Source organism: Sciurus carolinensis, chromosome 4 (genome assembly GCF_902686445.1).
Source record: "Sciurus carolinensis chromosome 4, mSciCar1.2, whole genome shotgun sequence".
Taxonomy (NCBI): domain Eukaryota; kingdom Metazoa; phylum Chordata; class Mammalia; order Rodentia; family Sciuridae; genus Sciurus; species Sciurus carolinensis.
The window spans coordinates 61,033,814-61,177,992 of record NC_062216.1 but is presented as its reverse complement, the minus strand read 5'-3'; positions in this window follow the sequence as shown (position 1 = coordinate 61,177,992).

Below are 144,179 nucleotides of genomic sequence, written 5' to 3'. Positions count from 1 at the left end.
AAGTCTGATTTGCTATTCTTTAGTTGTGATCAGTGTGTATGTATATTTCAGTACAATTTTTCTTTCTGATAAACTTCAGGAGCATATTATAAAGCTTCCAAACAACAATCCTCCCTTACTAAGCTTTATATAATTTTTTGGTACCAGAGATTGAAGCCCTGGCCTTGGACATGTTGAGCATGTTCTTTATCACTGAACTACACTGCCAGCCATATTCTAAACTATAAATTGCTTTGAATTCATTCATTTATGTTTCCTCATCTATTTAGATTTATATTCTATAATATTATTTTATAGCTCTTTTCATAATGAACCTTAATAGTCTTTTAAATTTAATATCTAGATAATTTATGTTGCTATTGTGAATTGAATCTGTTGTATTTTTTGATTTACAAATAGGAAATTTATATATTATAATGTAGATAAATGTACTTAAAGATAAATGTAGTTAAATATTTATGCCTGAGAGTATTTTACACACATTATATGCACACACATATGTAATTAGTCAAACCAAATAGATTTACCTATTAGTTATCATAGTTTGGCTTTTAAAAATGGTCCAAGTAGCCAAACATAACATGTATAAAAAAGATTATTCTACTTTGTCTCTCAGATTCTGCAGGATGCAATGTGCCATTTATACATAGGAATGTGTGTCTAATTAGATTGATTTTAATTTCCAGAACAATGTTGATTAATGTGAACATTTTTTACTTATTCCTAAATATAACAGAGATGATCAGAAATTGAGAACCATTTAAGAAGAATGTTAATGGTTTGGTGTTTGGAATAGATTTTCTTCATTATATCACTAAAAATATTAATCTACTCTTAGTTTTTAAGAATTTTATTATGACCAGAAATAAATTCTGTCTCCATGCTTTTCTAGTGCATTTGCATATGCTTATATATTTTTTCTTCTTTGACTTATGATATGATGATTTGAGATACTAGATTATCTGAGGTTGAAGCATCTCAGCATTAATAGAATGTACCTTGCTTAATCATAATGCATCATTTAAATATTATTCAAATTTGATTTGCCAATATTTTAATCTAAGGTTTTCATGGACATATAAGAGGAAATTGATCTGTAATAATTTGTCAAGTGTTAGTATTGGGATAAGGAGGATGTTTATTCCATCAAGTGACTTGAGGAAGTATCCATGTTTTTTTTTTAATGGTTCAGAATTATCTATCTCTTAAAAATTCTGATTCATAAAACAATTTGATCAAATATCTCTTAGGGTTGAATTTATTCTTTTGTCACATTTCCAGTTTCTTTCTCAGATATTGATGTTTCAGACCTCAGTATCTTGGGGATTGGTTTTGTTAAATTATATTTTTCTTTTTTACCCCTTCATTCATTAGTTCCTTTGTTAATATTGACTGAATACCTACTCTGTGCCAGACACTATTTGTGGACAGAACAGAGGAAAGACAGAAGTAAGTCAGACATAAAAAGTTCCCATTGTGATTCTTGTTGCCTAAGAGATAGAGGCTGAACCTTTGAGGTTTGTGTTTGAGGTACACTGTAGGTACATTTATAACAAAATCTCAGTAGGGACATCATCACATCCTGCAAAGGCAGGATCAGCTGCAATGTGTATCGGCTGGGTGGGTCCTACAGAGTTGTGTCCAGCCCACCAGCTGATCAGTTGCTGCCAAGAAGGGAAGTGTGACTTTAGTTGAGTGGGGTGGTACCTTGGGCCTATGTCAATTCCTGTTCCTGGAGAGAACCTCCATATGCACTCACATCCCTGATAGAATGGGTACTCCAGTCCTAAAGGGGGACAACCTCACACAGCCCAGATTGTTGTCTAAAACTTTTTATAGGTCTTTGTTTCACATCATTTGACACTTCTTTAAAAATGTCCTTTTCACTTTGATCATATCCTGTTAACCATCCAATATTTTTGTGTGTAACAGGTGTCTTCTTGGTCTGTCTTTCTCAGTAATCCTGGTTGGAGGTTTGTTTATTTTATCAGTATTTTCACTTAGATTTATTTATCAATTTTATTTAATGCTGTATCTTTTATATCTCCTTCCATCTTGGCTATTTCTACTTCCTACTTCATTTAATTGTTTTCATGTTGTCTTTAGTTGAATGTTTAGTTCGTTTATTTAACCATTTCATTTTTAATAATACTTTAAATACTTGAATTTTCCTCTGAGTGTATTTTTAATAGTATTCTCTACATTTCTATATGAATTGTTGCTGTTGTCATTATTTTTAAATTTGTATGTAATTGCAGGCCTCATTTTCTCTTTTGTCTCGAGGGTAATTTAGGAGAAAATTCTAAAATGTCAAAGCAACCCCCCCCACACACGCTTTATTATTTCACAGTTGAAGAGAGTGTCCTGAAAAATTTTCACAATTGGGAAATTCGGGGGATTTTTCTTTGTAGAATTATGTACTGGGTTTAATAGTGCCCCCTTCTCAATTCGTTTTCACCCAGGACATCAGAATATGACCTTAGGCTGGCATTTCAAGATGGTGGAATAGAGAAGCTCGCTTTCCTGGCTGCTCCATGACATGAACTAAGAAAGCAGACAGCCAGTTTCTCAGCAAGGTGGGTGAATGAAAAAAAAAAAAAAAGTGCGTGTGGGGGACTTTATTGGAACTTAATACTGGACACTCAACTCAGATTGGAAACTCAGGAGGCTGGATGTAATAAAATAAGGAAGGAATCCCCAGTCCCATAGCCACTGATGCAGACAGAGGCACCACTCAGAGTGGTCCCTCCATGGGCAAAGTGGAAGGATAAGGGAATTAAAGAAACCTGTATTTTTGGGGGCGATCCAAGATGGCGGACTAGAGGGTGACTGCATCCCCAGTCGCTCCAGAACCCAGGAGTTAAGAAGGGGAGGCATTGACAGACTCGGACTAAAATAGAGCCACGGGTGAGTCTGCCCACTGGGTAAAGCTCGGCCAGGGTGGCAGGCCCAGATTGAGGTGGCTTATCGGAGCAGGGCAGGGCAGCTAGAGTCTTCCACAGGCAGCCCTGCGCACTCCGGCGGTGGGCCCCTCCCACACAGCCAGCTTCTCCAGGTTCTCGGAGCAGGCCCCCTAGTGAGAGCCTTTCTGATCAGAACAAGCTCCAAGTCCCGGAGCCAGCGCGGCTTGCTCCGGCCCTCAAGCGGCTTCAGGGACCAGGACAGGGTAGCCAGAGACCTCCCCAAGCAGCCTGGACCCCTGTGGTGGGAGGTGCCTTTCAAGGTTAGCTTCTCGGAACAGACCGCTCAGTGAGAGCCTTTCTACATAGAGCCAGCCACAAGTCCCCGAGCCAATGGAGAGCTTCGATCCGCAAACAGCCTCTGGGATCAGGGCAGGGCAGCCAGAGACTTCTTCAGGCGGCTCTGCTCACTCCGGCCGCAGGCTCTTTCCACGGGGTGATCCAAGATGGTGGCCTAGAGGGTGACTGCATCTCCAGTAGCTCCAAAACCCAGGACTCAAGAAGGGGAGGCATTGAGAGACTTGGACAAAAATAGAGTCTCAGGGTGAGTCTCCCCCACTGGGCGAAACTTGGCCTGGGCAGCAGGCACAGATAGGGGTGGCTTATCAGAGCAGGGCAGGGCAGCTAGAGTCTTCCCCAGGTAGCCTTCCACACTGCGGCGGTGGTCTCCCCCCACACGGCCAGCTGCATGGTGCAGGCCCCCAGTGAGAGCCTTTCCGCACAGAGCCAGCTCCAAGCCCTGGAACCAGTAGGGGGCTAGGGGCAGCTTTCTTCGGAAGCACTGCATTATCAAGTTCCTCCAAGACTTCAGGCTACTGAAGGCTGGGAGGTGATACACTGGAAATCTACTGGGACACTATAAGCCAATAGAGGAAATCTGCAATATCTCAGGGTCCCACTGACATCTGACCAATGTGAGAAAACAAGGGAAGAAAATGTCCCAAACAAACCTAGATACTACATCAATAAAACCCAATGACAGTACAGCAGAAGAAATGTCAGAAAGGGAGTTCAGAATGTACATAATTAAAACAATCAGGGAAGCAAACGAGGAGATGAAAGAGCAAATGCAGGCATTGAAGGAGGAGATGAAAGAGCAAATGCAGGCATTAAATGATCGCACCAATCAACAGATGAAAGACCAAATACGGGAAGCAAGAGATCATTTCAATAAAGAGTTAGAGATACTGAAAAAAAAAAAAAACTGAAATACTTGAAATGAAGGAAACAATAAACCAAGTTAAAAACTCCATAGAAATCATAACCAATAGGATAGAAAACCTGGAAGACAGAACCTCAGACATTGAAGACAAATTATTTAATCTTGAAAACAAAGTTGGCCAAACAAAGAAGATGGTAAGAAATCAGGAACAGAATCTACAAGAATTATGGGATATCATGAAAAGGCCAAATTTAAGAATTATTGGGATTGAGGAAGGCTTAGAGAAACAAACCAAAGGAATGAACAATCTATTCAATGAAATAATATCAGAAAATTTCCCAAATCTGAAGAATGAAATGGAAAACCAAGTACAAGAGGCTTATAGAACTCCAAATATACGAAATTACAACAGACCCACACCAAGGCACATTACAATGAAAATACCTAACATACAAAATAAAGACAGAATTTTAAAGGCCGCGAGAGAAAAGAATCAAATTACATTCAGAGGGAAACAAATAAGAATATCAGCAGATTTTTTAAACCAGACCCTTAAAGCTAGAAGGGCCTGGAACAACATTTACCAAGCCCTGAAAGAAAATGGATGCCAATCAAGATTCTTATACCCAGCAAAACTTACCTTCAAATTGACGATGAAATAAGATCCTTCCATGATAATCAAAAGCTAAAGGAATTTACAAAAAGAAAGCCAGCATTACAGAACATTCTCAGCAAAATATTCCATGAGGAAGAGATGAAAAACAACGATGCAAATCAGCAACAGGAGGCGCTAGCCTAAAGGAATAGCCAAATAAAGGAGAAACCAAATCATGTCAAAAAACAAATATGAGTCAAATGACTGGGAATACAAATCATATCACAATAATAACCCTGAATGTTAATGGCCTGAACTCATCAATCAAAAGACATAGACTGGCAGATTGGATTAAAAAGAAAAATCCAACAATATGCTGCCTGCATGACTCATCTCATAGAAAGAGATACCCATAGACTAAAGGTGAAAGGATGGGGAAAAACATACCATGCACACGGACACAGCAAAAAAGCTGGAGTATCCATCCTCATTTCAGATAATGTGGACTTCAAGCCAAAACTAGTGAGAAGGGATAAAGGACATTACATGCTGCTTAAGGGAAGCATAAATCAGCAAGACATAACAATCATAAATATCTACGCCCCGAACATTGGCTTATCCATGTACGTCAAACAAATCCTTCTCAATTCCAGAAATCAAATAGACCATAACACAATAATACTAGGCGATTTTAACACACCTCTCTCACCACTGGATAGATCGTCCAAACAAAAATTGAATAAAGAAACCATAGATCTCAATAACACAATCAACAATTTAGACTTAACCAACATATATAGAATATACCATCCAACAAAGAACGAATACACTTTCTTCTCAGCAGCACATGGATCCTTTTCTAAAATAGACCATATTTTATGCCACAAAGCTACTGTTAGCAAATACAAGAAGATAGAGATACTACCTTGTACTCTATCAGATCATAATGGATTGAAATTAGAAATAAATGACAGAATAAAAAACAGAAACTTCTCCAATACCTGGAGATTAAATAATACACTATTATATGATGAATGGATAACAGAAGACATCAGGAGGGAAATAAAAAAATTCTTAGAAGTAAATGAGAACAAAGACACATTATATCAAAATCTCTGGGACACTATGAAAGCAGTACTTAGAGGAAGATTTATTTCATGGGGTGCATTCAAAAAAAGAAGTAGAAATCAACAAATAAACGACTTAACACTACAGCTCAAAGCCCTAGAAAAAGAAGAGCAGACCAATACCAAAAGTAGTAGAAGACAGGAAATAGTTAAAATCAGAGCCGAAATCAACGAAATTGAAACAAAAGAAACAATTGGAAAAATTAGCACAATAAATAGTTGTTTCTTTGAAAAAATAAATAAAATTGATAAACCCTTAGCCACACTAACAAAGAGAAAGAGGGAGAAAACTCAAATTACTAAAATTCGGAATGAACAAGGAAACATCACAATAGACACGAGTGAAATACAAAACATAATTAGAAGCTATTTTGAAAATCTATACTCCAACAAAACAGAAAACCTCGAAGACATCAACAAATTGCTAGAGACATATGAATTACCTAAACTGAACGAGGAGGACATACACACCTTAAATAAATCAATTTCAAGAAATGAAATAGAAGAGGTCATCAAAAGCCTACCAACAAAGAAAAGTCCGGGACCAGATGGGTTCTCAGTCGAGTTGTACAAAACCTTTAAAGAAGAGCTCATTCCAATACTCCTCAAAGTATTCCATGAAATAGGAGAGGAGGGAACCCTCCCAAATTCATTCTATGAAGCCAATATCACCCTGATACCTAAACCAGACAGAGACACATCGAGGAAAGAAAATTTCAGACCAATATCCTTAATGAACATCGACGCAAAAATTCTTAACAAAACTTTAGCAAATCGCATACAAAAATATATTTAAAAGATAGTGCACCACGATCAAGTGGGTTTTATCCCAGGGATGCAAGGTTGGTTCAACATTCGGAAATCAATAAATGTCATTCACCATATCAACAGACTTAAAGTTAAGAATCACATGATTATTTCAATAGATGCAGAAAAAGCATTCGATAAAATACAGCATCCCGTCATGCTCAAAACACTAGAAAAAATTGGGGTAGTGGGAACATTCCTTAACATTATAAAGGCCATCTACGCTAAGCCCATGGCCAATATCATTCTAAATGGTGAAAAACTGAAAGCATTCCCCCTAAAAACTGGAACAAGGCAGGGATGCCCTCTTTCACCGCTTCTATTCAACATCGTCCTTGAGACTCTAGCCAGAGCAATTAGACAAACGGAAGAAATTAAAGGGATACGAATTGGAAAAGAAGAACTCAAACTATCCCTGTTCGCTGATGACATGATTATATATTTAGAGGAACCTGGAAATTCCACCAGAAAACTTTTAGAACTCATAAGTGAATTAGTAAGGTAGCAGGTTACAAGATTAATGCTCATAAATCCAATGCATTTTTATACATTCACAATAGCATCGAAAAAAATAAAATACTTGGGAATCAATCTCACAAAAGAGGTGAAAGACCTCTACAATGAGAACTACAGAACACTAAAGAAAGAAATTAAAGAAACCTTAGAAGATGGAAAGATCTCCCATGTTCCTGGATAGGCAGAATTAATATTGTCAAAATGGCTATACTACCTAAAGTGCTATACAGATTCAATGCAATTCCAATTAAAATCCCAATGATGTACCTTGCAGAAATAGAGCAAGCAATTATGAAATTCATCTGGAAGAATAAAAAACCTAGAACAGCTAAAGTAATCCTCAGTAGCAAGAGCAAAGCACGGGGTATCGCAATACCAGATCTTCAACTGTACTACAAAGCAATAGTAACAAAAACGGCATGGTACTGGTACCAAAATAGACAGGTAGATCAATGGTACAGAATAGAGGACATGGACACAAACCCAAATAAATACAATTTTCTCATACTAGACAAAGGGTCTAAAAATATGCAATGGAAAAAAGATAGCCTCTTCAACAAATGGTGCTGGGAAAACTGGAAAACCATATGCAACAGAATGAAATTAAACCCCTATCTCTCACCCTACACAAAACTCAACTCAAAATGGATCAAGGACCTCGGAATCAGACCAGAGACCCTGCATCTTATAGAAGAAAAAGTAAGTCCAAATCTTCAACTTGTTGGCTTAGGATCAGACTTCCTTAACAGGACTCCCATAGCACAAGAAATAAAAGCAAGAATCAACAACTGGGATAGATTCAAACTGAAAAGCTTTCTCTCAGCAAAGGAAACTATCAGCAATGTGAAGAGAGCCTACAGAGTGGGAGAATATCTTTGCCAACCATACTTCAGATAGAGTGCTAATTTCCAGAATCTATAAAGAACTGAAAAAACTCTACACGAAGAATACAAATAATCCAATCAACAAATGGGTTAAGGAAATGAACAGACACTTCACAGAAGAAGATATACAAGCAATGAACAGATATATGAAAAAATGTTCAACATCCCTAGAAATAAGGGAAATGCAAATCAAAAGTACCCTAAGATTTCATCTCACCCCAATTAGAATGGCGATTATCAAGAACACAAGCAACAATAGGTGTTGGTGAGGATGTGGGGAGAAAGGTACACTCATACATTGCTGGTGGGGATGCAAATTAGTGCAGCCACTCTGGAAAGCAGTGTGGAGATTCCTCAGAAAGCTTGGAATGGAACCACCATTTGACCCAGCTATCCCACTCCTTGGCCTATACCCAAAGGACTTAAAATCAGCATACTACAGAGATACAGCCACATCAATGTTCATTGCTGCTCAATTCACCATAGCCAGATTGTGGAACCAACCTAGATGTCCTTCAGTTGATGAATGGATAAAAAAACTGTGGCATATATATACAATGGAATATTAGTCGGCAATGAAGAATGATAAAATTATGACATTTGCAGGCAAGTGGATGAAATTGGAGAAAATCATGCTAAGTGAGATAAGCCAATCTCAAAAAACTAAAGGATGAATGATCTTGCTGATAAGCGGATGAGGACATATAATGGGGGGTGGGAGGGGTTAGCATTAGATTTAGGGTTAGGTTTAGGGTTAGGGATAAGGAGTGTGGTAAGAATGAAGGAAAGAAGGACTGTATAGAGGGAAAAGAGGGGTGGGAGGGGTGGGGGAAAAGGAAAAAATAATGAATCAAACATCATTGCCCTATGTAAACGTATGATTACACAACTGGTATGCCTTGACTCTATGTACAAATAGAGAAACAACATGTATCCCATTTGTATACAATAATAATTAAAAAAAAAAAAAAACCTGTATTTTTAGGAGGACTGAGGCATGTCTGGATATGGAGAGTTTAGAGATTAAAGACACTGCCTGACTAAAGTAAAAGGCACACTGCACAATATCCTTGTATGGGAAAGAAGTCTCCATCTCTTCCTGTGGCATGTGGAGGACAAAGGTAGGAACCATTTTGTAGTTGTGGCATGGGGACTGACAGCTGAGGGAGCTGATTCCTGGCAAACCTGAGTCTGGCAAAACCCACACTGCACAGCATATAGTGTGCATGAGTGACCAGGAGAAAATCAAACGTGGAGAGTTTGACACAGTTAACAACTGTGTTACCGCCGGTTACTGGTGACAATGAGTTCTTTTTCCCCAGATGTGAAGATTGAACACCCAGGAAATGCTGAGGCAAGAATAGAAAACAAGTTTTATTTAAAGAAAGGTGTTCGTGGGAGGGGTGAATCTTGTCCTTTTTATAATTTCTAGGTTTCTTACTTTTCATGTCCCCTCCCTTTATCCCACCCATGTGGTAAAAAGGCTGGAGAGGGGCAATTCAGGGAGAGCGGCCCAAGGAATACTTATTATTAATTCCCTGTTAGAAGGGAAAATCTCCCCAGAGGCAGGGAAAATCTCCTCAGAGAAATCATTTGAACTCCAATGGAAATAGTTCTTTAACTTTTTTTTGTTATTACTCTCATTTTTTTTTTTTTTTTTTTTTTTTTTTTTTTTGCTGTGCTAGTGATTATAGGTTAGGGGAGTGGGAAATGTCCTGGAGGTATTAACATTCCAATACCCAAGAAGCAGGTGACTTTGGCCATGAGCTAGGGGGATGTGTCCTGAAGGTATTAACTCTTCATTCCCCTTTGAACCAGCTTCCATTTTCCCAACCCTATTTGACTTCAATCTTCCTGACCTAGCCAGATTCATCTATCTATACTAACTGCCTGACTTTAACACTTGCTTCAACTGGGAAACCCACCCTACCTCTCCAATCAGGTTGCTTATAGGACTGGCTGGGAGAGACACTCTTGGCCAGGAATTCAAAAAAGCTGGGGTAGGAGAGATTGAGTTTGGAAACTGAACCTGCGACCAGGAAACTTGGAATCTGCACATGATATAGTGGACTAAGAATTGACTCCTGTACTGCACCAGTGGAACTCAGGGGAGATCCCTGGAGTTCAGTCTTCTAGTATGGATCGGCAATTGCTGGGTCCTGAAGGTGTGCTGATTTAGTCTCCAGACCTATTGGCATTCAGAGGACAGCCTGGAGCCTACCCAAGCCTAAACTCTGCCTCCAGGAGTCTGCCTATGGGATTAACTCACTCTGCAGCTCCACCCTGAGGGTGGATAAAGCATCATACTCCAGAGGACCCCACCTCACACTGCTGAGAAGGGAAGAACTGAGAATCTTTTGAACTCCAATGGAAATAGTTCTTTAATTTTTTTTTTTTTCCTATGCTGGGGATTGAACCCAGGGCCCTGTGCTTGCAAGTTAAGCACTATACCAACTGAGCTATCTCCCTAGCCCTATTACTCTCATTTTTAAAAAAATTATTTATTTTGATTCATTGGAAAAAAATGGGGTAAAACTTATTTCTCTGGTTGTACTTGAAGTAGAGTCATACCATTTGTGTAATCATACATGTACATAGGGTAATGATGTTTGTTTCAATCTGTTATTTTTTCCTTCCCCCCACCCCTCCCATTCCTCTTTCCTCTATATAATCCATCCTTTCTCCCTTCTTGCCTTCCACCCCCCATTATGTATCATCATTCGCTTATCAGCGAGATCATTTGGCCTTTGGTTTTTGGGAATGGCTTGTCTCACTTAGCGTGATATTCTCCAACTTAATCCATTTGCCTGCAAATGCCATAATTTTATTATTCTTTATGGCTGAGTAATATTCCATTGTGTATATATACCACAGTTTCTTTATCCATTCATCAATTGAAGGGCATCTAGGTTGGTTCCACAATCTGGCTATTGTGAATTGAGCAGCTATGAACATTGATGTGGCTGCATCACTGTAGTATGCTGATTTTAAATCCTTTGGGTATATGCCAAGGAGTGGGATAGCTGAGTCAAATGGTGGTTCCATTCCAAGCTTTCTAAGGAATCTGCACACTGCTTTCCAGAGTGGCTACACTAATTTGCATCCCCACCAGCAATGTATGAGTGTACCTTTTTCCCCACATTCTCGCCAACACCTATTGTTGCTTTTATTCTTGATGATAGACAGGGGTGAGATGGAATCTTAGGGCAGTTTTGATTTGCATTTCTCTTATTACTAGAGATGTTGAGCATTTTTTCATATATCTGTTGATTGCTTGCAGCTTTTCTGTGAAGTATCTGTTCATTTCCTTAGTACATTTGTTGATTGGGTTATTTGCATTCTTGGTGTAAAGTTTTTTGAGTTCTTTATATATTCTGGAAATTAGTGCTCTATCTGAAGTATGTGTGGCAAAGATTTTCCCCCACTCTGTAGGCTCTCTCTTCACATTGCTGATAGTTTCCTTTGCTGAGAAAAAGCTCTTTCTTTTCTCTATTTAATTGTGACCTTAATGGTTCGTGGACATTTATACATATTCATATTTGTTTCTTTTTCTTTTTTCATTTCTAGCATTTTTGAAACCGGTTATTTTCCATGAATCAATTTTTTTGAGGACTAGTTTGTTTGGTTAGTATATTTGAGAATGTGACCTTATTCAGAAATAGTATATTAGCATATGTAATTAGATAGATTAAGCCATATTGGATTAAAGTGACCCTAATAATTATAAATATTCTTATGATTAGGTAGTGAACACACACATGCAGACATGAAGGCACATACAGGTAGAAGACGGAGAAGATTGGGATTATGTAGCCATAAGCCAAGACTTATAGTAATTGCATCATTATTAGAATTTAGTTCTATTATAATAATATGACAGAGTACCTAATTTATGATAAAGATAGTTTTCAGCATTTATTTGGCCTTACTGTGTATTAGGTCCTGGACTAGCTGCTTTTATACACGTGATCCCAGTGAACCTTTATATCAGGACTATGAGATATCTATCTATCTATCTATCTATCTATCTATCTATCTCTATATTCATGGATGAGGAGACCAAGAAACAGACCGATTAAAGCTAGTTGAATAAAGGGGTCACACAAGATAATACCTGATAAAGTTTCTGGAACCCAAGGGATAAGATGCAGAATTTATCTCTGGTTTGGACATGGTAGGATGGGGGAAGTTGAAAAAGCAGGAAAGAAAATGCCCTAGCAAGAACCAGTCTGTCTAGGTAGAATAACTTTAATGAATCCAGAACTGAGAACTGTTATATGCTCAGTATTTCTTTTTTGGACTCCAAGAATCCAGTGAGAACACATCTGTACTGAAGGGGCAAGTTGGCAGAAGTCAAGTGGCAAAAGTTATTAGTGAGGGATGAAAGGATGTCTCTGGACTCTGTGTGTGTGTGTGTGTGTGTGTGTGTGTGTGTGTGTGTGTCCCTGTTAAACAGTCAGTGGTGGAAACTCTGGAAGAAAGTTTTATTTGTAGAAAATATTTTATTTCATCCTGTCCAATGTATTTACAAATATGGAGATCAGTATAGGCATATTTTATCCTGAGGGTCAAAACAATGTAAATGCCTTTAGCATGACCTCTGTGTGATGTGCACTTTTATAAAATAGCAGTCTTCAGTCCCTTGAACCCATAATCTGATTAAGTCTAATTATGCCATCACTAGAAATATGAACAATCATGTCATTAGAAACCATAATTGCCTAATTATGACTTGTATTGGTGTGGTGATTTTGTTAGATGTGCCAAATACGGAGACAGAAATTAAAGTCAGATTAGTAGCTCTTATTCTTTCGTGGCCTTGGGTAAATCCCCCTTATCATTTCTCCATGAATCGGGGCCCTGGATTCTCGATCTCATTCTGCTATATATTTAATACCAACCCACTCAAGCTATGGACACTTGTTATTTCAAATTAAGTAATTTGTGAATAACTACTAAACGGAAATCACAATGAAGGAACTGACAGTGTAGATTTTTATTAGCATAAAAATTCTATTAGTTTTTGAAATCTTCATAAGAGCTGATTAACAGAAACTTCCTGCAGACTGAAAACCTTCCCTTCACCACTTCACTAGGATAAGAAACTGGGGCAGGGCTTTCATACACCATGTGAACAGATGCATGAAATGTCCTGACAGCTTTCGAACAAGCTCCTCATAGTCATGCTGTTTTCCTCAGCACATATTTTATCCCACCTGCCTTTGTGTACTTGTTTCCTAGAGGAAAATCTTACAAAGCATGCTCTTCAAATCTTATTTGAAAGACCAGATGTATGGGAACATTAATTCCTCAGTATGTCAGTTATCCAATAGTTTACAAAGGAAAGGGAATGGTTCATTTCTCTCTATGGAAAACCTGGTGGCTGACAATCAACACTTGTGGAGAGAAAACAAATGATGTGTAGGAATCCAGTTTGGAAGACTAATTTACCCATTTTTTCTGGTCTATTTATGATATTTTAGTTGCTTCCATGATGACTAAAATGAGACTGGTTATACATGTATAACCATGTATAGCTGACTGCTTGCAATATTCTTCATTCTCAGTGTCAAAGTTTATGTGAGGCCACTGTTAAAGATTAACTTCCTACACTAAACCCTAGTTGACCAGACCAAACCAGAAGGAAATCCCTGTGCTAAATGCCATGTAATCAATCTGAATTTAAATATGTCATCATTACTAAAAACCAGGAGATTCTAGTCCATCTGAGTACTATAGCTTAGATCTTGAGCACCCCTAAAGCCCGTGTGTTAAAGGTTTGGACCCAGATTGACACTGTTGGGAGATGGTAAAGTCTTTAAGAGGTGTAACCTAATGGGAAGGCTTTGGTCATTGGCAGTATACCCTCATAAAGGCCTGTGGGATTGCAGCTACCTCCTCTTTCTCTCTTTTGCTTTGTTGTAGCTTTGTTCCCTTACATGCTCCCACAATGATGTGTGGCCTTGTTGTAGTCTCAAAAGCCATGAGGCCAATCAGTCATGGACTGGAAAGTCCAAAAACTATGGTCCAAAATAAACCTTTTCTCTTTATAAGTTAATTATATCAGGTATCCTGTTATAGTGACAGAGAGCTGACTAACATATTGAGATATAATAAGGAACAGTTCTTTGTATTAATAATGTAAGGAAAATGACTTTGCAATGACAAATCTGTTTTTTGTTCTCTGTTTATGCTTTTATCAGGCTTTTTATGATCATAAAGCCAAACTTGGCTCAGTTCATCAGAGCTTTCATTTTATTTTGTAGAACAAGGTATTATCCAATATTAGAACTACAAATAAAACCAACTAGATTTTTAAACTTAAATTGTTATTTCATGTTTGACACTGGGTTTTAGATGTGTGTGTATTAAAAGAAAATTCATCTGGAATCTTCCACAATAAGCCCATATAGGACCACACAAAGGATGAACTCATATACTAAATCCTGAATTGTAATGGGTAACATAACAATTTCCTAGAACATTAGTTTCTTTTCTTTGCTTTGCTTTTTTTTTTGTTGTTGTTGTTATTGTTGTTGTTTTGGTCTGGCAAACATATAAGCAAGACCCAATTTCATTCCAGTATAATAAAGCTATTTTTCAGTTGATTAGTTTGCTCAAATTCTACATGCTCAGTTTCCTTTCTTTTTTACTGTTTGTATACTGCTGGGGAAGTGTGTTAACAACATTTCATTTCAATGTCACAAGAAGAGGAAGTTGTGATGGTGAAAGGCAAGAGCAAGGGCATGTTGCTTTCTGAATATACTTGTTAGCTCCATTCCCCCCCCCCCCCCGTTTTTATCTTTTTGTAAAATCCATTCTAAGCATTACAATTCCATTCTGTGTTCTATTAGGTAGCTGATGTTTCCTGGTGCTGCTGTTACAAGGTACCACAAACTAGGTGGTTTAAAACAACAGAAATTTATTCTCTCAAAGAAAGTCTGAAATCAAGGTGTTGGCAGGGCCGTGCTCTGTCTGAAGGTTCTAGGGAAGAATCCTTCATGGGTTCTTTCTAGCTTCTGTGGTTCCAGTAATCCTTGATGTTTTTTGGTTTACAGATGCATTGCTTCAATCTCAGCCTCAATCTTAACATGGTCACCTTCTTAGTATCTCTGTGTCCAAATTTGTCTCTTCTTATAAGGACACCAGTAATTGGTTTTGGGGCCCATCCCAATTCAGTATGACCTCATCTTAACTTGATTACATCTGCAAGGCCCTATTCTGAGATCCTAGGGATTATGGCATTTGACATATCCTTTGGGGGGATACAGTTAAATCTGTAGCAAATGGCAAAAAGGAATGCTTCATTTTCATGTATGTCAGAGAAGGGACCCTCAAGGCTATGGATCTGAGAGCTCTTCCTACTAACACTATGCAGGTGTGTTAGGGTGCACAATGGATCTGTGGTTACCCAGCACAGCAGTGACAGCCAGTTTAGGATGCTCCTCATCACACTGTGAATCTGCGAAGTTTTTCATAGGCCACTTTGTGTCAACTACCTAAATTCTTCTCTGGAAAAGAAGAGGTATAAACAAATCAAATGAACAAAACAAGAGCTTAAGCTGTTATCTCTTCTTTGGGGAATTTGCATTATAATGGAACAGACTGGGCTCCATCCCAGACCTATTGGTACATAATATCCAAGGGAGAATCCTGGGAGGATCTATATTTTACAAGCATACCAGGTGACTCACATCATTGGACATGTTTAGGAAACACTGGGATAGAGGCGTCCTGCCTTCTAAAATAGGGAGGAGTAAATATGTAGGTAAGAGACAGAAAAGATGGTTGGGAGGAGAGGAAGGTGTAACTTGTTGATGCCCTCCAAAGAACATCAGAGTCAGACCCATAATTCTCTTTGTGCCAAGTTTGAGACTTGGTTTCTGTACCAGTTGTATTTCAAAGGAAGCAGGTTTTTCTGGACTTGGAGTTCAGCATCGCTCTTAGGAGAAGTAAGACAGATTTAGGATTGCTTATTAGGTAGATCTCAAGTCTTCATGACGATTGGAGAGCCAACTCCATATCAAGAAAAGACACCTGAGAGAAAAATTCTAACCCATTTTTCACCTCTTTTTTGTTGTATCTCACGCAGTCATGGCGAGGTACTCTATTTTTCTAAGGAATTACTCACTATTTGTTTTGCACCTGAACTTATAATCTAGTGTCTATGACAGCACATTTGATTGTTTTTAAATGAAGGTGATAGGAAAGGCAGAGAAATGACTAGGGAAAAAATCTGAACAGATGACAAGATAACATGGGTTTTGATTCTCTCAAAATAAACATGGTATTGAAAAATGATCTAAAATTGTTCATTTGAAAACCGCACTTACTTTTGAGTAATATGTTTGGGAGATATTTTTAAATCTATTTTTTTTGAAGACTGGTGCTTTGAAATTGAATTTGAAGTTGGCTTGATACCAAAGCCTTAACACTAAAGACAGGATTTACTATTTTCTCTTGTCTGTATAGTTTTTACAAATTTAATTGTCATGATTTCTTCATCTTCAGGATAGAAATACCCTATTGAATGGGGTTTCTATCTGATTGGGGTCTTCAGTAAATGGCTACACCTTTTCCTTTATTATTTTTTATTTTTAAATAATATCTGTCATTTTGTAGTTTTATCCCCTTTAATAACATTCACTGTTTCCCATATGCAAGAATTGTGCTAGGGCTGAAGCACAAGGAGATCTGCTCAGGAGAACCAAACTGTGAGTGTGAGGACCTGGAAGGGGGGGTGACCTCCCATGCATCATGAAATGTAAAGTATTAGACACTATACCCGAGGCCAGCGGAACAAGATTTGGTCAGTGACCACAGCTGAGAGGAAGGTGATGGAGTACTTCCAGGAAGAAATTAGACTTGAACTGAAACGTGAGTGTATGCTGAGTTGACAAGTGGAGTATATCAGCTGTACTCACATACTCCATCTGCAATGGATGGTGTGTTTCTGATGGCCCCAAATACATATTTCCAGCTGGTGACTTTCTAGTAAAATTTTAATAGTAAGCTCTTGGAGGAAAACGAAACCTTCTCTCCATGTCCTCACACTATGAAAGGGTAAGGCAGCCCTTTAGAAATCTTTTTTAAGACAACAAATCTCATCCTTGATCTAATCTTAAAGGTCCTACCTCTTAATACCATCACCTTAGAGGTTAAATTTCAGCCTAAGACTTTGAGGGGCAGAGATATTTAGATCATAGTATTTATTTTGGCTGATGAGTCCTCCAGACTTCTATCTAAAGCCAAACTTTCTCCTGTTGGATTAGAATCCATCCCCAGTCACTTACTCAAAAACATTATTCTGGTAAATATGTGATTTCTAATGTTATCAATTTTTCATCTCTACTGGATTAGCTTCACTAGTCCATAAGCAAGAGACATAACAAAACAAAAACAAATACAAGTGACAACCAACCCTCTTGTATATTTCAACATCTTCATAGGAGTTGCCTTTGATCCCTGGGACTTTCTCCTTCCAGCTCGTGTAGGCAAGTTTCCCAAGGCTTCTCTTCTCTGGGGAACATGATATTTTAGTTTGTGCTTTAATAGAATTATTCCTGGGATTATGTGCCAGAGTGGAGTGGTGACTTCAAATACCATACTGGCCTTTGTGGAAACACCATCTGTTATGGTTTAGATATGTGATATTCACCCAGGAGCTCATGGGTGAGACAATGCAAAAAAGCATAAAGGTGAAATTATTGGGTTATAAAAGGTTTAACCTAATCAGTAAGTTAATCCCCGGATAGGGATTAACCTGGTGGTAACTGTAGGCAGGTAGGGTGTGACTGGAGGATGAAGTTCCCGGGGAGTTCGCCTTTGGGGTGTGTATTTTGTGAGCTGAACTTAGCTCTCTCTGCTTCCCAGTGACACGTCCCCAGCTGCTTTCTTTCACCGTACTCTTCTGCCATCGTGTCCTGCCATCACGTCCTGGTTTTAGAGGTTGTAGTCCATGGTCAGTTGGCTCTGTTGTGTTTTGGACTTCTGGCCATCTATGAATGATGAAGACCTCTGAAACCATGAACTCCCAAATAAACTTTCCTTCCTCTAACTTTTCTTGTCAGGTCCTTTGGTCACAGCAGTGAAAAAGCTGCCTAAAACACTATCTCCAGAGACAATTGCTAGTGAGGACCTCAGTTTAGAGAACAGGTCTTCGTATCTTGTACCTGCTTTAACTTAGGATTTCCAGGCTGTCATTTGTCCTTTGAAGATGATTTGTTGAAAGGCAAGGATATGTTTTTGGCAAGGTGTATATGGCTTGCAGCACACTGGGTCTAGGAAAAACAAAAGCAGTAAGATCACCATTGCTGAGCATGTACAAATCTAATAAATTTGATTTTCCATCTTAACTTATAAAACCTACTCCATTTCATTGCTTAAGTAGAGATTCCCAGTTGTCTTACTATGACTCTTATTTCCTCATTTGAGACATTTCTTTAGATTTTCTATCTCCTTATCCTCCTCAACGGCTAGATGGACTTCAGAAGAGTTAATATTATGATAACAAAATAAAGGTTAAATTGCAGAATGAAATGATATACTGTCATTTCCAAAATGGATTTCTCTTTCCCAGACCTCTCTCTTATAGTCCAGACTTCTCTTCTCCTGTTCAGACCTTAACTCTCCACTTGGATATCTAATAGTCTTATCTGAACTCTCTCTCATACACCTACCCGCAAAATCTTTTCCAAACTTCCATCTTTCTCTTGTGATCAATGAAAACTCCTTTGTAACCACAATTTTTTTTTTCTGTTCCTCAAAATACTACGTATCCTCCTTAGGCCTTATATACATTGGTTTTTTTCTGACTAGAATGTTCTTTCCGCAGATATTATAGTGGTTCATTCTCTCCACTTCTTTTAATTTTTACTTACTTATTTTTTTCAGATATCTCTTTCTTGGTAAGGTCTACCATCACAACTGTCACACAAACTTTTTTTCTACTCCTTTTACTCTGCTCCACTTATTTCCTCAGGACATATTACCTTTCAATACACTATATAATTTATTGCTTATTTTCACTTCTAGAATGGAAACTCAATGAGGATAAGAATTCTTTTTCTTTTTTGTTTATTGATGTATATCTGGTATATAGAACAATGCTGGGTAAAAGTATGTACACAAGAAATAGGTATTGAATTGAACACATGAGTTAGTCAACTTTTTGTCACTGTGACAAAATACCTCAGGAAATCAATTTTTAAAGATGAAAATTTTATTTTGGCTCATGGTTTTAGAGGTTGTAGTCCATGGTCAGTTGGCTCTGTTGTGTTTTGGACTTCTGGCCAGGTAGAACATCATGGTGGGGAACAGGTGGTGGAGCAAATCTTCTCACTTCCTGGCAGCTGGAAAGCAGAGAGAGAGAGAGAGAGAGAGAGGAAGAGAAGGGGTGGTGGTGGTGGTGAAAGACCCAGGGTCTCAATATCCTCTGAGAGCATGCCCTCAGTGACCTATTTCCTCCAATAAGGCCCTACTTTCTAAAGTTTCCATGGCCCCCACCAGCTGGTATCACATGAATCACTGGCTTAGGTTACAATTGGTATAGGCCTAAGCAGAAGCTGACTTGGTCCATGCAGAGGACAATGAGGCTAATGATCTCATTGGTGAGAGCTAAAATTAAGGCCAGGAATGTACTACTGCTATAGAAGGGTAGAGTGAGTTGAGAAGCATTGATGAGGTAAATGACTGGAGTTTCGAGGATATGGATGGTGAGGAAGGGAGGGTGGTCCAGAAGAACAAGTTCTTAATTTGGCAACAATATTTACATTTGTGTCATTGGGTGAGAGAGAGAATTGAGGTGGGGGCAGGGCAGAATATGGTGAGCTGGGATTTAGGGGTACTGAGTTTCAGGTATCGCATTCCTGCTTATTATTTCTGTGATAATAAAGCTTAGGAAATAGTCTAGGGAGGAGCCATCAGCATTTATATAGACAGTTGCTTAATCCATAAAAATGTATAACATATCTGCAGAGAGATGAAAAGCAAAGTGGCATTCAACTTTCTGGTTATGGCACATTTTCAATAAGTAAAATTTCTGGCAGTGTATCTGGTATTATAAAAAAGAATTTCAGAAAATCATCAGTTGATCACAGTGTGTAAGGTTATGCAATATTGTTTATTATATATTTGAAAGAGCAGTAATATCAAATACAAAAGTAATTATAAATTCATTATTATGTTAACATGATTCTCAAACTTGACTTTGAAAAGCACTTTTTAAGACTTTGTCATGTGTACAACGATTTTTATGTATTTTTAAGTTCCCTAGGTTTTTCCATTTCTTTAATTTTTTTTCTTTGACTATTTATTCATTTATTTATTTATTTGGTGCTGGGGATTAAACCCAGGGGTGCTCAACCACTGAGCTACATCCTCAGACCTTTTCATTTTTTATTTTGAGACAAGATCTTACCAAGTTGCTGAGGGTCTTACTAAATTGCTAAGGTTGGCCTCAAACCTGCCTCAGGTTCCCATGTTCCTGGAATTATAGGTGTGTACCACTAGGTCCAACCCATTTCTTTGATTTTTATTATTCATATGACCTGAATTTGACACTTTTGAGATGTGAGTCCATATTTAATTATTTATGATGTCGAGAATTGCAACAAAATTGCTGACTTTGTATGATACTTCAGAAAATTATTTCTACAATAATGCAGAAATAAAAAAAACATATCCAAACATTTAATTTTAAGACAAATGCTATACAAATAATATTCATCTCTGCCTCTTAAATATGTAAAGAGTATTTCTTATAACTAGCATATAGTTGCTTCTTTTGTCCAATTGAGTAATCTTTGCATTTAATGTAAGTGTTTTAATTGGACTGTCCTATGTATGTTGTATGAATTATTTACCTGGTTGCATTTAAGACTACTATCTTGGGCTCGAGGTGTAGCTCAGTTATAAGTGTAAGTGCTTAAGTGCATGTACAATGCTTGGGTTTAATCCTCAGCACCAAATACATAAATAGATAAAAATAAAACTACCATCTTGGTGTTTAATTTTTTTTAAAAAAATTTTTGTAGTTGTAGATAGATGGAATGCCTTTATTTTATTTGTTTATTTTTATGTGGTGCTAAGGATTGAACCCAGTGCCTCACACATGGTAGGCAAGTGATCTGACACTGAGCTACAGCCCCAGCCCATGGTGCTTAATTTTTTAAAAACCACTTTTGTTCTTTCTTCTTATGTTTCTCCATTCCTGACTATTTTTTTTCAAATCACATGTTTTTTAAAATTCCACATTATTTGAATTTTTATCTCTGTATCATTTTATAAAAGAGTGGTTCTATGTTGATTATAATATCCACATTTATATTACCATAATTGATCTTTAAATAATGTACTACTTTAAAGACTAAGATACTTAAAGCAGTATAGTCAGTTCTTCCTCACTTTTTGTGATCTTGTTTTCATCCTTTGCAATCTACAAATACTATCAACTCCTCAATATATTGCTATTGTTATTTGTCTGAAATGTTCAAAGAAATGAATATTTAAGTTTACTGAGGTGTTAAGCTTTAATAGCGTAATACAAATGCTGCAAATTTATAAAAACATATTTCAAAAGTGAATCATTTAAAAATGTAAAGTATCAATGTTTCTTGTTAAAATTTAACATAGCCAACAACTTCCACTGTAATTCTTCTAATCACATTTGGATATTGCTATATTTTCAACAGTTGCTGTTAAAACAAAAATGAACAGTGACAGTTTGTAACCCTTGTCTCAAGATCATCCAAAAACTATGGTATCTGCATGATAATCATGGGTGGTGTTATGGTTTAGATAGTTCATGTCTCCCAAAAGCTCATGTGTGAGACAACGTAAGAACATTTAGAGGAGAAATGATTGGATTATGAGAGTCTTAACCCAATCAGTGAATTAATCTCCTGATAAGGATTAACAGGGTGGTAACTGAAGATGAGTAAGGTGTGACTGGAGAAGGTGGGCATTGGGGGCATGCCTTTGGGGTATGTATTTTGTATCTAGCAAGTGGAGTCTGTTTCTTGATCATCATGTCTTAGGCCACTTCTCTCCACCGCACCCTTCCACCATGATGTTCTGCCTCACCTTGAGCCTGGAGGAATGCTGCTGGCTATGTATGAACAGAGATCCCTGAAACTGTGAACCTACCCAAATGAACTTTCTCCTCATCTAATTGTTCTTGTCATGTCTTTTAATCATAGCAACAAAAAAGTGACTAAAACAGGTGGTCTAAAGAAAATATCTTTATCTTTCTTTTTTTTTAAAGTTTTTTCTGGTTCTAATTAGTTATACATGACAGTAGAATGCCTTTTGACACATAAACAGAGTATAACTTCTCCTTTGTCTGATTGTACGTGATGTAGACTTACACAGGTCATATAAATATATATATATGCACATAGTGTAATAATGTCTGATTCATTCTACTTTCATTCTTTCCCCCATGCCCTCTCCCTTCACTCCCTTCTGTATAGTCCAAAGTACCTCTAATCTCCACCCCCATTATAAATTAGCATCTGCATATCAAAGAAAACATTTAACTTTTGGTTCTTTGGGATTGGCTTATTTCACTTAGCATAATATTCTCCAGTTCCTTCCATTTACTGGCAAATGCCATAATTTCATTTTTCTTTAAATCTGAGTGATATCCCATTGTGTTTATACACCACAGTTTTTTTATCCATTCATCTGTTGAAGGGCATCTTGATTGGTCCTGTAGTTTAGTTATTGTGAATTGAACTGCTATATATATTGATGTGACTGCATCACAATAGTATGCTGATTTTAAGTTCTTTGGGTATAAACCGAGGAGTGGAATGACTGGGTCAAATGTGGTTCCATTAAAGTTTTCTTAGGAATCTCCACACTGTTATCCATTTGTCATTCAGTAGTGTATTATTCAGTCTCTAGGTATTAGAGTAGCTTCTAGCTTCTCTTTTTTAATTCTATTGTTGATTTCTAAGTTCATTCCATTATGATGTGAAAGGATGCAAGGTATTATCTTATTTTTTTGTAGTTTCTAAGAGTTGCTTTATGCCATAAGATATGGTCTATTTTTGAGAAAGATCCATGTGCTGCTGAGAAGAAAGTGTATTTTCTCATTGATGAATGAAATATTCTATATACATATACATAATAAGTATCCTATATTTATTATAGAATAATATATATAGAATTATATATTATTATAGAATTACATATATTACATACAAAGTCTAAATTGTTGATTGTATTATTTAGTTCTAGAGTTTATTTTGTTTGGAAGATCTATCCAGTAGTGAGAGAGGTATGTTAAAGTCATCGAGGGGAGACCAAGATGGCAGACTACAGGGTGACTGTATCTCATGTCATTCCAGAACTCAGGATTCAAGAAAAGGAGGTATTGAGAAACTCATGACCAACTCAGAGCCACCGGGTGAGTCTTTCCCACTGGGCGAGGCTCCCTGGCCAGGGAGGTAGTCCCTGAATGCAGGGAACTTCATTGAGAAGAGTTGCCCAGTGAGACTACCCTGCTGGAGCAGAGAACCTGGACAGTCGGGAGAGTTAGAGGAGGGCTGCCCAGCAAGAGGCTTCTGCAGAGAGCTAGGTTCCCCCGGCCCGGGCATCAGGTTCGGACCACAGGCAGCTTCTCAGAAGAGGACTGCCCAGTGGAAGACTCCCTCACAGGGCCAGGCTCCCCAGCCCAGGTGGTAGTTATGGACCACAGGGAACTTCTCTGAGGAGAACTCCTCAGTGAGACATCCCCACCAGGTGAGTCTTCCCCGCCAGGTGAGGCTTTCCCACCTGGGTGGTAGAACCAGAGAGCCAGGCCCAGACTAGTCATGCCCTAGCCTGCAGTCTAGTCTCACATTGGATGACCATTGGTGAACAAGTGGAGGAACCTCTGCCCTCTAGCAGGAATATACACCACTTTAAGGCCACCACCCCTACAGGGGCAACTTCCTTGTGGATCACTGCATTGTCAAGTTCCTCCAAGACTTCAGGCTACTGAAAGTGAGGAGGCAAATTATTGGAAATCTACAGGGACACTATAAGTCAATAGGGGAAATCTGCAATATATCAGAGTTTCACTACTAGAGGGGAAGATATCTGAGCAATATGAGAGAAAACAAGGGAAGAAAAAGTCCCAAACAAACATAGATGCTACATCAATAAACTCCAATGATAGCATGGGAGAAGAAATGTCAGAAAGGGAGTTCAGAATGTACATAATTAAAATGATCAGACAATCAAGTGATGAGATGAAAGGGCAAATGCAGGTTTTGAATGATGGTACCAATCAATAGTTAAAAGAGCAAATATGGGAAGCAAAGGATCATTTCAATAAAGAGTTAGAAATACTGAAAAAAAAAAAAAAACAGAAATCCTTGAAATGAAGGAAACAATAAACCAAATTAAAAACTCCATAGAAAGCATAAACAATAGGATAGAACACTTGGAAGACAGAACCTCAAACATTGAAGAAAAAATATTTAATCTTGAAAACAAAGTTGACCAAACAAAGAAGATGGTAAGAAATCATGAACAGAATCTACAAAAATTATGGAATATCATGAAAAGGCCACATTTAAGAATTATTGGTATTGAGGAAGGCACAGAGAAACAAACCAAAGGAATGAACAATCTATTCAATGAAATAATATCAGAAAATTTCCCAAATCTGAAGAATGAAATGGAAAATCAAATACAAAAGGCTTATAGGACTCCAAATACACAAAATTGCAACAGACCCACACCAAGGCACATTATTATGAAAATACTTAATATACAAAATAAGGACAGAATTTTAAAGGCTGCGAGAGAAAAGAATCAAATTACATTCAGGGGGAAACCAATAAGAATATCAGCAGATTTTTCAATCCAGACCCTAAAAGCTAGAAGGGCCTGGAACAACATTTTTCAAGTTCTGAAAGAAAATGGATGCCAACCAAGAATCTTATACCCAGCAAAACTTACCTTCAGATTAGATGATGAAATAAAATCCTTCCATGATAAACAGAGGCTAAAGAATTTACTAAAAGAAAGCCGGCACTACAGAACATTCTCAGCAAAATATTCTGTGAGGAAGAAATGAAAAACAATGATGGAAATCAGCAAAGGGTGGAACTACCCTAAAAGAATAGCCAAATAAAGGAGAAACCAAGTCATGTCAAAAAACAAAAATGAGCCAAATGACCGGGAATACAAATCATATCTCAATAATAACCCTGAATGTTAATGGCCTGAACTCATCAATCAAAGACACAGACTGGAAGACTGGATTAAAAAGAAAGATTCAACAATACACTGCCTGAAAGAGACTCATCTCATAGAAAGTGATACCCACAGATTAAAGATAAAAGGGTGGGAAAAAAACATACCATGCACATGGACACAGCAAAAAAGCAGGAGTATTCATCCTCATATCAGATAATGTGGACTTCAAACCAAAATTAGTCAGGCAGGATAAAGAAGGACATTTCATTTATGCTTAAGAGAAGCATAAATCAGCAAGACATAACAATCATAAATAACTATGCCCCAAACACTGGCTCATCCATGTATGTCAAACAAATTCTTCTCAATTCCAGGAATCAAATAGACCATAACACAATAATACTAGGTGATTTTAAAAAAAACCTCTCTCTGTAATGGACAATCCTCCAAACAAAAATTGAACAAAGAAACCATAGATCTCAATAACACAATAATTTAGACTTAACAGAAATATATAGAATATACCATCCAACAAAGAGCAAACATACTTTTCTTCTCAGCAGGACATGGATCCTCTTCTAAAATAGATCATATATTATGCCACAAAGCTACTGTTAGCAAATACAAGAAGATAGAGGTACTACCTTGTATTCCATCACATCATAATGGATTCAAATTAGAAATAAATGACAGAATAAAAATCAGAAACTACTCCAACACCTAGAGATTAAATAATATGCTATTGAATTATGAATGGATAACAGAAGACATCAAGGAGAAAATAAAAAAATTCTTAGAGGTAAATGAGAACAAAGATACATCATATCAAAAATCTCTGGGACACTATAAAAGCAGTACTTAGAGGAAAATTTATTTCATGGAGCACATTCAATAAAAGAAGAAAAAAAATCAATAAATAAACTACCTAACACTACAGCTCAAAGCCCTAGAAAAAGAAGAACAGAGCAACACCAAAAGTAGTAGAAGACAGGAAATACTTAAAATCAGAGCTGAAATCAACAAAATTGAAACAAAAGAAATAATAGAATGAATACTCAAAATAAAAGGTTGGTTCTTTGAAAAGATAAACAAAATTGATAAACCCTTAGCCACACTAACAAAGAGAAGGAGAGAGAAAACTCAAATTACTAAAATTCGGAATGAACAAGGAAATATCACAACAGACAAGATTGAAATACAAAACATAATTAGAAGGTATTTTGAAAATCTATACTCCAACAAAATAGAAAATCTCGAAGACATCAACAGGTTTCTAGAGACATATGAATTACCTAAACTGAACCAGGAGGACATACACAATTTAAATAGATCAATTTCAAGTAATAAAATAGAAGTCATCAAAAGTCTACCAACAAAGAAAAGTCTGGGACCAGATGGGTTCTCTGCTGAGTTCTACAAAACCTTTAAAGAAGAGCTCATTCCCATACTCCTCAAAGTATTCCATGAAATAGAAGAGGAGGCATCTCTTCCAAAGTCATTCTGTGAAGCCCGTATCACCTGATACCTAAACCAGACAGAGACACACTGAGGAAAGAAAATTTCAGACCAATATCCCTAATGAACATTGATGCAAAAATCTCAACAAATTTTTAGCAAATTGCATACAAAGACTTATTAAAAAGATAGTGCACCACGATCAAGTGGGTTTTATCCCAGGGATGCAAGGTTGATTCAACATCCAGAAATCAATAAATGTAATTCACCATATCAACAGACTTAAAGTCAAGAATCACATGATTATTTCGGTAGGTGCAGAAAAAGCATTTGATATAATACAGCATCCCTTCATGTTCAAAACACTAGAAAAAATAAGGGACAGTGGGAACATTCCTTAACATTGTAAAGGCTATCTATGCTAAGCCCATGGCTAATATCATTCTAAATGGTGAAAAACTGAAAGCTTTCCCCCTAAAAATTGGAACAAGTCAGGGATGCCCTCTTTCACCATTTCTATTTGATGCTGTCCTTGAAACTCTAGCTAGAGCAATTAGGTAGACCAAAGAAATTAAAGGGATATGAATAGGAAAAGAAGAACTCAAACTATCCCTATTTGCTGATAACATAATTATATATTTCGAGGAACCAGGAAATTCCACCAGAAAACTTTTAGAACTCATAAGTGAATTCAGTAAAGTAGCAGGATATAAGATCAGTGCTCATAAATCTAATGCATTTTTATACATAAGTGATGAATCTTCAGAAAGAGAAGTTAGGAAAACTACCCCCTTCACAATATACCCCCCCCCAAATAAAAAACAAAACAAACTTGGGAATCAATCTCACAAAAGAGGTGAAAGACCTCTACAATGAGAACTACAGAACACTAAAGAAAGAAATTAAAGAGAACCTTAGAAGGTGGAAAGATCTCCCATGTTCTTGGATAGGCAGAATTAATATTGTCAAAATGGTCATACTACCAAAAGTGCTATACAGATTCAATGCAATTCCAATTAAAATCCCAATGATGTACCTCACAGAAATAGAGCAAGTAATTCAAGAAATTCATCTGGAAGAATAAGAAACCCAGAATAGCTAAAGCAATCCTTAGCAAGAAGAGTGAGGCAGGGGGTATCGCAATACCAGAGCTTCAAGTATACTACAAAGTAATAGTAACAAAAATGGCATGGCTTTGGCACCAAAATAGACAGGTAGATCAATGGTACACAGTAGAGGACACAGACACAAACCCAAATAAATATGGTTTTCTCCTACTAGACAAAGGGGCCAAAAGCTTGCAATGGAGAAATGATAGCCTCTTCAACAAATGGTGCTGGGAAAACTGGAAATCCATAGCAGCAGAATGAAACTAAACCCCTATCTCTCACCCTGCACAAAACTGAACTCAAAATGGATCAAGGACTTTGGAATCAGACCAGAGACCCTTCATCTTATAGGTGAAAAAGTAGGTCCAAATCTTCAACATGTCAGCTTGGGATCAGATTTCCTTAACATGACTCCCATAGCACAAGAAATAAAAGCAAGAATCAATAACTGGGATAGATTCAAACTAAATAACTTTCTCTCAGCAAAGGAAACTATCAGCACTGTGAAGAGAGAGCCTACAAGAGTGGGAGAAAATCTTTGCCACTCATACTTCAGATAGAGCACTAATTTCCAGAATATATAAAGAACTCAAAAGACTTTACACCGAGAATACAAATAACCCAATCAACAAATGGGTTAAGGAAATGAACAGATACTTCACACAAGAAGATCTACAAGCAATCAACAGATATATGAAAAAATGCTCAACATCTGTAGCAATAAGAGAAATGCAAATAAAAACTACCCTAAGATTCCATCTCACTCCAATTAGAATGGTGATTATCAAGAATACAAGCAACAATAGGTGTTGGCAAGGATGTGGGGGGAAAGGTACACTCATACATTGCTGTGGGTTTCCAAATTAGTGTAGCCACTCTGGAAAGCAGTGTGGAGATTCCTCAGAAAACTTAGAATGGAACCACCACTTGACCCAGCTATTCCACTCCTAGGCCTATACCCAAAGTACTTAAAATCAGCATACTATGGTGATGCAACCACATCAATGTTCAGAGCTGCTCAATTCACAATAGCCAGATTGTGGAACCAACCTAGGTGCCCTTCAATTGATGAATGGATAAAAAAACTGTCGTGTATATATACAATGGAATATTACTCAGCCATAAAGAATAATAAAATCATGGCATTTGCAGGCAAATGGATGAAATTGGAGAATATCATGCTAAGTGCAATAAGTCAATGTCAAAAAACCAAAGGGCAAATGATCTTGCTGATAAGCAGATGATGATACATAATGAGGGGTCGGAGGGAGTCAAGAATGGAGGAAGGTGGAACTATATAGAGGGAAAAGAGGGGTGGGATGGGTGGGGAGGAGGAAAAAATAACAGATTGAGACAAACATATGTATGATTACACAAATGGTATATCTTTACTTCATGTGCAAAATTCATACAGTATTTTTGTGTTTTGGTCTATTTGATTCTTGAAATTGAGAAGGGTTTGTTTGATACACATAGATGCTCCATTGTTTGGGGCATAAATAATAATGATTATTATGTCTTGTTGATGTATAATTTCCTTAAGCAGTATGAAATGTCCTTCTTTGTCCCCTTCTGATTAACTCTAACCTCATACCATCTTATTTGATATGAGGATAGAAACCCCTGCTTGTTTATGAGATCCATTTGAGTAATATGTTTTTTTCCCATCCTTTCACTTTCAGTCTTTGAATGTCTTTTCCTATGAGGCAAGTTTCTTGGAGACTTTTTCTTGGAGATATTTTTGGGTCTTGTTTTTTAATCCAGTCTGACAGTCTATGTCTTTTGACTGATGAGTTTAGGTCATTAATTTTCAAGGTTATTATTGAGATAAAATTTGTGTTACTAGTCATTTTGGTTTATCTCTACTTTTTAATTTGAATTAGTTTCTCCTTTGATTGACTATTTCTTTAGTGTAGTTCCTTCCTTCATTGGTTTTCACTTTTATTTTTTTCATTTCATCTTCGTGGAATATCCTGTTGAGAATATTCTGAAAGTGTAGACTTTCTGGTTGCCAATTCTTTCAACTTTTGTTTATCATGGAAGGTTTTTATTTCATCTTCAGATCTGAAGCTTAATTTTGCTGGACATAGGATTCTTGTTTTGCATCCATTTGCTTTCAGAACTTGGTATATGTTATTCCAGGACCTCCTAGCTTTCAGGGTCTGGATTGAGAAATCAGCTGAGATCCATATGGTCTTCCTCTATATGCAATTTGACATTTTTCTCTCATAGCCTTTAAAATTCTATACTTGTTCTGTATGTTTGGCGTTTTTATTGTAATGTACTTTGGCAAGGGTCTGATGTAATTTTGCACATTTGGGGTCCTGTAAGCCTCTTGTATTTAATTTTGCATTTCACTCTTCAGATTTGGGAAATTTTGTAATATTATTTCATTGAAAATATTGTGCATTCCTTTGGTTTGTATCTCTGTGCCTTCATCTATCTTGATAAATCTCAAATTTAGTCTTTTGATGTTATCCCATAATTCTTGGAAGTTCTGTTCATGGTTTCTATTTATCTTCTCTCCATGGCCAACTCTATTTTCAAGATTATATATTTTGTCTTCATTGCCTGAGGTTCTATCTTCCAAGTGGTATACTCTATTTGTGATGCTTTCTATTGAATTTTTAAATTTGGTTTATGTTTTCATGCATTTTCAAGAGTTTCGGTTTTTTTTTTTTTTCAGAATCTCTATCTCTTTATTGAAGTTATCTTTTGTCCCCTGTATTTGCTCTCTTACAACATCCTTTACTTTGCAGATCAGCTAAACTATGTATGATCCTAAGTCCTTCTCTGATATTTCTTCCACCATGGTGTTGATGTTATTGGAGTATCTTGGCTTGCTGAGGGCAATTTCTTCCCTTGTTTTTCATGCCATTTGTGTGACTACCCATGTAACAGTATGGATCTGAGGCAGTAGAGTTTCTACCTTGTGGTCTTATGGTGTCTCTGAAGGTTTCCAGTACCTCCCTGTTTAGGGGGAGACAAATAATAACAACAACCAATGCAAACCATTTACAGCATTAACCCAAATTGTTCCTACTATGATGTCTACAATGTTAATTATCACAATAAACAGAAATGACTAATCAATTATTGTCTATAATAAAAACAGCAAGTTTTGCAAAAGGGTTTACACTTTCAAATGGTGTACAGGGAGAGAACGGAAGTGATATAAGATGTGATGATTATGAGGGAGCAGAGAAGATAAAAGAAAAAAATTAAAGGAAAAGTGAAAGAGAGAACAATAGAGATTATTATCAGAAGAAAGGAGAATCAAAGGAAACAGGTAGGAGAAAAAACATATATAAAGCAAAAATTTTTAAAAATATTAAAAATAGAAGAATACAATATAAAACTAAAACATACTAATCAAACATTCTAGTTTATAAAAAATAATTCATGTAAAATAATTGGCTTCAAAAATGCTAGAGATGAGAAGAAGGAAAAAAACTAGGAAACCCTATAAATGTCCATATACCATCAAGGTCACAATTAAGAAGTGAAAAAGAATTAAAAAAGAAAAGAAAAAAATTTTGATGAATATTAAAGAATCTTCCTGTTGGAGTTCTGAATAGTCTCAGCTTCTCTTCTCAGCAGTTTTAGGTGGGGTCTTCTGGAGTGTGATATTCCACCCTCTGGATTGTTGGAGTGAGAGAGGTAATCCCACAGTTGGAGTTCCTGGAGGCAGGATTTAGGCCTAGGCAGGTCCCATGCTCTTTGCTGAATGCTAATTGGTCTGTAGGTTTTAAATTGGAGTACCTACCTCTAGCGCCCAGTATTTGCTAGTCCATGTTGGAAGACTTTACCCCAAGAATCTCTCCTGGGTTCCATTGTTCTGGTGAGGGAGCCAATTTTTAATCCCCTACATCACCTGCAGCCCCCACATTTCCTAATCTGGGGTTCAGTCTCCCTCCCCTGCCCTTCCACATTCCTGGCCAGATTAGTCTCTCCTAACCATTCCTGCAAGCAGTCGGATTGGAGTGGGGGTGTAGAACTGGGAGGGTTTGTGTAACCAGTTGTCCCCTGTGTAAACCTCTCACATTTCATTTTCTTCTGGTCACTTAAGCACACTCTGTGTCATTCAGTGTGTGTTTACTGTATTTCGGACAAAAGTTGGGTTTGCAGGGAATCGACTTCCTCAGTGGGCAGCCCCTGTGCCACAGCTACAAGATGATTCCTTCCTTTGTCCTCCACACGCTGTGTGGAGAGATGGAGGCTTCTTTCCCCACACATGAATATGGTGCCGCAGGGTTTTGGGGCATTGTCCTTGGTCTCTAAATGCTCTGTATCCAAATACGCCTTGGGCCTCCTTCCCAAAATGTGGGTTATCCCTCTGCTATGCTTACAGAGGGACCACTTTGGCTGGAGCTGTCAGCCCAACTGTGGCAGCGGCTATGCTGTTGGGTTTTTTCCCTTATTTTATTATATCCAACCTCCCATGTCCCTGGTCTGCTCTGAATGTACAGTTTTATGTTCCAGCAAAGTTCCCACCCCCGAGTTTTTTTGTTCACTCACCTTGCAGAGAAGCTGCCTGTCTGCTTTCTTGGTTTCATGCCACAGAGCAGCCAGGAACAATATCTCCTCTATTCTACTATCTTGGATCCCCTTTCTTTATCTTTCCTTACGTAACCCTAAATAGATTAGTGGACATTTGTCAGGTAATTGAGATGAACAAACAGGATCCCTCAACCACATAGAAATTGACTTTTAAAATTTTCAAAACATTCAAATTTAAATCAATAAACTTTCCATTGGTTTTTGAAAGCTTGTAACATTTATATTTTTGAATCTTATTAAAGTTTAAAACTGCTTTAGGAATTTTGGGATACTCTGTATGCTTAATGTAGTTTTTTTTTTTAATGAAAAAGGCTTTTTATTTATTGAGATAATTTCATTTTCTGGTGCTTTTTATTTCTGAGATCTGGATTTTTATTTCCCTTTAGACTGAAGAACTTATTTTAGCATACAAGACCTTTTAGCTTTCTGAAAATGCTTTTATTTTCCCTTCACTTCTCCAGAAGTTTGCCTTGGATGTTGATGTCTATTTTGAGTAATATTTTTCTTTCTGTGCTTTCTAGGTGTCATTCCATTGATTTTGGCTTCTATTCTTTCTGGTCGAAAAGTCAACCAGACTTTTCAACTTGGCTCTCTCTAACCTAGTACCTCTCACTCTGTGATAGGAAATATTTGGTCACTCCAATCCTGAATTCTATAGCATGTGGCTATGGTGGCTACTATATATGATGGGCATTTCCCCCCTATCCTCTGGTTTCTTTTAATATTTGCCCTTTTGCTTCAGTGATTTGACATAATGTGTTTGTTTGGGATTTTCTTTGTATTTATCACATGGGAAGTTCACCAACCTCTGGAATCTATAAATTGACTTCTATTGTATATTTCTTCTCCTTCATTCTCTCTCTCCTTTCTTCCTGAGACCTCAATTATACATATGTTAGATTATTTTGTGTTGTTCCACAAATTTCAGAAGTTCTATCCTGAATTGGTTCTAGATTGTTTTGTTGATCTGATTAGATGTAGAAACATTAATAATCATATCTCCAGTGGCAAAGAAGATTCTGGTTGTCCATGGCATGGAACAACAAAAGAGTGATTCAGAGTATCACCAGTAGACCATCATAACCACATGCTATAGAATCCAGGATTGGAGTGACCAAATATTTCCTATCATGGAGTGAGAGGTACTAGGTTAGAGAGAGCTAAGTTAAAATCACTAGAATTTTCTCTACCAATCAAAATTGCAAAAAACTAAACAAATATCCTGCCACTTTGGCTACCAAACCTGTGCATTCTGGTTGGATTGCAAAGCTTAATAATACCATTAGAGACAGAGAAGATGCAGGAGTGGTGATTCCCCATTTAATTTGGCTATCTGACTATACAGAAGACAAATGGATCTTGAAGAATAGCATTGGACTATCATAAACTTAATCAGATGGCAACTTTAATTGATATTGTTCTTATAGGATTTTGTTGCTGGAAGAAGCAACAAATCTTCATGTATCTGGTATACAGCCTTTGATCTATTGACTGCTGTTGTCTCTGTATACCTAAAATGTAAATCACCTGGAGTGCTTGTTAGTACCCTCAAACCTTGTACTTAAAGTCAAAAGAAGATAACACCCAATACTAAATACTAATACTAATACTAATACTAAAGTCCAGAACCTCCCAGAAATGAAAGTTTGGGTCAAGGACACAAGTAGCTGAAGTGTTAAGAGAATAGGGAATACAGAATGAGTGGAATGAGAACTATAAAATTATGTGTGTTTCTTCTTTATTTTGAATATACCAAGAGAACATTTTCTTTCTTCTCCCTTTCTTCTACCATCTAATATATAACAGGATGTGTTTAACTTATTGTCTTGGTTTCAAGTTATAGGATATCAAAGCAGGAGGGGGCACATGATTTTGAAGTGTAATACAGATCATCCACAGATGGATAAAGAGAATGTGTATCCTCTTTTTTGGGGGGGAGAGCATAAGTATGTTTTTCAGTTGTATGAGACATAGTTCCATTACACTTTGCTTTATGTTATTATTTTATTTATTTGAAAGTAAAGCATGATTGAAAGAGGTGATATTTTTTACCAAGTTAACAAGGAATGGATTGTGGCAGATTCATGTTATATCAACTTAATACTGGAAATACATTTCTAAGAATTTCTATCCTTGATAGCCTGGGCCACAACAGACATTTTTGCATTAAATTTGTAAACAAAAACAAAAACAAAAAACAAAAAAAGAAAAAGAAAAAAGAAAAAAAAAAAGAAACAATGGAGAGCAGTCCTTACTTATTTATTTTTAAATATTTGGATCACTGGTTCAGGTGTAATGTGATATCGTGACTCAGTGTGCTATCACTTATCCTTTGGCTAACTGATTTGGTGCATGGTAGCAGCCAAGCCTGTACTAACAATTGCTCTGACTTCCACAGGCTCCTCTTTAAACTTTTTGACTAAGTATATGTTTATCTGCATGACGAGGGGATCCTAGTTATTTCTCATGCAGGCACCATTGACATTGAAGGTTTGGAAGTTCCAGCAGGTTCCAGGTGATCCCTGTTGGTTCCAACTTGGCCTCACAGGTTCTACTTTGTGCCTGCTTCTCCACTTTCTTTTCATCTTTCTTTTTCCTTATGGCCTCTGCTGCTTCTGCAGGCTTTCAATTCCAGCACAAGATACAAAGCAAACTTACTGGTGATGCAGTTCCCATAATTTCACACAAATGCCTATAATAAATTATACATTTCTAATAAAACCCTGATTGAAACATTGCTATTTGATGTTTTACCCAGTTTTTAGCTAAAATATATTTTCATGATAGGAGTTCACAGTTTTCTCACATTTATAAAAATTATAAACTGATTTCAGAATCTCCAATACAGAAAATAATAACCTTTGTGTTCTCTTTGGTTTGTTCTCTATCAAGAGGAAACTTAGAGTTTAAGGTTATTTGATTACAGGACATACCTGTAACTGTCAAATGGGTTCATAATGAGAAATTAGGCTAAGAAAGTATTGAAAAGAGATCCTGTGGAAGCAGATAGAGAACACAAAAGTTATTCAATAAGCAGAATTTTCCCCTCCTGAATCAATAACTCTAGTCACCCTTTCTTTCCCTCTCTATGCAGGGACCTCACTGCTTCACAGAGTTAAAACAGCAACAAAAAAACCCTCAATCCTTCCTCTCCACAAAATGTCCCGCAAAAGCCAGTTTTAAAAAATCACAATTCACAAAAAGTTCCTCAAGAGTAATATGTTAATGTAAATACAATTTGTTCTAAACACTTATTTAAACACACAAAAAGAGTTTGGCTTTAAGAAACCCATGCATGAATTATTTGAAAAACTGAACTGATGAAGGGTGAAATTGAACTAAATGTATTCAAATAGAGAGAGGCAGTATAAGTGAAGAAAAATAGCATTAAAATTCTGCATTTTATAAAAATTTTATTTATGATACATGTATAATACAACTATCAAAATAATCCCAATTAGGCTATGGTTCTTATTTCTTGATGTTTTAATATGATAAAGGGCAGTAAAGCAAAAACTTTGAATTGGATATATAGAGGAAATTCAAGCTAGGGGAGTACAGTGTGACCCTCATGTGTACACATATGTATGTAGGCCAGTATTAAACTATTGCCTCAATTTCAGTCCCATGATGCTTCCTGGTACACTCCAAATCACATTTCTCTTTTGCTAACCAGCTTCCTATTAGGCTCAGCCATACAGGTGGTAGCTGCATCCTATAGTTACCTATTCCATGATATTTTAGTATTCTCTGTTTCCTTTTTGATTCTTAATATGTGGTTGATTAGCAGTTCTTTATATTAAATTATCTCTGTAAAAATAACTATTTGCCTGTAATCCCAGTGACTTCAGAGGCTGAGGCAGGGCATCATGTGTTCAAAACCAGTCTCAGCAAGAGTGAGGTGCTAAGCAACTCAGTGAGACCCTGTATCCAAATAAAATACAAAATAGGTCTGGGGATGTGGCTCAGTGTTTGAGTGCCCCTGGGTTCAATTTCCAGTATCAAAACAAAACAAAACAAAACAAAAAACAACCTGTTTTGGTTTCTAATCTATTTCTTAAACTGATCCTAATTGAATGAATGAAAAAATGTATAAATTAATAAGCACAAACATATATTATATATATGTATGTATATCTGTACTTATATAGCAAAGAGAAATAGCTATGGGTTTTGGTATTTGTGATAATCATATACATTCCTCCTTTAATTTTAATTGCATTGAATCCCTTCTTGGTGTCCTGAGAAAATTCTACCTAACCATAGTTTATTATTATTTTTAATACATTTCAATATTCAGTTAGCAAAGTTATAAATTATATGTGCTTATTAGTGAAAATGACACATAATTGCCTTTCCTAGAACTTTTTTTCTGGTTTTAATATCAATATTGCTAGCTGTGGGGAATGGGCTAGCATTTCATATGTTCTGAAATAATTTGAATAAATTGGAATGATTTTTTCCTTAAAAATTTATAGAATTCATATGTAAATCCATATAGGTCTAGCACACGTTTTAGGCTAGTTGTCTGACATTTCAATTTCTTCTAAACCTATTTTCCATTTTTCTTGAGGCAATTTTGATCACTTTTTGTCCTTGAAATATTATCTGTTTTCATCTAGATAATGAAATGCATCTTTTTATAAATTATTTAACTGGGGTACTTCAACTTTTCATTTGCATTGTTAATTTATATTACATCTCTTTTATAAGATTATCCCTTTCAGAATTATGAAAATGATGGGTTTCTCCAAAAATCACATTTTAGTTGTTACTAAATTTTATTATTTTCTAATTTAATTAATCTCATTAATCTGCCTAATTTTCTGAGAGTTTTCTTTGCTTTTTGCTAACCCAAAGCTTAGTTCAACACTTTTCAATCTCTCTTGTTTTTTAATGCCTTGGTGTGACACCCTGGGTATATCTTCCTTTTCTCATTCTCACACTCTCAGCAGTTCTATGTAGTTAGTAATTTTCATTTTATTTCCCTCTTGACCTAAGAGTAATTTTGAATGTGATGAACAATTTCCAGGTATTTAATTTTTACTGGGAGGAAGAAGCTATCCTCACATTTTTCTTGAGGATATTCAATTCTGATATTTTTTGTGCTATCCTTGGTTAGTTGCTGTGATTTCTACTTTTGAGAATTTGTTGGGACTTTTCTTTGTGGCTGATTACCTGGTAAATTTTTGTCATTGGTCTTACATGTATTTGATAAAACATGTATAAACTTTGAACATTATGTATAATATTTTACATGTTCTAATTCTTTATTTTTGTTTTCTCCTTCTTGGTTTATCAGTTTTTTAGAGGGTTTTGTTGATAAGATTTATTTATTATTCATCTCCTTTTATTTATATGATTTTTTCTTTAGATTAATTTCAAAGTTATAACAATCAGCTAAGATTTATAACTCCTAGGTCTTCTTACTGGAAACTTCCTTTTTTATAGAATCATTTAATATTTGCATTGAATTTTCCTTTGCCTGGCTTTTTTGTTAAAATTTCCCTAGTGTGCATTTTTCAATGTTATTTTTATATTTCATGTGTGTCTTCATTTTTAGGATGTGACTTATAAACAGTCTATAGTGAGTTTTTCTTTGTTCTTTCTTTTAATTTAATTTCTGTGTTGCTATTTATAATAATCTTTAACTCTGGCATATGTATTAGCTAATAATGCACTTAGCTTTTCTATAATTTTACTTTGTTTTCAATTTACTTTACTTGCTATATATTTCTCTTTATCTCCTTTCCAGCCTTTTATTACATCTATAATCTTTTTTCTCTCATTCTTATGTAGATATGGATCTTGTTCTCTTATTCTTAGAAGATAATTCTATTCTGAGGAATTTCCCTAAATTTCTATTGTACACACACACTAAAATTTTGTTATTCTGTATTCCAGTCCTCTCCATTAATTTTAATTGGATAAGTAGCTCTGAACATTTCTCATTTTTATACAATATGAAATTTTAGTTTGTTTTCTGTTGTGGTTTTATGTTCTAGCCTACAAACGTGTTTAAACAATTTTGATAATATTTTTCAATTCTCATTATTTCTTCGATTTCCCTTTTTCTTCTTATATTTGTAATCTTTTTCCATTTTCCTTTTCTTTCTCTTCTATTTTCATTTCACCACCCATTGCATTCTTTGGTAATTTTTCCAGACAGCTTTTCCAAGTGGTGTCAATCTTTTTCTCTCCTCCTGTAACTTCTAAGTGTTAGAAATTCGTTATCCAGAATTCTGTATAGATTAAGCTATTCTGTCTTCACCAGATTAGGTAAAACTAACCTGGTTAATTTTTATTTCTATAGTCAAAATTTCATTCACCTTTATCTCTTGTGATTTTATTTCAGGACAATACTGTTTTGTATCTTTTGGAGAATATTATCTGTAATAAGCAAAAGTCCTGTTCTACTCACTGTAAATTTTCTTTATTGATTTATGCATTGGTCTTTTATAATGTTTGTTTCATTTAGATATTTGATGATTCTTGGACCATCTTTGTAACTGAAATTTTCTTATTAAACTAAGAAAAGGCTGTACACATCTGCTTTTGTATTCTGCGTGGTGGGAAGATCATGACCAATTTTGAATGGAGTAAGAAGTAGATGGAATTCTGTGCCCAGGACTCAGGTTCCTACTGGGATCTGACAGTAGCCTGAGGCACCTGTCTCTTCCACCCTATATTTCATTGCTTTTATTTGTCTGAAGAAAGATTTTCTTGTTTCTGTAACTTGGCCAGTGGGTAGGATGTGGGGAGCTGGGTAGAGTCAGAGGTTGTGTAGGAGTGGAGCCCTGGTTGCTACCACTAAGGTACATTACGGTTCCATCCAGTTCTGGCTCTTGGGTCTACTGTCTGCCCACCTTAAAAGACAGGCACAGGCTGCTGCTCCTGTCTTTTGCAGCTTCCCTTTCTTAGGTGCATTTGAAATCATTGTTTTCATCTCCAATCCAACCTGCATTCTGCCTTTCATAGAAAACTCATAGCGTCTCCTTTACTTGTTCTCTACTTTTGAGCTAGGTTCATTTATATCTTTTTCTGGCTTGTGAAGGGATTGGTGCCAGAACAGGTAAGTGCCTGCACCTTGCGCTCAGTCTTGCTTCCTGAACTGGGTCCACCTTTCATGTCTTTAGACAATTTCTCTTATGTAAAAACAGCAAGACACGTTGAATATGTCTGTTCAACATCCTTCAAACATTGTTCCATTTTGTTTAACCACAAGTCACAAAGCTTAAGGACTGTGGTCAGAATTAACATCAAGCAGCTAGCAGCCAATTAGGCATTTAATTATTTTTATACATTCTATAGTTCTATCCTGCATTCTTATATTATGAAAAGTATAAATTTGTGTATTTTTTTTTCTTTGGGTATTGGGGATTGAACCCAGGGACACTTAACCACTGAGTCACATCCCCAGCCCTTTGTTGTATTTTATTTAGAGACAGTCTCACTGAGTTGCTTAGCACCTTGCTTTTGCTGGGGCTCGTTTTGAACGTGCGTTCCTCTTGCCTCAGACTCTTGAGCTTCTAGGACTATAGGCGTGTGCCACCATGCTTAGCAAATTTGTGTATTTTTATTCTCATAGAATACTGAAACAAAGAATACGTGTTGGACAATTTTTTTTTTTTTTTTTTTTTTTGCTGCTTGCAAACTCGAATATTTTCTTTTCTGTCATTCAACCAAATGAAGGTGTAAGACAGCAAAAATACTTTTGCAGAGAAGCTGGGAATATCCAAGCAGCTTGCAGTCTAAATTGCTGGCATTTTAATGTCTTCTGCATATGCCCCCAAGTATTGAAATTGATGAGAGGCATTTATTAATGATCCCAAAGGAACTCTGCTGATTAAGCTCAAATACAAAGTCTCTATGATGATTTGGAAGGCTAATTGCAGAAAGGTGCAATACTGGCTACTTTATCCCCTGGACTTTACAGAAGGCATCCCTGGAACATAACAGGGGATTTTTATTGTATTTACTGGTATAGGAAGAAAAAGGTTTTTGCCTGATATTCTGCTTTTTCAACATTTAAGTAGTCTATGAAGTGTTGGTGGGTGTGTGGTTTTTATTCTAGGAAACTTAATAGATTGTTAAGTGGGTGTATTCCTCCACATGTAACTACCTAGGTCCTTATTGTCACATGTGACTCTATTCCAGCTTAAAAAATTCTTCAGAAAAAGATATTAAGTAATATTCATTTCAAAGACAAATATTCCATGTGGCTGACACTATTTACTTTTCTTCAACTCAGCTTATTGCTACAGAAAAATTTATTTCTTCTGTTCTTTCCTTAGTGAACCTATTATGAATTACTATTATTTTGGGGTATTACTTATCTATTTATTTATATATTTCTAAATGTAATAACGGACATGAAAGTTATTGGTAAACTGTAAAGCACTATTCAAAAGAATTATCTATTTACTATTAGCATAACATCATGTTACCAGCATCATTGACTTTTTAAGGACTTTAGAAAATAAAAGTAAGGAGAAAGTCTGTATGTCTGTCAGGTTCACTCCCTGTGAGCATATGGCTTTTTCCAATCTATCAGAAACAGAAAGACTCTTTTGGAAATTTCTAGTTTATTCCTATAAAACTTTTCAGCAAACAAATTGATGGTTTCATGTACCAGTTGGTGTGAAGATAAGGCACAGGCATGCATGGCATTTTGAAGATAAATGTGGAATGTTTGATAAATATCAGGGAAGTAACTAAATTAGAATTAATTGTAATAGGCTGGTGATTGGCAAATGCATTGGTACATTTTGTTGAAAATCGGTGATTTAACAGAGTGGTCTGTGTTCTCTTTACACAGATGGTCATGGAACTAAAACTTTCAAGTCTCCTCTTCATTACCTATGAACCTGGGTCATACTAGCCCTACTTCTCTTAAAAAACACATTCTATAGGATAAATACTGAGGAGTGGGATTGCTGGGTCATGTGGTGCTTCCATGCCTAGTTTTCTGAGGAACATCCATACTGATTGTGGGGTTGTATTAATTTACAGTTGCACCAACAGGGTAAAAATGTTCCTTTTTCTCCACAACTTTTCTAGTATATATTATTGGTTGTATTCTTGAATAACTATCATTATGACTAGAGTGAGATGAAATCTCACTTTAGTTTTATTTGCATATCCCTAATTGCTGAGTATTTTTATTTCTTCTTCTTTATTTTATATTTTATTTTTTATTGTAAAGAAATGGGGTACAAATATTTTCTCTGGTTGTACATGAAGCAGAGGCGTACCATTTGTGTAATCATACATTTACATGGGGTAATGGTGTTTGATTCATTGTATTATTTTTTCCTTCCACCCCAACGCCTCTTTTCCCTCTATATAGTCACTCCTTTCTCGATTCTTGCCCCCCTCTCACCCCCCATTATGTGTCATCATTCGCTTATCAGCGAGATCATTCGTCCTTCAGTTTTTTGAGATTGGCCTATCTCACTTAGCATGATATTCTCCAATTTCATCCATTTGCCTGCAAATGCCATAATTTTATCATTCTTTATGGCTGAGTAATATTCCATTGTTTATATATACCACAGTTTCTTTATCCATTCATCAATTGAAGGACATCTAGGTTGGTTCCACAATCTGGCTATTGTGAACTGAGCAGCTATGAACATTGATGTGGCTGTATCTCTGTAATATGCTGATTTTAAGTCCTTTGGGTATAGGCCAAGGAGCGGGATAGCTGGGTCAAATGGTGGTTCCATTCCAAGTTTTCTAAGGAGTCTCCACACTGCTTTCCAGAGTGGCTGCACTAATTTGCAACCCCACCAGCAATGTATGAGTGTACCTTTTTCCCCACATCCTCGCCAACACCTGTTGTTGCTTGTATTCTTGATAATTTCCATTCTGATTGGGTTGAGATGGAATCTTAGGGTAGTTTTGATTAGTATTTCTCATATTACTAGAGAAGTTGAACATTTTTTCATATGTCTGTTGATTGCTTGTAGATCTTCCTCTGTGAGGTGTCTGTTCATTTCCTTAGCCCATTTGTTGATTGGGTTATTTGTAAATCTTGGTGTAGAGTGTTTGAGTTCTTTATAGATTCTGGAAATTAGTGCTCTATCTGAAGTATGAGCGGCAAAGATTTTCTCCCACTTGTAGGCTCTCTCTTCACATTACTGATAGTTTCCTTTGCTGAGAGAAAGCTTTTCAGTTTGAATCTATCCCAGTTATTGATTCTTGCTTTTATTTCTTGTGCTGTGGGAGTCATGTTAAGGAACCCTGATCCTAAGCCAACATGTTGAAAATTTGGACCTACTTTTTCTTCTATAAGATACAGGGTCTCTTGTCTGATTCCAGGGTTCTTGATCCATTTTGAGTTGAGTTTTGTGCAGGGTGAGAGATAGGGGTTTAATTTTATTTAACTGCATATGGATTTCCAGTTTTCCCAGCACCATTTGTTGAAGAGACTATCATTTCTTCATTGCATGCTTTTGGCACCTTTGTCTAGTATGAGAAAACCATATTTATTTGGGTTTGTGTCTGTTTCCTCTACTGTGTACCATTGATCTACCTGTCTATTTTGGTGCCAAAACCATGCCGTTTTTGTTACTATTACTTTGTAGTATAGTTGTAGTTCTGGTATTGCGATACCCCCTGCTTCATTCTTCTTGCTATTCTTACTCTTACTCTATTACTTATTCTTCCAGATGAATTTCATGATTGCTTGCTCTATTTCTGTGAGGTACATCATTGGGATTTTAATTGGAATTGCATTGAATCTGTATAGCACTTTTGGTAGTATGGCCATTTTGACAATATTAATTCTGCCTATCCAAGAACATGGGAGATCTTTCCATCTTGTAAGGTGTTCTTTAATTTCTTTCTTTAGTGTTCTGTAGTTCTCATTGTAGAGGTCTTTCACCTCTTTTGTTAGATTGATTGCCAAGTATTTTTTTTTTAAGGCTATTGTGAATGGGGTAGTTTTCCTAACTTCTCTTTCTGAAGATTCATCACTTATGTATAAAAATGCATTAGATTTATGAGCACTGATCTTATATCCTGCTACTTTACTGAATTCACTTATGAGTTCTAAAAGTTTTCTGGTGGAATTTCCTGGTTCCTCGAAATATATAATCCTGTCATCAGCAAAAAGGGATAGTTTGAGTTCTTCTTTTCCTATTCATATCCTTTTAATTTCTTTGGTCTGCCTCATTGCTCTGGCTAGAGTTTCAAGGACAGTGTTGAATAGAAGTGGTGAAAGAGGGCATCCCTGGCTTGTTCCAATTTTTAGGGGGAATGCTTTCAGTTTTTCACCATTTAGAATGATATTAGCCATGGGCTTAGCATAGATAGCCTTTACAATGTTAAAGAATGTTCCCACTATCCCTATTTTTTCCCATGTTTTGAGCATGAAGGGATGCTCTATTTTATCAAATGATTTTTCTGCATCTGTCAAAATAATCATGTGATTCTTGACTTTAAGTCTGTTGATATGGTGATTTACATTTATTGATTTCCATATGTTGAACCAACCTTGCATCCCTGCCAAAAAAAAAAAAAAAAAACCCACTTTGATCATGGTGCACTATCTTTTTAATATATTTTTGTATGTGATTTGCTAAAATTTTGTTGAGAATTTTTGCATCAATGTTCATTAAGGATATTGGTCTGAAATTTTCTTTCCTCGATGTGTCTCTGTCTGGTTTAGGTATCAGGGTGATATTGGTTTCATAAAATGAGTTTGGAAGGGTTGCTTCCTCTTCTATTTCATGGAATACTTTGAGGAGTATTGGAGTGAACTCTTCTTTAAAGGTTTTGTAGAACTCGGCTGAGAACCCATGTGGTACTGAACTTTTCTTTGTTGGTAGGCTTTTGATGACTTCTTCTATTTCATTACTTGAAATTGATCTATTTAAATTGTGTATGTCCTCCTGGTTCAGTTTAGGTAATTCATATGTCCACAGAAACCTGCTGATGTCCTCGAGAGTTTCTATTTTGTTGGAGTATAGATTTTCAAAATAGCTTCCAATTATGTTTTGTATTTCAATTGTGTCTGTCTTGATATTTCCTTGTTCATTCTGAATATTAGTAATTTGAGTTTTCTCTCTCCTTCTCTTTGTTAGTGTGGCTAAGGGTTTATCAATTTTGTTTATTTTTTCAAAGAACCAACCATTTATTTTGAGTATTTGTTCTATTGTTTCTTTTGTTTCTATTTCTTTGATTTCAGCTCTGATTTTAAATATTTCCTGTCTTCTACTACTTTTGGTGGTGGTCTGCTCTTTTTTTTCTAGGGCTTTGAGCTGTAGTGTTAGGTAGTTTATTTATTGATTTTTTTCTTCTTTTATTGAATGCACTCCATGAAATAAATTTTTGTCTAAGTACTCCTTTTATAGTGTCCCAGAGATTTTGATATAATGTATCTTTGTTTTCATTTACCTCTAAGAATTTTTTAATTTCCTCCCTGATGTCTTCTGTTATCCATTCATCATTCAATAGCATATTATTTAATCTCCTGGTGTTGGTAGTTTCTGTTTTTTATTCTGTCATTTATTTCTAATTTTAATCCATTATGATGTGATAGAATACAAGTTTGTATCTCTATCTTCTTGTATTTGCTCATGGTAGCTTTGTGGTATAATATATGATCTATTTTAGAAACAATCTATGTGCTGCTGAGAAGAAAGTGTATTCACTCTTTGTTGGATGGTATATTCCATAAATGTCTGTTAAGTCTAAATTATTGATTGTATTACTGAAATTTATGGTTTCTTCATTCAATTTTTGTTTGGAAGATTAGTCCAGTGGGAAAAGACGTGTGTTAAAATCACCTAGTATTATTGTCTTGTGGTCTATTTGATTCCTGGAATTGAGAAGGATTTGTTTGACATACATGGATGAGCCACTGTTTGGGGGCATAGATATTGTTATGTCTTGCTGATTTATGCTTCCCTTAAGCAGTATGAAATGTCCTTCTTTATCACACCTGACTAATTTTGGTTTGAAGTCCACATTATCTGATATGAGGATGAATACTCCTGCTTTTTTGCTGTGTCCATGTGCATGGTATGTTTTTTTCCCACCCTTTTATCTTTAATCTGTGGGTATCACTTTCTATGAGATGAGTCTCTTTCAGGCAGTGTATTGTTGAATCTTTCTTTTTAATCCAGTCTTCCAGTCTGTGTCTTTGATTGATGAGTTCAGGCCATTAACATTCAGGGTTATTATTGAGATATGATTTGTATTCCCGGTCATTTGGCTCATTTTTGTTTTTTGACATGACTTGGTTTCTCCTTTATTTGGCTATTCTTTTAGGGTAGTTCCACCCTTTGCTGATTTCCATCATTGTTTTTCATCTCTTCCTCATGGAATATTTTGCTGAGAATGTTCTGTAGTGCTGGCTTTCTTTTAGTAAAATCTTTTAGTCTTTGTTTATCATAGAAGGATTTTATTTTGTCATCAAATCTGAAGGTAAGTTTTGCTGGGTATTAGATTCTTGATTGGCATCCATTTTCTTTCAGAGCTTGAAAAATGTTGTTCCAGGCCCTTCTTGTTTTTAGGGTCTGGATTGAAAAATCTGCAGATATTCTTATTGGTTTCCCCCTGAATATAATTTGATTCTTTTCTCTCACAGCCTTTAAAATTCTGTCTTTATTTTGTATGTTAGGTATTTTCATAATAATGTGCCTTGGTGTGGGTTTGTTGTAATTTTGTATATTTGGAGACTTATAAGTCTTTCATACTTGATTTTCCACTTCATTCTTCAGATGTGGGAAATTTTCTGATATTATGTCATTGAATAAATTGTTCATTCCTTTGGTTTGTTTCTCTGTGCCTTCTTCAATCCCAATAGTTCTTAAATTTGGTCTTTTCATGATATCCCATAATTCTTGTAGATTCTGTTCATGATTTCTTACCATCTTCTCTGTTTGGTCAACTTTGTTTTCAAGATTAAATATTTTATCTTCAATGTCTGAGGTTCTGTCTTCCAGGTGTTCTATCCTATTGTTTATGCTTTTTATGGAGTTTTTAATTTGGTTTATTGTTTTCTTCATTTAAAGGATTTCCATTTGTTTGTTTGTTTCAGTATCTCTAACTCTTTATTGAAATGATCCTTTGCTTCCCACATTTGCTCTTTTAACTGTTGATTGGTGTGATCATTCAAAGCCTGCATTTGCTCTTTCATCTCATCACTTGCTTCTCTGATAATTTAATTATGTACATTCTGAACTCCCTTTCTGACATTTCTTCTGCCATGCTGTCATTAGATTTTATTGATGTAGTATCTAGGTTTGTTTGGGACTTTTTCTTCCCTTGTTTTCTCATATTGTTGAGGTGTCAGGTGTCTCTGTAGATTTCCAATAACTCACTTCCTAACCTTTGATAGCCTGAAGTCTTGGAGGAACTTGATAATGCAGTGATCCACAAGAAAGCTGCCCCTGTAGGTGTGGTGGCCTTCAGCTGGGGTATATTCCCTCCTCGTGGGCAGTGGCCTCCACTTGTTCACCAATGGTCAGCCAAAGGGTAACTTGACTGCAGGCTGGTAAAGGCTGTTCTTGGCCTGGGTCTCTGGTTCTACTGCCCTGGTGGGAAAGCTTCACCCAGCGGGGAAGACTCACCTGGTGGGGAAGTCTCCCTGGGCAGCTCTCCTCTGACAAGTTCCCTTTGGTTCTGAACTACCACCTGGGCTGGGCAGCCCTGCTCTTCGACGTTCCCTGGGGTCCAGAACTACCGCCTGGGCTCAGGAGCCTGGCCCTGCGAGCGACTCTTATTGAGCAGCCCTCCTCCGGGAAGCTGCCTGCAGTCCAGTCCTGCTGCCCGGTCCTGGGAGCCTCATTCTGTGTCGAAGCGTCTCGCTGGGCAGTCCTCCTCTACAATGCTCCCAGTTGTCTGGGTTCACTGCTCCAGCAGAGGAGTCTTGCTGGGCAACTCTACTCCACCAGTTCCCTGCATTCTGGGGCTACCGCCCCATCTGGGGAGCCTCGCCCAGTGGGCCAGTTTTATTTCTTCTTTTGAGAAGAGGCTGTCTACTCCATTTTCCCATTTATAAATAGGATTATTTGTTTTTTTTTTTTGGTGGAAAGGTTTTTGAGTTAATTATGTATTCAGAATATTAATCCTCTGTCAGAAGAGTAGCTAGATAAGATTTTCTCCCATTTTGTAGATTCTTTCTTCACATTCTTAATTGTTTCCTTTGCTGTGCAGAAGCTTTTTCATTTGATGCTATCCCATTTATTAACTCTTGGTATTATTTCCTGAGATTTGGGGGTCCTATTGTGAAAGTCATTGTCTGTCCTTATATGTTGGAGTGGTCTGTGATCCAACTTTAAGTTGAATTTTGTGCTGGGAGAGAGATAAGGGTCTTATTATTCTTTTACATAAGATAACCAATTTTCCCAGCACCGTTTCTTAAAAAGGCTATCTTTTCTCCAATGTATGTTTTTTGGCAACTTTGTCAAATATAAGATGACTGTAGATATGTGGGTTTGTCTCTGTCTTATCTATTTTCTACCACTGGTCCACGCGTCTGTTTTTATGCCAATTCCATGCAGTTTTTGTTACTATAACTCTGTAGCATAGCTTGAAGTCAGGTATTGTGACACCTCCAGCTTGTTTCTTTTAACTTAGAATTGCTTTCAGTGTTCTAAGTCTTTTATTCTTCCAAATGAATTTTAGGACTATTTTTTATAGTTCTGTGAAGAATGTCATTGGTATTTTGATAAATACTACATTGAATAAGTATATTGCTTTGGTAGTATGGCCATTTTAACAATATTAATTCTTCCTATTCAAGAATATAAGAGGTCTTTCCACTTTTTGTGTCTCCAATTTCTGTCTTCAATGTCCTATATTTTTCATTATAGAGGTCTTTCACCTCCTTTATTAGATTTATCCTAAAGAATTAAATTCATTCTACTATATATACATTCATATTCACAGTAGCAAAAGTCACAACAGTCAAACTATGGAATCAACCTAAGAGTTCATCAATGGATTAATGAACAAAAAAGAAATGCGATATATATATACATAATGGAGTTTTATTAAGCTATAAACAAAAGTGAAATTATTGTCATTTTCAGGAAAATGGATGGAACTTGAGAACATTATGTTAAGTCAAACAGAAGCTCAAGGGTTGTATGTTTTCTCTCATGAGTGGAAGTTAGAGAGAAAAGTGAAAAAGAAAGGAGGGTATCTCATGAAAATTGAAAGGAGATCTGTAGAGGAAAGGGACAAAGGGGTGAGAGATAGGGAGGGGAGGGGATAAGTGCTGGAGAGTGATATTAGCCAAATTATATTTTTATATTGTGTACCTGTACAAATACATAACAAATTCCACGATTATGTTATGCATAATGCACCATATAATGCACCAATAAACATTTTAAAAAATTTACAAAAACATTCTAGATTGTAAAATTGCAGACTTCAGTGTTCCTCAAATGCTCTTATTTTCCTAAAATAAGGAAATAAGTGATATGTTCCAAGTCAAAAGTTAAATGGGATGTAATGAACAGGAGGCTGTTTAAATTGGAGGAGACTTTTCAGTGAAATGTTTTAATGTTTTCTTGAATCAGAAATCCTTTATAATCACTCTGACAATCATTTTGAGATCTTTCCATGCTAAAGAATTGAGTGCTTGTTCAGGGTAGAGCATTGCCTTTGAGGTTTTTTCTTTTCTTTTCTTTTTTTTTTTTTTTTTGAGGCTGGGGATTGCTTCCCTGTTCAAGGGAAGCAAGGGAGGCAAGCACTCTGTCAACTGAGCTGTGAGCTACATCCCCAGCTTAAGCCACTTTGCTTTTTAGGCAGTCATTGTTTGCAATGAATTGAACCCTGAGTTCCTGTTACTTCTATACCTTGTCTCTATTACAAGTGGGGTTCTCCAGAAAGCAGTCTATAAAATAGAAGCTAACATGCAGAAAGAAAGCTCTGGGAATCAACACTTGTGTAAAGAAAGAGAAAAAAACAGTATTTGTCAGAGAGAGAGAGGTGACTTTGCAGAGGTTTCAATGGAGTGCCTCAATAGAGGCTGTAGGGAATTAGAAGATGGAGTGACTTTCAGGTTGTCTTAATTTTGGATGAGAGAATCAGGACTTTAAACCACTGTGTCTCTCAGTTTTTTACTTCAGGCTGCCCTGAAAAGAAGGATGACTTTGGGTAAATCTCTCTGCTGAGGCAATTCTCAAACGAGACTGACACCTGTGGACTATTAGCAGGCACTTAAAGTGTGAATTTCTTTATTTCTAGGAGGAGACTTGAGGAGGACAGAATAGCATCTTCCACAAATAGTACATTATAGTGCTAGTTTAGTTAGGTTGTATGTCACTCAATTGCTGAATTCCACTGAAATCGTTTACACATGTAGTTATGCCTATATACAAATTTAGAGAGAATTGATAAGTTAACAATCTTGAAACCTCAAACCATTAATGTGTTACTTTTTTCTTTAGTTTCCATTAGAGACATTTTGAAGTCATCAATGTGCAAGACTTACACACATTTGGGTGCTTTTGTCCTTAAGTATTACATGTGAATCTGATGTGACTTTAAATGCCTATTTAAAGTTTCATTTACAATTATTTATTGTGATTAGAAGATCAATTACTGATTTTAATATATTAGTCTTATATTTGGACACCTTGCCAAAGTTACCTGTCATAGCAGAGTTTTTAGTAAAGTCTTTAGAATTCTCTTCGTACTTTAGTCAACTTTTTTTCACTGCTGCAACCCAAAGACCTGACAAGAACAATTAGAGGGGGAAAAGTTTATTTGGTCCTCACAGTTTCAGATGTCTCAGTCCGTAGATGGTGGACGCGTTGCTCTGGGTCTGAAGTGGGCAGAACATCAAGGCAGAAGTGCACGACGGAGGAAAGTAGCTCAGGATATGACAATCTGCTTACCAGGGACAAAACATATACTCCAAAGGCTATATGGATCCAGGGATCCAGGGATCCAGTTCCTCCAGCCACATCCTACCTATTTACAGTTTACCACTCTGTTATCCCTATCAGTTGATTAACATACTGATTGGGTGAAGACTTTCATAACCCAATCATTTCATCTCTGAACTTTCTTGCACCGTCTCACACATAACACTTCGTTTCCAATCTGTATGCCTTTTATTTTCTTTTACTGACATAATGGCTGGATCTTAAAGTATAATGTGGAGTAGAGGTGCTGAGAGCAGGCATCCTTCCTTTCTTCCTAATGTGATTGGGCAGCATTCAGTCTTTCATGAAGTTTGATGTTAGTAAATTAGAGTAGGTGAAGTAAAACTCTAGCACATGAAAAGTGTGCATTCAAGGTCTGTTACCTAAAGTCATATATAGTTATGCATTGCATAATGTCATTTCATCAACGATGGACTACATACATATACAGTGTTGGTCCCATAGGATTATGTTGCCTAGTGATGGGGTGACTGACTTATTTTGCATAAATGCACTCTGATGATTGCACAATGACAAAATTGCCTGAAGATGCATTCTCAGAATGTATCTCTCTTATTAAGTGATGTGTGACTATTCATTTTAACTTCAATACTGAATACAACAGAAGTTGAAATATGTTGTAATCAATTGTCTACTCCCAGCTTTGTAAGAAAGAAAATTTTACATCCTTATGGAAACTTCTTTCCAAAGAAAATGATGATGGAATAACCAATTCTATGTTATATAGAAAAAGCATAATGTCCTGTAAAAATAACAACACAAAGGAGATTTATCTATATCAGATATTCATCAATTATGTTCACTGATATTCATGCTAAGAGGTTTATTCTTAGACTATCTGGGTTGGAGTATTTTGCCTGGCTCCTTTTGAAGGAACATTGACATTTTTACATTAAACTTATAAACACATGTTTACATAATATCTGATAGCCATCCATTACTGCAGACAAAAAGCAGGATACACATGGATTTCCCCATCACCTCCTCCCACCCCATCCTCTGCTTCCTCTTAAAATCCTTCTCAGTGAATCCTGCTATTTTTCAGGATGACTTCTCAGTTATGCTAAGGAACAAGACTGTTTATACTGCACTGTATCTGCTTTCTCATTTAGACCTTTTGGTCCTGCTTCTGCTAAGGCTGCCCTGTTTGGAAATGTCAGTGTTTCTGCAGTAAGTTTAGTCACTAAGTTTCCTTAAGAACAGTCCTTTAGGTGTGTGACCCTGTGAGAACTATAGAACCAACCTAGGTGGCCTATAATAGAAAAATGGATAAAGAAAATGTGGAATATTACTCAGTCATAAAAACGGATGACTTTATTACGTTTGTAGGAAAATGGATGGATCTGAAGATCCTAAATGCTAAATGAAATAAGCCAACCCCCCAAAATCAAAGGTTGAATGTTCTCACTGATATGTGGATGCTAACACATAACAAGTGGGGAAGGGGAGGAATACAAATTTAGTAGATTTGACAAGGAGAATGAAGGGAAGGGATGGAGTAAAGTAGGAAAGGCAATGGAATGATTCTGATATAACTTTTCTATGCTCCTATATGAGTACAGTACAGTGAATCTCTACATCATATACCACCACAAGACTGGGATCCTAATTAGAATAATATGTACTTCATGTTTGTATAAATAAGTCAAATTATACTGTGCTATCATATATAACTCAAAAGGAGAGAAAGAAAGAGAACCTTGTCACTTACGCCCTGAAGCATCATCAGTGGTCTGCTAAGAATCTTATACAGTCTTTCATGAAGTCAGCTCCTTCCCATATCTCCAGCCCTCTTCTCTCCACAAGTGTCACATGGAGAAAAAGAGGGGGAAATTCCTTCCCTCTTTCATCTTTGGCATTTCTCAGACCTTTTCCAACAAACAAAACACATATCATATCACAACAAACAAAAAACACACATTTTTTCTCCCATTAGACAAAACAATAAAACCACTATGCAAATTAACACACACAGATAGACAGCTGCTAGGGGCACCTACCCTCCAGTTAGAAATAAAGAGCTTTGATCTCCTTTGGAAACCTGGTTACCTGGCAAGGCCTCCATTGACTAGAATCAGTCAGGTCAGTGTTTCCGCTTGCAAAATCAGTCCAACAATCATTTACTGAAGATCCATAGAATGTGCTATGGGAGACATTGAAATAAATATAGATTAAAAAATGAAAGTGTGATCATCTTAATGTCTTCTATTTAGAATAATTTCAACTTCATAAGGCCCATTTGTCATTTCTTATTTTCAAATTAATTAAAAACCAGCTCATTATTGTACAGGCACAAATATTTGCTTGCTATATTTAAACACATAAATATTCCATGCCTGGCAATTAGCAGTGGACATTCCACTGTAAATGAAGTAGAGCTGAATGTGACAATATTTGCAAATGAGGAGTGCTGAATTTAATCATGCATCTAGATTTCCAGACAATCAAAATCATACCTCTTTACAAACCCAAAGGTAAACATTTAAAGAATCTACATGGGACTAATGGTAGCACTGGATACTACTACTTGTAATCATTTATTTTAATCACCAATGCCAGTAAAGATATTTAGATAATGATTGGGAACATTAGTATCTTGTAAGTTTCAAACACAATTGTTCCCATCATTCTTCCTGAATCCTTTATTCTCAAGCATAGTCCAATATTTTCCTGTGTGTCCATTTTTACTAAATTGGAACCCAAAAATTGCAACAGATACACCACCTCATTCTTTAATCATTTCTTAAATAAACACAATAGTTATCATTCTTCAAATTTATTATAGCCAGGGGTATAATAATGTGTCCTTCTTAAGAGACAGATTTTCATCTATAAGATAATTTTCTGAAATTCTCTGTTTATTTGTCAAACTGGAAGTTTGGGTGATTAAAGCAGTCAAAAAGAATTTTTAAAAGTGTGCTTCAATTCTCTGAAAATTTAATGAGCTCATCTGGTTCATAACATATATAAACATAAATATATGTATTTCACTCTTCCATAAAATTTTGGCAGCAATATAGACATAAAAGGTTTAATTTGCCATATCTTTGCTACCTCAATTAGAGGTTTTAAGTCTATTCCTTTAAGCTGCCACTGCATGAGTCATATCAGAGAATATGAGAAATCAACAGACTGAAATAGCCTGAATCAGGTTTAGCTAATGGTGGGATGGAGCAGTATCTCACAAAAGGAGAGCTATTTATTAACTCTGAAGAAAATGAAAACATCATCAGGCTAGAAGTCTCTAATGGAGCTTGAGAAGGGTAACTTACCAAATTTGGTTGGGGGTGTTTCCACACTGTCCAGATCAGAGGGGAATGACCTACTCATTTCCTGAGCTTGCTCTTGCTGACATTTCAGTCCCAATTTCATATCTCCAATTGGTTTCATATCCTCCTCCCTCTTCTCTCTTGTTCAAATTGGAGCAGTTTTTCAAGGTCTAGCTTAGGATTTTCCTCTGAAACCCTTTCTGATCCTCCCAGCTTGATTTAGTCTTTCCTTCCACTTACTTCTTAATCGCATTTCTAATCTGCACCCATGATATGACCCTTCATTGTATGCTATTTTATATGATTCGTTGCATTTTCAAACCTGTTTGCCTGATCTTCTCAGATAGATTAAAAAGTCTTTAAGGGCAGGCATTGTTTATTTTGTGCTTATATGACCCCAATAACTTGTATAGGGGAAAGGATTATATATTGATGACCTGGAACAAAAGATTGAAATCCTTTTATTGCAGAAGACTGGGCTTCCTCAGGACATACTATTCATTCCTGCAGTCTATTTTAATTCTTGGCATCATAGACATGGCCCCAGAGTCAAATAACCTAAGTTCAAATCCCAGGTCTGCCACTTACGCAATGTGACTTTGGGCAAGTTTCTTAATTTTGTTGAGCTTCAATTTGCTCATGTGGAAATAAAAGGTATAATAAAATTGTTGCAAACATGAAATTACATAATGCCATGGTTTGGGATATATGATTAACATTAAATATTGATAAATGTTATTGCTACTGGTATTGAAGCATGGTAGATTCTCAGTGGCACTGGTCAGTGAGGACAGAGTAGTGGAGCAAGTCAGCCAGTAGAATCTCAGGGTCAAACACGGTGGGTGAGCTCACACTTGATGAAGATTGGTGTCAGGAGAGAGGCCAAGCATAAAGGAGAGCCACAGCAGCAGGAGTCTCTAGCAGTGACAATACTAGAAATTTAGCATCTGACAAGCATTGGTTCTGACTGTCCTTTTCAGTTCAAATGAGGACATTGGACAATCTCTGGGATTTCTGAAAACAGGGCTAGTGTTTCTGAAAAGAAGGTTAGAGGAGAAGGTGGGGATTCAGGTACCTGGTCAAGCAGATAAAGGCTTAATATTTTCTTTGTTTAATATGAATGCTTCTTTCTTTCAGCAACTGCTTGAAGTCCCTCTTTCTCTTGTTCTTGTTTTGTAGAGTCTCTGCATTCACTGTCACCATTTCCTCATTTCCATGTTCTCATCAGTCCAGTACAAAAGGACTTCCTTTTCCTCAGGTCCACCAAAGTCACTCCTGCCACAGTCATTGGTGACTTCCTCGTTTTTATCCCTGTGGATTCATCCTTACTTTATTTCTCAACAGCATTCAAATCAACGGACTCTTTCTGAAATTTCTGAAAATTTCTCTGCTTTGGGCTGTTTTAGACCTATCAATCTATTGATATCCCTTTTTCTTTTTTGGCTTCTCTCATTCAGGGTTTGTTTTTTTGTTGTTGTTTTGTTGTTTGTTTGCTTTTTGTTTTCTTTCCCCAGATTCCTCTTCCTCCTATCATTTAAGAGTTAGCATTCCTCAAAGTTCTTAGTTCTTCATTCCTTCTAACTGTACATACTCTCCTTTGTTGATCCCTCTTATCCTACTGAGTAGCTCTCACAAATTCAATAACCACATTTATGTTGATGACTGCTAAGTCTCACTCTTTTTCTTGAGTTCTGACCTATCGGTCCGACTGACAACCAGATTTCTCAAACATCATTCAAACACAGCCCTTCACTCTCCCCATATTTGTTCTTTCTTCCATGTTCCTTCTTTCAAGGAATGATACCATCACCTGTTGGTGTTATTCAAGCAAAACAGGTGCATATCCTCCTTGATGTCTCCACTTCTATATTCAACTAATCTCCAAATTCCTACTCAAACCTTCTGAACCCACACTCTTCTTTTGGGTAAATCTGTCTTGCTTTGTATTCCACCTGCAAACATATGGACTAGAGCACTTACTTGACAAATTCCCTCTTGTTTTTCTTTCCATTCACCTGCTACCATATAGGTTAATATTTTGCCACATTCCTTTAGGTATGAATTTAGGAAATGTAACCACAAAAATCCTCAGTTTTTTGAAAGTGCAGAATCAGGGATCCTAGTCACTGCTCCCTGCTATGGTAGGGCAAATACTGATTGTTAATAATGGTAAATATTATCCACAATAAGTTGGGCATCTTTTATTTCATAGAAACCAATGTGCAGGTTGATGATGATCACAGTATCCATGGAGACTATAGCAGTACTATTTGAAGTACTAGTAGTTGAAATAATGCCCACAATAAATTTTTTTTAGGTGATGTCTTTTATTTATTTATTTTTAAAAGTATGAAACATTATTTTTTTCATGTATTTTTAAAATTTATCTTTTAATTATTTTACAGACTGCATTTTGATTCAATGTACACAAATGGGGTACATCATTTTGTTTCTATGGTTGTGCACAATGTAGATTCATACCATTCGTGTAACCATACATGTACATAGGGTAATGATGTCTGTCTTATTCCACCATTTTTCATACCCCCATCCCTCTCATTTCCTTCTACATAATCTAAAGTTCCCCTATTCTTCTCTCACTCCCCACCCCACCCCCATTATATATCATTCTCCACTTATCAGGAAAACATTTGACCTTTGGTTTTTGGAATTGGTTTATTTCACTTAGCATGATATTCTCCAATTCCATTCGTTTATTTGCAAATGCCATGTTATTCTTCTTTATGACTGAATAATATTCCATTGTGTATATATACCACAGTTTCTTTATCCTTTCATCTGTTGAAGGGCATCTAGTTTGGTTCCATAATCTAGCTATTGTGAACTGAGCTGCTATAAACATTGATGTGGCTGTGTTACTGTAGTTTGCTGATTTTAAGTCCTCTGGGTATAAAGCGAGGAGTGGGATAACTGGGTCAAAAGGTGGGTCCATTCCAAGTTTTCTGAGAATTCTCCATACTGCTTTCCAGAGTGACTGCACCAATTTGCAACTCCACCAGCAATGTAAAAGTGTGCCTTTTTGGCCACATCCATGCCAACATCTATTATTGTTTGTGTTCTTGATATTAGTCATTCTAATTAGAGTAAGATGAAATCTTAGAGTTTTAATTTGCATTTCTCTAATTACTAAAGATGTTGAACACTTTTTCATATATTTATTAATTGTCTGTATGTCTTCTTCTGTAAAGTGTCTGTCCAGTTCCTTGGCCCATTTATTGATTGGGTTCTTTGTATTTTTGGTGTAAAGTTTTGTAAGTTCTTTATAAATTTTGGAGATAAGTGCTCTATCTGAAGTGCATGTGGAAAAGATTTTCTCCCACTTGTAGGCTTTCTCTTCGCATTCTTGATTGTATCCTTTGCTGAGAAAAAGCTTTTTAGTTTGAGTCCATCCCATTTACTGATTCTTGCTTTGATTTCTTGTGCTTTGGATTCTTGTTGAGGAAGTCTGATCCTAAGCTGACAAGCTGAAGATTTGGGCCTACTTTGTCTTCTATTATGTGCAGGGTCTCTGGTCTAATTCCTATGTTTTTGATCCATTTTGAGTTGACTTTTGTGCAGGGTGAGAGATAGAGGTTTAATTTCATTTTACTGCATGTGGATTTCCAGTTATTCCAGCACCATTTGTTGAAGAGGCTATCTTTTCTCCATTGTATGTTTTTGGCACCTTTGTCTAGTATGAGAAAACTGTATTTATTTGGGTTTGTCTCTGTGTCTTCTATTCTGTACCATTGGTCTGCCTGTCTATTTTGGTGCCAATACCATGCTGTTTTTGTTACTATTGCTCTGTAGTATAGTTTAATGTCTGGTATTGTGATACCTCCTGTTTCACTTTTTCTACTCAGGATTGTTTTGACTGTTTGAGGTCTCTTGATCTTGCACATGAAGTTCATGATTGCTTGCTCTATTTCTATGAGAAATGTCATTGGGATTTTAATTGGAATTGCATTGAATCTGGATAGTGCCTTTGGCAGAATGGCCATTTTGACAATGTTAATTCTGCCTATCCAGAAACATGGGAGATCTTTCCATCTTTGAAGGTTTTCTTAAATTTCTTTCTTTAATGTTCTGTAGTTTTCATTGTAGAGGCTTTCACCTCTTTTGTTAGATTGATTCCCAAGTATTTTTTTTTTTTTTGAGGCTATTGTGAATGGAGTGGTTTTCCTAATTTCTCTTTCAGAGGATTAATCACTTATGAATAGAAATGCATTAGATTTATGCATATTGATTTTATATTCTGCTACTCTGCTGAATTCATTTGTTAGTTCTGGTTTTCTAGTAGAGTTTTTTTGATCTTCTAAATATAGGATCGTGTCATCAGCAAATAGTGACAGCTTTAGTTCTTCTTTTCCTATTTGTATCCCTTTAATTTCTTTGATCTGTCTAATTGCTCTGGCAAGTGTTTCAAGAAGGATGTTGAATAGAAGTGGTGAAAGAGGGCATCCCTGTCTTGTTAGTTTTTAGAGGTAATGCTTTCCGTTTTTCTCCATTAAGAATGATGTTGACTGTGGGCTTAGCATAGATAGCCTTTCTAATGTTGTGGTATGTTCCTACTATTCTTATTTTTTTCTAGTGTTTTAAGCATGAAGGGGTGCTGTATTTTATCAAACGCTTTCTCAGCATCTATTGAAATAATCATGTGATTCTTAACTAAGTCTATTGATGTGATGAATTACATTTATTGATTTCCAGATGTTGAACCAACCTTGCGTTCCTGGGATAAACCCCACTTAATCATGGTGCACTATATTTTAAATATATTTTAGTACATGATTTGCCAGTATTTTGTTAAGGATTTTTGCATCTATGTTCATCAGGGATATTGGTCTAAAGTTTTCTTTCCTTGATGTGTCTTTGTCTGTTTTTGGTATCAGAGTGATACTAGCCTCATAGAATGAATTTGGAAGGGTTCCCTCCTTTTCCATTTCCTGGAATACTTTGAGGAGTATTGGTATCAGTTCTTCTTTAAAGGTCTTGCAGAATTTGGCTGAGAATCCATCTGGTCCTGGGCTTTTCTTGGTTGGTAGGCTTTTGATGGCTTCTTCTATTTCAGTGCTTGAAATTTATCTGTTTAGATTGTGTACGTCTTCCTGATTCAGTTTGGGAGGATCATATGTCTCTAAAAATTTGTCAATGTCTTTGATATTTTCTATGTTTTTGGAGTATAGATTTTCAAAGTAGCTTCTAATTATGTTATGTATTTCAATGGTGTCTGTCATGATCTTTCCTTTTTCATCATGAATTCTAGTAATTTGAGTTTTCTCTCTCCTTCTCTTCATTAGTGTGGCTAGGAGTTTATCAATTTTGTTTACTTTTTCAAAGAACCAACTTTTTGTTTTGTCAATTTTTCGAATTGTTTCTCTTATTTCAATTTCATAGATTTGAGCTCTGATTTTAATTACTTCCTGTCTTCTACTATTTTTGGTGTTGATCTGTTCTTTTTCTAGGACTTTGAGATGTAATGTTAGGTCATTTAGTTGTTGACTTTTTATTTTTTTTTTTAATGCATGAGCTCAGTGCAATGAACTTACTCTTAGTACTGCTTTCATGGTGTCCCAGAGATTTTGATATGTGTGTCATTGTTCTCATTTACCTCTAAGAATTTTTTTATTTCTTCTCTGATGTCTTCTGTTATCATTGTATTATTTAATAGCATATTATTTAGTCTCCAGTTGTATGAGTAATTTTTGTTATTTTATCGTTCATTTCTAATTGTATTCCATTATGGTCTGATAGGATAGGGTAGTATCTCTATTTTTTTTGTATTTACTAATGGCTTCTTTGTGGCATAGCATATGGTCTATTTTGGAGTAGGATCCATGAGCTGCTGAGAAGAAAGTGTATTTGCTCAATGATGGATGAAATACTCTGTAAATATCCATTAAGTCTATATCATTGATTTTATTATTTAATTCTATAGTTTGTTCAATTTTTGTTTGGAGGATATATCCAGTGGTAAAAGTGGTGTGTTAAAGTCCCCCACTATTTTGTATTTTGGTCTATTTGATTCTTAAAAATTGAGAAGGGTTTGTTTGATATCCATTGATGCTCCATTGTTTGGGGCATAAATATTTAAAATTATTATATCTTGCTGTTTTATGCTTCCTTTAAGCAGTATGAAATGTCCTTCTTTATCCCATCTGACTAACTTAGGTTTGAAGTCCACTTTATCTAATACGAGGATGGAGACCCCTACTTTTTACTGGGTCCATGTGCATGGCATGTTTTTCCCCATCCTTTCACCTTTAGTCTGTGGATGTCTTTTTCTATAAGATGGGTATCTTGAAGGCAGCATATTGTTGGGTCTTTCTTTTTAATCCAATCTGCCAGTCTATGTCTTTTGATTATTGAGTTTAGGCCATTGACATTCAGGGTTATTATTGAGATATTATTTGTATTCCTGGTCATTTTGGCTTATTTTTGTTTTTTTACTTGACTTGGTTTCTCCTTTGATTGACTTTTCCTTTAGGGTAGTTCCTCCCTATGCCGACTCGTATTATTTCTTTTTACTTCCTCCTCATGAAATATTTTGCTGAGAATTTTCTGCAGGGCAGGCTTTCTATTTGTAAATTCTTTTAACTTTTGTTTCTTATGGAAAGATTTTATTTCACTGTCAAATCCGAAGGTTAGTTTTCCTGAGTATAGGATTCTTGGTTGGCATCCATGTTCTTTCAGAGCTTGAAATATATTGTTCCAGGCCCTTCTAGCTTTTGGAGTCTGGGCTGAGAAATCTGGTTTCCCCTTATATGTAATCCGATGCTTTTCTCTCACAGCCTTTAAAATCCTATCTTTATTTTGTATGTGAGGTATTTTCATTATAATGTGTCTTGGTGTGGATCTGTTGTAATTTTGTGCACCTGGTGTTCTGTAAGCCTCTTGTATTTGATTTTCTATTTTCAGGTTTGGGAAATTTTCTGATATTATTTCCTTCAACAGGTTGTTCATGCCTTCAGTTTGTATCTCTGTGCCTTCCTCAATCCTAATAATTCTTAAATTCGGTCTTTTCATGATATCCCATAGTTCTTGGAGGTTCCGTTCATGACTTCTTAACATCTTCTCAGTTTATTCAACTTTATTTTCAAGATTAAATATCTTGTCTTCATTGTCTGAGATTCTGTCTTCCATGAGATCTATTCTGTGGATGATGCTTTCTATTGAGTTTTTAATTTGGTTTATCATTTCTTTCATTTCAAGTATTTCTGTTTTTTTTTTTTTTTCAGAATCTCTATCTCTTTATTGAAGTGTTCTTTTGCTTCCTGCATTTGCTCTTTTAACTGTTTACTGGAATGGTCATGCATTGCCTGCATTTGCTCTCTTATCTCCTCTTTTGCCTCACAGATCATTTTAATTATGCAGATTCTAAATTCTTTTTCTGTCATTTCTACTGCCATGCTGTCATTGGATTCTATCACAATAGCATCTTGGTTTGTTAGGGACACTTTCTTCCCCTTTTTTTCATATTGTTTCTATATATTCCCCTCTAGCAGTGAAGATCAGAGATACTGATTGATGTTCCCCCCTTGCAGGCTTATTATGACCCTGCAGTTTTCCACTATCTCTCCCTTGAAGGGGAGATTAATACCAGTAGCACCCAATACAGAGAAAATGTAGCCCTGAACCAGATAGCCTTTATAAAGACTTTAACATTATTAAAATAAGCAGGATCAGTTTGATTACTATTTACAGTATTTCTAGTTGTGAACAAGAGGATGGGGAAGGGCGTAGGATGTAAGTGAGTAAATAGGAGGTACCTGTCAAAGGACCTCCAGTCTCTTGTAGGTGTCTCAGGAAGCGAGCTGCCCTTCCAATGATGATCACCACGCCCTCAGAAATAATTAAAAATGCCTGCACCAGCCTCCAAAGAAGCTGGGGAGCCCCAGCCAGGGTGTGCTGAGTTAGCACAGAGGCAGGTGCAGTGTCCCTCAGCAGTAGGGGGCAGGTGGACTTTCTTAGCTACCGACCTCCATCCTTGGTGTGCGGGCAAGCTGGGGAGCTCAGTGCTGGCCCCTTGGCAGTGGGGGGTGGACTCACTGATGGTGTCTGACCTTGGTGTTGGGGGCAGGCTGCCCATAATAAATTTTTTATTACAAAAATAATTGTACATAATTTTGAACATCAAATAGTGTTATTAAGCTTTAAAAAAAAAATTCCCTAAATTGACCCATCCCAAGCCTGATTATTCTCTTCCAAGAGGTAACCACTTTTAGCTTCTAGTGTTGTCTTCACATTTCTAAATATAATGCGTATACTATTGTGTTTTGATTTTAAACTTTTGATGTTACCGACTTTGTATTCTGAAAGCTTTAGTTTCATCTACCATCCCTCTACTCCAAATTACTGTCCTTTCCCTCCTAAATTCATTTGTATCATAATTTCTATTTAAATTGATATTCAGGATTTTATTATCATAATTTTGGCTATAGCTGATGCCTGTAGTATACTACATGACATTTTCTTGTTACTGTAATTGTTTTCCTAGAGTTAAAATATTCTTATTTTCATGTATGTGTTTTACTTTTTGTCTTTTTTGTTTTGTCCTGTGGTACTGAGGATTAAATCCAGAAGCACTCTATCTCTGGACTACATTCCTGGCCCTTGCTTTTTGAAAACTTTATTGCAAGTCAGGGTCTCTCTGGTTGCCCAGGTAGGCCTCAAACTTGTGGTGCTCCTGCCTCAACCTCTTGAGTGTCTGGGATTACAGGTGTGTACCATTGTGCCTGGCTCAGTGTATTTTCTGAAACTTCCTTTTTCCCCTATAACTAGATCAGTCATAGACTTTGCACTAGCACTATGAACATCTTCTCAATAGGTTCAGGCTCATGTTTTAGAGAATTCCTCCTGGAAACCTTTGTCCTTCTCCAATCCTTGCTGGTTACCTAGCTAAGCTGCTGAACAGCTATTGCTTCAGACTTTGTTTCCCTGTTTCTGGAAAATCTCTTTCCTTCTCTCCTTGTTTCTGGTTGGATTCCTGCATCTTTGAAGGACTGCTTCTTAGATTATACCTCATCTGGTGTAGCATTTTTCAATACTTTCCTAAGACAAGGGTCAAGTAAAATACTTGGACAAACCTGAGAGTCTAAATTATGTATGGTCACACTTGATTCACAGTTTTGCTGTATATTGAATTTTGAATTAAAAGATCCTTCTCTCAAATTCAAATTTTCTACCATCTTCTCTTTCCAGAGTTGCTATTGAGAAGTCTAATGACTGTTGCCTTCCTAATTTTTGTGTATAATTTTTTTCTGAAGCTTTTTAGAATTTCTTTCTCCTTGATATTCTGAAGTTTCACAATATACTGTGACTTGAGTCTTTTTTAGTTATTTTTCTGGGCCCTACTTAGACTGCTTAATTCTGGAAATTCACATGTTTTATTATGAACAATATTCTTATGTTATTTCTTCCATAATGTTTTCTTCTTTGTTTGGTCCTTTAAATCTATTTCCTGGGTGACTTCCTCAATTTTATCTTTCAACCAATTAAATATTTATGATTGCTATCATATTTTTAATTTCAAAGAGCTTTTATTTGTTCATTCAACAACATTTATTGAATAATCATGTTATTATTCAACAATAACAGTGTGATAGAGGTACACAATTCTTCCCTTGGGGAATCTTATCTCTCTCTCTTTTTTTTTGTACCAAGGATTGAATCCAGGGATGCCCAACCACTGAGCCACATCCCCATCTCTTTTTAAATTTTATTTTATTTAGGGTCTAAGTTGCTTAAGGCCTCCCTAAATTGCTGAGGTTGGCTGCAAACTTAGCAATCCTCTTGCTTCAGCCTCCTGAGCTGCTGGGATTGCAGGCATGTGACACCACACCTGGATGGATCTTATCTTCTAATGAAGATTAGAACTATATACTGTAGATTCTGAGTCCCAGGAGATGGGGGTATTATTGCATTTTGAAAGGGAGAGTCAGAAAATCTTCAATGACAATGTTTGATGGTGCTTGAATAGCTCATCGTATTTATATATTTATAAATGAGGTATGAAGAAATGAATTGGAAGTACTGTATATGTGGTGTGTGTGTGTGTGTGTGTGTGTTGTGGGGGGGATGTTGGGGAAGGATGGGTTATTTTGAGAACCACTAGGCCTTACCTTGGATTAAGTGGGCATTTAACTATTTCTTTGGGACCTTCTCTTGGACTACTTAATTTGTCCAAAAGGAATTTCCTTCTCCTGTCTGAAACACATTCCAGACTGCCAGCACTCTGGGGCCAAGTCATTGTGTAGACTATAAATTAGTTACCCTGTGTCTGATAGGTACTGTACTCACACTTGAATTTGTATCTACTATCCCTGAATCTAGAACCTCTTTAGTTCTATCTCACCTTAGATTGAGTCTCCTGTTGTAGTTTTTTGCTTTTTGTTTTTCAATCTAGGAAAATAGTCACTATTTGACTTTGGAATAAGATACAAGTGTGTAGCTGATTTGTGTATTTATTTTGAATTTTAACCAGTCTTCTCATTATCAGGTCCAAGCATTCCCATCTGGAGAGTTATAGTTAATCTGGTAGCTCCAGATTCTGATCCATGACTTTACCTCCCTTTAACAACCATTACTCCTCCTGAAGTTGATAGCAGGATTTCTGCTTTCTGGTCTCTACTAAATTAATGCTACTCATCCATTCACACTTCATCTTACAAAATTATATCAGTACCTTTCATTGACTGATATCTTTTCTTTTCATGGTTTTATAACTAATTTTTTTTTTTGCTTTATTTTAGTGGAGTTTAGGGAGGAAGAAGAGACAAATCTGCCCTGTAAATTGCCCTGCAATCTGCTCTGTTTAACTAGAAGTCTTAATTATTTAATCCAAATTACTTGTAAATCTTCTTGAATATGTTAAATAAAATTTTCTCAGATGGAATGAGAATAGTTTTTCTGTCTCAAATAGTTTAGTGTTAAGAAAGCAGATGCCATGACTTGAATCTTGAGTGTTCCCCAAGGTGGTCCATGTGTTAGAGGATTAGGAGGTGGCAGAAACTTTTAAAAGGTGGATGTAGTAGGAAGTCTTTGAGTCACTAGGGGGATGCCCTCAAAGGGGATTGTGGAACTCTCTGTGATTCCTGGCTACAAAGCAATTGACTTTGCTTCACCACATACTACCACCACAATGTGCTACTTCACCAGACACCAAAAACAATAGGGCCAACTGATCATGAATTGGAATCTCCAAAACTGAACCTCAAACCTTTTCTCTTTAGAAGCTGATTAACTCAGGTATTTGTTACAGTAATGGAAAGCTCACCAACAAAGTAGACATTTTCTTAATATTTTATAAGCTTTTTGGTTAGATATGAAAGCAATATATTAATGCTTTAATGGGATAATCATGTTTGAATTGGTATATTAGCTTTTATTTCAACATTCTGAGTAATTTATTTTTTCTTATTAGAAAGTCTTTTGAATTTTAATATGTAATGAATTTTTAAGACATGATGCCTAGGTGGTTTAATATTAAAACGTATTCAAAGAATAGTCTTTGATAGTCAGGGTTTTGTCACTATGACAGAATACCTGAGAAATTTATTGGGGGCTCACAGTTTCAAGTTTCAGTCCACAGTTACTTGGCTCCTCTGATTCTGGGTCTGGACCTGTGGTGAGGCAGAGCATCATGGCAGGGAGTAGATGCTGGAGCAGAGCTGTTCAACTTAAGGTGAGAAAGAGGAAGAAGAAGGAGGAGATGGAGAAGGAGGAGAAGGAGAATGTTTGGGAGAAGAAGAAGAGGAAGAGGAAGAAGAGGAAGAGGAAGAAGAAAAAGAAGAGAGGAGGAGGAGGTGGAGGAGGAGAGAAAAAAAGATGGACAAGATACAGTCCTCAAGGTTCCACTCCCTCAAGTAGGCCCACCTCCTACAGTTTCCACCACCTCCAAATAGTCCATTCAGCTACAAATCCATCAATGATCAATGGGCTAATTCTATTGATGAGGTTAGAGCACTCAAGATCCAATCAGTTTTCAGAAATCCTACCTCTGAACATTGCTGCTCTGGAGACTTTGGGTGACATCCCAGATCCAAATCATTATATAATCTTAGCAAATTTAAAATCTTATAAACAACTACTCTGAGTCTAGCAATAAACTTTACTCCACAGACCATAAAATATGACAGATCATTTGATATGACATCAGTAAACCTGGAATTTAATCGCTGGTATAGCACTGGTTATATGACCTTGAACAAAACAAACACAATTTGCTGCAAGTTATTGAACTTTTAAATGGTACTTAAACTACTTAGCCAAACACCAACACTGAATGATACTTTAATGATTGTAAATATGTAGAAATAAAAAGGATATAGATGTCAATAGAGGTGCTATGGATGTTTTGGTCCTTGTTCTTAAGTATCTATAAAACTGCAAAGGTGACAATAATATCAAACAAAGAGAAATAACTTTTTTAGGTTTTATCTGATTATTTCATATTCATTTTCTTTCAATTCTTCCTTTTAAGCATATTACTATGGAGAAGCCAAGGCTGTCATTTTCTTGCTCAAATATCTTATCAGAACCCATAAGATGAAGACCAACATTATTTTCCCCTTAATCTTCTAGCCATGCCTTGTGTACAAGCCACTGCCAATGATTTCATATTTCTTAAAACCCTAGCACATCACAAGTGCTCAGTAAAGATCGAATGAAATGGAATAGAAGAGACCAAGATGATATGACTGACTTAAACTGTTCATAGTTGAGGTTAGTCCTGAAACACTGTTCTCCTGGTCTGGTTTTGCCTTCTATGCTCAAAGTAATATTGCTCAGATTTCTAAGAAAACATTGTTTTCTGGTTCCAGAAGACACTTTTTTGGTAGGTTAGGTTATGGAGGTCAGTGGGAAGGGAAAATTTTTCCTAGTAAAATTATCTGGACACTTATTTCATGCTGCTTTCTAGGAATGTCACAAATAGAAGCAAGGGAGGCATGGAAGGAAAGGTCTACCTAAATGAAGTGTCTAAGCAGAAGAGTAAGGAAACAACACTGAGCAGAGTCAGAGAATAATGCAAGAAAGTATACTGGGAAATGCAGACTCCTGAACTGGAAAAGACAAGTTACTGTAGAAGCAGATCTGGCTTCAAAGAACAAATTTATTTTAATGTGCTTCATGTTTCTGTTTTGTTAACTCAGGAATACTTGGCTTTTCACTGTTACTATGGAAGCATAAGAAATATAAACATACTGGTACGAAACAAGAAATAACTTATTTAAATGGCAGGAAGGTGAGAAAAATCACATTTATTTTGCTACCCTTAGTATAAGCTCTAATTTTCCATGATACTTCTCTATGTACAGAATATTTATTTTAAAAACCTTGGCAATGATATTACAGTGTCACATCAACATTTGAAATAAAAAGATCAATAGGTAGTGTAAAAATGGTTATCACACTGTAAATTTTATAATATTTTAAGTCAAATTGATGAGATACTTGATAAGAATATGATTTGCTTTTATTTTGGAATCATTGAATAAAGCTAGAAAACAAATAAAATAATTTGCATAATGAAACCATTGAGAGTAAATTGCTGTCATTCATCAGATATATCTGTACCATTTTGACTTACATTTTAAATTCATTCAAGTTTATTTCTCTCCTCACCCAGCTAAACAATCCTTCTGATTTACTCTTGCCATTTAGTGTCATAAAAATAAAGTGTTTCAGTAGGAGGAGAAACAATTTGTCAAGAAGAGACTACATTAAGTGAAACATTCTCTTTGATATGTTTTTAATTTGTTTGAATCCCATTTTGCTCTTGTAATTTTCCCACCTGTCAGTAATGATAAGGGACCATTTCATTCTTATTCCTTTTGCTCACTAAGACCACATGCTCTTTTTGTTAAGGACAGTCCACCTATCTCTTACAGGAGAAGTGGATGTCAGCTCAGGAAGGGAGACTCAGTAACCAGATCTCAGCCCTCCTAAGTCAGTTAACAAACCCTCCTAAGCAACTGATTATTTATCTTAACATTGCTCAAGCTGCTGGAAGCTGTAAGAGAAGCATAAGACAGGATTCTTGTTTGGATTGATTAAATCTAGTCTTTCTTCAGGTTATTATGAATACTTTACATGCATTCTGAATATTTCTATTCTTTCATTTCTCCTGTGGCAGGCATTTTAACTATAGGCCCATGGACCAACAAGAAACCCTTGAATAGAATAGAAGTGATCTGTAAAAATTCAATTTTTAACCATAGTTATTTTTTTTTATTGCAAACAAATGGGATACATGATGTTTCTCTGTTTGTACATGGCGTAAAGGCATACCATTTGTGTAATCATAAATTTACATAGGGTAATGTTGTTTGATTCATTCTGCTATTTTTTTCCCTTCCCCCCCACCCCTCCCACCCCTATTTTCCCTCTATACAGTCCTTCCTTCCTCCATTCTTGCCCCCCTCCCTAACCCTAACTCTAACCCTAACACTAACCCCTCCCACCCCCATTATGTGTCATCATCCACTTATTAGCGATATCATTCGTCCATTGGTTTTTTGAGATTGGCTTATCTCACTTAGCATGATATTCTCCAGTTTCACCCATTTGCCTGCAAATGCCATAATTTTATCATTCTTTATGGCTGAATAATATTCCATTGTATATATATATACCACAGTTTCTTTATCCATTCATCAATTGAAGGACATCTAGGTTGGTTCCACAATCTGGCTATTGTGAACTGAGCAGCTATGAACATTGATGTGGCTGTATCTCTGTAGTATGCTGATTTTAAGTCCTTTGGGTATAGGCCAAGGAGTGGGATAGCTGGGTCAAATGGTGGTTCCATTCCAAGTTTTCTAAGGAGTCTCCACACTGCTTTCCAGAGTGGCTGCACTAATTTGCAGCCCCACCAGCAATGTATGAGTGTACATTTCTCCCCACATCCTTGCCAACACCTATTGTTGCTTGTATTCTTGATAATTGCCATTCTAATTGGGGTGAGATGGAATCTTAGGGTGGTTTTGATTTGCATTTCTCTTATTACTAGAGATGTTGAACATTTTTCCATATGTTTGTTGATTGCTTGTAGATCTTCTTCTGTGAACTGCCTATTCATTTCCTTAGCCCATTTGTTGATTGGATTATTTGCATTCTTGGTGTAGAGTTTTTTGAGTTCTTTATAGATTCTGGAGATTAGCACTCTATCTGAAGTATGATTGGCAAAGATTTTCTCCCACTCTGTAGACTCTTTCTTCGCATTGCTGATAGTTTCCTTTGCTGAGAGAAAGCTTTTTAGTTTGAATCTATCCCAGTTATTAATTCTTGCTTTTATTTCTTGTGCTATGGGAGTCCTGTTGAGGAATTCTGGTCCTAAGCCGACATGTTGAAGCTCTGGACCTACTGTTTCTTCTATAAGATGCAAGTTCTCTGGTCTGATTCCGAGATCCTTAATCCATTTTGAGTTTAGTTTCATGCATGGTGAGAGATATGGATTTAGTTTCATTCTGTTGCATATGGATTTCCAATTCTCCCAGCACCATTTGTTGAAGAGGCTATCTTTTCTCCATTGCATATTTTTGGACCCTTTGTCTAGTATGAGAAAATTGTATTTATTTGGGTTTGTGTCCGTGTCCTCTATTCTGTACCATTGATCCACCTTTCTATTTTGGTACCAATACCATGCCGTTTTTGTTACTATTGCTTTGTAGTAGAGTTGAAGATCTGGTATTGCGATACCCCCTGCTTCACTCTTTCTGCCAAGGATTGCTTTAGCTATTCTGGGATTTTTATTCTTCCAGATGAATTTCATAATTGCTTGCTCTATTTCTGTAAGGTACATCATTGGGATTTTAATTGGAATTGCATTGAATCTGTATAGCACTTTTGGTAGTATGGCCATTTTGACAATATTAATTCTGCCTATCCAAGAACATGGGAGATCTTTCCATCTTCTAAGGTTTTCTTTAATTTCTTTCTTTAGTGTTCTGTAGTTCTCATTGTAGAGGTCTTTCACCTCTTTTGTGAGATTGATTCCCAAGTTTTTTATTTTTTTCGAAGCTATTGTGAATGGGGTAGTTTTCCTGATTTCTCTTTCTGAAGATTCATCGCTTATGTATAAAAATGCCTTAGATTTATGTGCATTGATCTTATATCCCGCTACTTTACTGAATTCATTTATGAGATCTAAAAGTTTTCTGGTGGAATTTCCTGGTCCTCTAAGTATACAATCATATCATCAGCAAATAGGGATAGTTTGAGTTCTTCTTTTCCTATTCGTATCCCTTTAATTTCTTTGGTCTGTCTAATTGCTCTGGCTAGAGTTTCAAGGACGATATTGAATAGAAGTGGTGAAAGAGGGCATCCCTGCCTTGTTCCAGTTTTTAGAGGGAATGCTTTCAGTTTTTCACCATTTAGAATGATATTAGCCATGGGCTTAGCGTAGATGGCCTTTACAATGTTAAGGAATGTTCCCACTATCCCTATTTTTTCTAGTGTTTTGAGCATGAAGGGGTGCTGTATTTTATCAAATGCTTTTTCTGCATCTATCGAAATAATCATGTGATTCTTGACTTTAAGTCTATTGATATGGTGAATTACATTTATTGATTTCCTGATGTTGAACCAACCTTGCATCCCTGGGATGAAACCCACTTGATCCTGGTGTACTATCTTTTTAATATATTTTTGTATGCGATTTGCTAAAATTTTGTTGAGAATTTTTGCATCAATGTTCATTAAGGATATTGGTCTGAAATTTTCTTTCCTCGATGTGTCTCTGTCTGGTTTAGGTATCGGGGTAATATTGGCTTCATAGAATGAGTTTGGGAGGGTTCCCTCCTCTTCTATTTCATGGAATACTTTGAGAAGTATTGGAATGAGCTCTTCTTTAAAGGTTTTGTAGAACTCAGCTGAGAACCCATCTGGTCCTGGACTTTTCTTTGTTGGTAGGCTATTGATGACTTCTTCTATTTCATTACTTGAAATTGGTCTATTTAAATTGTGTATGTCCTCCTCGTTCAGTTTAGGCAATTCATATGTCTCTAGAAACCTGTTGATGTCTTCAAAATTTTCTATTTTGTTGGAGTATAGATTTTCAAAATAGCTTCTAATTATGTTTTGTATTTCACTCGTGTCTGTTGTGATATTTCCTTGTTCATTCCGAATTTTAGTGATTTGGGTTTTCTCTTGCCTTCTCTTTGTTAGTGTGGCTAAAGGTTTATCAATTTTGTTTATTTTTTCGAAGAACCAACTATTTATTTTGTCAATTTTTTGTATTGTTTCTTTCGTTTCAATTTCGTTGATTTCAGCTCTCAGTTTAACTATTTCCTGTCTTCTACTACTTTTGGTGTAGGTTTGTTCTTCTTTTTCTAGGGCTTTGAGCTGTAGTGTTAGGTCGTTTATTTGTTGAGTTTTATTTCTTTTATTAAATGCGCTCCATGAAATAAATCTTCCTCTAAGTACTGCTTTCATAGTGTCCCAGAGATTTTGATATGATGTTTCTTTGTTCTCGTTTACCTCTAAGAATTTTTTAATTTCCTTCCTAATATCTTCTGTTATCCATTCATCATATAATAGCATATTGTTTAATCTCCAGGTGTTGGAGTAGTTTCTGTTTTTTACTCTTTCATTTATTTCTAACTTCAATCCATTATGATCTGATAGAATACAAGGTAGTGTCTCTATCTTCTTGTATTTGCTGACATTAGCTTTGTGGCATAATATATGGTCTATTTTAGAGAAGGATCCATGTGCTGCTGAGAAGAAAGTGTATTCGCTCTTGATTGGATGGTATATTCTATAAATGTCTGTTAAGTCTAAATTATTGATTGTGTTATTGAGATCTATGGTTTCTTTGTTCAATTTTTGTTTGGAAGATCTGTCCAGTGGTGAGAGAGTCGTGTTAAAATCCCCTAGTATTATTGTGTTATTGTCGGGGTTTCCAGGACCCCCAGCCTTGGGCACGGTCAAGATGGCGCCTGACGCTGAGCCAAAAGCGGCCAGCTATACAGTAAACAACCAGCGAATTCCAATGATTGGCTAGTTAACGATGTGATTAGAGCATGCCCCCCTCGTGTACCTATTCTATGCCTGCAGCTGTCCGCGGTTTACCTCGTGTGCCTCCCCCCTGATTGGTTAAAGTGTATATAAGCCTGGTGGGTGGGAGAGTAAGGGGGCGGAAGAAGCTGAGGGCGGAAGAAGCTGAAGGGCGGAAGAAGCTGGGAGTGCGCAGAAGCTGAGAGAAGAAGCTGAGAGAAGAAGCTGAGAGAAGAGAAGCTGGGAGTGCACGGAAGCTGGGAGTAAGAGAAGTGTAGGAGAGGGACTGTGCATAATAAACTTCCAAAGCTTCAGACGTTTGTCGTGTCTCTCTCTGCGGCCAGAGGGAACGCGATAACTGGTGCCGAAACCCGGGAAGATGAAAACCTTATAAAGAAAACAAGGTAAGATATCTAAAAAAATTTTTTTATACAAGTTAAACCGGTTATAAAAAAGTTAAAAGGTATCGGGATACGCCATCAGCGGTCCTGACACGTGGAACGCGGGTTAAAAGGTATCGGGATACGCCATCAGCGGTCCTGACGCGTGGAACGCGGGTTAAAAGGTATCGGGATACGCCATCAGCGGTCCTGACGCGTGGAACGCGGGTTAAAAGGTATCGGGATATGCCATCAGCGGTCCTGACGCGTGGAACGCGGGTTAAAATGTATGGGGATATGCCATCAGCGGTCCTGACGCGTGGAACGCGGTCCAATTAAAGTGAAAGTAGAAACACGTTTGAAGTGGTCCAATTAGGGTGTAGGTAGTACATGAAAAGCCGCTATAAAAATTCTAATGCACACTTGATAGTTTTCCTTGCAGTAATCTCGTTGCTCCTGGCAGCTAGGCCACTGTTTGTTATTGTAACTGCCATAACTGAAGCTATTCAAATTAGTAACAATGGGGTCTGAAACGTCTAAATTCAGAATGCAGCAACCCCTCAGGGAGCTATTAAAAAACCATGGGACACCATTAAAGGAAAAAACAGCTAAAGTATTTCTTGATACTGTGGAAAGGATTTCCCCTTGGTATTTGGATGAGGGCCTTTTGAATACCCTACAGTGGGAACAGCTGGGGAAGGACCTTCGTATAGCGGATAGGCAAAACCCTTTGCCAGTAGGCACTATGGCTATTTGGTCTCTTATTAAATCCTGTCTGCAAGATAAAAACAAAAAACCTTCACTCACCGAGCCTTTAGCTGAGGGAAGACAGGTTTTGGAAGAAATAAAAGAGGAACGCTCATATCTTTCTCAAAATTCAGAAAAAGGAACTAATTCAGATGAGGAACTATCGGAAGGGGAATTATCAGGAGAGGAACTGGAAAAAAGAGTACAAAGATTAAGACTAGATAAAAAGCCCCCTCTAGTGCCCGTGTTGCCTAGTGCACCTCCCATAAATAGGGAACCCCCTCATGAAGCGTCCAGTTTTGGATTACGCTCAGAATGGAGTCATCTTGGATCTGTAGCATATCCTGTTTTTGAGGATGCTCAAAATCAAAGATTCCACCAACCCTTAGACTTTAAAATAGTGAAACAGTTAAAAGAAGCAGTTAGCACATATGGTCCTCAGTCAGCTTTTACTATAGCCTTAGTAGATACCTTGACATCATTAAACTTAGTGCCCCAGGACTGGACTAATCTTGCTAGGGCCGCTCTGTCTGGGGGACAGTACCTTATGTGGAAAACATCATGGCAAGAAATATCTACGGATACCGCCCGCCGAAATGCAGCAGCGGGGAATCCCCAAGTCGATAGGGACATGCTTATGGGCGTAGGACCTTATGAAACCCTTCAGGCACAGCTTAATTATCATCCAGCAGTCTATGCGCAAATTGCCGTGGCTGCAACCAAGGCCTGGAAAACATTACAAGGAGCAGGAGATTTGCAGGGCCAGTTGTCAAAGGTAACTCAAGGGAGTAGTGAGCCCTATGCGGATTTTGTCGATAGGCTAATTCAGACAGCATCACGCATCTTCGGAGATGCAGAGCAAGCCATGCCCCTAGTAAAACAATTGGCTTACGAACAAGCTAACAAATGGTGTAGGGAGGCCATAAGACCATGGAGAAACAAAGACTTGTCCGCCTACTTAAAAGTGTGTAGAGATGTAAATGATACTTCGGCGCAGAGCAGTGCCTTTGTAGCAGCCATAGACAGACAAACCACCTTGTTGTCTGCCGCACTTGCACAAGCCCAGGGGAGGTTCCCTTCAAGAACTAATAAAGAGTCTTTAGGATCATGTTTTGTGTGCGGACAGAAGGGACATCTAAAAGCCACTTGTCCAAACAAAAGGCCACCCTTTGCCCGGGGTGGGAACATCTATACAAAGAATAACCTGGGAACCGGACCTGGGCTATGTCCAAGATGCAGAAGAGGAAGTCATTGGAATAGTGCCTGTCAGTCTATTAGAGATAGGGAGGATAATTTCCTAGGGTTGAATCCTAAACTTCAAAAAAAACGGGAGACAGGGCCCTCCCCGGGGCCCGCAACAAATATACGGGGTAATTCAACAAGTTCCCCGACGGTGGTATCCTCCCACAGAGAAGGGGAGTGCAGAGCCACCTCAGGAAGTGCCGGATTGGACATCTGTGCCACCTCCAGACTCATACTAACCCCAGATATGGGGGTGCAGATGATTGATACTGATTGGCATGAAAAAATCCCACAGAACAGTGTAGGACTATTACTAGGTAGAGGTTCCTCAACACTAAAAGGACTTATAGTACACCCAGGGGTTATTGATCCTGATTTCACTGGACAAATAAAAGCCTTGGTCTCTTCACCAAAAGGAATTACGGTCATCTCTCCAGGGGATCGCATTGCACAAATGCTTATATTGCCCAGTCGACATTCTTTGTGGCCCAGTAAAAATACAAATAAAAGACAAGGAGGTTTTGGATCAACAGGAACCACTTTAATAAACCTTACTATGGATATGGGACAGAGGCCCCTCCTAAAATTAAAAGTGGGAAATATGGAATTTACAGGTTTATTAGATACGGGAGCAGACAAAAGTATTATTAGCGCAATGGTCTGGCCAAAGCACTGGCCATTGATCACAGCAGCTCAGAGCTTGAGAGGCTTAGGAGTAGCAGAAAGCCCCAATCAAAGTGCTTCCTCATTATCGTGGAAAGATACAGAGGGACACACAGGAATATTTCAGCCATATGTCTGTAATGTTCCTATTAGCCTATGGGGACGAGACGTCCTGCAGCAAATGGATATGAAACTCACCACTGATCAGACTTACCAAGGGACTCCTGTAAGAAATATGTTACAAAATATGAACTATGATGATAAAAAAGGATTAGGAAGACATAGTCAAGGATCTACCCAACCACTGCCTTTACTTCCACCAAAAAATGATTCTCATGGATTGGGTTTTTCCTAGGGGCCACTGATAAACCATCAATCCCTATAATATGGAAAGATGATAAGCCTCGCTGGATTCCACAGTGGCCCCTAACAAAAGAGAAGCTAGAGGCAGCTCATAAGTTAGTACAAGAGCAGGTACAAGCAGGTCATTTACAACATTCTACTTCTCCTTGGAATACTCCAATATTCTTAACAAAGAAAAAATCAGGAAAATGGAGGTTATTACATGATTTAAGAGCCATAAACGAACAAATGTACCCTATGGGACCCATCCAATGTGGACTCCCTCTTGTCACTGCGCTACCAAAAAATTGGCCTACTATTATTCTGGATTTAAAAGATTGCTTTTTCTCTATACCCTTACACAAAAATGATTGTTGGAGATTTGCTTTTACTTTGCCCTCTCTTAATCACACTCAGCCTGACCAGAGATTCGAATGGACCGTGTTGCCTCAAGGTATGGCTAACAGTCCTACTATATGTCAAATATACGTAGATAAAGCATTAACAACTACTAGACAAAAGTTTAAGAGATTGTTGATTTATCATTATATGGATGACATACTTATTTGCCATCCAGAAAAAGAAGTTTTGTTAGAAGCATTACAATTTATAACTCAAGCATTAGAAAAGAGAGGACTAACGATAGCCCCTGAAAAATTACAATTAGAGGAGATCCAAGAATATCTGGGTACAAGGCTCACTGCTACTACAGTCAGACCAACAAGGTTGACCATCAGGACAGATCAATTGAATACCTTGAACGATTTTCAGAAACTCTTAGGTGACATTAACTGGATCAGATCCTATTTAAAATTATCCACAGGGGAATTAAAACCTTTATTCGATATATTAAAAGGTAATCCTGACTTGAATTCCCCTAGGAAACTTACTCCCGAAGCACGGATATCCTTACAGCTAGTAGAGAATAGACTTCAGCAGTGTTACGTTGATCGTTGTGATCCTACTCAACCATTAAGTTTAATCATAATCTCAGAGAAGCATACCCCTTTTGGCATAGTTTGGCAAGGAGGACCTCTGCAAAGTATAAATCTCCCTAGCTCTCCGGCTAAAACATTGCAATCATATCCCCAAGCTATTGCTCAGGTAATATTCAAGGGAATAGAATCTTGCATTACTGTTTTTGGAATCCATCCGTCTATTATTATAACTCCTTATTCCACTCAGCAAATTAAATGGCTAATTAATAATGATGATGATTGGTCAGTATTATATTGTTCCACTTCAGCTCAGTTCGATAACCATTATCCCCAACATCCCTGGATTCAATTCTGTAAAAATACTCCCATAGTTTTTCCAAAAGTGACTAGTGTCCAGCCTCTTAAAGACTGTGTAACCATTTTTACTGATGGCTCCAAAAATGGAGTAGGTGCAGTACTTATCAGTAAACAACTTCACACCATAATAGTTCCACCCAACTCCGCACAGGTTACTGAACTTGCAGCTGTAATATTAGCCTTTAAATTAGCAGATAATCAGCCATTCAATCTTCTATCTGATAGCTTATATATCGTTAACGCTTTACAGGTTCTTGAAACGGTACCCCATATTTCTTCCATGTCCACGGTAGCTTCTTATTTTACTACGCTACAAAACCTTATCCTACAGCGTAAACATCTATTCTATGTAGGACATATTAGAGCTCATTCTAATTTACCAGGACCTTTGGCCAATGCTAATGACTTGGTAGATATGGCCACCAAATCAATTTTTGTTTTTTCCATAGAGGAACAAGCAAAACTCTTTCATGAAAAATTTCATGTAAATTCCACTACTTTGAGCAGAAAATTTCCTATATCTAAATGTATGGCTCGACAAATAGTAAAAAATTGTCAACATTGTGCTCCTTTAATCCCAGTACAATCCTTTGGAGTTAACCCCAGGGGACTGCTGCCTGGTCATATTTGGCAGATGGATGTAACCCATATTTCTGAATTTGGTACTGTTAAGTATGTACATGTGTCAGTAGACACTGCTTCAGGGGTCATTATGGCTTCCGCTCATTCTGGAGAAAAGGTAAAAGATGTCATTCAACACTGCCTACAAGCATTTGCTGGCTGGGGCATACCTAAAGTTATTAAAACAGATAATGGTCCTGCTTATACTTCCAAAAGCTTCCGGTTGTTTTTACAAACATTTAACATCCAATCAGTCACTGGCATCCCCTATAATCCTCAGGGACAGGGCATTGTGGAAAGAGCACATCTTACTTTAAAAAATTGTCTAAATAAACAAAAAGGGGGAATAGGAGCCTCCTACAAGTCTCCTAAAGATAAACTTAATTTAGTTCTTTTCATTCTAAATTTCTTAACTCTGGATAGGGACGGCCATTCTGCAGCTGATCGACATTATAATCCCCATAATACTCCTCAAGTATGGGCAAAATGGAAAGATATCCTGACAGGTTGTTGGAAAGGACCGGATCCAGTCCTTCATTGGGTCCGAGGGTCTGTTTGTATTTTCCCACAGGATCAACAGACTCCAGTCTGGATTCCAGAAAGGCTAATCAGAGTTTTACAGCATGCAAGTGATGCTGCTCCTCCTCGCAATGGCGAGTCTGAGCCTTCCTCCAATAACAAAAACTCAGACGGAAAGGCAAACCCGGAACCTATGGGCCATTGTTAGCCTGGCCATATTTTTTATTTCTAACTAACACATTTCTTATCCTTTCTTTTCTTGTTTTTCACCAATTCCTCTACAAGCCTGTCAATTCTACTGATGATTTTTCAGGTCGTGCTGTTTTTGGTGACAAGGATATCTCTAGCCTTTCTTTGCTTTAACAGGAGGAATTTTTGCACTTTGCCGTTGGAATCATACTACAAATCAGACCCAGAGTAGAGCAACTCGTTCTGCTGACCCTAGCTGTAATATTGCTTTTCCTCCCACGTCAGCTTGTGTATTTCCTCCCTTTTATGTTTCTACCAACTAACATTTCTAATAACACCTCTTAACTGTTCACTAACCGTGTGCTATCTCTCACAATGCTGGAATGGTTCTTTTGCCACCCGTGCAATTTGCACATTTCTATCTTCCTACCAGTCCTAGTTTCTGTTGCAGATGTAGAATTGCCAGTGCTATTGTCGAGAAGCAGGAGAGGCTTTGACATTGCAACAGCCGTGATCATTGTCATCACAGTCCTTGCAGTAGCAGCATTGACACAACCATAACAACGATCATTTGGCCGAGAATGCAGCTGCAGCCTTGCAGACCATAGAGACTCTATCAGAGAGTGGACTCATTATAAGAACAAGTGGATACCTTGCAAGAACTTTTGGGACTGGGATGCGTTTATTCCCTGAGAGCTGTTTTGTGTTGCCCGTATTGTAACACTACTGGGATGTATATTGTTTCTGTATTTAATATGGCTATATGGTTTTTCTTCTGTTTATAGATTTGTCAAACAGCGGGCAGGCTTAGGAGCTATGGTGGTACTCCTCTGCCTTGGCCTCCTTCTCTTCATTCGTTTTGGCATGCATCTACAAGCTAGCCAATAGAGAGATCAAATTATCTTTCATCAGGCCATGACCGCCCTAAAGGCCGACAGCCCCCCATTAGTATGGCTCTTGATGCTGGACCGGTAGTCAAAGACGGGTAATGAAGGAGGTGGCTGTGTACCAACCTAAGACAGGAGCTGCAGCATGCTCTGCAGGCTCTGATGACGGGTAAGGACATATGCTGACCACTCAACCTAAGACAGACACGGTCCCGAGCCTTAGTTTAATAATAAAGAAGGGGGATCTGTCGGGGTTTCCAGGACCCCCAGCCTTGGGCACGGTCAAGATGGCGCCTGACGCTGAGCCAAAAGCGGCCAGCTATACAGTAAACAACCAGCGAATTCCAATGATTGGCTAGTTAACGATGTGATTAGAGCATGCCCCCCTCGTGTACCTATTCTATGCCTGCAGCTGTCCGCGGTTTACCTCGTGTGCCCCCCCCTGATTGGTTAAGTGTATATAAGCCTGGTGGGTGGAAGAGTAAGGGGACGGAAGAAGCTGGGGACGGAAGAAGCTGGGGGCGGAAGAAGCTGAGGGCGGAAGAAGCTGGGAGTGCGCAGAAGCTGAGAGAAGAAGCTGAGAGAAGAAGCTGAGAGAAGAAGCTGAGAGAAGAGAAGCTGGGAGTGCGCGGAAGCTGGGAGTAAGAGAAGTGTAGGAGAGGGACTGAGCATAATAAACTTCCAAAGCTTCAGACGTTTGTCGTGTCTCTCTCTGCGGCCAGAGGGAACGCGATATGTTATGGTCTATTTGGTTTCTAAAATTGAGAAGGATTTGTTTAACATACATGGATGAGCCACTGTTTGGGGCATAGATGTGTTTATGATTGTTATATCTTGCTGATTTATGCTTCCCTTAAGCAGTATGAAATGTCCTTCTTTATCCTGTCTGACTAACATTGGCTTGAAGTCCACATTATCTGAAACAAGGATGGATACTCCAGCTTTTTTGCTGAGTCCATGTGCATGGTATGTTTTTCCCCATCCTTTCACCTTTAGTCTATGGGTATCTCTTTCTATGAGGTGAGTCTCTTGCAGGCAACATATTGTTGGATCTTTCTTTTTAATCCAATCTGCCAGTCTATGTCTTTTGATTGATGAATTCAGGCCATTAACATTCAGGGTTACTATTGAGATATGATTTGTATTCCCGGTCATTTGGTTCATATTTAAATTTTTATTTATTTATTTATTTATTTTTTGACACATCTTGGTTCCTCCTTTATTTGACAGTACCTTTAGGGTAATTCCTCCCTTTGCTGATATGCTTCTTTGTTTTTTATCTCTTCCTCATGAAATATTTTGCTGAGAATGTTCTGTAATGCTGGCTTTCTTTTTGTAAATTCTTTTAGCTTTTTTTATCATGGAAGGATTTTATTTCATCATCAAATTTGAAGGTAAGTTTTGCTGGGTGTAACATTCTTGGTTGGCATCCATTTTCTTTCAGAGCTTGAAAAATGTTGTTCCAGGCCCTTCTAGCTTTTAGGGTCTGGATTGAAAAATCTGCTGATATCCGTATTGGTTTCCCCCTGAATGTAATTTGGTTCTTTGCTCTCACAGCCTTTAAAATTCTGTCTTTATTTTGTATGTTAGGTATTTTCATTATAATGTGCCTTGGTGTGGGTCGGTTGTAATTTTCTGTATTTGGAGTCCTATAAGCCTCTTGGACTTGATTTTCCATTTCATTCTTCAGATTTGGGAAATTTTCTGATATTATTTCATTGAATAGATTGTTCATTCCTTTGGTTTGTTTCTCTAAGCCTTCCTTGATCCCAATAATTCTCAAATTTGGCCTTTTCATGATATCCCATAGTTCTTGCAGATTCTGTTCATGATTTCTTACCATCTTCTCTGTTTGTTCAACTTTGCTTTCGAGGTTAAATATTTTGTCTTCAATATCTGAAGTTCTGTCTTTCAGGTGTTCTATCCTATTGGTTATGCTTTCTATGGAGTTCTTAATTTGGTTTATTGTTTCCTTCATTTCAAGGATTTCTGTTTGTTTTTTTTTCAATATCTCTAACTCTTTATTGAAATGATCTTTTGCTTCCTGAATTTGCTCTGTTAACTGTCGATTGGTGCGATCATTCAATGCCTGCATTTGCTCTTTCATCCCATCGTTTGCTTCCCTAATCATTTTAATTATGTACACTCTGAACTCCCTTTCTGTCATTTCTTCTGCCATGCTGTCGTTGGATTTTATTGATGTAACATCCAGATTTGTTTGGGGCATTTTCTTCCCTTGTTTTCTCATATTGTTCAGGAATCAGTGGGTCATTAAGATATTGCAGATTTCCTCTATCGACTTATAATGTCCCTGAAGATTGCTAGTATATCCCCTCTTATCCTTCAGTAACCTGAAGTCTTGGAGGAAGTTGATAATGCGGAGCTCCACGGAGAAGCTGCCTCTCTAGGGGTGGTGACCCTCAGGTGGCGTATATTCCCTGCTAGTGGGCAGAGGTGCCTCCACTTGTTAACCAATGGTCATCCAACGGGGAACTAGGCTGTGGGCTGAGGCAAGTCCTGTTTGTTCCTATGTCTCTGGTTTTACCGTCCTTGTGGGAAAACCTCACCCGGCAGGGAAGACTCACTCGGTGGGGACGTCTCGCTGGTCAGTTCCCCTCCTAGAGGTTCCCCTCAATCTACAACTACCACCTGGGTGGGCTGTCTTCCTCTGCAATGTTCCCAGGGGCCCGGACCTACCTCCTGGGCCTGGGAGCCTCACCCTTCACAGGCGAGTCTCCTTAGGCTGCCCCTCCCCAGAGAAGCTGCCCGCAGTCCTGGAACTTTGCTCCGCTCCTAGGCATGTCTCTGTGCGGCTCTTCCAGCAAGAAGCCATCTAGCTCCTGGGACCCTGCTCTGCTGGCTATGCGGCTCCTCCTCTGAGCCGCCACCTGGAGCCCGTACAATAGCTCCGATACCTAGAGACCCGCCAAACACCTCCTCCTCCTGACAGCGGCTGGGTTTCTGACGCAGTCACTAGGAGCCCAAGCAATTCACTTCGCATCTCCTCCTCCCATCAACCGCCTGTAGCCCTAGGCAGTTACTCCAAGTCCAAGTGACCCGCCCTGTTCCTCCTCCTCCTCCTCGGAGTAGCCCCCCGGGTGTTCAGAAGCGGTGGCTCCGAGACCAAGTGACCCACCGTGCTCCTCCAGGCAGGCCACCAGTGTTCAGGAGCGGTCGCTTTTAGTCCAATCAACTCACCACTCGCCTCCTCCTCTGGCAACCGCCTGTGGCTCTGATGCAGTCACTCCTAGACCAAGCGACCCGCTGCACTTCTCCTCTTCCTCCGGGCAACCCCCCTGTGTTCAGAAGCGGTCGTTCTGGGTCTAAACAGCTCGCCACGCAGTTCCTCCTCAGGCAGTCGCCTGGAGCCCCAGTGGTTGCTCTGAGTCCAAGCGCTGTGCTGAGCCGCCTCCTCTGCGATGATCCCAGTTGTCCGTGTTTACCGCTCCAGTGGGGGGAGGGGCATAGTTATTTTTTAAAATTAATTTCTTGTAGATGTACATGATGGAGAGGTTCACTGTGGCATATTCATATATGTACATAAGAAATTTAAACATTAACTGAAATTTAGCAATTTCTTCAATTATACATATAGATACTAATCACAGTAGTATTGTGTCTATGACTTTGTCACCAATAGAAATCACAGATATTTGCATATTACATTACCATTGTTGCAGTTTCTCTCTCACCCCATCATTGGTTCTGGGGATTGAACCCAGGACCTTATGCCTATTAGGCAAGTGCTCTACCATGGAGTCACATCACCAGCCCATGGCAGATATCTTTGTCATTATTTTAAAACTGTAGTAATTGTTAAACTTGCACACAGAGTATGTTACTTAATGAAGGAATATAGAATAACATATATCACTAAATCAAAATGTTTTTAGTGTCTAAGAAGCAGTCTATAGACTTCCCCAATTGACCAAAGGGTGTCAGCAATGAAAAAGTAGAGAATTCCTATAGTTGGTTATCAGATTTGTTCATTTCTTTTTTCCTGTGTACTTCTAACAGAAAAGTAAGAGAAAAATAGAAAGAAGTTAAAATCGGGAGTTTAATTATAAATGTTTGTGGGGTGCTATAGTTGAAGCAGTAAACAGCATTGAGACTTCTAATTTATCAGATGCTTTAAATTTTTCCTTTATTCATTATGTTTGACGTCTTAACAAATCTGTCAGTTGTTGCTTGCTACCCTTTTCTCTGATCTGTCTTCTTATGACCTTAGAAGTCTACTTTACATCTCACACCTCACTTTTCCTCATTTGCTGGGTATAGTTAATAATGCCTAGTTTGTTGTTGGTGTATGTTTGTGTGTGAGGTTATGATCCTGGCTTATTGTAAGATCTTAAGAAATACTGAACGTATTTACTACAATGATTAATGCCTAACAATTGTAGGCAATTTGAAAACTCTAAAGCACTATATAAATAATGTCATGAATTACCATTATGGATGCTACACCATAATGTGCTGCACGGTTACCAAGTTTTTGAAAGAAAACCTTGTCTATCAACTAACAAGTGCTATGTCATTCTCAAGTAAGGCATAAAGCCTAACTAGTGTCAGGAGGGGGTACCCAATGGCAATTTGTAATGGGAAACTGGTACCTGGACATGTTATAGCTCCCAATTTTGCAGGGTATGCTGCTGTCACTTTCCTCTTAAACACAGCTCTCTCATGATTAATGGCATAGTGCATTTCCAGAGTTGGATAGATAATGGAGTGATAGCATCATTTTGGTATAGATGTGCTTCCATGTTCATAGTTTCTTCTCAGCAATTGAAGGAATTGCTCTCATTTCCCCTTGCTGAGCTAGAACAAGCTTCCCTGGTAGAATTAAGAAACATACTAGTTGATCCATCATCTTTGTTCTTATAGATGTTATATTTTCAATATGATCTACAGACCGAATTTTTCAATAAGTAACAAATGTAAACTTGTCTAGCACCTAATATTGCATACTGTGGCCACAACACATTGAAGTTGAGTGTGAATTTCAAAAAGATGGTTGTAATGCAACACCTCCCCTGTCACTTAAATCAACATCACAGCCAATATATTTTAACTTTAGGTTGATGGGGATCAACCAACATCCCCCATGTGCAAAGCATTTTGTACTGGTCTTCATTATTATTGCTCACCAGAGTCCTTTGCTGCTGCTGCTGCAATCACCATTTTGAGCTGTTCTGAGTCCTAGCACTAGACACAGCCTCTTCTACCCTATTTCTTGTTGTGTAAGATAGTATAGACTGGGGGAACAACTTTTAAAGAACAAAAAGGCCTTGATGCAGACAGTAAACATTCCCTTGTTTCCAAGAAATTCCATAGCCGGCACCCTTCCTAGCACTTGCTGTGGCTTTAATGTTGCTTCTCTAACTTCATGTCAATGTTCTGAGCTCAGTCAAACGACAGAGTAGGTGGAAGAGGTTGTGATTTTTTTGGGGGGTGGGGTACCATGGATTGAACTAAGGGACACTCAACCACTGAACCACAATCCCCAGCCCTATTTTGTATTTTATTTAGAGACAGGGTCTCACTGACTTGTTTAGCACTTTACTGTTGCTAAGGCTGAGTTTGAACTCGAGATTCTCCTGTCTCAGCCTCCCGAGCTGCTGGGATTACAGGTGTGCACCACCGTGCCTGGCAGAGATTGTGATCTGACACATTTCAGTAAATTTTCCATCCCAATCCTTGCTTAATCAAAAGCCTGATCTACTGACCTATGGTCATCTTTTTTGATATCATTACTGCAAGCTTTGTACTTAATGAACTGTTCTTTAAATCAGGAAAAAAGAAATGGAAAAAGAAAGAGAGGAAGGAAGAAAGAAAACAATTCTGGGTTATGAGATGAGGAGAGATGAGGAGAGGCAAATGCTTAATAATAGGGAATGAGTTAACCACCAAGACAACTTTGGCAGTTAGAGAGGTTCATAGAAAGAACAGCAAAAATGTATTTTAGGTTAAAGGAATTGGGCTTTAACTTCTCAGTGATTCACTGCAACTTTTTAGTAGCATTTGCAAACAAAACCCAGAAACTATCTGACATGCACTGAACAATAGGGCATAAACAAAATTCCAGCAAGTAGAATGCCAAAGGAACACCTGGGACACATTAACATAGGAACCCCAATTTCTCACTTTCCCCACTCTACCATGAAGTCTCTGTTTCACATGACTGGGAAGCTGGAACCATGCCAACGTGTATTTCCTTTTAACATGGTTCATTTAAAGTACATGATTGGATGAGAATGACAAGAGGAGATAACTTTAGTTGTGAAGAGTTGCATAATTTCAAAGATTTTCTTTGCCACTTTGGTACAGGTGAGCAATACATCTGTCATTTCATGATCTCTGAGCTGTCTGTCAGCATGAGTAAAAATCTTCCTTTAGAGAGGAACCATTTTTTGACATTAACTGTGTTCTGATGGAGAGCACAGCATATGAGTTATGAGTTTTGGCCTACGAGCTGTGAAAGATAACTCAGAAAATATAGCCTTGGAGAACTATCTGAGGAAACACCTCGGGCAGCACCAAGCTCTGAGTCTTCAGCTCATTTCTATTTTTGGCTCCTTCTCAGATGTCCAGAATGGCACAAGTCAGCCACCAACCCCATTTCTAATTGTTCCCATTTCAATATGTTTACCTCTCTTGTCTTCTTCATGATAATATATGTAGCCATTTAGATGAGAGTGTGGATAGGAAAGGAAAAGGGGTAGTTTGAGACAAACTTTTCTGATAGTGCCCAGAAAGGTATGAATTGAATGTAATGGAGTCAGAAGGCAGTGGAGAAAGGAAAAGAATCTGGTGAAACTTGAAGTTTTAGTAGTAAGCATTTTATAAATAGAGACTAGAAAGACCAAGATATGATTTGGAGTATAACTCAGTTATAGTTATATAACTATAAGCAAGGTAGAGTGCTTGCCTAACATACTAGGTCTGCAAACAAACCAAGATAGAAAGTCCATATGATACAACAACAGCTGCAAAGTAAAGGAAAAGGGAAGGAAACACGAAGTATTTGAGAATAAGTTTTTAATAGTTGTATCTTAACAGTCAATACTCATTTTCTCAGTCTTGTAGAGATAAGAAGAAATCGTACATATCTAAAAAGGATTTTAAAAGGTCAACAAGGAAGAAAAAATGGAAAAAGCACGTAAGAGATGGGCATAAGGACTTGAGTGTTTTGTTTTTCTTGCCATATAAAATGCTATGTTACATTTTGTGGGAAGTACATAAACATATGTGTGTGTGTGTGTGTGTGTGTGTGTGTGTATACACACACACATGCACCTATATAGGATATATATAAATATGTTTTTGGGTGTATATATGTACATATATGCATATATATGTCTTGGGCTGTTATTTCTAAAGTCACAAAACCAGTTAAGAATCATTCAGGAACTTAAATAAAGGTATTCTGGTTCCTAGTCTAGGATCACAGCAGTTTCTCTCTTTTCTCTGTGAAAGAAATGAGAAAGACAAAGGTCATGTGATCTGTGGATTTGCTTGAGGTCAATCTACTCATTAGAAGTAAACATGTGACTAGAATTTGTATCCTGATTTCTGGTGCAGAGCGTGAGTTGACTTGATGTGATAACACCAGTGATTTCTTAGCTTGGGTTCCCTGGGATCACATGGAGATTAGAGAACAGGAAGCTTCTTAGGAATTTCTGGAAACCACCTACAAAAAGATTAAGAAGGAAGCATAAATAGAAATAGGGGGAAATTGAGCTATGGTGCAGTTTAATGAAGGTCATAGGTCATCCGGAAGAAAAGTCTGAGACTGGAAAGGTCTTAAGAACTGTCTTGAGTTTGGGCAAAGTGGCCAGGCAATTATGACCCTCATGATTTGTCTTCATTTGCTTCACCCTGAGAGGAGCCACAACCTTGAGCAAGGATGACCTTCAGTCAAGGACTGACTACTGAGGGCTGGCAACTGGCAACACTTCCAAAAGCTGGTAGAATGAAACTTTCTTCAAGCCCTAGCTCCACTTTTCCCTTTACCATCAAACTTAGGCAAGTGGATCAAATAGGTGGCAAACATTTCTTGCTGCCTCCCATTGTATGTAAGAATTCCTACTTTCTCACAATGATTGGGGTTAATTACCATTGCAACAGTTGGTGACTCTTTTTATTGTAAGTTGGCTTTGGTAAATAGAGGCAATGTTATTGAGCCCCTGTGTAACTTCTGATCCTGACATTACAGCTAATTCATTCATGTGTCCATTGTGCTAATATTGGGGATGTTGATTACAGACACTGGCTGAGGTCGGTGTCAAGCTGGTTATTTAGTTCCTCTTCCATAGGATTGCTCTCTAGCAGGTGTGAACTTTATTTTAAAATCTCTTTCTGGTTCTGGGGATTAAAACCGAGGTCTTATAAATGCTAGCCAGCATTTATATCACTGAGCTACATCCCCCGTTCCAGGTGCTAACTTAAGGTAGAGAGTTTCATGCTTCATCTTCATTCCTATGGATTCTCCAAATTCCTCTACCCTAAACCTCCTTTTCCTGTCCTTCCATTTTTTACTTTTCTTACCCCTTGATCTCCCAGTCAGGTCATTTGCTAATGCTCATGGGTTCATGCTTTCTGATCTTTCGTTTTTGGTGTGGTTGTAACCATTGTAACTTTTTAAAATTCTTTCTTTCTTTCTTCCTTTCTTTCTTTCTTATTTTTTACAGACTGCAGTTTGATTCATTGTACACACTTTAAGACACTTTCTTTTCCATATAAAGACCATGATCTCATGTAGTACCTTAGACTCTGCCTGTTGAGAAGATTTCTCCTTGCCTTTGTTGTTAAGTGCCACCTCTAAGTGAGGCAAAAATATAGCATTCATCAGATTCTAGTTTGTACTTATATACTAAGCCAACCCATCTGTAGACCAAACTTAGTTTTTTCACCCTATTCTATTATTGACTATAAGGGTCCCCCTATAATGATATGTATTAAAGTGCTATAACATCAACGGTAGGTGACTTCAGGATCTATGCTACATGCTCATATAACTTTCTTGGTCTCCTAATTCTTTTAATGCTTGATCTTTGATATACCATTTCCAACTCATGATGTATTGGTCCTGGACTGAACTGAACTCATAACTCTGTGATCTAATAGTATGCAACACATAATGACCTCAAGGTTATTTGGTCTTCATGATTAAGCACTGAATTTCTACAAAGACTCAGTGGTGAACCAGGACCTGTTTTCTAAGAGATGTATAAATATCTGCTACCCATGGCCTAATTCCAGAACACTAGGCATCTGCATTGTGATTCTCCTGTTGGACTTGAAATAAACACCACATGGCATCTTTTTTCACCACAGATACTCTAATGTTTTGCCATATGGTAGATTATATTACTCAAGTGCAAGGGCCACTTCTATCACAATCTGAATTGCTATATATTTTTTTTCTACTTTGATATTTCTTAAAGCTGGCAGCCTTTCTTACCAACTGGCATATGATTTGGTGCTGTTACTCTGGCAATGGAATATGCTATCTCCAGAATGTGGAAATACCTACCAGGAAAAGAAGTACTTTTTTCATGGTAGGAAGAGCAATTTGTAATATTATGCCCTTTCTTTGGCGGGGATGTCCAAAAATGTCCAATGCATGGGACTTCTAAAAATTTTACTGACAGTAGTCCCTGAATTTTCATAGGGTTTACCTCCTACCCTTTACTATGCATATATTTTACCTAAGTCTATGGTGTACTTGCTACTTCTTCATGTCTAGTTGGCATGATATTTTGGGAATAGTAGACTAGTGAGAATTTATGTGGTATGATTAGTCAGTCAAGATCTCTTAGATTACATTATGACAGAGCAGAAGAGCTAACATAGCCCTTAGGTAAGATTGTAAATGTGTACTATTATTGATTTCAAGTGAATATGAGTACTTTGTGATTTTCTTTTTTGGTGTGGTTGGAAAATAATGTGTTTGACAGTTTAATGGCCACATACCATAAATCATAGTAATATGTGCTAGCAAAGATGCTACATTTGGGTTACTACTACTACTTACTGACTTTGTGGTATCCATTGTTATCCTCCAAGATCCTTTTGTTTTATAGGATAAGTAGTGAATTAAATGGAGATATGATGGAAATCAGTATCTCTTTATCTATTAGACATTTAATGGAGGTCATTAAATTCCTGCCATTATTTTTGAAATATGATAGTTTATTAGAGAATGTTCTGAGAAATTTACATATGAAAGGGAAGAGAAGGAAGCAAGATTGGCAGAAAGAAAATTTGGGCTGGTCTGCGGTATCAATGAATGCCACAGTTGACACATGGGGAAATCTTGGTGTGGATTGGTCCTGCAGAATTTTCCTGAATTGAGGTGAGGGGAGTGGGGCTTAATAGCCATATAATGATCAACCTGGATGTAGAATGTCCAGGGAAGAGGCACGACCTTGGAAAAGGTACTTCTCTTTAGCCAAGGGGACTTCCAAATAAGGATTATAGCTGAGAACTGTCTGCTGGAAGTACTGGAGAACAACTTTTCCTTGAAGGTGAATCTTGGAACAGTTTCACTACCAAATGATATATTGAATCCCTTGTGTAATGTAAAAGTGTAATCATAAGTGTAATCATAAAATGTTTTATGTATTTTTGTTAAAAAGTAGAAACTCTTAGTAACTTGAAGTATATTTGAAGTGAAGCATTAAACAAAGAAGGCAGTAAAAAAGAAATGGCCCTTCTCTATACTCTAATTACAGAAGACTGCACTGACCATTTGCATACCAAACAGACATACAACTCAGAGGAGGATGGTATTTGTAGACTGATAAATGAGTCTGAAATAAACTACTTCCCATAAATTGTCTACATGTAGCTCAGACTAGCATAAACTAGTTGCCCCAGGCTGGCTTCCTTGCTTCATTGAACAATAAGTGGCACCTCACATTACAGAACCCATTTCTGTCAGAGCAAATTCTGGTACCAGTTCGAGATCTCCAGGTAAGTGCACTGTGGGTTGAATTCATCCATAATTAGTAATGATGCTCTTCTTTTTAAACATCCATCTTGGAAAAGACTTCATGAAATTAAGGGTATGAGTTTGGGGTATATCGTTATATATAACGTCTCACATTGTTCAAAATATGAAAAGATGAATTTAATACAAAGTTTCAGAAATGGTAACTTATTTGAGAGACTTTCTTTAACTTCCTCATTTAAGCAGCACCTTCCTCATTACTGTCTCCCTACCCTTTTTTGCCTTTGCACTTACTACCATCTGATATACAATGTACAGCATTTCTGTGTGTGGGACGACTGTATCCGGTTTGGAATATGTATCATGAAACCAAGGTATTTGTTTACTTGCTAACACATGGTAGGTGCTCAATAGATACTGACTAAGGATGGACCAATGAATATATGAGTCATATTCTTTTTGCTAACTATGGTTAATACCTCAGAAAGAACTCTTCAATTTCAGTAATCAGAGACATCACATTTCATCAATTATTCTTACTTTGTGGCTCCTGGCAGCAGCTGATGATGTGTATAGTATCAATGATGTTGCTGGTAATGATGATGATGGTGATGGTGGTGGTAATATTCACAGAGTGCTTTTTTCTAGTGACTGTGTTAAGACTTTCACATTTATTAACTTTTGTGTGCTCACTACAACTCTGTGAAGTAGTTTACTGTATATAACTGATAAGAAAACTGAGATGCAGAGAAGTTCATATCTAAAGATATATATCTGGATGCTTGTGGAACCAGGATTTGAACTGGGGTGAGATGTCAACCAAAGCCCATGACTGTTACTATGATAATCTGAGATAGTAGCAAGCAGAGGAAAGGGAAAGGAATAACACACACTGTGAATGAAAATATATCCCTATTCCAAAATTTAAAGTTGTACTTTCAAAAGAATGAGTGAGGAAAAGGCAGGGAGATTTGAAGGTAGTCCAAAAAGATCATATGCAAAAAGGTAACCATCAGTCAGAAAGACAAATGGCAATGTCAGAGCACAATATGAGAGTTCATGGGCACAGAGGAGGAGATCTTGTCTTTTGGAGGAAACAAAGTAAAATTAGAAAGGAGGTTCTATTTTAGCTGAGAATTAGAGGTAGGACATACCAGAAAGACCTGACAACAACATACATAATGTCAGAAGTAAGTTGTGTGCTACATCTACGCAATGTAGTGAAAGGAATAGTAGGTAACCTAAGTAAATTCTCTAAGTAGCACACTGCCATCTCTTCTCTTTATACTATATACAGTTCCTACAGATGTTCCTTATTTTATGATGTAAGACTTATTATAAGTTGAAAATGCATTTAAGATACCTTGTCTACTGAAAATCAGAGTTTAGTGTTGCCCACCTTAAACATGCTCAGAACACTTACTTTAGCCTGCAGAAAGGCAAAATCACCTAACATAAAGTCTGTTTTTTAAATGTTGAATATCTCATGTAATTTATTAAATCCTATATTGAAAGTGAGGAATAGAATGGTTCTATGAATATATGCTGTTAAAATACACAGCTGAAAGTAAACAAGGCCTAAAGAATGTTGCCACATTGAACTAAAATTAACTGCTGGGCGGTGGGAATGGTTCGGGGACAGGGTTATCAAATTTTCTCTGTCCCAATGAGGCTTGAGAATATGTGGTAGAAGGCCCAGGGGCATTGACACTTGCGGATGGTTTAGCAGGCCTAGTGTTCTTCAGGAAGGTCTGTCTCTGAAGGTCTCTCTTATTATCTATCTATCTATCTATCTATATATATATATTTTTTTTTAACAGCAAGCAGAAAAATCTTGTATCTGTCAGCTCTAATGAATTGCTCATAACTGACATCCATTTCTTTTAACATCAGCTCATCATTGTTGATAGTAGCAAATGCTTCCATCAGTTTTTTGCTGTGAACTTTTTCTTGAGTTTTTTTTTGTGTGTGTGTGTGTGTGTGTGTGTGTGTGTCTAATTTCTTCCTTTACCTCAACTTTTAATTTTTAATCAGCACCTCCTTGGAAAGCTGTTCAGCCACAATGCCAGCCAGTTTATTAATATCCTCTTCATCAATGTTCAATTCTATTTCCCAAGCACAAATATATTGCTTCATACTGTTTCATCAACAGCGTAATCTTTGTTAAGGCCTTTGTGTTCAAAACTTTCTTCCAAATGTCATTCATGTTGCTGTGTGACTTCCCATGCTGAGCGATGCTCTGCATAGCATTTAGCATGTGAAAATAATCCCAAAACTCTTAGAGCTTTCAGCAAGATTCAGTTGCTTCAACAATTTGCATAAACACTTGGGATAAACAGTATGTAAGAGTAAATAGCTGCTCTGAGTCCAGCTATTGCACCTTGGTCCGTTGGCTGAGTAAATGTTGTTGTGTTCAGTGGTAAATACACAAACTTTACTTCAGAATGTACATTGCAAATATGCTGTAGATGCCCTGGAGCATTGCCTAAGATCAGAAAAATCCTGAATGGGATGTTGTTTTGCCCACACTATTCTCTTGTCGGTGGAATAAAACATTTCAAAAACCAATCTTGAAACTGCTGATGTCATCCAGGCTCTGTTATGGTGATAATAAACAGGAAGCATACGTTTGCTCACATTCTTGAATGCTCTGGGGTTCTCTGAGTGGTAGATTAAGAAAGGTTTTAATTTGAACCCTGCAACATTTTCACTCCAAAGTAACCTTATATGGTCCTTAATACCTTGAATACTGGCACTGTCATTGGACTCTTGAGGAACGTAAGTTTTTTTCCAGCATATACTTTCAGAGCAAGCTGGGGTTCATCAACATTAAATATTTGTTTGGAAAAATATTTCTCATCCACAATTATCCTATGAAGTTCTTCCTTAGAAGCTTTCATCTTCACTATTGTCACTTGCTGCTTTATTGCTCGCCTTCACATTAGGAAAATTTGAAGTGTTAAAACCACTCATTAGAGGCTGTGGTTGTGGCTCAGTGGTAGAGCACTTGCCTAGCATGTGTGAGGCACTGGGTTCGATTTTCAGTACCATGTATAAATAAATGAATTAAATAAAGGTCCATAAACATCTAAAAACAAATATTTTTTTAAAAACATTCATTATTTGATATAAACATCTGCATGTATGTAGTATAATTGGCAGTCTCCTCTAGCAAGTAGAAATTACTTCTTCCTTGGCCTGGATCATTAGTAGACTAAGAACTATATACTTACCTGATCTTTTTAGCCCACAAGTATTTTTCCCTATATCACCAACCAACCAGTCCAGCTCTTTTTTCTTTTTCATTTTGTATTAGCAGATGTGTTCATTAGGTGTTTAGCAGGTGCTGATGTTTTACTGCATCATGGATTCATTTCTTATCCTATAAGATGGTCAGTCAAGAATGTCAATTGTGAAAATACTAAGTCTTGTGTGATGGCCATTACTAGTTTGCCTCCATCATGTTGGCAATTATTTTAAGTTGTGTTTCAAGAGTAATTTCAAACCTCTTCTCACCAGAAGCTGGAGACACCGACGGGCATTTTGTAGACAGGATGGAATGCAAAAAACCCAAAATACAGTATCCATGAAATGCTGGCCAGACAGTACACTATAGAGGATTGGTCGTTTCCTTCCATGATCAGGTAGATGACTGGGAACTGCAGCTCACTGCTGCTGCCCAGTATTTTGAGAAAGTTCATACCACATAATCTTAGCCTGGAAAAAGATTAAAATTCAAAATTTGAGGTATGATTTCCTACTGGATTTTTATCAATTTTCTATCATCATAGAATTTAAAATCACAAGTCAAACTTTTAAGTTGGGGACTATAGCATATAATATATAGTGTGTATATGTATGTGTATATGTATAATATTGTGCATATGTGTATATATATATATATATGTATGTATATACTACTCTTTATTTTTTATTTTTATTTTAACCTTTATACTCTACCTTTTATTTTAGACTACCTTTTATTGTTTTTGAAGTTTATGAGCAGAGTTATATAGTAAGCACTCTTTATTTGTTCTTTTTAGAAGTATATGACAGTAGAGTATATTTTGACATATTTTACATACATGAAGTATAACTTATTCTAATTAGGATACCATTCTTGTACTTGTACATGATGCGGAATTTCATTGGTTGTGCATTCATCTATGAACATAGGAAAGTTATATCCAATTCATTCTACTGTCTTTCCTATTCCTATCCCTCCTCACTTCCCTTAATTCTCCTTTGTCTAATCCAATGAACTTCTGTTGTTCCCTCCTCCTCCCTTATTGTGGGTTAGCATCCATATATCAGAGAACATTCAGCCTTTGGTATTTTTGGAATCAGCTTATTTCTGTGAGCATGATAGTCTTCCAGTTCCATCCATTTACCAGCAAATTTCATTCTTTTTTATGGCCGAGTAATATTCCATTTGTACATATACCACATTTTCTTTATCCATTCATTCATTGTATATACTATTCTTTAAATAGTATGCTGCAGTAAATTGAAAAAAATTAGGAAAAGAAACACATTTCTTGAAGATTTTAAAAACTACAAAACAATGATAGTACTTTGTTCCTCCATCAGCTCACATTCCTTATTCTTATTTTTGAACTATATATATCAATTGTTTGTATTTTCCACATTTGCTTTCTCTCTCTCTCTCTCTCTCTCTCTCTCTCTCTCTATATATATATATATATATATATATATACATATCTAGCTCTAGCTCTAGCTCTCTCACTCACACATGCATATGCATATACATATGTATATAGTCATTCCTTGGTATCTACAGGACCTTGGTTCCAGGACAACACTGGGTACCAAAACCTCTGGATGCTCAAGTCTCTTATATAAATTGCAATATTATTTCCTTATAACTTATGCATATCTCCCAAATACTTTAATCATCTCTAGATTACATGTAATACTTAGTACAATATAAATGCTATGCAAATAGTTATTACACTATATTGTTTAGGGAATAATGACAAGAACAAAGTGGATATGTATTCAGAATAGATGTGATTTAAAAAAATATCTTTGATAGACAGATGTGGAACCCACACATAGGAGACTGTGTAATATATCTAAGTCACTAAATCATTTGAGAGAAAGAGAAAATTTCAGCCTTAATGACTCTTTTCCATAAAATATTTCAGCAGACATTTTCTATAAACAAGGACATTCTTTTGCCTAACCATAACATAGTTATTAAATTCATAAAACTTGACATTGATACAATATCATCATCTAACAAAAAATCCATATTCAAATGTTATCCTCAATTCCAATACCATTTTTGTTTTGTAACAAACTTTTTCCAGTCTAGGACCCAAGCAAGTATTGCACGTTGCATGTAATTCATTCGGGTTTAACCTTCTTTAATTTGGAAAATTTCCTGTCATTTTTGTTTTTGTTACATTAACATTTCGAAGTGTACAGGTCAGTTGTTCTGTAGAATGAGTCTTAGTTTGCATGTGCCTATTTCCTAATGTCAATTTGGGTTGGATATTTTTGGCAGAAGTTCTCTGTATGTGATGTTGGGTCCTCTGTCTCTGTGATTCACATCAAAAGACACCAGTTTGTACCAATATTGGTGATATTAACTTGAGTACGTGATGAAGGTGTTATTTGTTGAACCACTCCACTATAAATGTACCATTTTCTCTTTGAAACCAAATAAACTGTGAGGAGATACTTTGAAAGTGTATAGGTATCCAAAGAAAATCTTATATGATTTTGTCACCCATTAATGATTCTTATTTGAATCAATGATTACCACATGACTTCTTTCATTTTTTTCTATATTTCTTAGTTGGTATTTCTTCCATGTTTTTAAAGCAAATTTTTCACTTACTGGCGCAGTAAGATACTTTATGCTCACTTTGAACTTTCTTTCCCCAGCCTTGGGATCAGTTATTTCTCCAAGTAGCCCTGCTTCTTTTATTGGGTAGTGGTATCTTGAAACCAAGATTAGGGATTTCACTGCTACTGGAGTGACATTGCACATACATATTGTAATGTTGCTGTAGTGGGAAATGTGTTATTGCCCACCAACCACATAAATCTGAAGGCCAATCATTTGGGAGTAGTCATCATTTACAGAAAAATAAGCCAAGTTGAAATCAGGATTACAAAGATCTCATTATAATTTAATGATAACTATAAAAGCCTGTATAATCTTTAAAGTCATGATCTAGATTCTATAACCTTGGATTTCTGAAATTTATGCTCCTTATACTTTTTTGATTTGATAGGAATTCTGTACGTTGGGATGGTTTCAGCATTAATGTTGCCACAACACTGGCAATATGTAAGGAAGTACCAAAATAATAAAGAAAATAAGTCAAACACAGATTGTCAATGTTGTAGAACAAATTTAAGGCTAGGAACACTAGTACATTTTGAGAACATTGTATTTATGTTTGTTTTGTCTACAAATTAAAATGTTTGAGGTGTTCAAAGGATTCAATATGTTTTTTCTAAATCAGTAGGTCTATTCTGAATATAAGGAGATTTCTTTAAATTTATAATGAATTTTAAAAATATTTGAGAAAAATTAATTTTAAAATTTTATTGGCAATGATTTAATAAATCAAACATTCAAGAGGTATAACAAGGAGAAAGGATTTTCCATGCACAAAACCCATTGAATGAAGAATGGATGGGCCTTCAGATAGGATCTGAGCAGAGCATCACCATATTCATTACAGTTGCTCTCTTGATTTTCCCTTCTAAGGCCAAGTAAAATGTTAGAATACAAAGATTAATATATAGATTGATAGACTGTTAATCTTGAGAAGGACCTTAAATATTACACATTTTGTTATTTATAAACTTAGCTCAAAGAAATTAAAATTCTTACTCAATGTAATTCCATTAAAATACTAAAATTAGGTTTAGATACTTCCTTATGTTTCAGGTCCTTATAGTTTATCCTTCTTGACATCCCACAAAAAAAATTAAGGGACAATCTTCATGTATTCTAAATAGTCCATGTCATGGTGTAAGTGACTGAGTTCTATGCCAGTTAGTACCTCTGAGAAGTTCTAGAAGAGGCAATGAACTTCAAATAGATACTGGTTCTGGTTATTTCTTCTGCCAAAGTAAAAAAAAAGAAAAAAAAATACTGAATTTGATTAATTGGCAAAACTAAAGCTACTGCGAAGAATCCAGGGGTTACAGGTGAGACATTGCAGTCAAGATCCAGGATAGTTGAAATTAAGTACTGCCTGGAGGCCAGGAATTGAACCAGTGTAGAGGTAACAAGGTCTCATCAGCTCTTTTGCTGTAGACTGAATTGAGAAAGTATTATTGTTTTTAATTGGTTCCCATTTGACCTTATTAAAAGTTTAAGTGTGTTTTTACTCTAGCCTTTTATCCTTTTGACATTTCTTTCCTGGTATTTTATAGGTTCTTTTGTCTTCCTTCATCATAATTTTCCCTTTATATTGTACTCTGTTACTTTCTGGAAAAAAATTCTCCTGTCTCCTTGCCATTTATTAAAGGGATCAACGGCAAAATATTCTTGAGGATGGAATTTGCCTTTATTAGCTAAGTTGCTGAAAGAATTATATGAGGCAATTATTTCTCACTTCTTTGAGGCTTTAGCCATATATTCTAACAATAATTGCTTGCGAGTATGTTTGCCTTTATGCCGTAATCCATTTGAGAGCAAGGATATTCTTTTCATCATTGTTTCCCCAACACCTGGCATGGTTCCTGACATAAATAAGCTTCCAATAAATGTTTGTTGAATGAATTAATAATTTATAATGTATTGTAATTGTTTATCCAAGTTTCTCTGTCTTATTAGGCTGAATTTGAAGATGATCAAATCTTATTAATCTTGGTACTACTCCTAGTCCTGCACAAACTGTTCATGTAGAAGGTGCTCAATACATGGCAGTGAATGAATAAATGAAACGAGTAAGGTAGAGGAGGCAGGACTCTGTGCTATTACTTGAGGCTTATGAAAAAACTCCCTCCAAAATTACTTTTCTTCCATGCTTGTCATTGGTGCAGACAATTCTACTGTGCGCATGTACTGTCTGCTGCTAAAAGGGCCTCTGGATGGAATGAGTCCATTATTTAGTAAGAACTAAAGGTCATTTTTAGAAATGCAATTACTTCATCACTGGGTGCAAGCACTGGCTACCTGAGGGTAAAAGGAAGTGATTAAGGCAGGCAAAGAACTCTAAAAGAGGAAAGCTTTGCTACTCTTGTAATGTTGCCTTAGATCAATCCTGGACACTGTGCAAAGACATCGAGACAGCCTAGTCTAGTGTGTGAGTTCTAAACCTAGAGATCAGATCCATAGGCAGCAACTATCTCTACAGGACTAAAAAGAAAAGAGAGTAAGCAAGAAAAATGTACAACTAAGAGGCTTCATGCCTACTGTGTCTTAGGAATTGTGGATATAACAATAAACAGAGTGTTCATTATGCTACAGAGTTTACCAGCTTATAGAGGTGACAGATATAAACAACCTCATAAAAGCTATATCTTTATAGTTGGAAAAGTGATATAAAGAAGAAATACCTGGTGTTATGATATGTATAAAAATGGGACTAACCTAGTCTGAAAGGACAGGGGTGACTTTCCTGAGGAATCTTTGAAGATAACACTTGAGAAAAAGCAGGCATTGACAAAGCAGAGAGGGAAGGAACGGTATTTCAGATGGAAGTGGGAGCTTATGAAAAGCTCCCAAGGCAGAACAAGTTTGAGTACTCCTGGAATAGAAAGAAAATCAAATGGAGAAATGGTGAAAGAAATGGTGAAATGGTGAAAATCAAATGGAAAATGGCGGTGGTTGGAGAAAGGGGAAGGATGGAACAAATTAAAGTTGAAGAGGAAGGCAAAGGTGTACGACAAATTATGCAATGCCTGAAGGCCAAGGAGTTTGGGTTTTATTTAAATAGGAAGATATTGAATAATTTAATACAATTTATGAAAGAGATATTGACCAATTTATGTTTTTAAAATGGAATAGCACGAACTAGCCTAGGCTCTCGTTTTCCCACTGAGAAACCAAGTAAGCAACAACAGACCCAAGTCCTCAGTGGTAACGCTAGAAATCAGTACAGGATCTGCAGCCCCTCATGGACACTCAGCAAGGACAAGCCCTGGTCAAAATGGTAGGGCATTTTGTGGCCTCTTTTTCACTTTTGCCTCATTCTCTTCCTGTTAATAACGGGAGGAAACCAAGCAATTCCTGGTTGCTCCTCCAGGAGAGCCTTTGTCTTGGCTAAAGGAATTATTAAAGGTGAATGAATCTGTAAGTCCCCTGCTCCCCAACTCAGGAACAATTTCTGGATTTCTGAGAGAAAACACATCCAAGAACCTTAACAGAGTGTTGTGGGTGCTGAGCTTTCTTCAGAAATTACATTTGTCCCAGTATATTCTATGTCGTTTTGCCTCTTCTACAGGTCCCAGAAATACATATTATTTCCTCATTATTCAAATGAGGCAATCAGAGTACAGAGGTTTAGAATAACCCAAGGTCACACAGGTACCTGGCAGAATTGGATCTAAAGCAAGGACTTTCTTCCTGAAGAGCTTGTGTTCTTACTGTCCCACCAGGGCAGATAAGTCCTTGAAAAAAATGTCAAAGTCTGACTGGAAACCTAGCTTGTTTTCTTTCACCATTTCTCCATTTGATTTTCATAAAAGAGGGCGTGTGTGTGTGTGTGTGTGTGTGTGTGTGTGTGAGAGAGAGAGAGAGAGAATAGGCTTCCACTCATTTTTGTTGGCCACTACTTTCTGTCTCCATTCAAAGTTTAAAAACCAAATGTTTTTTTAAGCTGATAGTGATGACTTCCATCTGACATTATCAGTTTTTCCAAACTGTTTTTCTCATATTCTCCCTGTCCTACACATGAATGTTTATTTTCTTGTTTATGTGTTTATTTCCATGGCCATTTTCTGTCCTCTTTCCCCAATCCCAATTCCCTTGTCCAAATTCAATATTGTTTATGGCATTCATAATATCTACTCTGCCTTCTTATTGTCTGGTTATTTGTGTCAAATAAGAAAACAATTTGAAAATGTTTTTCTAAGCATGATGAAAAGTGAAAGAGAACTAGAAATCTACATGATATTTCTTTCTGAAGCTCACTTATGCCAAGATTACTAGTGATATTGCTAAGTAGGAAAGATACCTTTCCCCCTTCTTTCATTTTTGTTTTTCCTACAATCAGATCAGTGATGTGGGTGTTTGGGAGAAGGAACTCATACTGTCAACATGACTTATCGTTGTTGATCTTGATCACCTAGCTGAGGTAGTGTTGGTCAGGTTTCTCCACAGTTGCCCCCACCTGCCTATCATTAGTGTACTCTATGGAACTACATATTTGTGCAAAGCTACTCCTTAACAAGCAGGGAGTTCTCCTTGCTTGAAAGAAGAATATCTGCATAAATTATTTGGAATTCTTTTGTAGGGGTTGCTTGTTTCTTCTTCTCCCTTTGTTTATTCAGCCAGTGATTAAATTAATATGGGTTCATAAGTATACTTCAGATTGTAATTCTACCCACTTTAATTTGTTGTTCAAATTGTTCCATATTTGGTGAGTGGAGGGCATTCGTTTAGTTTCTGCATCCCTGATATACTTTCATCATTACATGTGGAGTTTTTGCACCTCTTTACTTTTCAACACTAGAAAATACTCCAGGCTTTTCTTATGTATTTTCTGTGTCAGCCTCAGAACTGCCAACTCTCCAGGAAGTCTTGGGTCCTTTCATTGGAGAATGGTATTAGAGACCAAGATCTTGGAGCTAATGCTGGTCATTGTCACTGGGATGTCTTTATTTTTATGTCTTCCCAGTTAGTAGAGCAAGGAAATGTGTTTGACAATTTTTGATTGTGATATAAGTATAAATTTCTATATGTAACAATATGTACCTAGATTAAGCTAAAACACAATTTCAAATTTATGTCTAATCCATCAGCCCATGGATAATTCCAGGTGCTTACCCTTTTTTTGCCTACAACCTCTTAATCTGACAGTAGGAAATTTAGCTTGTACTGTTCACCATACTGAATTGTTCAGTTCTGGTATACATGTACAGTGGTTTCAGAATTCTTCAACTGTATCCTCATGGGAAACAAGTTTATAAACCAGTATACAGAACTAATGTACACTCTCATGGACTCCATTCCCTTCCACAGTTACTTAGATCAGCAGCTCCTCCCCTCCTGTGCAGTTGTTTCAGACCGTTATAACATGGTTAGATTCTTTTGTCATAATGTAAAATTTATCCTGGGATCCCCTGAACTCCTAAGTGATTTTAAAATTTTCATATATTAAAATTTACTCTTTGTGCCTCAAAAGTCTGTGGGTTTCAACAAACACACAGTATCATGTTTCCACCTTTACAGTATCTGTATGTCATTGCCCTAAAAATGCTCTGTACATTACCCGCTTAATCCTCCCCATCCCCTAAACCCTTAGCAATAACTGACACATGGGCTGAGGATGTGGCCCATTGATAGAGTGCTTGCCTGCTATGCTTGAGGCCCTTTGTTTGATCCCTAGCACCACAAAGAGATAAACAAAGAAAAGTAAAAAATGAATTAAAAAGAGTAATGACTGATGTATTTATTGTCTATACAGTTTGGATTTTTAAAAAATGTCATATACATGGGATCATACATATGTACCTTTTTCAGATGATTTTCTTTACTTTGCAATGATTTAAGTTTTGTCTATTTCTTCACGTGGTTTGATAACTCTTTTTATCACTGAATAATATTCCATTGTATGAATTTACCATAGTTTATCACTTACCTATTGGAAAACATGTTGGTTGCTTCTAGTTTTAGCAATTGTAAATACACCTTCTATTAACATTTGCATGCAGGTTTTGCCTAGACATAAGTTTTCAAATCAGTTGGGTAAATACCTAGTAATACAATTGCAGAATTGCATGATAGCGCTATGTTCAGATTTTTAAGAATGCTCCAAAATGACTTTCAAAGTACCTGTTTCACTTTACATTCACAGGAGCAGAGAATGAGAGTTTCTGTCATTCCACATGCTTGCCAATAATTGGATTGTCAATTTTTTAAAAAAATTTTAGTCACTCTAATAAGTGGGTCATGGTAAGTCATCATTTTAATTTGCATTTTCCTGAGGACATATGATATTTAACATCTTTTCATATGCATACTTTCCTTCTGTAGATCTTCTTTGGTGAGGTGTATATCTTTTACCCATTTAAAATTGTGCTTTTAAAAATTTCTGAGTTTTAAAAGTTGTTATATATTTTAGATTCAAGTCCTTAAACAGGTATATATATATATATATATATATATATATATATATATATATATATACATTGTAGATATTTTCTCCCAGTGTATAGCTTATCTTCTGAACCTCTTAACGGTGTCTTTCATAGAGTAGTAGTTTTACATTTCAATAAATTAGACTTATCAGTATTTTCTTTCATAGATCATCCTTTTGATGTAGTCTAAATATTCAGGTGGATTGGTCTGTCTCCTTCTAGAAGTTTTATAGTTATATATTTTTTATTTCAGTCTATCATCTAAGACTCCATAGGTAAAGTTGGGAAAAACTGATGTCTTGACAATATTAAAACTTCTAATCCATGAACATGACATATCTATTTAGATTTTCTTTCCATCATTAGGGTTTTAAAGTTTTCCACTTGAGTCCATATTTTATTGATTTATACCCAAGTATTTCTTTTTCTTTTTAAGTGTGATGGCAAATGGTATTATTTTAAAATTTCAGACTACAATTATTTGCTGATGATATATAGAAAAGCAATTTACTTTTATACATTGACCTTATATCCTGGAGTCTTTTTTTTTCCAAAATATATTTAAATGTCTCTTGAGATGTCTTCTGTGACTCATGGGTTATTCAAGATCGTACTCTTTAATTTTCAAATATCTGGAGATTTTCCAGATGTCTTTCTGTTATTGATTTCTAGTTTAATTCCATTGTGTTCTGAAAACATACTCTGTGATTTTTATTCTTTAACTTTTTAAATGTGTGATTTATGGCCTATGAAATAGTTTATCTTGATGAGTGTTCCAAGTTTTAGAAGAATGTGTATTCTGCTGTTGTTGGATGGAATATTATATAAATATTGGTTAGATCAAGTTGATTGATGATTGATAATTCAGGTCAGCTATATCCTCACTGATTTCTTTCATGCTTAAGCTACTAATTGGTGAAAGAGGGGTGCTAAAGTCTAACTCAAATAGTGTGTTCATGTGTTTATTCTTTTAGTTCTATCAGTTTTTGTATTTCATATTTGAATAGGTCATGTATTTTAATGTTATGTTGTTAGGTGCACACACATTAAGGATCCTATCTTCTTGGAGAATTGACTTTTTTTGATTATGCAGAGCCTCTGTTTATATCTGATTATTTTCTGTGTTTTGAAGTTCGCTTTCCCTAACAGTAATTTAGGCACTCTCACTTTCTCCTGACTCTTGTTAGCATGGCATTCCTTTTTCATCTCTTTACTTTTAACCTTTGTCCTATATTGCAAGTGGGTTTCCTGTAGACAACATAAATTGTGACAATTTTTTATTCTCTCTGGCACTCTCCTCTGCCTTTTAATTCATGCATTTAGTCACAATTAAAATGATCATTGATATATGAGCTTATGCTACAAAGTTGATAACTTTCCTATTTTTTACATTTATTATTTCTTCTACCTCTGTTTTAATTGAGCATTTATGTGACTTCATTTTATGTCTTCTCTGAGTATACTTATTATACTTCCTTTTTAATTTAGAAATTACTCTGGAGTTTACAATTTGCATTTTAATACAAGTCCACTTTCATTCAACATTCATACAACACTAGGCCACTTCAAGTGCAGTCTAGTTGCCTTGTAACAAAATATTCCCCATTTATCCCTCCTGTCCCTGTGACATTGCTGTCATTCTTTTTACCAATTTGCCATAATTACCCAATACATTGCTACTACTACAATTCAACAGGCTAATTAAAAAAGAAAATATTTTATTTTAACTTAATTCATTTCTTCCCTCTTTCCCTTTTTTTCATATGTCTATGGTTTTAACCTATATACATTTTCCTCCTGCTTGAGTGTTTTCCTGCTCTAGCCTCTTTAAAGGTTTTCTCATTTACTTTGGTTTTTTGAAGTCAGATGATATGTCCAAGCATGTGGGCTTTGGAAGTCAGAGTTTTTTCCAAGGACAGAATCACTGTTCAGCTTCTCCATCTGTACATTCCTTCTTTCATTCTTTTCTACAAGTGTAGATTCTAAGAGTACTACCTAATAGTCATGTTGTGTGCTGATTTCCTTCTCAGAATCTGAATTCCAGGGAACCCAGTCTCTATTAGATCCTAACATATATCACATGATCTTGATTTCAAGTCTGATGCTATCAGATTTTGAGATACATTTTGGCAACTTTGTGAGGAGTGAATATATTCCGTATGTAATAAGAATTATATATAATTTTGACTATGAGTAGGGAATAATGTATTGTGGATGGTCCCAGTTCTTCACTGCTTATGTTCATGCCCTTTAACATATTACTCTGCACTGTTCTTCTGTTTTGGTTCTATGTGGGCCATGTGAGGCTATAACATTGTTTGAATTTCTAATATATTTTGAATATTAACCCTTAGCAAGCATATGGATTGGGAATGTTTTCTCCCAACCCATACGTTGTATCTTTACTTTGTTATTTTCTTTGTTGTACAGAAACTTTTTATTTTGATGTGAACATATTTTTCCTTTTTCCTCTCTCTCTCTCTCTCTCTCTCTCTCTCTCTCTCTCTCTCTCTCTCTCTTTTGCTTTTGTTGCCTATGCTTTTGGGGTCAAATATGAAAAATATTGAAAGGATAATTCATATACTTTCCCCCCATGGTTTCTTCTAATAGTTTTATTATTTCAGGTTTAGGGTTTAAATCTTTAATCCATTTTGAGTGTTATGATAAAGTCCCAATTTCATCTTCTGCATATGGATATTTACTTTTCTCAACATCATTTATTGAAGAGACTGTCCTTTTCCCATTTTGTAGTTTTGGGGAACATTAATTCACTATCCACACATGGGTTTATTTTTGAGCTCTTTATTCTGTTCCATTCATTGGCCAATGTGTCTATTTTTGTGCCAGTGCTATGCTGTTTTAGTTACTCTTTGTTTGGAGGTGGAAATCAAGTAGTACGATGCCTCCAGCCTTGTTCTTTTTGCTCATAATTGCTTTAGTTGTTCAGATTTCTTCATGTTTCTGTATGAATTTTAGGATTTCTTTTTCTATTTCCAAGAAAACCAAGAAGGGGTTTTGGTACAGATTCTGTTGAATCTGTAGATTGCTTTGGTAGTATGGACATCATAACAACATTAAGTATTCTAGTTCATGAACACAGCACATCTTTCCATTGATTTGTTTCTTTAATTTCTTTCACCCATGCTTAATAGTTTTCAGCTAAAGGTCTTTCACCTTCTTGGTTAAATTCATTTCTAAATATTTTATCTTCTTTGTAGCTGTTTAAGTGTGATTTGTTGTTCTCTTGATTTCTTTCTTTCTTTCTGAAAGTATCTTTATAAGAAGCTACCTGTTTTGAAATGTGGATTTTCTCCATTTTATTTTACAATGTAAAAGGTTAAAAATAATTTAAAAAATTATAAAGCCAAAGCTTTCACTTTAACTAGAGAGGTTAAAAGGAACACATAACTGTTTAGCAGCAGATTCAGGACTAACATTCAGAACAAATATTATTCCAATAGATTTGAAAAATAATAGTGGTAGAGGGTAGTATTGTTCTCAAAGAACACAGAAATAGCAAGTTGTGGAGAATTGCAAACCAAAGCTGCTAAAATGTTCTGTTGGGGGAGAATATAGAATCCCTTCCCTGGAACTTCCAAGAAAACCACATTTCTGAGATGGGTAAAAGATATCCCTATTCAGAGGTTTATATTAGGGAATATTTTTTAAGCATCACAACTCTATAAGTCCTTCCCCATCTAAATACTTCCTAACTCAAAGGTTGCTATTTCTATATGGTCTATTTACGATGACTCTTTATTGACAAACATGGACTTTGATCTAGGGTATTATCCATCCTCTGTGCCCAGGCCTCCATGTGGACCTCACCTCTGACTCTCTCTTTTAACCTCAGATGGTGGATTCAAAAGCTTCTCTTTCACTTTATATATACTTGGCTCATGTTAGAAATATCCTTATGATAAGCAGTAGGTTCTCTAGGAGACATGGCTCTTATTTGTCAAGGGCAAATGTGGTATCACCTGTGGTATCACCTGTGGTATCACCTGTGGTGTTCTCAAGTCTGTTTAGTGAACACCTCAACTATATCTTTTTGACAAGTATCAGAAGTTACTGCAGAAACCACCAAACCATTTGTTTTTTGCAGTCTTTAAGATTCTTCTTACAATCCTTAAGATTCTTGTAGAATCCAATATTTTATTTAAAATTTCCCCTACCCTTCTTTCTTTGTCCATGCAGTTTTATATTTTGCTAGAGTGCAGTTTGATAATAAGCAATAGCATCCACCAAAGCTTAGTTTTCTTGGGGATTCCTTCATATACTATCCTGGAATGTTCTGCTGGTATTTTAAGATTTTACCATTGACAAGATTAAACTCAAACAGATGTGGATTCTTGAGTCTATCTGCTTTTTCCAATTGCTTTATTTTTCATTTGTTTATTCATTTGTTTTTTGAGATAAGGTCTTTTTACATTGACCAGGTTGATCTGAAACTCCCAGGCTCAAGTGGTCCTCCTGTCTCATTCTCACTTGGAACTACAGATATGTGGTCCCATGCCTGGCTATTGTTGTCCAGTCTTAAAGGGAGAGAATCAATTTATAACCAAAGAGGTAGGAGAACTTGCCCAAGCTTGTTAGGGACCCAGCTGTATGTGGAAAGAAGTTTCCTAGGGTAGGCCAGTCCTCTTTATGATTTACAAGACTGGCTCTTATTTACTTTGAAGGAGAAGAATGTGTTTGTATTTACAATTTTAAAAGGAGTCCTAATAATAGTAGTCATGTCTCCAAAATTTCTCTAAGGGATGGCTTAGGAGAGGGAATAGGGCAAATTTCTCTAAGGGGGATGGCTTAGGTACTTGTTTTGAAGTTACATTTGACAACAAGGTATGCTTTTTGCTTAGATATTTGAGGATAGGGGAGTAAGTAAAATCTCTATACAACACTCTTTGCTCTACCACTGCTTAAAATGTTAGTTATTTTTGCAACCTGTTTTAGAATGGTTTTCTCTTGCATTCTTATTTGATATGATTGCACAGACTCTGTGTAAATATTCCAAACAGATTAAAATATTATTTTTAGTCAATTTGCATGAAGTACTTTGAAAAAATGAACAGTTTACCAAAGATAATATTAGGTATCTTTACCTTACTATATCTGTAGTTATGTGTTTCCAAAAACCATCATATGTATCATATATATTCTTTCCCAGTAGTATAGAAAGAAACTATGACTCTTAAGTAGGCAGTTTGGGGAAAGAAAAATATCCAAAAGAGCACTTTGTGAATAAGCTGATGATAACAAAAAAGTATTTTTAAAAAACAAGAAAATTACATATACACCTGTTTTAAATCAACATCTTTCTCCAATCTGTGGATAAGATACAAGTTCAGTGTGTATTTTCTGCAAAGCATATAAAAGAACAAGTCTTCAGTTTAAGGGATCTAATAGCCCCACAGTCTCTTGAGAATCTAGATTAATGGAGGTTAGTTGGAGAATTGCAGAACAGAGGAAATCCAGCTAGTGAATGTGTAACTCTTGGATCCAAAAGCTAAAATGCTATCTCCTGAGACAAAAGCAAACAAAGAGAAATATCCACAGATGTAATAAAATACTGATGATGTAAGATTTTCCTGTTGTGTTTTGCTTTTGCAGATACACTGTAGTTTTACATATAAGTCTATCAATTAAATCAGCGTAAAGTGTAGATTATGGAGAAACCTATGTTAATTATCACTATTCAATAGTTTCCATATTCCCTAATGATCCTGCTACCTATAATCATCAAAATACCAGGCAGGCTTCCACCTGTGGAAAGTCATCCCTGACGGTAGTTATTTTCCCTTTTAGCATTGTAGAATATTTAAATTGCAGAATATTTAAATGCTACTTGGAATTAAAGTACTATCAAATCCATCACTGTAATTTTAAAAGGTAAATCTCAGTTCACATCCTCTTGGAAGGGTCAGGATTCCTGAAACTTCCATTCAGAGGAAGAGGAATCTAAGGTGCAGGAAAGATGATCAGCCTTTGTCCAGAAAAAGTGAAGGACTTCAGTGAGGACCAGAGATTGTTTGAAGAAGTTGAGCCTGAGGTATTGAAGTCTCTCTGACAGTCCTACCAAACTCGTCAAACTCATTTCTTTTAACTCCACTCATGAATATTGATCTGGTAGTACCAAAAATAAAATGAAATTTAACTTTGTAATAGATATTTTTTTAATTTGATGAGCAAAAGAATAGTACACCCAAGATTTTGGATACAAAAATAATGAGTGAGGTAATAAATCAATAAGATAGAAAAACTAATTTTTATAAATATTGAGTGTTTTCAATTCAACACCTATCTGAATACTCATAGAGAAGCTTCCTATTTGCACATAGCAGATAGTCTACACCACTACTACCTGTTGCTTTGTTACTGAACATCCTGGAGTTCGTGCTTGTTTTGGATTAGTCTATATTTTTAAGTTTCATATACTGAAGAATTCACAGAACCTGGAAATTCATATTACATTTTTATTATACCAAGCAGGGCCATTAAAGACAATTACCATATACAATCACTTTCATTTCAAAGAGAAATTAAACCTTAAAAATTGAAAGACATATTCTCAGAATCAAAAATAGTTTCCCAAATTGAATAATTGATTGAATTTGTTCTACATTATGACAATCTCTGATTTTCTCCTCCCCACCCCCTTACATTTTACTGAAGAGCAGTACCAATTTTGCCATGGGTTGGCATTGAGGACCAGTGTCTGTGGCTGATGTCTCTGAGACTTATACAAGATACAACCAGGACTTTCTAACAGTAGATTTAGTCAAGTGTGGCAAGAGTCGTGTATATCATTTCTTAGAGATAACCTAGAAGCAGCCAAGGAGCCTCCTTAATTGGACAACATCAGAACAGCTGGAGAAATAAATATATTTATGAGGAAAAGCTGGCTAAACACCAAAATACAGTGCTTTGTGAAGGCAGTAATGGAGGTGAGTGAATTTTAATCTTAAATGAGACATAAAAAGGAGAGCAAATTAATTCAATTGTTTAATTTAGAAATAACAATTCTCAATTAGAAGAAAAGGGGCTAACTTTAAAAATAAATGGTTCAATTTATGATAAGCCCTAGAGGTTTTACTATGAATTATTTTAAGGCATGTGTTTGGAAGCACAGTTTATATTTATCTCTGTGAGCTGTTTGGATCATGAGAGTCCTACTTTATGCCTTGTTTCAGCTTCTTGAAACGGGATTTTGTTGTCAGTTGCAGGAACACTAATATAAAAAACAGAATCTGTGTGCTTTGTTGGTACATATAGATCATTGTTGAGGGCCATGAACAATGTGCAGGTGTTCTTTCGCTGTACCAGTAAAGCCAATTTTTTTTTTTTTTGCTGTTACAAGTTTGTGTGCTTATACTTTCCTAAGTTGCTCCTTTCAGAATAATTTCCCCAGAGTCAAATCCCAGCCAAGTGCAGCCTTTACATATCGAGGCGGGCACAAATGCTAGCTCGAGGGTTTTTCTGAAGTTGTAAAAGGTTGATGGGTTCTTTATTGGTTGGCTCAAGTATGAAATTGAGGATGTTTTCATATCAGAACAGCTGAACTTAAATTTTCCATCCAAAACACCTCCCGATTTATTCAAAATCAGGGAATAATTGGAAAAGCAGCGTCCTAAAATTCTAGCTTTCTGAAGGAAAATAAAATTGTTTTAGAACATGCAAAGTAGATTGCTGACTGCGCTTTCTTTTACAGCAGTAACTGTGCATTCTTTCATGGCCTGCTTATCACCTGTATCTGTTTTGTTTCAGTTATAAGATGTTCTTTTACTCCAGTAAAAATAAATTCTTATTTGTTGTACCACAGTTAACAAGGGAAACCCTCATTATATGTATGGTTGGGTGAAACAACAGCAAAACAAAATGAATTTTCATGGATAGAATTTACATGACTGAAAACAGCACATTTTATCTCTAAGATAAATGTTATCATCTTTTTCTGGTTGTTGCTCTGCAATTTCTATGAAAAACAAAATAAAATATAAGTCAAAACGAAAAAGCAATTCTTTCTCTTTACAAAATTGCAAATACATCTGTCAAATTCCTTAAGAATGGCAAATGGTTTTTATTAGTACTTTTTAAAAATCTCAGATGTAATTACATTAAGTAATTTGGTTTCCAGAGGAGTTTGAATAATTAAAAAGCACCTGCTGATTTTCCTCCACTCTGGTAGTAAAAAAGGATTTTAATAATAAACGAAGAGCAGAAACAGAAAAAGAAAAGTCTTCAGGTGATGGATCATTTTAAGTAACAAATTTATGAATTTTAAAATTTCAAGCTTGTCAAGACACGCTATCTATTAGTCACAGATGGATGACATTAGCAAGAAACCAGTTATACTGTTGTGTTTTTTATGTAACAATGATAAATGTTCCCCCTTCCCCTTTTCATTTGTCTGTTCAATATCCATATGGGAGACTTGAACTCCAGTTGACTCTGTATGGAATTGGGGTGAGGGCTAGTTCGTACAAATGAAATTCACAGATAATCTCAAAACATTTTAGCTTTCATCTCCCCTATCTCTCCTGCCTCCGAATTATTTCAGAGATACTGAGATACTGCAAATTGTACTGAGTGTGTTTTTTCCCCATTTCCTGCTTTGGTTGATTACCTTAACAGAAATCTAGGGAAAATGGAATAGTCAGTGTGTAGGCATGAGGAAAAAGGCATTGACTTTAGCTCCTCATCCTGAAGTGAGCAAGGCTGTACTGGCTGCATTCTTTTCCTTGCAAAGCATGTTTTCAGCCCCAATTAGTTACAATCTACTTTCTGGTGAGAAGGACCACCATGCCAATAATCACCCAGAACCGGACTGAAATAAAGGAGCCAGGTGTTACCGAAGCCAGTTGCATGGTACAAGCAGGGTCAGTTTTTATTGTTGGTGGTTTGTTACACAAGCATGGGGATGGCGGTCTTATTTATAGTCCTAACTTTCTTTTGAACCCAAGAGTATTTTCTGCCACATGCTGTGGTAAAGCTGAGGTAGGAGGAGGTTCTGCCTTAGTTCACCATATCAGATGAAGAGAAAGAAAACATGATCAAACACCTAAAATTTGCCACTTAGCCACACAACAACTTTAATGAGACAAACCCTCATCTCCCTTTGGGGCTGTAAATATGAGGAGACCACGTTTGGTAGTTTTTTTGTAATGATCAGTTCTTTTGATGAAAAATACTCTATGTGGGGTTAGGAGTGACTGGATGACTAAAAATAAAACTCTGTTTAAAAAACTTTGATGTAACTGCTGCTGAAAACCAATCTGTTCATTGATTTTTAAAAATCAGAACTATCCCTAGCAATTCAGGAGGCTGAGGCAGGAGAATCACAAGTTGGAGGCCAACCTCAGCAACTTAGCAAGACTCTGTCTCAAAAAGAAACAAAACAAAAAACAAACAAAAATAAAAACAAACCAAGGACTGAGGATGTAGCTCAGTGGTAAAGTGCCCCTGGGTTCAATCTCCAATACCAAAATAACAACAACAATAATAATAAATGTAAGAACTATCCTGTAAGTAGGTATTATTTTTTATTTCTTTTGAAAAAACCAAGCTTCAAACCAAGAATCCTTGTATTTACTTCTTTGTAAACAACCCATGAACTTATTCATTCTTTATTCTTACTTTTCACTATAAAGAATCATTCTAATTTCTCTGGTTATAGGGAAAAATAATCTTGGGCATTCAAAATTTAAATCTTCTGTATCTAAACACAAGGAGGTGCTATAAGATAACATTAGGGAATGCTTCCACCTTTGATTTCTAGATTCTAGTTACATAAAGTTTATTTTAAAAAACTACTCTGAGAGGCCCTAAAAAACTGTTCAAATTCTAAGGCGTGCAGTGTAGTAGTCCGTCTTCTGGATTGGAAGGATTATTTCCAGGGAAGATGGTACCTTTGTTGAGAGTTCAGGGATGCTAGTAAAGTTTTACAGAAAGTTAATTTTCAACAAGCTTACAACAGGAACTATTTGTGGAAGGACACTAGTTAAAGAATGTTGATAACATTAATCATGTTTTCATTTTGTGTAAGAGTTTAAAATGCAATGAGAAATCTGGGTGAGAATATGAAATGAAATTCTGGAGCTGCTGTATGATCTTGTGCCTGAGTGAATATTTTCTCTTCCAAACCTGATTAGGTAAAACTGAAGATAACCTTTTCAGGTATAAAGAGAAATTTGTATTTTTCTAGCAGAAGCATTCTAATAAGTAATTTCAAAAAAAAAATCACCAGATTCATTGAGATATAATTTACATAAAATAAAAGTAACCAATTGGAATTATGTAATTTGATTAATTTTGACAAATGTATAATCTAGTCATGTCACAACCCCAATGTCCTCATAAAGAACAATTCTATTACCCACTCTTTTATATTCCCCTTTCAGTTAACATAACAGCCTCCCACACAAGCAACCTCTGATCTGTTTTCCAAGATTATAAAGTTTACCTTTTCTAGAATTTTATATTAGTCTTTTGTGGCCAACTTTTTTTTTTGCTTATCATAATACTTCTGAGATTCTCCTATGTCGTATGTATTAGTAGTTTATTCCCTTTTATTTTATGAAAATGTTCATACATTTCCAGAATGCATCATAATTGAGTTATACATTCATAACTTGATGAAGATTTGAGTTCTTTCCAGTTTGGGAGCAGTATGAATCAAGCTACAATGAAGTTTTATGTGCAAATCTTTGTGTGAACATATGATTTCCCTTTTCTCTTATGTACATGCTGGGAGTAGAATAGCTAGAACAGGGTGGTATATTTTTATCTTTTTAAGAACTGTTGCAATCTTTTTCAAAGTTGGCTGTACCATCTTAACATTTAAAAAAAATGTATGAAAGTTCCAAATCCTCCACACCTCACCACTACTTGGTATGGTAAGTCTTTTTAATTTTCATCATTCATAGTGATTTTGATTTGCATTTCCCTAATGATTAATGATACTGAGCATCTTTTTACATATTGATTTGGCATCAGTACATAACCTTTGGAGAAGATTTAATCCAACTCTTTGACCAATTTTTAATTGGATTGTCTTTTCTCAGCTGAGTTTTGGGAGATCTTTATATATAAAGATACAACTCCTTTATAGGATATATGCTTAGCAAATATTTTTCCCCATTTTGTGTTTTGTCTTCTCATTCACTTTTTTTTTTAAAGAGTAGAAGTTGTTAGTTTTGATATCTTCACTTCTCTTTTTCTTTTATAAATCATGCCTTTTATATTCAAAGAGTTATCTCTGAAGTTTTCTTCTAGAAGTTTATAGTTTTCAGTTCTACTTTAGAACTGTGGTTATTTGTGTTAATTATGTATATAAGACTGGATCAAAGTTCATTAATTTTGCATATAAATATACAATTTTTTCAGCATCCTTGGTTAAAAAAGACTATAGTTTCCCCACTGCTTTTGTACATTTGTCAAAAATTAGACAGACATCATTATAGTACATGTATGGTTACACGAATGGTATGAATCTACATTGTGTACAACCATAGAAATGTAATTATGTACCCCATTTGTGTACAATGAATCAAAATGCAGTCTGTAAAAAATTAAAAACTAAATAAAAATTAATAATAATAATAAAAAAAATTAGCTGTCCATGTGTATTCATTTGTGAACTGTATATTGATCTGATGACCTAGTTCTTCCATGCAAGTACTAAACAGGTCAATCCTGCTTAACTTTTGATATGAGGGCCCTTCTAGGAGTGGAGCCTTGTCCAGCTACATAGGTTGCACACTCAAGAGCCAGCTCTTATTGCAGCATTGGTTTTAATTTTAACTTGGTTTTAATTTGAACTTCACTCTTCCTTTTTCAAAGTTTTTCTGGCTATTCTAGCTTCTTTGTATTTTCATATGAATTTTTGAAACAATTTGTTTAAAATATGGTAGAATTTTTATTACAATTGTAGTGAATTTATTATAGTGAATTCAATTCAAAGAGGATAGTTTTCATCACAATATTGTGTTTTCATATCAATTTAGCACTATCTAGATTACCTACTTTTCATAGTGAGTTTTGTAATTGGTGGTTTTCAAGGAACTTGTTTCATTAGCATTGTTAAATTTCTTGACAAAAAGTCACCTTTCACTGTATGTAGTATCTCCCATTTATGATATGGGCAATTATATTTTCTCTTGTTTCCCTGGACAATCTGACTAGAGTTTTATTAATTTTTTTATTAAAATCTTTTTTTTATTTTTACATCCTGAATTTTGATAATTTTATTGATTTTTTTCATCTTTATTTCACCGATTTTCTTTATTGCTTGTATTTTTTTCATTTTATCCATTTCTGCTCTTAATCTTATTTTTTCCTATTTATTTTTTGTTAATTTTCTCTTTTTTCCCCAGTTAATGTCAAGATGAGCCCTTTATTTTCTAAAACAGGTATTTAGTACTCTAATTTCTTATCTAATTATTACTTTAGTTCTACTCAGCAAATTTTGATATTCTATGTTTCATTTTTATTCCACTAAAAATATTTTCATTTTTAAAAAATCTTTTTTAATCTGTAAGTTATTTAAAAATGTGTTATTTAGTCAATAAATATTTCAGGATTTTCCAAAACTCTTATTATTTATTTTTCATTTAATTCTTTTGTGGTCAGGGAACATTATTTGAATAGCTTAAAAATTTATTGAGTTTAGTTTTATTTGTTTAGCTACTGAAGTTACATGGTAACTATTCCATGTACCCCTGAGGAGAATGCATATTCTATTTTTATGTGGGGTGTTTTATCAATTTCAATTATCTCTATTTGGTTGATAATGTTGAAGTATTTTGTGTTCTTACTGATGTTCTAGTTACTTTTTCTACTGATTTTTGATAGAAGAGTATTGAAATAGCCAAATCTAATCGTAGATTTGCCTATTTCTCCTTATGATTCTATCAGTTTTTTCTTCATGTATTTTGAAACTATTATTATATACAAAAACATTGGAATTGCTGTGCCCCATTATATTTAAACCCTTTAACATTATGTAATAAACTTCTCTGTCCTCAGAAATATTCTTTTCTCTAAAATGTATGCTGTCTTGCATTCGTATAAATATTCCAGCTTTCCTGTGATTAGTGATGAATGGTAATCTCTTCTTCAATATAAAAGTAAAAACTTTGAATCTGTGAGCAGCATATAGTAGAGTCTTGTTTTTAATCCAATTTAACAATCTCTGCCTTTTGAATAGGGGTTCTTAGACCACTTACATTCAATGTGATTATGAATATAATTATTTTAGTTTTTTTTCTTGCCATTTTTTTTTTCTGGTCCTCTGTTCTTTGTCCCCCTTTTGCACATTATATGCCCACTTTTGCATTAAGTTTACATTTCCTATATTTTATCTTTGTTAGATTATTAGCTTTAACTTTTTGTTTTGTTATTTTAGGGATTGCTTTAGGGTTTAATTTAAGTAATCACAGTCTACCTTCAAGGAGCGTTATTCCATTTAACATATAGCATGAGAACCTTATGTTAATATTACTTTTATTTCATCCCTTCAATACTTTATACTATTGATATAAAGTATTGAAAGTAGTATAAAGTATAAAGTATTGATATATCAGAATTTTATTATCCATGTTATAGACACCATGAGACATTCTTATTATTCTTGTATAAATGGTCAATTATCTATTAAGATATTTAAATAACATCGCACACATTTACCCATATAGTTGTGTTTCCAGTCTTCTTCATTCCTTAGTATAGATCCATATTTCTCTCTGGCATTATTTTCCCTCTGCCTGAAAGGGTTCTTTTCAACATATCTTGTACTATGTTAAACTATATGTCTGCTGGTGAGAAATTCTTTCTGCCTTTGGTATGTTTGAAAATGTCTTTCTTTGGAAATTTATTTTATTCAAGGTGCAGAATTCTAGATGGACAATTTGACCTTTTTCTTTCAGCACTTTTCCAGTTACTCTTCTGCCTTTTCATTTGCATCATTTACTATGAGAAATCTGCTCTTATCATTGTCTTTGTTTCTAATAGTATATTATTTAAGATTTTTTACTTGTATATAATGTGTATGTTTAAGATTTTCTCTTTATTACTGGTTTTGAGAAATTTCATTATGATGTACTTTTGTGTATTTCTTTTAGTGTTTCTTGTGCATAGTTCATTGGACTTCTTGAATCTGTATGACTATACTTTCCATTAGCTTCATAAATTTTTCAACTCTCTTTATTCTTTCAGAGAATTCAATTTCATGTATATTAGGCCATTTGAAGTTGTTCTATATCTCACTACTACTCTTTTTAATTTTTAAATTATTTTTTCCTTGTGCCTGTCATTTGTATAGTTCCTACTATGATGTACTTAAGTTCACTAATCTTTTCTTCTGAAATGTCTAATTTGTTGTGAAATTCCTTTGAATATTTAATTTATCTTAGGCACTATTTTCATCTACAAGTTTTATTTGGGTCATTTTAATATCTTTCATGTTTCCAAAATTAACTTTTGTGTGAAATACAGTTACATAGTTTTAATATTCTCCTCTGCTAATTCTAACATCTGGTTGATAACAACATTGACATGGATGATTTTTCGTGTCATAATGGAATATGTTTCCTCCCTCTTTGCATAACTAGTTGTCTCTGAATGCTAGTTTTGAGATTTTATATTGTTTGGCGCTCTTTTTATATTCCTACCACTATTCTTGAGATTTATTTTGGGATATAGTTATGTTACTTGGAAACAGATCTTTTTGCATCTTGCTTTTAAGATTTGTAAGAATAACTAGCAAAGCATTTAATCTAGGACTATTTGTTTCTTACCTTGAGACAAAACAATTCTGTGAACTCTATGAATGCCCCATGGATTATAAAGTTCTCAAATCTGGCCTGGGAAAATAAGAACTATTCTAAACACCTTGTGCCAGATTCCCTTTAATCCCCCTGGATGGCTCTTTCTTTGGACTCAGTTTCCTCACATGCAGATGCTGATTAGTACTTAAGGAGGAACCTCTTGCAGTCTTAGAATTCTCTCTCTACTCAGCATTTTCTTCTCTAGCACTCTCCAGCAATTCCAGCCATCCTCAGATTCTCAGCCCCCTCCCTGGGAGTCCGCAGAGTTCTTTTTCATAAACTCTTCCTTTCTGTTCTCTGGCCTGGATATTATCTCAAGGCAATATATCTGGGATGAGTACATGGTTACCTAGTTTATATCATTTCTTTGGGGTCAATGTCCTTACTACCTGATGTCCAGTATCTTGAAAACCATAATTACATACACTATGTCTGTTTTGTTTTGTTTTTGTTATTTCAGGTCAAAGGGTAAATCCAATCTCTTTTTGACTAGAATTCATTCCCTCTCTTAATACTCTCTCTTTTTAAATATTACTTTAATCATCAGTAGCTCTTTTCTAAAGAACTTCCTGCTTTTTACTGATGATTTTCTACTGTTTCTATTGGCAAGCGAAGATAATTCTTTTCTTCTCAGATTGCAGAAGTGAGTAGAACATTTTAATCTTTATTTGGAGTGTCAAGAAAAGTTTTGTTTGCACTATAAAATTATTGACAACACTAAAACTATGATTACACCCCTGAAAAATATTACATATGTAATTCGGGGTACATAATTACAATTTGCTTTTTGGTAGTTCTGTGATATTTATAAGAATTACATAATTTAAATCTAAGTTCTTCAGATTTGTTTTCATTTCTTTATGTTAATTTTGCAAATAATTTTTGAGTGTTACTGAATTGAAATATTCACAAATGTCCAACTCCTTATTACTCTTAGTTTTCAGGATGGGAAATCCCATTGATTTTTAGTCTAATAAGTATCTGGACCTATAATAGCTTAGTTCTGACAAATTTTAATTTTATTTTAAAATTCTGGCCCAGAGTAAAACTTAAAATATAATATTCTCCTTTTTAATTTATATATCTATCTGCTTCTAGAACATGTATATTAGAGTATTACACCAAATATTTTGCATTTGCTTTTTTTCATTAACATGTTTTAAATATTTTATAGTTCTCTTTTTTAAAATTGCTACAGACAGTTCCTGGTGTGTATGTGTGTCATATAATGTTTATGACCAGTTCCTTTGTAAATTTTAAGTTGAATTCTTTGTCCAACTAAAATGTCAGTATCGGCTCCATGTATTTTATAGTTGATATTAGATACGGTTAGTGTTTGTATTTCTAGTTATTGAATTTTTGGTCATTCTAGTTGGCACATTCAGATGATAATTTCTGGCTAAGGTAAAGTGTGGATGTCTTGAAAAATGCAGAAAAGCAGCCTCTGCAACAGCATTCTTTGGCAAAGCTCAGTCCAGAACCAAGGCAGTTTGTCTTTTCAGAGTGACTGCTATGTCTTAGAAGTCATGAGGTCATGAGGTATTCTCATCCTTTCTGTAGTTGTTTTGGAAGAATGCCTAAATCGGTACTTGTCTGGTGGGATTTGGCAGTTTGGCCTAAGTGAAACAGGTTCTAGTTTGGTGACCATGCATTACAAAGATGTTCAGACTTACGTTTATGTATATTTGTAAACTTCAGGTTTGAAATTGACATTCATTCTGTGAAATCAGGCAGAATGTTTTCCAAAGCAAGGTTTAGGGTTACTAAGAAATTTCTGATAATGTTTTACAATGGGTTTGATGAAAGGAACTTTTTGAGACGAACAAAAATAAGAATGAAAGGAATATCACCTTTAAAATAATAGAAATATGCCACACATTTACTGTTGTTTTCTCTTAAAAGGTCAAGTGTTTTCTAAGATAGTATCAGATTAAATGTCACTAGAGCCATGGAGGAAGTATTACTAATGGAATCACAGATATCTGTGGTCTCCCCTTTTCCTCCAGGAGAGAAAGGACAACTATTTATTGTGCAAATCCCTTAGGAAAGTCGCTTAACATAATGCTTCTACAATCCTCAAAATAACAGAATGAGAATAGTATTATTAGCCCTGAGATTCAGGGACATTAAGAGTTTGAACAATATCATTGCTAGCAAGTGAGAATGTCAGGGTTTGAATCCAGATGTATCTTTTCCCAAATGCTATGCTTTTTCCAGAAGGAAGATTTCTGAAAATGATCTCTGCTATAGGACACTTGTATATGTGCATATGAGACTACACACATGCGCATGTGGAGAGTTGCTCCAGAATTCTCAAGCATTTCCATATTCTAATGTTAAAAAATTGAAATATGCACATAGCATGAGAGAATATAAATTTTAATATGAGTATGAGCCCACTACTTGGTATCCGCCACTATTGTATTTGCAAAAATTGATGGGGATAGAGTCCTGGTTAAGAATTTAATTTCTGATAATTTGATAATTTAAGAATATCACATTTTAAGTCAGATGTGATGGAGCACACCTGTAATCCTAGGGACTCGGGGAGGGGATTGAGGCAGGAGGCTCCCAAGTTTGAGGCCAGCTTTAGCAACTAAGTGAGGCTCTAAATAAAAAGGAGTGGGGACGTGGTTCAGTGGTAAAGCACTTCTGGGTTCCATTGAACCAAAAATATCCCCAGAACCAAAAAAAAAAAAAAAAAAAAAAAAAAAAAAAAAAAAAAAAATTCTAAAATTTGTGCCCTTTCTTTGGTTGTCATTGGACCTGGAAAAAAGAGAACAAAATTCTCATGAGAAAAATGTCCTAGCATGAGGGAAGCAAAGCCTAAGAATGGTAACAATAAAAAGTGTATGATAGTGAACAGTAATGTCTGAAATCAGTTTAAACTTTGTTATGGTTTGGATGTACGATGTCCCTCAAAACTCATGAGCTCACATGTGAGACAATGCAAGAAGTTTTAGAGGTGAAATGATTGGGTTATGAGAGCCTTAACCCAATTACTGTGTTAATCCTTGATAGGGATGAACTGGTGCTAACTGTAGGCAGGTAGGGTGTGGCTGGAGGAGGTGGGTCACAGGGGAGATGCCTTTGAGGTATATATTTTATCTCTGCCAAATGGAGTTTCTTTTTCTTCTTCATGGCACCATGTTCCCAACTGCTTTCCTGTGCCACACTCTTCCACCATGATATTCTGTCTCATCTTGAGGCTCCAGGAATGGAGCTGGCAATCATGGACTGAGATATCTGAAACCATGAGCCCCCAAATAAGCTATTTCTCCTCTAAAATTTTTCTTGTCAGGTCTTTTGGTCACAGCAGCAAAAAGCTGACTAAAACAAACTTGTTGCCTATTCTGTGTAATAATTATCCTCTTTCATCATTAAATATTCAGTTAAATTATTTACATATAATATCCTGTGTTGGATTAAATATGGGTAATAGGGGAGAGGATGATGGCCATGGTGGGACAAAAGAGTAAGGGTAGGGGATAGCAGCCAGAGAAGGCTCACAGTGAGCTGCCATTGAAGAATGAAGCAGGGGCAGAAATTTAAAGGGAGGGATGGAGGAGACTTCACTCTTATTCCAGATTCCCATTTTGTTCTTCTTTGAATCCACAGCAATATTAGCACACTGGACTTCTCATAATAATTGGAATGAAGACTAGAATCTAGAAGGAGATTTTTGAAAGGAAGCTGGGAGACTTGGAGATATTTGATTTAAATCACTTTCATATTCATTTGGCTTTCTTGTTTTACTAGGGGTAGTTATAATAAGCCTCACAAAAGTATTTCTGAAGTTACCCACAACATCTCCAAAGCAATAACTTATTCCTTATTAATAAGTTACCAAGCTTACCAATAATGTCCTTATAAGAGATTGTTATGGTTAGACATTAAGTATATCCCAAAAGCTCATGCTTGAGGCAATGCAAGAAGGTTTAGAGAAATGATTGGGTTATGAGAGTCTTAACCAAATCAATGAATTAATACCCTGATGGAATTAACTGAGTGATAAATTAAGGTGGGTAGGGTGTGACTGGAAGAGGTTGGTCATTGGGGACGTGCCTTTGGGGTATATATTTGGTGAGCTGAACTTAATCTCTCTTTCTTTGCTTCCTGATCATCATATGAGCCGCTTCCCTCTACTACACTCTTCCACTACGATGTTCTGGTTAACCTTGAGCCCAAGGAATGGAGCCAGCTGCTTATGGACTGAGACCTCTGAAACTGTGAGTCCCTAAATAAACTTTTCCTTTTCTACAATTGTTCTGTTTGGTTCTTTTAGTCAGAGCAGCATAAAAGCTGACTAAATCAGAGATCAAAACCGCTGGGTGACTTTCTCTCTTCATTTCTTCTTTTTGCAGATGGCTGAGAGGGATGTTAGTGCAGATGGATAGAATTCCTTACATTTAGCAAATGGCTCTTTTACAAGGTGCTTCAAAGTCATACTGAGCATGTTGTAGATTTTAAACAACCTCATGGTAGTAAGACTGAGAAACTGAGGCACAAGACAAGTAACTTGTAGTGGAATATGGAGCATATCTATAACAGCATGATGTAAAATGACTTGTAGTATTTGCTGGATATTTTCCAAGCATCATTGCCACTGCATCCATGTAATAATCTTGGGTTTGTTTTTCTTTGGAATTTATTGTTGAAAAATGAACATAAGAAGATTAAAGAAAAATTTCATTTTCCTCTTAGCAAATTTAAATAATCCAACCCCATTTTCAGGAATATTATTTTATATACCTATTTTTATAATGAAATGCTCCAATTATCTATTTCTTTGAGCCTCCCTACTCTAAGTTTTGGTATTAAAAAGTCTTAACTAGATAAGCATCTATTCTTTTCATGTGGTGGGAATCTTTCCTCTTCCTGAGAGCAAACATATCTCATCATTGTTTTATCCTTAATAAAGATTCGCAAGACTGTCATTTATAATGCTTAATTTAAGTGAGCTTTTCTTGATGCCTACAATTTTAGTGCATAATACTTTTTGTTGTTTTCCCAGCTTACCCAAGTAAATTACTGCTGTCGCTCACCTTGTCTATATACTCATTAGAAACCAAATTGGTAAAATGATTTGAATGTTTAGAACCCTTTCCCTTTACTTATGTAAGTCAAATATTCAATTCTTACAGTACCCTCACTAAAGGGGGTAGGCATGGCATGACTAGGAGTGTGAACTTTAACGTGAGATACGTTGATTTGAATTGGAGTCACCAAATACCAACTATGTGAAAATGGACAAATTCCTTAATCTCTTTGAATAGGTTACCACCACATCTGGAAAACAGCACATCCCATGTCAGGTTGTTGTGAGAATTAAACCAGCGAATGCATTGGGAATAGAACCCAGGACACAGTTATTATTTAAGGTTTTAAAATATCATTTTAAAACCAAACCTAAGCAAAATTAGGTTAGTGTAGGCTGCTTAATCAGAGTGTCATTGGAATATCACAGACTTGGTGGCTTAGCAAACATTTGTTTCTCAGTTTTGGAGGCTGGGAGTCCAAGGTGCTGCCAAATATCAGGTTTGGTGAGAACATTTTTCCTGGTCTGCAGATGGCTGTCTTCTTTGCCTTTTTTTGTACCCTCACACAGCAGAGAAAGGGTAGGGAGCAGGGAGAAAGCTCTCTTTTCTGCTACTTTTTATAAGGGCACTAATTCCCTTTATAAGGACTTCACTCTGATGGTCTAATTACCTTCAAAAGGCACCACCTATCAATTCCATCACACCAAGGATTAGTATTTCAATACCTCAATTTTGGGGGACACAGTATTACAGACTGTGTCATTTATAATTTTAGCAATACTAAGAATTTTTGAAATGTATAAATTCTCTTTGTCTTTATTGCGAATCTTAGGAATTTTCTCTTCAATCTAATTAATTTTAAAATAAGGAAAACCAGTTGGGCACTTTTGCCATTATCTTTCCTTATTCCTGATACCTACTTTGCCATAGATGAGTTTCTCCATCCCCTTTTTATTGAGATCAAATATAACTTTTTGATCAAATCAATCTAACTTTTTAATGATTTTTTAATCTCTAAAATATTTTTGTTACCTTTACATGTGTTATTTTTCTGTGTAGTCACTACACTTTCTACTCTGACCACTCTCCTTTATGCATCTGTGAGGTAATGATGGGAAGAATTATTTCATGAATATGGAAAGTGATTTGAGAAACTTTAAATATGATAAATCCCTAGAATGAGGATTGAGAAGAAATGGAGATTCATTCTGGTCAAAGTTCTTCAATTTATACAGGGTAACCTTTTCCTGGTACATAGTAGACAGATTCTAGAGTGGTTCCATAATCTCTAACTCTTGATCTACACCAAGAAAACTAAGTCTCTCCTCTTTGAGTGTGAGCAGGACCTATGAATATGTTTCTAACCAATAGAATAGGGCAAAGGTGATGGGATGTATGTGATTACATTTCAAATGTTATGCCACATTGTTATGCCTGTCTTATGAGAAGACTTGTTCTCTGATTTGTTCACTTGGAAGAAGCAAACTGCTCTGTTGCAAGAAGTCTACATCACAGGAAACAGGTACTCAGTCTGACAACCCACAACTACTGAAAACTGTTCATACCCATGTGAGCAAGAAAGTAAATTTTTTTTCTCTGAAATTTCAGATGAGACTATCAGTCTGACACTTTATTGTAGTGTTGCAGAATATTCAGTTAAACTGTACTTAGACTCCTGACCCATAAAAACTGTGAAAGAATGTGTTTCTTAAGGTAGTGAGTTTGTGGTAATAGAAAATGTATTAGTCCATTTTCTGTTGCTATAATGAAATAACTGAGGCTGGATTCTTTATAAATAAAATAAAAGAGGTTTATTTAGCTTACAGTTCAAGAGACTCAAGGGCATGTTTCCTGCATTGGCTTGGCTCTGGTGAGAGCCCCTTTATCTATGTCACATGGTGGATATTATCTTGGTAGGAGGATGTGTGAAAGGCATCACATAGCAAGACAGGAAACCAAAGAGCAATTCATAGATCAGTCTTACTCTTATTACAATGTTATAAAATCTCAGTCCTTACCAGGTCCCATCTCTTAAAGCACGCTACTTCTTAACTGGTCTCACTGGGGACCAAACTGCCAACACATGGACCTTTGGGTCCATCAAACCAGATATAAACCACAGCAGAGAAGTAGATAAATAATACAGATTTTGGTGCCAGGAATGAATTTATATTGTAACAAATACCTAAAAAGGTTGGAGTGATTTTGGAACTGCACAGTAGGTGGAGGCTGGCAAAATTTTGAGAGGCATGATATACAAAAGTTAAATCACAAGAGACTGACAATAGAATTCAGTACATTAAGGATTCTGCTAAGAGTTCATGAAGAGGTTGGGAAGATGTTATTGGAAACTGAAGAAAGGGGAAAGCTTGTTACGTAGTGGCAGAAAGCCTATCAAACTTGTCTCTTGTAATTAAGTGGAAACAAGAGATTAAAAGTGATATATTAAGTTATCTAGCTAAGGATATTTTCAAGGGAGATATTTAATATACTCCTTGATTTCTTTCCTTTCTGTTCATGTTAAAATGCAAGATGAGAGAGATAAATTGAGAGCAAAATTGCTTAACAAAACAATCCAGGACTTGATGTTTTAGGAAATGCTCAACCTCTCCAGAGGTAAAGACACTAAATTTGAGAAATGACCCCAATCCTATCACAAATACAAGCTGTAGGGGAAAATATGAAGGTGTGACTGTACATTTTATTAAATACTTCCAAAATATGAAAAAACTGGAGTAGTGCTCAGTAACCAAAGTACCCTTTCAATAGATCAAGGTTGTACCTCAAATTTTTTTTAATCAAATGATAGGGTCTCTAGGAAGCATATGTGCATTGTACCCTTGTATAATGGAATTAACCTTAGTGAAATTCACAGAAAACCCACAAAGGATTTTTAAAAATAATTTTAGTAGAAACCATGGTAACTTAAGACTAAATGGGACAGAGAGAAGAATGAATGAAAGAAGTTGCTGGATTCCCCAAATTTTATAGGCAGAATGCAGTTGTTAAAAGTACTCAGCTGCAAAACATATGCTATTTTACACACACACACACACACACACACACACACACACACACACATACATATACACACACGGACAACTCATAGGGCAAAACCAAGAACCCAGAGGGCACAGCTGAGAGCTAAGAAAACTATTACAGACTTTGAAACCTAGACAGAGAACTCTCAATATTTGTCAGACTGAATTTCAGAATCTCTGTGGACCAGTGACTTTTTTGTCCTTTATAGTTCTACCTTTTTGAATAGGAATGTCTTTACGTTTGTCGATGGTTTTTCATGCTGTCCAGTAGAGGCTCAGACCCTGGGAAACAGATTTGGGATCCCAGCAGGTGAAGGAAAACGCCAGGTGGTGTTGGGATAGTAGAAATTCTTTATTCAGAAGTAGTTGCAGCCCCCAGCCTCCAGCTCTAGTCCCATTTAACCCCCTGAGCCATTTCCATAGGCCTTTTTTATATGCAGGTCCAAGAAGGCATGTTACCAATAGGTTACATAAGTGGGCATATGCTTACAAGCAAATGTTTATGACCTTGAGTACTTATGCTGAATTAGGGTGTTCATGACCTTTGCTACATACTATAAAACATAACCTGCTGGCAGCCTGGGTAAAGGAGCCTAACTATCAACATTTTGGGCCAGCATTCCCAACAATCCACCCCTTTAGGCTTCCTTAGCTTACAATCTGTGCTTCTGAAGTCTTCCATGATAATCCCTTAATGAGGAGGGCAGAGCCCTGCATCCACAGACTACAATAACTATAAGCTGTAACAACATACAACCAAAAGACAAGTCCCATCTCCTAGATCACTAAAAACCATCACTAGTTTAATCCCATATTGAGGTGACAATAAAAGTCTTTCTCAACCATGTTCAATTGTCTAAGGACATAATCTGGATTCACCAGGATAGCCTAGCAGTAGAACTCACAGTTCAGTGCTTATCCAGCAGGCAGAGGTGTTTGCTACTCTGGCATAAGTGTGTGCCCACAATGGCATTGGTAAGGACACATCTATAGATGAAAAGAAAAAGCAATTACAGGCACTAGTACAGGTAAATCACATCCATCTGGGACAGTACATGCCAGCTTTGAGTCCCGGGAAAGCACAGTGGCGTCCTGTGGTCACTCCCCTGGGCAGTGATACCATGAATGTACAACTTGATCCTGAACTTCAGGAGGCTGTGTGTGTACCAGGACCAGGAAATTAATAATTCACCAAAGGAAAATAACAAATGTGCCCTTTAAAATCTATGTTGCATCTGCAGGACCCAGCCAATTCACATGTACCCTGTAGAGCCATTCACTAGTCAATCACGGTGTCACAAGGAGATCACACTCCAAACCCTTTCCCCAAGGGGCTCATAGGGCCACCTACAATGAAGGTCAGGGGACCTTTATTGTTCAGGGCCTTATTCAATCCACAGTTTGCCCCAAATTCAATCCAGTGGGAGTAGGTAAAAGAATATTCCCTTGATTCAAAAACCCAGGCCGAAGTACAACATCCTTTGTTGTCACCTCAACCCGTATTGGGGCTGCTTTGTGGTACAACATAGCTTCCACAGGACCCGAACCCCCTTGTTTGGGGATGCTCATTTAGAACTCTCACAACTGCCCACAACACTGTGCCTATCCCTTCATAGAAGATGGGATGCTGCAGTCCTAAGTCCTTGCTTTAGCAGGTCATTTTATCTTTCTATCATGCCTGGAGCCTGTGGGTGATATGGGACATGCAACTTCCGTTGAATCTGTAACTGAGTTGCTCATTGCTGCACATCCTGTCCTGTGAAATGAGTACCTTAATCACTCTGTATTGTGATGGGCTGACTGTAAAAGGCCATCAACACTGTCAGGGCACAAATCATATGCTGATTTTCTTAACTACTGGACCAGGCAAACAAGAAGACTGTAGCCATATCAACTGCCATCAAGGCAAACATGGTCCCCTCTAACTTCAGTAAAGGGTCAATATAGTTAACCTGCCATTGTGTCAAGGGGACATGTCCATGTCCACAGATTACCTGGCTATTTTTAGCTCCAAGGCATCTGGGGTGTGGATATACCTGAGCACAAACCACACATGCCTGGCAGGCCTTTACCAGGATAGTCCATGTTAAAGGAAGACCCTGTTGTTTGACTACATGCCACATAGTTTTCATACCTGCAGAGATATAACTAAGCCACTAGATCAGTGGGAGGTGCCTGCCCTAACCATCCCACTCTTTTCAAAACATCTGCTTCATCACTCCCTGGGGTAGTCAGGTGGGTATAGTGAATAAAATGCACTATAGTCTCCCGTTCCTGGTGGCCTAGCTCCCAGAGCTCTTGCCACAGAATTTGTTCTCAATACACAGCACAACTGTCATATCACTCTAAGGGATGCTTCATTTGCTACTATTATCCAGCTATTTTGTCTTCCATTTGTATCAAACCAGACAGTGTCTCTGACTCCACAGCCACTGCCATTGAACAGGCAGTTGCCATGGCTGAAGTCATCAGTGTGCTCAACACTGGACAGTATAGGTGCCTTCCCTCCAAAGTTTGGACTTGTTTCTGGTTCACCTACATAGGTAACAGGTCCTAGCACCTCTAGAAGTCTCTTGTCTCTGCTGACTCCCAGCATATCTAGGCTCTCTTGGCCCCTACCATCTCCCAACACACTTGGGCTCTCTTGCCCCTCTAAACACCTCTGTGGCATTGTCAATTTTGCAACCTTTGCTGTAAGGAGGGGTTATAACCTCTCCATTTTTTAGGGCACTACACAAAATGCCATTCACCCTTAAATCTCAAAGGCATAACAACAAAGTGGCCAGAGGATTTCTGAGCCTCTGTCCCAAATGATTTTCCCAAATCCACCAACTCTGTCTGACAGGCAGATCTTTGGTGAACTTGTTTACTTGGGCTGGCCCTGTTGGAGGCTGCCTACCAGAGCCATCAGTTGCTGCTATTTCATTTTCTGCATTACCACTGGCTAGGTTTGCAGGTGTTAATTTTCCCCCTCCTCAGACTCAAACAGCACTATGGGGGAAGCCAAGGAGTTTTTTTGGGGTATGAAGATTTCCTCCAGTGATCATACTCTTCCTTATTTTTCAAATCCCTCATCTTGGCAGTCTCTTGCAAACCTGCATCAGTTTGTGCTCTCAAAGTTGTAAGAAACACTCATTCCATGGCCCCAGTGGCCACACATGTGACTTCTTAGGTCATTTCTCCATCTCGTCTGTACCACCACTTCCATCTTTCTCTTTGGCCACAGGCCAGTGTCTGGCTTTGGCCATTGCATTCACAGTCCAACCTCCTGGGTCCATGTTTGCTTGCAGAGCATCAGTTCAACTCACTTGCCCCATTGCCTTCTGAGTGGTGCCATTTTGCCAGTGGGAGCTAACTGCCTTCTCTATGCTCATGGGGACCCATCCACCATATACCAGTTCTCCACAGGAATCCATGCTAATAGGACCTTGGCAACTGAGTGCTACATGCGGCTCAGTGACCACATGTCCTTTACACCTGCCAGGGTCAATGTAGCTCTCGTCTGCAGAATATCCTGCCAACTATGCCAATTATTAAGCAGAGGCTCAGACCTTGAGAAACAGATTCAGGATCCTTGTTGGTAGAAGAATATGCAAGACACGGTTGGGATAGTAGACATTGTTTACTCAGAGGTGGTGACATCCCTCAGCCTCCATTAACCCCCTGAACCATTTCCATAGGTCTTTTTTATATGCAGGCCAAAGAAAGCACATTACCAATAGGTTACATAAGTGGACACATGCTCACAAGCAAATGTTTATGACCTTGAGTACTTACACTGAATCAGGGTGTTCATGACTTTGGCTACATACTAAAAACAGCCCATCAGAAGCCTTGATGAGGAAGCTTAACTATAGCCATTTTGGACCAGCCTGCCCAATACATAACTGTTCAACCATTGTATGTCGGGTGTGAGGGGCAGATAAATTTTTAATCATATTGGTTGACAGACCAACTCAGAGAGCTTTCATCAGCACCTGGACTTGATTTATATAATGAGATCCTTAAATTTGTGTTGATGCTGTAATGGGGATCTTTGGAGATGGTGAGCATATTTTGCACAGGAAAGATGACTCACTGGGGGTCAGAATGTGAACTGTTACAGAGTGTGAGGTGTCCTTATGATCCCCTTCTATCAGTAGTTATTTCTTTATGCAGCCACTTCCTTTTGAATGTGGGGACCTGTGACTTGATTCTAACCAACAGAATATGGCAAAAGTGATGGATAAATGTGATTACATGAATATTTACATTACATAAATTGTAATTTTATCTCGTGAGGAGAGTCTCTCCTCTGCTGACTTAGAAAAAGCAAGCTGACATGTATTAAGGTATCCATGAAAAGGACCACCTGGCAAGAAATTGAGGGCAACCTCTGCAAATAGTGACTAGAAATTGAGGCCCTCAGTCCAGCATCTTGCAAGGAAACCAATTGCTGAATGTTGCCAAAAGCGAGAGAGAAAGTAGATCTTTTCCTATTAAAAAAAAAATTAGTATGCTATAGTTATACATAATAGTGGGGTTTATTTTGACTTATTCATAATTTTATATTACATAATTTTCTCCATTTTAATCCCCAGTACTTCCTATTTCCCTCCCCACCTCCCTTCTCCTGATCCCTTCCCTCTACTCTGATTGGTCTTCCTTTTATTTATTTATTTTTAATGGATGCATTACATTTCTATATAAAATTGGAATGCATTGCGATATATTCATTCATGCACATAGCACAATTTTCTGCTATTCCCCATGTGAAGAATGAAGATCTTTCTCAACTTGATGTTGAGATGGGAGTGTGCCCTTCATCGACACCTTATTTGCAGCCTTACAGAAGATCTAGCTAAGCAGTATTCAGAATCCTGACCTACAGACATTGTGAAATGATAAATGTGTATTTTTTAAAAAATATTTTTTAGTTGTAGATGAACACAATATCTTTATTTTACTTATTTATTTTTATGTGGAGGATCAAATCTGTGACCTTACATGTGTGAGGCAAGCGCTGTACCACCAAGCCACAACCTCAGTCCCATAAATGTGTATTTTTTTAAGGTACTAAGTTTGGGTTAATTTTGCTGCATGGCAGTAGAAAACTAATGCATGAAATTTACTACACTGCAAGTTCCATGATTGTAAATAATTTTGTCACATACCTAGAAATATTTGACACATGGAGGTAGGTGTTCAGTAAATAGTTATAGGAAATGAAGAAAGGAAAGCAGGGAGAGAGGGAAGGCAGGAGAGAAGACCAACCAGTATGGTCTGGTTCACAGACTATTGATGTGATGTGACAAGTTGTGGATAAGGTGAGTGCGATAGAATGTGCTAAGGTTTTTCTGGATGTTTTTGTATAGGTGTAAAACTAATATGGTTATTTATACACTAAAAAGAGGTTTGCATGTAGGTGTTTGGGGCAGTTTGATAACTTCAGAGGTAAGGAATGGTGGGGCTATTTCTTGAGATTGGACTGCTATAACTCATTCTTATGACATTAGGAAATAGAGCAGTACTGGCACATTGTGGTGATGATGCCCATGTGCATTTCATTCTAATCCATCAAGTGTGTGACTGAGAACAACCAGTGAACTGCCCTGAGGAATAGTGCTGAGGCCTCTCTGCATACGTTGATGGAAATGAGGTCAGATGTTCCCTTTTACATTTTCAGGTATTACATACCTTTTTTTTCCTTCAAGCAGCTTTATTGAGATGTAATTTACATACTATAAATTTACTCATTTATAGTTCATAATTTAATAGTTTATTTAAAGTAAATTTATAGACAGGAGCAACCATCACTGCAATTCAGTATTAGGATATTTCCAACATCCCATAAAATACTTTGTGCCCTCTTATAGTACCTCCTCATTCTCAACCCTGCTCCAGAAAACCATTCACTAGTCTACATTCTGTCTTATAGATTTGCCGTTTCTGAACATTTTCTGTACATGGAAACAGAGTATGTGGACCTTTGTGTATGACTATTTTCACTTAGTCTAATATTTTCTAAGTTTGTTTTTGTAGCACAAATCAGTGCTTCATGACTTTTTATTAATAAATGAAGCACCATCATACGAATGCATCACCTTTTATTTAGCCATTATTGGTTGATGAACATTTGGATTATTTCAGTGTTTTAATAAAAATAATGCTGCCGTGAAAATGGCAAATATAACAAACAGTCTTTATGTGGACACATTTTCATTTCTCTTGGTTAAATTCCAAAGGGTAGAATTACTGGGTCATATGATACATGTAAATTAACTTTTGTCACACTATCTTCAGGACAAGATTAAAAAAAACCTTTTAGGGAGTAACATTCTCTTTATAAATAACATTTATTAAAGTCTTACTTACCTGGTTTATGTATTTAAAGAAAAAGTAGGAGATATACTGCATATTTTATAGAACACAGAAAAATAAAATATTAAAAAGTATACTTTTAAGTTGAAGAGAAACATAGTACTAACTACTAGCTCACTACTAATGAATAATGAATGCATCTGTGGACATTGATTTAGAAACCTTAAAGTCACACAACATTATTTACTTAGAGGAATACTTGAGACTATATTAAACGTAATTAATTTTTACAAATTATATAGATCTAATTAGCATACACCTTAAAGAAGGAAAAACAATCCATTTTATAAACTTATATAATCCTTTAAGTTTAGAAACAAAGCTAATTAGTATAAATTGATATACAAATAGAGAATTTATATCTAATTAAATGAGAAACTATGCTCAGATAAGATCCATTGCTTCTATGATAATGAACTCTTGAGTGTCTTATCATTTTCATTGGCCAGGTGACAAGGTCATTGATGAAAATGAGAATCATAAGAGTAACTGGTCCTTCAGAAGCAAATATTACCACAGGATTTATCAGATTAATAAAGTTCTTTAGGAAGTAAATTTCTGGAATAGTAAAGTCATATTAAAAATATCTGGAATGTCTTAGGCTTTATTTGTATGACTTTTTCTTATTTTAATATTAATTTCCTTATTTGTGAAATTCCAGAACAAAAAGGCACTTAGTGAAGATTTAAGTATAGTTTGGAGGATAAATATAAAAAAGAAAGTAATACATCTATTACTCGTCATCCTCATATGGTGGAATAGATTAAATATATACCATGATTTAAGAAGGATTGGCAAAATTAATGACTGATAGGTGGTGGGTACATGGAAGGTACACAAATTGCTGTATACCAGTTCAATGCCTTTGACTGGGTACATGGTGTGCGGCCATATTTCCCCTAGAGCTCCTAGTTCCCTTGCCAAAGATGCAATGTTGAGCTGCAGAGGCAGGGTACAACTCAGTGTGACATTTCTTATGTTCTAAGCTTAGAAAGGCTGGGCTATTCAACAGGCCCAAAGTAAGTAGGTCACAATTCTTTACAATACCAAACTATTTAAAAAGCTACTTGATTTTTTTTTCAGTGTCCAGATGTTATATACACATTTTTCAATGGTAGAAAACTTAAGAACATTAAAAAAAAAAAAAAAAAAACCCATCATGTACAAATAATCGCTTACTTGATAAACTAGGACATTAAACTTGGGGAATTTATAAGTCAACTTCAGTATGAAAAAATTAAGTGGTAAACAGGGTAGCTATTGCTTTTTGGATGTTTGGATGTTTTCCAGGTGCTAGGTACTATTTCTAATTGTTTATATGTATAAATACATGTAATCTTGTGTAAAAATACACAAGAATCCTGTTATGTAGGTAAAATTATGAATGTTTCCATTTATTACTGGAGGAAGCTAAGACACAGGGAGCCAGGTAAAGGAACCAAGTTTACTCAACTGGGAAGTGGTGAGGTCAAGACATGAACTCAGGTAATCTGTCTTCAGAGTCTGTGCTCTGCACCAATGTCCGGCAGAGCAAGCTATTATGGGAAGTGAGATATACCTATGTGATTATTGCTTTGTTATCTAAAATATCTACTGCAAGAACATGTTTAAGGATGTCCCTCTTGAAATTAAAAATTTGTAATCATTTGAAAGATAATAACATTAATACTTAACACCTATAATGAGAAAAAACTGTTTTGTAACTGTTTTGAAAACAGAAATTACTTTTCTGTTTATTATATCTTCTTAACAAAAATGCTTTCTAGAGTCATGATTATTATTTTTTCTATTGCTGATTCAGTCTCAGGGTTTGGTGTTAGTGAATGTCTCATGGACAAATTTTTGTATGTTCTCTCTGACTTTGGAGTTCACACTGCATTTGAACTCTTGTGTCTCGGGCAGTGCCAGAATTGAATCACATAGTTATTCATAAGACAAAATGTAATGAGGGAAAAAAGATCACTTAGACAAAGGGCATTTTCAAAATCCAATTTTTTCATGCTCATTCATTTTTTTTTATTTTTAGATATATATGACTATAGAGTGTATTTTGATGCATTATGCATTCATGGAGTACAACTTCCCATTCTTATGGTTGTACATGATGTAGAAAAGTTCATTTTAAATTAAATGTTTATGTTCGAGCTTAGATATTTCAATGATGGGGTTTTTTTGATAGAAGGAGTAGTACGCTTTAAAGTATGCTTTAAAAAAGCATAATATATGTCTTTCAGAAAATTCACATGAGACGGAAATCTAGCAATTGATATCATGAAGGTGCCAAGCTGTGGCCTGGCTGAATGGAAGACATGACACCTGGGAGGGGCATGAGTCAATTCTGAGATGTGAGTTTATAAACCTCAGAGTAAAACTAGTACCAAACTTTACTTTAATAAGTCTAAATTAAGGGCTGGGGTGATAGCTCAGTTGGTAGAGTGCTTGCCTGGCAAGCACAAGGGTTCAATCCCCAGCACTGCAAAAGAAAAAAAAAATGTCTAAGTTAATACAAAAAATGAGATTGTTGGTGGGAGAAGTTTTTCAATTTTTTCAGTAAACAAATTCATTTTCAAACACTGAAACTGCAGAAAAAGCAACTGTTCACCTGTCAAGAATCAATATGCTAATTTTGGATAATTCTTTTCTCTAACCCCATAAGAACCACTATTATGGAGGTCTTTGATTAGTTTGATTTGTCTGTCACTTGCAATTTTTTTCAAAGATTGAATTTCTCTGAAAATACCTTGTAACTTAACATTTCCATTATTTTGGCTGTTCTGTCCTTGGTTACTTCAAGGAGTTTCACTGAAGTACTGCTCTAATTTACAGTGTGTGCATTTTCTATTCCTATCTGTAATTCTGTGAAAGTAAAGCAATTGTTCAGTGGTTTATAATATGAATGTAAAAATATGTCCCCATTGAAGTATTAACATAACTTAATGTACATTCAATGAGATTAAAGCGGCCAATAAGGAATATAATTCTTATTTACATTTTGAAATGATGGTAACAAAGGACTTTGTTACCTGTTTTATAAATGCAAGCTGCACACTGATTTAAGCTTTTTAAAATTCTATGGATAGCACGAGCTACTCAATTTTAAGTTCTCATTGCTGGATTCAAGTTCTTATTGCTGAATTCAAGCTTCTTTAGTTAGGGGAAGAATAAAAATAAATACCATAAAGAAGAAAATATAATAATTTACTTTTTCCTGAACTCTTTATAACATGGATCATTAATCTACATCAATGTGTGGTGAAGATATGTAACTAGAATGTACACAGTGTGAATTTTGCGCATATCAAGATAAAGTCTGTAGTAATACTTATTTTAAATTCCATAGATCCATTTACTCTTTTGGTTTTATAATTTGTCTTGTTTTGTTTGCCTCTATAATTCTGCTTATTTATTTCAAGTTTTAAAATATATATTTCTCCTTTGAGGAAAGGTAGGCAACTGATATTGGGGGTAGAGCTTGAATTGTGAGAGATACATAATTATGCCAAAAAGAAATACATAAAACTAATACTGACCAACTTAAATCATATTAGGATTGAGTGTTAAATAAGCTAAGATGTCCAAGAAAGAGCTGATGGGCTATGAATTAAACTTTGGGTTGCACTCCTCATATCTTAGAAATCAATTTAAGACATAAGGTTTCAATACATTATTATGTAAAACTAAAAAATAGAGATATATAATATTTTGTATAATAAAGATACATATGTTCTGATCTCTTGAGACATCTATCCTCATAGAAAAGATTAAAAGTCCCCATTCTACTTATAAGTATGAATAAATGTCAAATATAAAGACCAACTATCATTTATTATATACAAAATATATAATTTTTCTTTGACATTTTTTCTGGATCTACACAACTACAGATGACATTTATGAGAAATGAAGTGTACTGAATTCACCTGAGACAGTAAGACTCTGTATCTCCATTAACTTGTGAGAGATTTCATCATTCCAAACCTTCTCTGGAAAACCTAGTTATCATCACTTTCTCTGAGCTGACATGCTGTCTGACAATTAATCATCACCGAGTTAACACACAGTCCATGTGTTTCAGTGGAGAGGTAGTGTCATTGTGGGTGCTTGAGAAACATTTGGAGGCCCTGAGATTTACATGAAGAAAGTTTATTGGGGAATTCTTTTGTGAGGAAATGCAAGGAAAGCAGGAAGAAGTCTGAAGAAGAATCCTGCCCAGTCCCTCAGGAAAGGAGCCTCACCTTGACTGAACAGCTCTCTTTGCCTGAGGGCAATTCCCAAGGAGGGACCAAGCTCAAAAACACTGAAAGTCCATGCTTTTGGCAGTTGATGAAATGAGAATCCTGGTCCTGAAGCAGGGACTAAGGAGGTGCACTTACAGCGTCCACTACAAGAGGTAAAGTAATGAGGGTTAATAGCACAGCCTCCAGAGTCAGATGGGCTGATTTAAACTTATTGTTTTCTAAATTCTGGCTATGTAACCTTGACAAGGTATTTAACCTCTCTGTTCCTATGAAGTAGAAATAAGAATATTGTAGGTAGTCTCACTGAATTATTGTGAAAAATGAATTAGTTAATACATGTAAAGTGTGTATCTGTTCTTGGAATCTGGTGATCACTCAATAATAGCTATTATTATTAGAGTTTATCAGAAAATAGTGAAACTATCTTCTAAACTAACTCATATGAATATTTTTTCCTATATAGGTCAGGAAAGGATAGTAACAAATTATCCCCAAATCTCTAGTTGCTTAAAACAACAAGGAATTATATCTTGGGCATGGTACATAAATATCATGTGTTGACTGGTATTTTACTAATTTGAGGACTCAAGCTGACAGAGCTATTTCCAGTTATTGCTGCTACCATGATAGAGAAAAAAATAGCATTTGAAATTCATGTGATTCAAATACTTTCACTCAGAGTGACATGCCATTTTCACCCACATTTTATTAGTCAAAATAAATCATGGGGTAAGTTCTTCCCAAGAGTGGGAAGGGAAGTGTGATCTTACCCTTTCCCTGGAAGGAAAACCAGAAGTACTTCATGAGTAGTATTAATGACCAGTACAGTTTAATTTTTAAAAAATCTCCTGGGAGGATATACACTTGATAATGAAAGCTAAGTTTTCTTGAGCATGTATTATGTGCCAGGTAACATATAAAGAACAATACTGTTAAATCTTATTACTATCATAATGTCCCATATTACATTGGCTCTGATTGTAGTGTACATCGGCTGTACTTCAGGTCTGATTGCGAAGCTTTTACTCATAACTACTTCCAAGAACTTCAGTGACAGCAACATGACTCAAAATATTTTCAACACATACTCTATTTTTATTTTTTTTAGGAATTGCTTTTAGATTCTATTATTTAGAAGGACATAATGTTCCAAATGTATGAAGGAGAAACTTCTTTCTTGTTCCAGTGATGGTATGTGATGTGCAAATAGTAAGTAGAGAGACCTATTTCCATTGGATAACTTAGATTGATGGAGACTCCACCTTCTTTAGCACAAAACATCCATGGTTCTTCCTTCCAAAAAGTCAAAAGGATACCCATGGACTAGGCCTGGAACTGATGTACATAACTTCAGTTTACACTCTGTAGGTAAGAAATTTAGGTCCAGAGCCACACCTACCTACAAGGAAGGATGGGAAATGTGGTTTAGGTGTGTGTCTAGAGTTTGACCCATGGCACAGGAATTGTGCTTTCTGTTTCCATGGAATTGAGGAGAATGTAAAATCAGTAATTGCACTTAGCTGGGAAAACCCCCAAAGTATTTCACTGTTCCCCATGCCTTCCTTCCTCATGTAGAACTCCAGAGCAGTATCTTCAATCGCTATGTGAGATTGTAATTTCCTCTTTAGCTAATGCTAAAGGATGACACAGAGGGCAGCCTGGTAATAAGCAATAAATGAGATTGCAGTGTGACCTGGAGGAGGTTTTCACACACTTCTGGGTCAGCACTGTGTGCTTGAGGGACCCATCACACCACCAGAAAGCTCTGAGATTTGATAGGAGAGCAACAGATCCAGACTTATCTTCCTCACAAAGGAATCACAATATTTTGTGACTGCACCTCACAAAATATATTTTCCCAGGGCATGGAACAGGGGTGGACTGCTGCACTGAAAGGGAATTTTGAAAGCTGTTGTAGTTAGTTGGGAGGCTTATCCTTGATTAACTTTCTAGAAGCTTCCTCCTTTAGATTGAGTTGCAGCTATTGTATTTTCTGCTACCATGAAAATCACAGGGTTAACAGGACTCTTAAGATTGGGTTCTGTACCAAACCATGATTCTAGTGAATCGTATCATGATCATTTCTGGAAACATGAGGGGTCTGGTCCAACAACACACATTATTTTAAAAAAATTAAATGCTTTCATAGATATTATGTAATTTTGATTTTGTCCACTAGGGAGATCAGGGCATATGTTTTTCTTACTATATATTTTTAGCCTAGTCCAGGGTTTTAATATTTTGTTACATGGAATATAGATCACAATAGCTCTAAAAATTAACAAGGCAGATCCCTGTATTATCATTGTTAGGGAAAAAAAACTGGATGAGTAATATTATATGTTTTCCCCAAGTCATGTATTTGGTAATAACTTGTCCAAATTTCAAGAAAATTCTACTGATTTGCTTTTCATTGTTCTTTTCATAACCACCTGTTTATCACCTTCTTTTGAATGTACTCAAAACAAGCAGATATTCATATTTGAGGATGAATTCTGGTTTGGGAAATAACCAGAATGGTCCAGTTTTAAATGTGTTAAAAAAAGTTGGTGACCAAATTAGATAACACTATTTTGGATAAAAAAAAAAAAGTATATCTATAAACTAGAATGTTCTTTGAGGGTCCTAAGCTATCACATTATACATATCCCTAAAATATTGGCCAGTTTGAGAAAAATGCACAAATATTTTAAAATGTATATCTCAACTACATAACCATGTGACTCTTACCTATGTTAAGATCAGAACCAGATTCAAGGAAATTGAAAACAGAAACTGGCTGAAACCAAAATGTGTAGAATGCAAACCATGGTCAGGTTTAAAAGCTGAACTTTTGTTTTAAGTGAGTCTTAGTGAAATATAGCATGCAGAACTTGGTTTGTGATTTGGACTGAGAGGGGTTATTTATAAATATGGAGGGTGAATGGGCAGCTCTTCATATCTACTATGTGTTATGTGATTTATTTCATTTAATTCTCAGACCTCTCTATGAAACAGATGATATTTCTCTTTTAAAGATGAGGGAAAGACTCATGGTTTCTAGTAATGAACAAAGGTCACACAGTCAGAATCTTACAGCCACAATAGGAGGCAAAGCTAGAATTAGAATCCAAGTCTATCTGTTTCAAAGTCAAAGTCTTTCCTCTGAAGAATACTGCTTCCTTTTCAAAGGGACAAGAAAGGATGGAGGTGATGTGAAGTAGGTTGAATGGTGGTTTCATTCATGAATAGTTGTTCTGAGGGTCCAACCATTACAAAAAGGGAAGAATAAAGATAGCAAAAGAGGGTGTAAAATGTTTCCTTTTGCAGATTGTTCACATAGCAAATATGTAAGAATTTCCAGATCAACTTTGAGAACTAATCAGCAAATTTAGCAAGGGCATAGGAAACAGGGTAAGTCTGTGTGTATATATATATATGTAAAATATGTATATATATGTAAAATATGTATATATATCAAGTATATATCTCAAATATATATGGCATATATATATTTGAGATATAAATATATATTTGATATATATATTTGATACATATATTTGATATATACATCAATCAATATATATATAATTGTTCATTTATATAAAAGCAGCAAAAATTTAGAAGCACATTTTAAATAAAAAAATTACATTCATAAGAACATCAGACATTTAAAATGTCTATGAATAGTATAATAGAAAAGGTCCAAGACCACTACACTGAAAACTATAAAAAAAATGCAGAGAGAAAAACAAAGGAGACATGGGTTAAATGTTCATGAATTAGAAGGCATCTGATATTGTTAAAATGGTAATTCTCTCCTAGTTGGTCTATAAAATCAATGTGATCTGAGTAAAAATTTGAGCAGACAATATTTAGCACATGCTAATTTTAAAACTTATATAGAAAGGCATATTTTAAGAAATGTTTATAAACAAGAATGGAATAGATAAAATTATGTTACCTGTTTTCAATATTTCAAACAAAGCAGTAGTAACCAAGATGGTATGTTCTTGGTAAAAACATACACAGTTCAGATTAGAACAAAATAGAGTCCAGAAATGAACCTACATGAACTTGGTCAGCTCATTGATAAAGGTGCTAAGGCCAAATAATAGAAGTGAAAGATTTTTCAAAAAATGATCCTAAATCAACAAAATATTTGTGAACATCTACTCTTACCTCACACTACATGCAAAAACTAAATTAAAATGGATCACAGACATCAGTGAAAAGTGTAAAGTGTTATACTTTTGTAACACTATAAAACTTCTAGAAAAAAATACAGTATAGGAAATATCCTTGCAAAGTTGGGCTAGAGAGTTTTTTTTTTTTAAGGTGCATGTTCCATAAAAAGAAATAATTGACAAGTTGAATTTCATCAAAATAAATGTACTTCATTTTGAAAGTCACCATTAATAAGATGTTAAAGCAATCCACAGAGTGGGAGAGATTATTTACAACATATATATCAAGATAGTGACAACATATGTATCAAGAATATATAAGAAATTCTTATAACTCAATAATGAGATAAACAACTAAATAAGAAAATAAGTAGAAAGATATAAATAGATAGTTTACCATATAAGACACAGATAGCAAATAAGTGCATTAAAAAAGTTGTTAGAGACTGGGTGCAGTGGCACACACCTGTAATCCCAGTGACTCAGGAGGCTGAGATAGGAGGATGGCAAGTTTAAGACTGGCCTCAGCAACTTAGCAAGACCCTAAGAAACTTGGTGAGACCCTATCTCAAAAATAAAAGGGGGAGGGGCTGGGGATGTAGCTCAGTGGTAAAATGCTCCTGGGCAAATCTCCAGTACTAAACAAATTAAAATTTTAAAAAATCATTGGGAAAGTATCCCTTAAAATCGCAACAAAGTGCACCTTCATACATACGTATTAAAATGGCTAGATATTAAAAAAACCTGACCATTCCAAATGTTGGTGAGGATGTATATAAAAGAGAACTTTTATACTTACTAATTAGAATGTTAAAATTGTACAACCACTTTGAACAATGATTTAGCAGTTTTCTAAAACATTTTACATCTACCATATGACCCAGACATTCAACTTCTAGGACTTACTCAAGGGAAACAAAAACACATGTTCATCTAGGGATAGTTCACGAATGTTTATACAATTGTACATGTAATATCAAATGCCCATTAACAGTTGCATGGATAAACAGCTTGTGATATATCCAATGCAATGGAATACTACCCAGCAATGAAAAGGGATGAACTGTTGACACATGGAACAACAGGTATGAATCTCAAAATAACTATGCTGAGTTAAAAAGCCAGGAAAAACTAGGCCAGAGCATATGCTGTATTATTGCATTTTAATATGTTAGAACATGTAAACTGATAAACAGTGACAGATCAGTGGTTGCTTGGGGGAAGAAATGATGGAATGAATGTTTATGACTAGGCACAGAAATTTTTCAGGGATGGTAGAAATATTTTCTACTTATAATAATGTGTGTATATATGTCAAACTGTACCCTTTAAATGAATGTAGTTTTGAGTACTTCAATCATTAATCCAATGAAGCTGAAAAAAAAACCAAACAAACCATAGTATCAGGTCTATAGAATTTCCTGCCATGGAGTAGGTTAGCTTCTGTTCTTGAGAAATCTTATTATAATTCCAGATGAATGTGGCATAATCTAATTTTATGCATTCTCAATACGTAACCAAAACAAGATAAAGGGATTTTTTGAAAGTATAAATCCACAAGAATAAGGAAATGACAATCATAACATTTTGAACACTAGAAATTGGATGGACAAGTAGAAAATGACTTGAAAAGGCCAAATTTAAGCTGGCAATGAGTACGGTCAAGAAAGAACTCAATGCTGTAAAGACTTGGGAATTATCAGTACCAAGGACTTCTTTGAAAACTGCTTGAAACCTTATAAGCTGTTAGATGCCTGGATTCCCCTTACCTGCTCCATCACTGTAGATGACTGTTCCTTTTCCAACTAGACATGAAACTGGAGGTTCATTCCTTGGGAAGGTAGAACCAAGGGTTCTGGACTGGGGATACCTGACATAAGAGGAACAGATCAACCCTACTGAAAATAGGGTGCTCAAGGCTTGTGTGCATAGTGAGAGCTGAGGCTCCTACTCTGCTTTCCTCAGGGGCTCAAGAAACAAGGCATTCAGGTCTCTGCCTTCCAGAAAGGGGGCTGCTCTATGGAATCTGAACAATCCAAGAGAAATGCCTAAGAAGACTGAGAAATAAGGTTCCAAATGGACAGCACCCCCGCCCCCATTTCTCTCAACTATGAAACTCTTGGTTCAAAAGCTCTGCCCTTGGGCACACAGGTTCTATGAGCTTTTTTTTTTTTTTTTCTTTTTCTTTTTTTAGCTCCTTTACCTTAAGAAGAGAAGACAACTTAAATACACTACAAAATAACTGAGGAAAGTTTCCAAAGGAAAGATAACAACCAAAAGAGAAAAATGCAACATAGTGCAAAGAATATTGTTAAAAATTTGTTGTTATTCCAAGAAAGAGAAGATAAAAGCATTTATCTTTTTAAAAATTTATTTATTTTGATTCATTGTACACAAATGGGGTGGGGGAAGGAAAAATAACAGAAAGCATTATCTTTGTAAAGATGCTTTGAATTAAATATCCAAATACATAAAAGGACATGAAATTTTAAAAAATACAGAAAAAATACTAGAAAACTTGATTTGGAAGATAAAAATGAAAGGAATTTCTTCTTACAAGTACTACAAAACCAAAATCCAATACTAAAACAAAACAAAAAAAGCAGAAATGGAAAATAAAAGAAAAAAAGTAGGAAATCAGACCACCAGTCTAAAGTCAAGGAATTGCAGAGAGAAATTTCAGAGAAGTGGAGGGAAGGATTTATCAACAAAATGATTCAAGGTTATTCCCTAAAATTGAAGGATATGCTTTTCTAGAATGAAATGATTGATCTACCATAAGTACCGTCATATTTCAGAACACTGGGGAAAAAGAGAAAATTCTCCAACTTCCAGAGGAGATAAACCATGTTATATAAAAAGGAAAAAGAATTAGAATGGTCTCAGATTTCATAAAGGCAATCTTTAAAAGTACAGAAAAAAAGAGCATTATCTTCTATATTCTAAGGGAAAAATAATTTCCAACCTAGAAATCTATATTCAGTTGAATGTCAAATATTAAGTGTAAGGACAGTTTCAAAACATTTACTCCTATGAACTCTTTCTTGACAAGCTATTGGAGGCTATAACCCATTAAAATAAGATTGTGAACCAAGAAAAAGGGAGACATTCTGTTATGGTTTGGATATAAGGAGTGTTTCCCTCACACTCCATCCCCCCAAAAAGCTCCTGTGTTAATGCAGGAAAGTTCAACTGTGAAAGGATTAGATTATGAGAGCTGTAACTTCATCAGTTGATTAATCCACTTGATGGGCTAATAATTTAACTGGATGGTAACTGTAGCCAGGTGGGGCATGGCTGAAGGAAGTGGTCATTTGGGCATGCCTCTTGTTCTCTCTCTTTTTCCTGGGTATCATGAGATGAGCAGCTTTCCTTCACCGTGCCTTCTGCAATGATGTTCTGCTTCATCTTGGACCCAGAGTAATGGAGCTGGGTGACCATGGTCTGCGACTTCTGAAACTGGGCCCCAAATTAAATTTTTCCTCCTCTAAGTTGTTCTGGTCTGGTATTTTGGTCACAGCAATGAAAAGTTTTTTATTAAGGAAAAAACTTCAACTCAGGAGATGGGCAAGCTCCCCCTGCTTAATGATAAAAGGAATCTTTGAGGGAGAATGTTGGGCATAGGTGTGTCACAATTTCAGGGACAGACGACTTTAAGAAGATGAAATTTGTAGAATAGCTAAGATAAAGAAATGTATTGAGAATATATTTAGACAAGTGGAGAAGGATTTGAGGTTGACTTAGGGATAGGTACATAGAAAATTAAGCAAATGAAAAAAAACTCAAAGATTAGCTCCAGGGTGAATAAAATATTGGACAGAGAAGGAATTTTAATAATACTTTATTGCCTGGCTCATTTCTGAATTATACACATAATGATATGGTAAAAAAATGATTACTGAATATTTAATCTAAATTTTGATTTATCTTTCCTGGGAAGGACTAGGATATGAGGAATATGCATGCATTTGGGATCTAAGAGAAGAAAAAGAGCGAATTCCTTATTCTTCTGTTAATAGATACCTAAAATTGGAAAAAAAATCTAGAAATAACAATATAAGTATCTTCTTGGGTTAAATACCAAGAGTCAGCTCAGAATTCAAAGTTATTTTATGGTGGAACCAATGGAAGTGGGGTACCTTGAAAATCCTGTGTGTATTAACAATCTTATAGATGTGCTTACTCTTGAACAATATGCATGTATTGCTTTGGTAAGAAATATTTTTTTTTAAAAAAGTCATCCTTGGTTCTAGAGTTTCTGACCTCCTGATATTTCTAGTTGTTCTGGTGAAAATCTCTAGACCCTCTAATATTCTTCCTCGTTAAGAGTTGAGATCACAGATACTGTAACTAAGCTCTTTGCTCTTGGATTCCTGACTCTAGGACAATTTCAAGTGTAGCTTACATCTAACATAGCCAACTTTCTGGTGAGTGGTAGAAAAATAAGACTATCCAGGTAATATTAGCTCTTAGCAGGGTTGAGGGAAACTACATTTTGTTGCATGGGGGATAGAGACAAGATGAGGGTGGTTGCTCCATCAGCAAGCTCATTACTGGACTATTTGTGTTTGAGGCAGATATGTAGGAGAAAAAAATGCTGCATTGGGTAGGTTGGTGGTGTGGTATGGTCTACATGTATTTTTTCTCCTCAAATTTATATTTTGAAATTTAATCTTCAAGGTAATGCTATTAAGACATCCCTGTTTTAGTCTGTTTTTCTGTTGCTATGACAAAGTACTCATTACTGGATACTTTATAAAGAAAGGAGTTTTATTTAGCTCACAGTTCTGGAGGTTCAAGAGCAAGCTGCCAGCATCTGTTCAGCTCTGGGAAG